The sequence below is a fragment of the Zonotrichia leucophrys genome, chromosome 2, assembly GCF_028769735.1.
Source record: "Zonotrichia leucophrys gambelii isolate GWCS_2022_RI chromosome 2, RI_Zleu_2.0, whole genome shotgun sequence".
NCBI classification, from domain to species: Eukaryota; Metazoa; Chordata; class Aves; order Passeriformes; family Passerellidae; genus Zonotrichia; species Zonotrichia leucophrys.
In genome coordinates, this window is record NC_088171.1 from 98,988,588 (window position 1) to 99,132,766 (window position 144,179).

At 36.4% G+C, this 144,179-nt stretch overlaps 1 protein-coding gene and 1 long non-coding RNA gene across 3 annotated transcripts; one reads left to right on the forward strand and one right to left on the reverse strand.

Moving 5' to 3' along the window:
* Positions 1-17,130: 17,130 nt before the first annotated feature.
* On the reverse strand, positions 17,131-102,125 carry CDH7 (cadherin 7). Of its 2 annotated transcripts, none has more exons than XM_064705776.1 (12): positions 102,031-102,125; positions 91,609-92,013; positions 61,354-61,648; positions 53,769-53,888; positions 51,329-51,496; positions 49,788-49,975; positions 38,063-38,316; positions 34,218-34,354; positions 32,211-32,332; positions 30,733-30,850; positions 28,438-28,689; positions 17,131-21,192 (listed from the first exon to the last, which is right to left on the reverse strand). In XM_064705776.1, exons 2-12 carry the CDS (start codon positions 91,816-91,818, stop codon positions 20,699-20,701), a joined length of 2,358 nt encoding a protein of 785 aa, XP_064561846.1. In that variant the 5' UTR covers positions 91,819-92,013; positions 102,031-102,125; the 3' UTR covers positions 17,131-20,698. The 2 variants fall into 2 exon arrangements, with proteins under 2 accessions (XP_064561846.1, XP_064561845.1); XM_064705775.1 differs by lacking the exon at positions 102,031-102,125 and adding an exon at positions 100,744-101,309.
* LOC135444321 (uncharacterized) lies at positions 100,647-102,214 on the forward strand. Its single transcript, XR_010439204.1, has 2 exons — positions 100,647-100,775; positions 101,897-102,214. It is a non-coding gene; the product is annotated as an uncharacterized LOC135444321 (long non-coding RNA).
* The last annotated feature ends 41,965 nt before the right edge of the window (positions 102,215-144,179 follow it).

The following is a 144,179-nucleotide window of genomic DNA, read 5'->3' on the forward strand; positions in this document are numbered from 1 at the left end:
CTTTTTTAAGAAAATAGGCATTTAATTGAGGTATTTCTTTTCACTTACTCTCACTTTGTATTCCTGGAACCAGTATGGAGTTGGTTTTGTCTACTTCCAGTGTAAGAGTGCCAGACAGCCTGGTTTTGGAGTTCATCCTTCATGACCTGATACAATTATTCTTACCATAGAATTTACATTATCTGCACATCTACATTTGGGAACAAGGTGTCCCCAAAAGCTGCTTTGAACAGTGTCCCCAAAAGCTGCCCCTTTGCATTGGCCTTCCGAGCTGGCTGGCAATGCAGATGACAACTGCATTTAAAACTGTGAAAGCCATTGTAGATGCATTTAATTCCTCATGCTTTTCTGGTTTTAAAACCAAGAAGTAAATACTACTATATGAATCTGTGCCTTTGATACAGTTTTAATTTTTTGCAAATTACATTGATAGAGAAATCATGTACCTGCCAAGTCAACCTAACCACTCCACTGGACCTTTACTGAATTCCACAGAATTTTTAGGCATTCAAGATCTGTGAAGCACAAAAAGCCAGAGCAAATTGTATACTCTTGAAAGAAGGTATTTGTTCAATTTCTGTTAAAGGAATATTTTTTGCAATTTGTTCATTGTCTGGCTGTGCTTCAGCTTCTGGCAATCTTTCTTCTAAACCTCTGTGTCTGTGAAGTATTATCTGTGAAACAAATTTTAGGGTCCGCATACTGATTAGTTATTTGGATTTCTTGGTGAGGGGTGTTTATTTTATCTTGTTTTGTTTTTAGCTCATGCAGGAAGAAAATATGTGATGAAATAGAAAATAAAAATGAAACAAAAACAGAGAAGGTAAGATGTGATGTCATAACTTAGTAGAAAAATTGTAGCAAAACTTAATGCAGGCCCTGTAGAAAAGAAAGATGATTTTATTAAAAATGAAACAAAGTGGAAATAAATAAATAAATAGACCCAACTGCATTGGCCACATTGACACCCATGCTCATATACTCACAGGCACCAAGACTTTTGTAGTTTAGCATTCTCTTCAGTGTGCAGTGACCAAGGTTCATGTACAATAGTAGTTGGCTCCAGGATGATGCGAGTTCCAAAGAACATCAGCTCATCACCTCCTCAGTTTTTCTTAGGTGAGTGACTTACTTTTCCATTTTTTATGTGTCTGTTGGACTCTTCAGAGATTAATCTCTCCATCTTGTTCAACCTCTGCAGTCCTTCAGAATTTACTCAGATTTTGTCTATTGAATCAGATGTTTTGAAAATCAATGCTACATGCTGTCAGCACATGCTATTCTTATAGTCTTAGTGTTCTGCTTTTTCTTCCATTGCTTCTATAGCAGAAAATTCCTGTTAATTCTCCATTCACACCAGTCTTAATGATTTTACTGCAGTTCCACAGAAATGAAAGTTGCAGAACCAATTTCCTCTCAACTAATAGCGTCAAATAATAGATTAAAATGATGTCTCAAAATGGAATAGCCTGTTTTTTGCACGGTTTGTAAGAAAACTGTGCCAACAAGTAAGCCATATTGCCTGGTCAGATGTGGCAGCTGAGGAATATGCATGAACTCAAAATGGTCCTTGGTTCTCTGACAAGTAAACTTCTCATTACCAAAAACTATCAAGTCTCTGAAGGGAAGTATGTTTATACAGCAATGGGTAGTTTGTTTTGAGGAAAGCAAAGTATGAGTGGGATAAAAGGCAGGAAGAACATATATGCCTGGAGATGTGAAAGCACTTTCCATCCTCGTCTTTCAGTTGGGTAGTACAGACTAGGACATATCATCTGCCTTGTGTCCTGGAAATACAATTCCCAACTCAAGCCCAGGAAACTTTTTTGAGAACCTTTCAGCATATCCTCTACTTGCTAAATTTCTTCTAAATCAATTTTTCACTTTTGATTACAGGGCCTTTAGTCTGAACTATAGCCATTCTTAACAGATTTGTGGAACATGATCTTATCTATGTCTTAACAGACCTCTCCAGATTTTCAAGGTTTCCTTGAATGACATCATCTTCTTATGTAAAATACCGATGCAGTATTAGAAAGTAATCACATAAATATATTTTTGTCATTTATCAAAATTACAGCAGAACCTGGATGTTTTGTATTTGCTGCAGTTTCATCCAAACTGCAGTTATTACCTCATATGTATAAGACTGTGTGAGGGAGAAGGAGAACATAAATGATGGATGATTGCTCTCCATTACACTGCTGAAAAGCCACCAGTTACATCTTTCTTTGCTGTGGACCTCTACTTTCAATCTTTGAATAAAAAATCTAAGGATGAATGAGAAACACACAGTTTATCACATCTTATAAAACATTTTGTGGGGGATCATATGCAATAACAAGCATACAAACGCTGTTGAAATTGCAAACTTGCAGTCCTTCACCGTAAATGTTCCTTTGAGCATGTGACAAATTGAGTGCATCTTGCTGCACCCTAATCAAAGAACATAAAAGATTACCAGATCTTTTAATTAGATGTTGTATAATCATTCCTGGCATTGCTAGATATTTTAGTCCCCTAGCACTCTGAACAAAGTACTGAGAGGTATGCTAAAGCACCCCAAAATCATACAGAAAGAGTTTCGTTTTCTAAATATGTGATAGGTTTTAAGTAGGACTTCTGCAGAGATGAGCAAGTAGCATTTTATACAGGTATGCTACAAAAATGTAATTTTAAATGGATTTGAATGCATTGATAATCCATTGGAAAATTTTATGCATTTGAATATTTAAACACCTGTCTGAATTCTTAATTAAAAAATGCTTAATGCTATTGAAAACAGTTGGGGAAAAAAAGTGAGTACTCATGAAAATGCATGTGTTCCTTCTTATTCAATATTTTCTCACTTAAATATTGATCATAAGGAAAGAGTCCTCTTGCCTGCCTTTCTTGGTCTGATTCCACACTGCCTTAGGTAATCACTATCTTGTGTGCAAAGAAGTGTGGGTATAATCATAATAGTAGCATTGTACATGCAAACTGAAAAGCTATAAGAAATTACAGAGGCTTCAGGCAGTAAAAAATTTGGATTCCCTGCCTGTGTTGGATTGTGCACTGCTGGCTAGTATCCAGTTTTGCAAAGGTAAAAGATGTACAGAAGATTTATAGACAGCTGTTCTGTTAGGCAGTGAAACTTTAAAACTGTACTTCGTCTTGCTCCTCTTGGTTTCCTACCAACATATTTTGTTCTTGTTTTTGCTAACATACAGAACCACAGATCACCCTACAGAAAGCCTACACAGAGTTTGTCAGAAGACTGAACTTATTTTCCTGGCAAACTTATGCTAGCAATAATTAAAAAAGCCTATGTCAAGGAAAAGAATGACCTGAAATAGCTAACTGCTGCTGTTAGAAAAGCTATGGTTCTGAATGTCTCTTTGCTCTACTCATCCCTTGAAAGTTACACCTGCTTTGGGGAATTACTGTTCAGAAAGGCACATTGTGTTACCTCGGAAACAGCTGCGACTGCATGTGTATATTTAGATAGAAGGTATTTCACTTCCTTCACATTTCTGTCTGATATGCCATTTACTTTGTATTTAAGCTGTTAATGCAGTCAGTCCTTTGCTATCACATCTGCTTTCTTTTAGTCTTAAATCTACCCTGCTGTAAAAGATGGCCTTGTAAGTATATACCTCTGCTGACACTTCTGCATTTCTGTTATTTCCAAAATTTCTACAGAAGAAAGAGTAAAAGAATGTTATTAACATATTTAGGACCAGAAAGATAAATTCTATGCACCATCTTTAGAGGATTCAATATTTCATTAAGACAGGTCATCTAATAAAATCACACAAGGTGACTTCATTTCCTTTCATTTCACTTCACAATTGAGAACAAGGGTACTTGTCTGTAAGACAGATGCTTGGCAGGAATGAAGTATAGCTAGGTACAGAGGAGACTGGAATTATGGAATCTTATTTTTGTTACTGGAATTGAATTGTTGCGTGGCCTTGGGTAAGTCATTTAAATTGTCTGTGCCCTGATTCTTAGCTTCCCGTGTCAACAGGGTTTTAATAGCCGGCTAAATGCTACTGAGCTTCAAAAATACTTTGAATTCTTCACACACAGCACATAATATATATCTGAAATATTTTCACTTTAATTATTATTTTTATTCTACAATGACCTTTCCCTAATTAGGGGAAACAGATGCATTACTGATTTAAATGCAGCATGATTCAGCTATGAGTGAATCTAATATTTTAAGTCATTCTGCTTTCTGTATATGAATTATATTTACTTCAAAAATATGTATTTCATAAAGCTGATTTGTAAAAATAATGCTTTAAAACAGATAAAAAAAGAACTGAGAAAATAGATCCAGCAATTTCCTGCTACTGTCTTGTCATGATAGAGAAGAAAAAGTAGTGGAGAATAAAAATATTAATAAAAATTAATATTATAATCTGTTTCCAGACTAGTCTGTATTTATTTTGCATATAAATATAGTAAAACTGTTGATTGAAATTGTGTTTATTCTTTCAGTATTAAAATGTACGATTTTCTCCTTCCTTAATCTCAATTTACCTTTTTATTTTTATCTAACAAAATCTCCTTTTCTTTTTTCTTAGTTCGATTCCTGTAAAGAGAAATACTGCAGGTCTTCTGGATTTCTTGCTCTTTTCTGTTCAGTATGTATAAATAGAGCAGCATCAATCATGAAAACTTAGTGATGAATATTCCTGCGTGCAAATATCATGAGGCTATTGCTGCCAGCCTGAGCTGTTTGTTCCCAATTAACTCCTGGGAAAGCGATCTTGAGTGACATACAGCAGAGGAACGATAACAGGTAGCTTTAAATATTCAGCCAGAAATGAGAGAAACTGGAAAAGGTGAGATAAATTTCAGTCAAGAGAAAAAAAAAAAAAAAGAAAATTTAGATCAGCTTAACTAAAACTAGTAATTTTAGAGATATGTACATTTGCAGTGTTTAAGGCATTCTAACTTCTAGAATTTTGCTCCTTGCAATGTCAAAATTGTAAATTACAGAATGTTTCTTTAAGACCCCAACAAACAACAGTTACACAAAATGAGGTATTACTTCTGCAATCATATAGGCAAAAAAGTCAATAACGTAGCTTAAATGCATAAATAAATGCAAATAAGTAAGGAAAGAGATATTGAAAGGGGGAAAAAATTCTATAGCAATAGAGGTCAGTGCTCGCCAGTTGTAGATTGAATGGCATCTTCTTGGACAGGCACTGGAAGACCTAAACTTAAAAATCATAATAGTGTTTTCTTTCAACCAACTGAAGATTTCAGTATTTCAACATCAGATCAAAAGCTACAAAAATGCACAGAAATACAGCTGAGAATATCAAGGACATTGACACTGTCCTAGATTACAGGAAGAATATGAGCATTTGTCAGATGAAACTATCTAGGTAAGGAGACTGAAAACAAATTGAAACAAATTTCCAGTGTTTTCTGGCAGTCAGTCTTTGATTACTTCCTGATTATTCCTCTAATCATATAAGATGATCACTTCAGTATCTAAGTATGAAATACCACGTAGACACTTGAAAAATTATCAGTATTGCTAGAGCTACTTTTGAACCTGTACTGTAGTCAGTGATCAGTCTCCAAGTGCTTTTTGGGAAGAAGAATGAAAGATGGAACACCAAAACAAAAGCAAATTTGTTTGTCTAGGATGCAGTCATGGTGACATACAAATTGTGTGTAGTACTAAAAAGCAGGGTTGGCATTTTTGATCAATGAAGCCCTTGTGTTTATTTCAACAACTTTTGAAAATTTAAATGAGTTGAGTACATATGATCTTTCATCATGAGAATTAGGATTTTTATGTAATCCTTTTTTCTCTAATCTTTTCAATTTCAGTGTTAGAGTCAAAATCATTAGAAATACTATCCCAAGACCCTACTTAGAAATGCTTTTCTGATTGTGATGACATTATTCATGACCACCTCATATCCCTCTGGTCATGGACAGGCATTGTCTTCTAAGGCAGATCATTTTTGTCTTCTTACATCTTCACACTTATAAAGAAGGTAATTTTTACTCCACATGTGGTTTGCTATCTCTTCTAACATGAATTTGTAGATATATTTCTATTTTCACAGTCATCATTACCATCTTTTTCTGTATCAAATTCAGGTAAATTTTATGCTTATCAGCTGAGTCATATTGTTTACAATATTTTGAGTAAGATCATGACAATATGTTCCAAAATGGGAGTACTATTTTCCTGTCTGTAATGAGAATTCCTTGTTTGATGCACTCTGGGATATTATTATTATTTTCTCAACCATGTCACAGCCATCCTATTACTCACCAGTGTATTCAAGTTTTCCTTTCCTTTCTTGCATACAATTACATTTATAGGCTCAAATTCTTATTAATCTTAAAGCATTTATCTTTAGAATTTGTACTCTTTAATTTAATATAATTTCAATTGTTCTAGCTCCCAAGTTTATCCAATTCTTCCACTTACTGATTAGGTCTGGATAACACTTTCTGCTTTCTAACACTTCCACATTTCAGGGTGTCCACTTAGTTCCTGCATGAAAGTCTCCAATGAAAATATTAAACATATCTACCACAGGAAGAATGACTGAGGGAAATCATTGTTTAATTTCTTCCCAGTCTGATCTGTTCAACGCAACTTTTGGCTCATTCCTGTTGCCTGGCTATTCATAATTTCTAATGAATATAAGTCCACTCGTCTATAGGGAACTGCATGAAGTGCTTTGTAGCTCTAGACAGATTGGGATGACTTGACTGTGATGATCTAATAGATCAGCTGACAGAAAATATACATATACGTGTATTTCCAAAGAATATATATGGAGTGTATCTACTGCACTAGGTAATTTTATAATTTACTCAAGGGTACACAGAGTTACATGGATTTGGCAATTTTTTTTCTCAAAAATAAGTTCTAGGCCATTATGCAGCACCGAGGCCTGCTATGTGCATATTTCTGATGTGTTTACAGTGCTGTGTTTCCTTCTCATCATTCAGAAAACATTTTCATCATTCATTTACAGTACTGGACTGTCAATTTCAAATGATGATTCTTTAAAGGACTGTAATCTTCAAGACAGAAACTATGGGACTATTCTAATTTTTTTGTAATTTGAAATCTAAGTTTTTATTTCCTTTCAGATATTTTTACTTTTGCCACAAAATTCTTTTCTGTTGTCATTTCTTTGGCGTGGTTACTATTTTTTTCCTGTATAGAAGTTACATTGAAAAAAAGAAAGTCTGACGCAAAATTATTCCTTTGGCAATTGGAATAGATGAACATTGATCTTTTCTCCTTTCTGAGTGTGCATTAGTATCACTTTGCTTTCGTTTCCTTTTCCTGCTGACCCTTTTCTATTTTTATCTTTGTCACTGACAGATGTAATTTTCTTTAAAAGACTCAGCTTAACTGTATTTTGGCTATTTTCTTTTTTTTTTTTTTTTCTCTGTACTTCCTTACAATTTTGTCATGGACAATCTATTGGAGAGTCTTTTTCCATAGTTTGTCATTGTTTTCCTAAAAGTTGTTCGGACATATGCTATGTTGTTTTGAGTGGGTTTTCTTTTTATTCAGTAAGGCTTGTACGTCTTCCATATCAGTGCCCTCCTGCTTTGAATGAAAGATCATACTCAAATTTGCCCTTTTTACAGAAAATAAATCTTTGCTCATTCCATTCCAATGCTTGTGTTCATCGTTCAAGCCAATCAACATCGTCAATTAGAAATAAAAAAGTCAGAGGCTAATTTTTTCTTACATTTCAATATATCAGATTACTTTCTGTGGTTAACTCTGTTATAAATATGCTTTATGATCTAAAAGAATTTATTCCTCTACTTCATTTCAGCATTTGGTAGCGATATCTGCCCTCTCCATGTGGAAGAATATTTTGTCCCTAAAGTTATTATGACATCTATTTTTAAATATGTGCCTAGAAAATAAAAATGTTTCAGACATGTTTTACTTGTTACTTCCAGAATTTTACTAAGCTTATTGCATAGTGAGCGTGTGCAATTTCTTATAGATGAAAGGGAAAAAAAAGAAAGCGAGGAAAAAGGGAGACTCTGGAACTTTATCAAAACCGGGATTTAAAGTCTATCTAAACACATATCTCATTTAATAATTACTTTTGACATGATTTGAACATAATTGATAGATGTTTTGAAAGTTGAGCATGATAGCATACTAAATATCAGAAAGGTTTTATGACTGACCTTAACTTGAATTTTCTTTGCTTAGTCAACAATCTTCTTTTGCTTCCAATGCTATAAGAAAAATGCTGAATTAACAGTTCATTAACATCTGAAGCTTTCTTATTCTTGCTTTTTGATGGCCAATACAGCTGGTGTGACTTTAAAAAATGGCCTGAAGGAAACTTTTGGTAATCAGATAACCAGAGAGAGGGGATTTTACTCGGTGTGTTGTTGTAGTTCTTTTTGTCTTGATTGAGATTGCTGAAAAAGTTGTTAGTTGTCAGCAGTTATGTGAGGACTTAGACTCTATGACCTAGTTTCAAATAACAAAAGTTATTTAATATAGGCTCCCTGATCGTCACCTGAGTGTAATGTAATGTCTTTCAAATATTGTTGACTAGCAACTCCTTCCTACTCAGCACAGGTAGTTGAGTTCCTACAGGTATGAGATTCTCCTTCCCAACTCACTATTAACTTCCTGTGGCACAGAGTCCACTGTCTCACTCTATCCTTCTGCTATATGGTGTCACAGCTTCTAGAAAAGCTTTTCTTTTAGAGTTCATAGAATATGAAAATGTTATATTCCTAGAATGCACATGCAGAGGAAGAAAACATAGGGCAGTGTATTGGTTTTATGTCTTTTGCCTGCCTGTTATAAAAGGAGGAAAATTCTGACCACACGTAAATAGTGGTAGAGAAATTTGTTGAAGGTGGATCTAGAAGGCAGCACTACCAGAAGTACTATTTACAAAACCCGTCCCTGAAATCTAATTTTGCAACTCAAATAGAGAGAATGCTGCATAAATCTTATCCTTTTAGAGACTGAGAAGTTGTACAACAAAAAAGATTTATTAAAGGAGAAAAGACGTGAAGGGGAATTGGGAGATGAGAAATAACAGAAAAAAAATGAAGGCGTATGGTTTTAACAGAGGTCTGCAAAATCGTGTGAAAAGTCATTTATTTTCAAGTTTCCAACATGGTTAACCTCTATAAAACTAGTGTACTATCACTGCTAATTAACCTTTAAATTGTATGCTAATACTGTATTTTATGTATATTTTAGAAATAGGAGAAGGTTAAATTTATTTTCTTGGAGACTATAATTTATATATTTATTCTTCCATGTTCAATTACTTTTTCTGAAGTGCTCTAAGTTTAATAATTCATACTTAACAGCTCTCTGTTGAATACAGTCAGTTGTAAACAAGATGTGCTGTTTCTAAGCTGGTTAAAGTTGCATCCTCTTAACCTAACATCATGTCATCTTGTACACACTCAGTCTTCTGCCTGTTAGCTGTAAACAACACTTCTCTATGTCCTTGGACAATATGTATAAAACCTGTAACATTTGCTGTTTGTCTTGTAAAGCAAAAGTCAGTAGGATCTCACTTAGAGAAAAAGCATTTTAAAATAAAAATAACAAGGTGTTTCAGGAGCTTTTACAGTTTTATCCTAAGCGTAGGTAGTTTGCTCATCTTCTAAACACAAGATACTATGATTCTTGCTTCTTTTCATGTTGTCAAAAAATTAGATTTTATAGAAGACTAAATATTAAAAAAAGGAGGCCTTATTGATGTATGATTCTTCATCTAGCACATGGAGTGGATTGGTTTAATGCTGTCTGGATGCTGAGTGCCCACCAAAGCTGCTCTACCACTCACCTCCAAAACTGGACAGAGGAAATACAGGAAAACGTTCATGAGTTATGGACTGGGATTCACTCACTGGTTACAGTCATGGGCAAAGAATCAGCTTGGGGATATTAATGGAATTTATTGCCTACAAAATCAGAGCAGGATAATGACAAGTAAAACAAATCCTAAAAACACCTTTGCCCTCCTGTCCCTCCTTCATAGCTCTACTTCCTCTGACCCAGTGGTGCAAGGAAACAGGTAATGGAGGTTATGGTCAGTTCATGCCACATTGGTTCTGCCACTGCTTGGGGAGAGGAATCTTTCTCCAAAAGCTTCTTCAATGTAAATCCTTCTCACAGGCTACAGACAGCTCATCATGAACTGATCAAGAGTGGGTCCTTTCCACAGGGTGCAGTCCTTCAGGCACACCCTGCTCCAGCATGTATTCCTCACAGGTCACAAGTCCTTCCAGTAAATCTCCTTTCCATGGACTGCAGGGAGGCACCTGCTTCAACATGGTCTTCACCACAGGCTGCAGGGGAATCTCAGCTTCAGCCCCTGGAACAGCTCCTTTTCTCCAACGATCATAGGTGTCCACACCGTTGTTCCTCTCACATTTCTTCACCCCAGTCCTCTCTGGCCACAACTCAACTCTATCTGCACAAAAACTTTTTTTTTTTCCTCTCTGTACGTTATTGCAGAGGAGACATCACCATTTCTGATTGGCTTGACCTTAGCCAATGGCACATCCATCTTGGAGCCAACTGGCTTTGCCTTTGATGGACTTAGAGGAAGATTCTGTCAAATTTCTGATTTCCAAAGAGAAGACTGATTTTCAAATTTACAAAGCCATTAGGTTTCCTTATGATTAAATGGCAAGCAAGATTAATTAATCATTCCTCCTCAGATGGAGCTTCTATTTCAATGAAGTTTTTATTTTTTCGTCTCATAGTAGCTAAACCATAAGGTTTTAAATATAGATGTTTTACTTTAGGATTGGGTATTAACAAGCTTCAGCTGTTGAAATAAGTTAGCTGAGGAGAAAATACAGAGGAAAAAACCCTTTCTGGTTACTTGTAAATCTGGCTTCTTTCATATTAAAACATCAATCAAGTATTTGCCTTTACTTCCTTGGATACTCAACAGAAGGCTATGTAGCTTCCTTTTACTTCACCACAAAGTATACTACCCCTCCAAAATATTTGTATTTGTTTCATTGTGGATTTGAGAGAATGCTTTCTTCAATGACAGAATGACTAAGCATATTAATTAAATGTTTCTTTATTTTAAACTCTATGAATCTTAAAATGTATGAAATTTAAGTATTGGAAGACATTTTGTTTGGAGATTTTTTGCTTCTCTCTCTCTTTTTTATTTTTTTTCTACAGCATTCCATTCCATTGGTATGACTATCACATTGCATTTGTATGGCATCTTAATGCCAAATAACTTTCAGGACCTCTTGTTTGTTTTTTTTCTCAAGCTTCCTTGCCATCCTATATACAGCATTGAAATTACATTGCTGCCGACATTGGCTAGGGAATAGTTTACTCCAGACTTATGCCATGAATGAAATAAACTAACCAAAAACAAACAAACAGTTACATGAATGTTGCCATATTATATTCATTCTGCAAAATATTGCAAGTGCTTTGTTCCTCTTCAGGTCCTTTTGTCAACAGGTGACAAAGATGGAGCAACCAGTGACACAGATCACTGACAAAGTTGGGCAGATAATTAATATCTGATAGTAATGTGATATTCCAATTCCAAGACTAACAGTGTCTCTTTTTGACAGTATCACTGTTATTGGTAGTAAGAGTAACATCAGTATTGTTCTGTTTTTATGGCTTAACCAACATCTGGGATCAGTGGTATGAACCACCAGGGAATTCACAAAGTTACAACTCTCCTCTAGGAAATATCAGCTAGAGAAAGAGATGAGCTGTGGAGGGATCAAGAGTGAGGCAGCATTGTCATTCACTGTAGGGAGAAAGACTGAGGCAAAAATTAAAGAAAACTGGGAAGTTTTAAGAGTACGGAAAGAATGGGGGGGGGGGGGAATGCAGTTGTTCCTTGGATGGAATGTGGTTGACATGCCTGACTTCCCACACACAATATATGAGAAGGGAGGGATGAAGCTGACAGTGGAGCAGAGTGGAGAAATGGTGACCAAGCTCAGCTGAAATCCTTGCTGAAGAGGGAACTCAGTGATATTTTTTTAGATGATAAGCCACATATTAGCTGCTTACCAAGGGAGATAAAAAGAGATGTACTGTTGAACCAGAAACCAGGATGAAATCACTCTTTTAATATACAATACTGACACCTATCTCCATCCCAAGGTTACCTCAGATGTAATACTGATCCTCACCTCCATCCCAAAGCTACCTGTCTTTGGGATATGAGCACCTCTCTCTGAGCATGACACATGCCTAGTCACTAAAGCTTCACTTAGACACCAAGAAATATTGTAAAAGTAAGTTAATAACTGGGAAAAGTTAAGGCAGACTCCATAACTGCCAGGATCAACTGATAAGCTGAGCATGTCTCCTCCCCCATGAGGATGTCTATTGGGTAAGAATCATACTCCATACAGACTGAATAATTATCTCTAGCTAACATTTTTAGGGATTAGAGCTTATCCATATGTTGCTTTGAATAAGTTTTTGCAGTCAAATACTATCACCAGCAACCATTGGACCTTAACCTGCCAGAATTTTCTATTATACTAATCATATTGTACTGTGAATTGTCCATGTGAGTCCTTCAAGGGTGCTCACAGTCACTGGCTGTGGGTAACACTGTGGACTGCAGGGACCTGGGAGGGGGTCTCTCTTATGCTCTTGGTGTGTGTCCTTGAACAAGTTAGTTGAACTGCTGGCCATTCCAGTGAGCTGCCCAGTGGAGACCCCATAATGGGATCCTGACAAACTGTTGGGCACAAGGATCTTGGCTCTCCTGAGGTCTGGTCCTGACACATAAATCAAGCACAAGGAATTTGAGGAAATCTTCCCTATCGTTCAGAATGGCCTCCCCATACCATCAGTCTTATCTGTCTTGTAGGTGAAGCTGAACTTGCAGACTGCCAGTCAGCCACATCTTTGTTCTGTATTTGCTTTGCCTCTTCATGAATGCAAAAAAGACCAGAAGACAACATAAATCTTTTCAGTTTCTGATGTTTTTTGTAGTACACAAAACTACAACTACAACTAAAGTAAGACAACTCTTAATACAGATGACCTTAACTGGCTAAATTAGACTGATTAGAATGATTGTCATTGACAGACATCTCCTGGGTTTCTACCTTGCTTTTAATTGTAGTCAATTGGATTTTCATCCATATTCACTACAGTTGTTAAATTTGAAGAGTTTGCCCTTTTTGACTTCTCTGTATATATCTACCTGTTCCCAGAAAGACAAGGAGTATGGATTGTTGGTTACCTCTGTTTATTTCCAAGGAACACTGGCTTCTGAATATTTAAATAACTCCACATTTTGTAGTAGCTATTTGAATTAAAATTCCTTTGTGGGGCTGCTTTGCACGTGAGGCAAGTTGGTCGACATTAATCTCTGAGTCCCAATAAAGTATATTGGGACTGTGCTAAGCTACAGAAAAAAAAAGTCATACATAATATATTAACCTATTTTTCATTATCAGCTGCTACTAAATATCATTTTTTCATGTTGTTTTATTTTGTTATCACATACTAACTTCCACTGAAAGATAAATCAAATCATTAACTACTAGAAATGGAATGGGAAGAAACATGAACAAATATCCAGACAGAATCAATAGCTGCATCAACAGGTTGTATGTCCTGTGAGAGCCTTATTCATATGTTCCTCACACCTAGAACAGGAAAACTTAATGTCTCGACCAGTTGAAAAATTTTTATTAAGCTTGTCACTTATGTATTTAATTTCTCCCCTTAATAACTCTTTTTTAAAAAATATTTGAATAGGAAGATGAGGCCAGGCCAAGCACAGCAGACTGTTGGAAAACAGTGTTCCACAGGATGAAAATATTATTACCCAACAGAAAATTGTATTCCAGTAGGAAATGGTAAAACATTATTTTTTACATCATTAGATTATCTATGAAACATTGCAAACACCAAAAAAAGTATGATACTTTTAACCTCTCTGTCACCTTTTTTTTTTTTTTTTTGCTACAGCCCTTTTCTTTGATTCAACAAAATCTGAAGTATCAGCAAAACAAAATATGTCCAAACAAGATTATGGTTAATTTGGATTGTACCTGCAGTCACTGAAGTCAGTAAGGCTACATATGGTCCCACAGTCTGAGAAAAATATGATAACTTAATTTAGATAGCCTGAAAATTCTGTGTGTTATTTACTTTAATGAAAAACTGTTGTTTGTGTTTGCTTTGGTTTGGTTTTGTTCTCCAGGCAATATTTTACTATTGGTACCTCATCAAATGTAAACCTTTCCTAACACTGTCTGCATGTAGCATGTGCACAGAAATTCTCTTTATGAACAAGGGTACTATTCAGTACAGCAAAGTTATGTGTACCATGCTGACAGTAAGTAAGTAGCTTATGCCATTAAAAACATTCTATTTAGCTACTTGCATTACCATTCTGAGATTGTGCCTTCCAAAATGGGAAGGTTAGTAAAAGAGTTTGTGTAAAAAAAAAAAGTATCCAACTCAAAGCAAAAATCTTTTATCCTGATGATCTAAGTGATCATTTATCTGCCTCCCCTAACAATGGACAAATCTTGACACGACTTAAAAGCCATAGGGAGATCTGCCAAGTACTTCAACATGATCCAGATTTTGCCTAGCATTTCGTAGGTGAATCAGTAAACACTTCTTTCTCCATAAAATTTCAACAGCCCGATGACAATAATAAAGGATGTTCTGATCATTAAGGAAATAGAAGAACATTAAAATTCAGACTGAATATTCTTGTCAAACTCAAATGGTCTAATGTGGCTTGAATATCTGGCTCGATATCACACTATCTTAATTCATTAGTAGTTAGTCTCAAAGAGAGGAAAAGCTGTCAGTGTATGAGGAATACTAAGGCACAGCAGTAATTAAAACACTGCATTGAATGTCAGTGCACATAGGGGTATTTAGTACTTGGGCTGTTTTACTTTGCAATTTTTCCTTCTTTTTCTGCGCTTCAAGATCGTGATATAAATAACTATGATGAAACTGATTTACAGGTAACAAACCTTGACAATTCTAAAATATGATTTTATTCAATATGTAAAAATTGCTGATAGTAATGCCAGAATATTTTAAGGTTTTAAGATTAGATCCATGTCATTATTTGAATGGTGTTAATGGCAGCTTAACTAGGGAATTTGTGAGTTTGTGTTTCAAGAAAATGACAGATTAGTTTCACTGCAGTCTGTTGATCCTCTGTTTATCTTTTTCTTCATAGCTTCTTCACATCAAAGAGAGGGAACACCTCAGGACTTTTCTTTTGCTATTAACAGTACAAAAGAAGGTGAGTTTGGAGACAAAATAGACGAAAAGTCAGGATACACATGGCCAGTATGGTTTTGACTAAAGAAAAACAAACCCAAAAAACTTGATGAAAAAGCTCAGCTCATTAAAACATAAACATTTCAGCAAGAATACAAATTTTAACATTAACAAAACATAAGCAAACAAACATCACCCCCCAGAACCCTCCAACCACAACAACTTCACAGGTCTCAGGTAGAATGACCTAGGCAGTCAAGACATAATCAGAAAAGAATATGTGAATAGAATAAGGTAAATGTCTTTTAGCCTTTGTGAGGAAGAGACAACATGTAACTGCCTGCTGTGTTCAACTTAGATTTGACATGATTTTGCTTTGGTGAAAACTGAAATTCTGACTTTGACGGAGATCCTGGTGAAGAGAAGAAGAAAGTAAAATCCTTGATTTTTCCCCTAGTAATGGTTCAGCATCCATCACAACAGGTTTATGACCTTAGTTAATCATCCAAATATTAAACTCCAGTTAAACCTCACATTATTTCTAGGAATAGGAATTTCAATCTGATACAATCTTTTTGAAAAATTCACAGAAATCACAGTCCTTGCAACACTTCTAGCATCATTTAAACTATTTTGGGTCAAAACATGACACCAATTTGCTTTCATTGTGGGGGCAATATTAAAAATTTTGTCTGAATCTAAATTATATTTTTCTTTCTCAGGCATTGATGGGGACAAACAAAGTTTTTGAGAATAGGATTACTTTTTTCCAGATACTCTCTGATAAAAAAAAGTATTTTAAAATAAATGTTTTGGGAGTGGAATGTTTAAACATACACATAATTTTAGAAAATATGTGTTCACATATGAGGAGTGTTTGCAACGCACCACTGTGGCTTCAAATGAGATCTTCTCCTGATTTCTAGAAAATTCTTATGCTTATTTCTTCTTTCATTGTGTTTGATCAGATATATAAGGCTTCACAAAAAGATTCCATTACAATCTCATGTCATATAATGATGAGAAAAATCAAGTTTTTTCAATTGTTACATTTTTGTAGGCAATTGTATGGTCTAAGGTTTCATGGATTTTATGTACCATTGGAAAATATTATTTCTTTCTTTTCTGAGAAAAGGTAAATTATAGTAACAAAGTAGAGCCTATGTTATGTAGATTTTTTTTCACTCCCTTCATGTAGAAAATAGATTATATTGTGTACTGAGATTCCCCTAGTTCAAAGAACAAAAATTAAGGAAGAAATCTATTTTCAAAAATCAGTGACCAATAAAATGCATTTTTAGCTGCATTAAAAATGAACTGAAGAATAATTTTTGGTGTGGAAGGAATCATTCCTGGGTGAAAACAGATCTTAGGATTCATCTGAAAAATTTAGATGTAGATCTGTCAGACTTAAGGATGGCATAGTTAAAAAAGCAATTTTTAGAGGTCTTGTAGACTTTCCTGTTTCTGTCAAATAAAGTGACATTTCTATCTTTAGCAATTCCATCTTAGAGTCACAGACCAGTAAAAATATACTTGACCTCTTCTACCACTAATGAAGTGAAGACAACGATGCCCCAAAGCAGTATTACTCTATATAGATTCTAAAGTAGACAAAAAAAATCTGTATTAAAAAAACTAAAATCAGTCACATGATGGACTGCAACCAAGAATTTAATACTAGATTTGATATAGGTAATTGTGTTCACTTTTAAACTCTTTAAGGATCTTAAAAGCCAATAAAATTTTATGCTTTATTTATATTTATTTCCTTTTCAGAATGACAAACTATGAATTTTCTTTATATCATACAAGAGTATTTGTCCATAAAAATAAGATGCTGCAATTTTATATTTCATAACATGCTTTCATCCAAAACTTCTAAAATAAAAAAGACAGGATTTTTTTATTAATTATTGCTAACACCTGAAGTGTAAAGAGGAAAAAAAATTTAGAAAAGACTTTAACTGAAAAAGGACATTTTGATGAATCCTCCTTGTCCCTTTCAAAACAACAAATAAAAGAGTAAAAAGGAACTAGTTTATTTTTTTGAGGGTTTTTTTCTCCCTTAATTCTTTGAGAGTAGGAGAAATTTCAGTTTGTAACATCAAAGTTCATGAGTCCTGCAGTGATTATATTAAGCAGCCATCAGAACTAGGAAGCTTAGGAAGGCCCGTGCTATGTCTTAGTGGGAATATAACCTAAAGTATGCTAAATTTATTCTTTTGAATAGGGAATATTAGTCAAAATGTCCATTGTTTGAATCTGTTGAATTCAGTAGATTTCATACTGGTCAAAACAGAGTAAGAAGTCTTCCCCTTAAGTCTTCTTCAAACAGCTTAATTTTATGCAGGAGTATTTTAGTAGCACTCTTAAAACTCTGCACTTTTCAAGATTCTTGGAAATCTCAATCTAAAATAAGCTTATTCCATTGGCATATGGCAGAAGGAAAGACATGTTATTCCGCTGAAAGTTCGGAGAGACTGCAATGTTTGACCTATTTTTTATCCATGATTTGTGGCTTCTAGTTAGATACTGAAGCTCTTCAGAAAGTTAAATAAATAAATATGATTGGAAGTATTTTTAAAGGCCTGGTCTAATTAATTTGCCAAATAATTTCATCACCTTTCCAGGACAGAAAAAATATTTTTTACATTTTATAGTATTTAGTCAGTAGAATATACTTTATGCCATCCAGCTATGCACCATAAGTAAGACTCAACAAAATTGGAATCAGATTACAAACTGTAAAAACCTGTAGTCGTGGTAAGTTTTGGTGAGCATTATATAGCATTCATATTACACACACCCTTGTGTGTATGCTATAGTAATATCTGTCACCAAATATAGGGGATTTTGCACCTTCCCTTCTAACTGCAACAATGCAATCAGCAGGGAAGCATGTAGAATGCAACAGCAAACTTAAATTAGAACTGTGCAACAGAAAACATGCACAACTTTCATGGTATCAGAATAAAGCATATTTTTTTCTGCAGAAAGCACATCAAAGAAACTCCACCCTAACATAGTTTCCTAATAATGGAGGTTTTGGGGTTTTTTACAGATACAGAAGGTAGAAAATCAAGGAAATTGGGCTTTACTCTAAACCACATTTAAATCTCCTGTGAATGTTATGTGGTAAAATCAACATTTTTGACATCTTAATTCAGATGCATGAATTATCTTCCCGCAAAGAACAAGGAGATTAATGAAAACTGTTCTTTCAGAACCTCTCTGATTTAATACCTGCTTATATTCTGCAGCATATCTTGCTCTCATTAAACTGTATACACATGGTTATTTTTTTCCTATTTTTTAATACTTTTATTGAAAATCTTACATGTATGACTAAAAGTCATGGACGATATCTTTCAGTTCCATTACAAAATCTGTCATATATATATATATATGCCTATATATATATATTTCATACAACTAGAAGCAAATCTACTGAATTATGAAACAATGATTGTCTATTAACATGTAACTCAAATTAAGAATGTTGTAGATGATTAAAATTATTTTTCTTTTCTGTTGGAGCTGAAGGCCACTTTCACATAATTAATTGATAATGCTGGGCTGCAAAAATTAAAGAGCCTTAATGATAATTTCCCATCCCCCAGCCTCACATCACTCATACATTAAGATTTCAGTACAAGGATCCTCTCTCAGAAAGAAGTACTTTTAGAGTGAGCATCATTCTCTGTGGAGCACCTTCTGTTCACAAACACAGTTCTGTAAACAATGCAGTGTACCTCAGTAATTGCAGGCAGGTAAGTCATTTCCAGTTAGGTACAAGCAAAAAATTTGCAGGAACAGATTCTAATTTAGGAACTCATCTACATTATATCTAAAACAAAAAAAAATCTGAAATAATACCTAAACCCACTATTTTACTTGAATATATGTCTTATTATCTAGTAATAAATCATGAAAGATGAAGTATAAATATTGTCGGAATCATAAAAAAGTTGTCTTATTCTAAGAAATCCTACTTCAAAATCATACAGTATATTAACCAATAATAGTTGTCCTTCTGTTTTGGCACTCCTGAACCAGCATAGAAATTATGTGTAGTGAGTTAACACCTTGGGGAAATAATACTTATGTGCAGAAGGATCTAAAGATGACCTCTGAAGTTAATAGTTTTACATTGTTTAACATAAGAAAGAAATAGAAAAATCTTTTACTGTGATTCATCAGCAGCAAAAGAGAAGGGAAGAAGAAGAGTGAGGTGTTTACAGTCTTTGAAGCATATAGCATGTTTAACCTTGAAAATTAAATCTTGCATTAAGACACTCCCAGCTACCTCTGCAGTCTTCTTTCAAAAAAATTCAATGTACAAATATCTTCTTTAAATGTCTCAGACTTTGTAATGGCTCAGAAGAACAACTGCACATCCTTGGAGCTGCTCTCCTTTCTGTCGCATGAATGGTGGGTGGCCTTGTTTACTGTAATTTTTCCACTTCCATGCTTCATTTCCTACATTTATCTTAGACTGGAGAAAAATCAGCATGTTCTGACAAGTCTAAAACCATGAGGCAGTAAAATGGACCTGAATTTAGTGGAGATTGGAGTTCCAAAATAAATATAACACTTTATGTCAAACAATAATAAAAAAGGATAAATTCTCCTGTACAAATCAGAAGAGAGAATAAAAAATAGCAAATAGATAGCAACACCTTTTCTATACCTATATGGGCATCACAAAACTTCCCATCCATAGGACTACACCTCCATATTTATAGTTTTATGTGAATTTTAAACTACTTTGTACGTTGACAATACATTGTGGAATTTCTTAGTACAAACAATAATTTCTTGAAAACAACACAGAAAATTACAGAAATTTCTGCTTAAATAGCTCAGAAGAAACACAAAAAATATTTCCTGGGCTTTTGTTTGTTTTCATCAGTCCTTCTGCTTTTGTTCTAGTAAGCTGTATGCACAGAGTAAAGAAAATTTGTTAAAAAAAAACTTGCCTGTGTAAATACAATGTACTGTAATATTGTATTGAGTTATATATTTGAAAATTTGTTTCTTCTTTAAACAAGGACTCTGTATTCTCAATATAGCAATACTGTGAAGGCATCTACAGATGCCAGCTCACTGAGGTGACTGTGTAACATACTCTTGAAAGCGAGTTGCCTCTGCAGGTATTTCAGGGTTGCTATCTATTTGAACGTGGCTGAGCATTTCATTTTATCAAAAATGCCACCAAATGCTCATATTCTGTGTGGTCAGTGCAGTCCCTAGGACAAGTCTAATGAAGATATGTTCCACCAATGCAAAAACAAAAAAAAAACCAAAACCAACCTAAAATTTAAAAAATGGGAAAATATTTACAACTTTCCTCAGTCTTTTAGTTTGAGTTTTCTGTTTTAAGATTCTTCAGTGCATTTTCAGAGAAAGGTTCCAAGGCTAGGAGTATAAGCATTCTGGTCCGGTCCCATACATATCTGCAAGCCTTTTAAAACGAGGGCCCCAGTCACTGAGGTAATCGTAGTTCTGGTCAGAGTTTGAGCTGATGGAATCTAAAGAACTGAGCGACTCCGCCACCGAGCCATTCCCCTCAAAGGCGTACGTCTGCAGGGAGTCATAGGGCGGTGCGCAGGGGTCCACGTCAGCTTCTTTTAGTCTTTCCCAGATAAATTCCCTAAAAATGACATTATCTGGGATACTTTTAAAAGTCGGTCTGCTCAAGAACTGAATCTCAGGTGTCACGTCCCTTCTGGTCTTGGTGTCTCGCATGATGTTGAGGTTCCTCAAGGCAGCCATGTCAAAAGCCTCTGTGTCTTCTTCTCCACCACCCTCATCATCGTACCGGACAATGTTTTCTCTGATATCTCTCTCTTCATCAAAAATGAGGGGCTCTTTTTTCCGTCGCCTCATGGTGACAATCAGCAAGACAAGAACTGGAACAAAGAAAAGCTAGAGTTTTAGCAGTGCCAAAGTTTTCTCCTATTTTTTCTAACGTAGGAAGTAGCCATTAATTTATATGACAAAGACCCAAGGAATTTATACAGTTAGATGTAAGAAATTTGTGCAGTTAGATGTGAAACCTAGCAGATTATGAAACAGCTTTTAAACTATAAGCTTTTTAGACCCTAAGAATCTATTTTCCAAATCATTCAGGATTAGCGTCTTCATTTCTAATTCTAATATCCTATACTGTCTGCTAAGCATAAATTTTACTTCAGTCTGACTATGAAAATCTCACAGCCAAGAAATTATAATAATTTAAAAAAAAAACAAAACGCTTTTCCTGAACTCTTAAATGCCCAGGTGATAAAAGCACATTCATAAATTGACAGAATAATATTTAAAAAATATAGTTTGGAAAGTGATGGCATTAAAGTGTATGATCAATATGTGCTAAATAAAAATAAAGTTTAAAAATTTTATGTTGGAGAACATCGAATTTTTAAGCAATGTATAAAATAGGACTGTCTTAGTTCATGGAATAAAACCACTTCTATGTAAGACCTCACTTTCCTGAAAAGTGCAAAGTGCTGCACTTGAGATTTATGCCTTACATCTAATGACAACTGCTATGGCTACAGTTTACTGGATGAACCAGTGAATTGGTTCAGTAAATTGGTTATTCAATTTTAACCCTTAAATTTTCTTTAAGCTTGAAAGCTAATACTAAACTGCAGTGGCAGCCAAAAGCACTGAAAGAAACTAGCTCAAGTCTCCTCTTGTTCTAATGCAGTTTTGGTAGAGAAACATCACTGGTGACACACAAAATATGGAACAAATATTGTGAATATTGCATCCATCTGTGGGACATGATGGAGTGTGAATCATCCTCCTAGAAAATAATTAATACTATACTGTAGCATCTGGATAACATTTGCTGAGTTAATGACACTCCTAGGAAATCACAGGCATCACTATGACTGAAAAAATAACATTACATTGAAAAGTGTCATTCCACATTTAATTAATCTCTTCTGATTTTATGATTATTTTTAATGTTAAGATTATGTGGTTATATGCATCCATAACATTTTCAATCTTTACTTACAATGCCAATTAAATGCTGCAGAAACATAAGGAAAATCAAAAGCTAAAAGGTGATAGAGATAAAATTAAGCTTGAGGTTCCCTAGGCAGTCTCAAAAGTGGCTTCCACAAATTGCATGATGTGAGACTACCATTCTTGAAAGCCTTTTCATGGAGTGATCTTAAAATGAGTATCAATTAAGTCATTGTGAGAAATTACTTAATATTAGGACCACTTGGCTAGAATAAACCAGTAAATTGTACATGCAAGAAAGCTGTGTATGTCTACAGATGTTATGGTACTAATTGGAATTGGATAAAGCCAGAGATCCCTTTCTGCACTATTTTTATTTCCCTTTGGAGCCACACGTCTAAAAATAAAGCTGCAACTATATATTTTTTCCCCTAAAATTTTTGACAAATATATTAGGCAACAATTCTTTCCTCTTTTCTCAGCAGCTACCAAATGCATATCCAATAATCCATCTACTAATAGCTATCTCATGACTATATGACTACATAATCAACATCACCCTTTCACATATTTTGCCCCTGGCATCTACCTGATTCATCCTCTGTGTATTGAATTCAGAAGCCATCAGTTTGGGGATTTTCCTTTGAACAATATTTACATAAGCAGTTTAATAATATGAAATGTTGACCTTTAAAGTGACATTTGTGAAATTTCAAAACATTCTGATATTTGTATAATAAGCTGTAAATTATACGGCAGAGAACATAAAATTGTCATTAGATACAATTGCACTCCACTTTTAATGTTTTCCCTTATTGTAAAAGATATTTTAAAGTGAAATTACCTTGCTGACAGTACAAATAGATATTTCAAAGAAGATTTCTACTGACATAACTCCTTAATTACTATTTTTAACATTTATTGCCACATTTTTATTGTCATATAAGTAAGCAGCTAATGATTTACTTTACTCAATGAATGTATTTTTACTCTACTGTCCCTCTTAACATACTTCATGCTGAAAGTTAAAGACATGCTAATAAGTGTAAAAGAGGAAACTTAGTAGGAAGGTCTGCCTAAAGGTACAATAAAAATCCAGATACAGTGAATGTTTTATATAGTGTTCCTTCTATCTCTCACACTTGCTTGAAGCCAAGAAAAATATGGAGTCTTTCTAAAGGTTAAATATTTTAGCATTTAGATAACTTTATAAGATTATTAATTTCTAACCTTTCCAGCAGCCATGAACAATAAAGTTTAACCTCTAAATGAACAAAGCTTTAGCTGCATTGCAGGAGCTGCAGAAATTAATACAAGCCCTAAACAATTTTCACTGCTATTTAAATCAAATGCAAATTGTTTCGAAGTTTTTTTCATTTCTCATTAAGTAATGGTGGGCTTTTATTTCCTACATTTATGACAAAAGCAGACATTAAGTCAGTAATTAGGGACCGTCTGAACTTCTAAAAACCTAATTTCATGATTGTTAGAAAAGAAATAATACAGTGAAAAACCTTCAGGCACAAATGAGGGCACTAGATTGGCTCCATACAGATACATCCAACTCATACTAAGGAGATGAAATGACAATACAGATTTTGTATGTGATGTAACAAATAAAAAAGTCAATTGATATTTTAATCTGCTAATTATAAAGTCTTAATAACCAGAATTAACAAAGACTGATTTAAACTAACCTTTTAATTCTTCTGATTTACCTAAATTTTTAGAAATATTGATTTCCTTTAATAGGTACAGTAGCCAAGCAAAAAAGAAAAAATTGTTTGTCTTTATAATAGCTGTGGTAATGCACAGTTTTATCTTTGTATCTAGTATACATTAAATGTTTGTAGTTTCAGTACACCCAAATCAGTCGTTAAAAAAAACACCTTCGAATGCAAGAGTGGATTTTTGCTTTGCCACTTTTCAGTGTGCTTTCTGGAATTACCATGAAATTTCCATTTCGGTATGACCTGGTAATAAGTCAGGTTTAGTTCACCCGAACATATTTCTCTGGTTTAGTATTAATTTTTTCTTTTGTACTCAAGGCAACTGCAGCATAATTGTAAGGAAGCCATAAAAGTCGTGAGAGGCCCTGAGGGGGAAGACTGCATGCAGAGCTACACAGAAAGGCACAGAGCTAAATCACAAGCATTACCATGATTTGTATACACTACACCCCTAAGCCAGGAATTTACTATAGCAATAAGCCACATCAGCTGCGAGCAGATCTGCACACTGGTTTATGCCTTAGGTGTGTCATGATTCATAAAGCTGATGATTGGAGATCCCCAGCCCTCTAAGCAGAACACTAATAACCTATTTAGTTATACCTTGCAGTTGCCAGTACAGTCAGATACAGTTTGGGGATTACAGAGGCCAAGACTCCGGGAACTTGAATTTAATTCCCACTTAACAAACTTCACCTATACCTGTTGTTTAATCAGTTTGGACTGATATTTGCAAAGTGACTGTGACCTTTAAATGCCCATACTGAGTGACCCTAATCAACTCCCTAACTTTCAGAAAACAGCTGCTGCATTTCATATTCAACCATTTTCTGGAAGTGTTGCTTTGGGTACCCCTAGTTAAATGTTTTCCCCCAGTTACACATTTATCACTTTTAAAAACTGCAAGGCCAAACCCTACACATATCACATAGTCACATTCTGTACATGTTGTAATTATTAAGAGAATAGGATTCTTATCACTAGAACTGCTTCTTCTTGTTTACAAATCACAGTTTTGTGTTCTGATTTAATTTGGGTATTTTGATAATGATAACAAATTTGATGTCTTTCAACTGTAAAAAAATGATTCAAAGCTGTATTTTCAAATTTTTTTAATGTATTACCCTTGTAAACTTTAGTGGCACACCAATAGGAAACTTTCTTCAGTCTTCCCAAGAAAATAGGTGACACTAATAGATTACATTCAGAAGTATAAAAGACAATAATTATGAAAAAGTATTGTGATAATATAGCTTTCCAAACAAAAACACTTAACTTCTCAAATGTGATTAGGTTATCTACAGGTGAATATTCTGTTTGTGTGATTTTATGTAAACATTTTATGCTAAACAGTTGTTACAAAAGCAGTTATTGTTTCTAGAAGATGCTAACTGAAAAACAAATTGTCTTGATTTAAATTACTGTATAATTTTCAGAAAAAGTTAAAAAAAATTCTACTTGCTTGCCTCAAAATTATGTGTAGTCCAAAATGAATCAAAACTACCTTTTTTGTATGCTTTTTATGTTTTTTTTTTTCTTTCTGCAAAACTTAGCCTTACTGCATAATTGGAAAACTGTTTTGAGTAATTAAAAAATGCTGGAATTTTCTTGTGAAATAAAATTTAACATTTGAACTCCATCAGTCAGTATGAAGATAGAGTTTTTGGTTTTAAATGTTTTTAGCTTTTAAAAAATATTTTAGTTTGAAAAATTAGCCTATATCGTGTTATATGCAATTATTGTAAAAAGAGTGGAATTTAATAATGTTCTTTCTTCCTTCTTAGAGTCAGTGAAAACATTGGGCTTATCTAAAATTGATTACTTGCTTAAGTAAAAATAGTAACACTAAGAAATCCCACTGAGACATTCCAGGTCTTGGTAAAGACAAATGGTTATGTATGAGCCATAGGGAGATATGGTGCAAGATCAAAAAGTTTATCATACTATAAGAAAGTAAGACCTGGATGAGAATTTAGGACCCTGGTGCCAGAAAGCATGTATTCATTCCATCTATGCAAATTTCATGCTTTCTCTGCTTTACTGGCACCCACATTAGGATAACATTGATTAATGTGACTGGATTTGTACTGCGTGTTAATCTTGGGTTACGAAAAGATATTGATCGAGTAGACTGTATTCTCTTTTCACTGATAAAGTCTTACACAAAATGTGCATCCCTTGTTCCAGTCCTGGAACCATTTGCCAGCAGCTGAAGCCTGTTTTTATGCTATTCTAGTAGATCTTCAGTATTTTTCTCAGGGAATTCAAAGAGCAAAAGTAAATTCCTAGCAATACCACCATGCAGCTGGTCCCAGAAAAAGTATTCTAGGAGCAAATGAGAGAAGCAGAAAATCTCTGGGACCAGACAAGCTGCTGGGTTTCATTGGGCATCAGGGATGCTTAGGTACCTCTTCTTTATGGACACTGGCATGCTGCTAAAATGGGATACAGTACCCAAATGCAGTACTCAAAGCCAGGGTTATCATACAAACACAGCCTAACCTGTTCCTGCAGCTTTGAACTGTACTCAAAAGGAACAGTTTAGACTGGAAGGGATGGTGGCACATACAAACGTCTTTTTAGATAAACAATGTTGATGCCTTCAGACAGATGACTTTGGAAAACGAAAGTCTTTGACAAATAAAATCAGTGATGTGGTGGTAATATGTAAACTTTTTTTACCAAACTCTTGTTCAGAATAACTGGAAAAAAAGCTCATTTGTTGGTTTATTTGTTGTATTTGACCCCTGGTGTACTGAGTAGAATAAGCAAGTTATTTGGTGCCAACATGCTTTGTCTCCACTCAATGGTCTTCATGAAATCCTACTGCTTCTATTTAAGAAAAGTGTATGACCAGACCAAGCTGCATGGTATCTAAAGCAGTTTCCTATGTAATCTTCAGAAACCAGCTTTTCATGTATAACACAAATGGTGAGATTTACTTTTTGGATCAAATGAATTACTATGGTTACAGGTCTTTTATTGCTAAGTATATTGGACTTGAAGTTTAAAGCGGGTGTTTTTCACTGATAGTAATGCCAATTGATATAAGAGAATATTTTTATATCTTTCTGAACTCTAACATTTAGCTTCATGTCCAAATAAAGTTCATTTGTGTACATAAATTGGCTAGAAATGCTACTAGAAAAATGGTATTTAAAAATGTTCATTAAAACTTCTGGCATTCTGGCAATAATTCCCTTCCATTTCTTAAACTTAGGTCTAACCATGTGTTGAGTGAGAATAAAGTCTTATGGTGTTAGATTTTTTTATGTCACGTAGATGGAAAACTTTAGAAATGCCACCTCCTATATATATATATATATAGCTACTGAGTAAGTTGGTTGCAGAGGTAGTGATTTTTATTACTCTGTAAAAAAAGTATGCAACAGGTTTTTCATTTTGGACTGCTTTAGAAACATTTTAGCAGAAGGAACTTTTCCTTCTAATAGTTTCCAGTGACATGAATCAGAGTGTGAAAGGAGACATATCTGTACATGGTAGAAATACTGCCATGGACAGAAGTTTGGACACAAGTCTCTTGTTTTGACCTATGCAAATTACTTTGATAACAATGGCAGATAAAACAGCACTGCGATTATACCAACATAAGAAGATTGTGGTCTTCTCCCTTTCCTTAGACTGGTATGTACAGACAGGGAATAGAAAAATCTCTTAATTGATAGGAAAACGGATGAAAATTCTTTTGTGCTGAACCGGGTACCCTGTTAACATAGGTATTTTCAGACAGAACCCAAAACTTCACTTTTTCTCAACTTATTCTTCATCTTTATTTCTTGATTTGACCCTTTATTCTCCCATGTACTGCTTAATGACTAGGTATTACACGAGAAATGCTAGGCAAACTAGGATGTTAACACTCTTCCCCGCTTTTCTACTGCCTTTTATCTAGTTGCAGTTTCCCTTCTCAACATAAAATCCAGCTGTGCTACCATTTGCAGAAGTGACAAAAGATCACTCTGCAAATGATGCCAATAAATTATGATTCTCATGAGTAAATTGCATCTGTTTTATTTTCTGAATATCTTTTGTTCTCTGCAAATCAGTAAATGTTTAAAAACAGTTATACCTGTAGAAAAGGGACACACTGATACTGGTTAATGGTGAGTATGCCAAACCAGATGCTTCCATAAACTGTACTGTCTATTTCTTAAATATTGCATTTGATGCATGTCAAACTTTTTTTTCTTTTACTGTAATTTCTTATATCTGACTGGAGGCAATTCGATATAGAAACAAATGAACTAAATGGATAATCCCAATCTAAAGGGTTTTTTGTGCTAATGATACAAAATGCTGTTCTTTCTTGAATACTATCTGTGCCTGTCCACAGAAATCAGGGTGGAGAGGAATGTTGAAGTTTATATGCACATATCTTTTGCCATGATGCATTGAAGGGAAAAGAAGGGTAAGAGAAAGAAGACATACCTAGCAGTGTCAAGACACAAGCCAATATTGCTATCAGGGCTCCGGTGCTAAGTCCTGCAGGCAAGATGTATGCTTCTGCATTGCATGTCTGAGCAATACCATCTGCATCACAATCACAGACCCTGATGGTGAGAGTATTAGTGCTACTAAGTGAAGGTGATCCACTGTCCACTATGAATATTGGCAAGTAGAAAACAGACTGTTCCTGTCTTCGAAACCCATTCCTTTTGGTTAATACTGTCGCAGTATTATCTAGATAAAGGAATAAAAAGACAAATTATAAAATATGTGACTTTTCTGAAATACAAGCTTATAAATACTATAGCCTTCTACTTAAAGACTTTATAGAAACATTAAAATTATTTCAACAAGTTTACCTTTCCCAGCCATATACTTTTGAAGCTGCAGAGGTAAGATCAACTGAGAAATCACACACAACTAAACAAGAAGATTTTTAATTTCAATAAAAGAATATTTCAAAAATGCAGAGGTCCATTTGTTTTTAGGTAAGCTCACATTTTCACAACCTGGACAGATAGGTGAAGATGAGATAAATGTAAAAAGAAAAAAATTACCCTTCAGTGATCAGATTAGGTATCTAAATACATGTTTCCAGTTAATTTACAAGCATCAATTTCAACTATTTACAGCTATAGATATCATAATTATGGAAGCAATGACCATATTAATAGGAGAATAGGTTCTGAAGATCAATGAAATATTTTTCAAATGCAAAAAAATTCCCATCCATGCACAAACAAGGTAATTGTGCATGCAACAAAGAAATGCTGTTGTTCTCAGACTCTTCTGAGATTCAAGACGGCTATTATAATCAGACTAAAATGTATAGATTGACAGTGGTCTGAGTTGTGTGATTAAAAAGCCCATGTGTTCAAGAAGATATGTGCAAAACTCACTGTGTACTCACTGAGTTACATCTCCCAGCATGTATAGAAATGTTAATTCAGTCTATCTATCTATCTATCTATCTATCTATCTATCTATCTATCTATCTATCTATCTATCTATCCATAGACAGACATGTTGGTAGTCAGCAAAGTTATCTTATTGTGTCATCTATTATGATCTATCTGGCAAAGTATGCAAACACCTCTTGATATAACATCACACCAGAGATGCATAAAATTAACCAATGTTGAATGAGGCAGCTGCTGCTGGGTCTTGTACCTCCACTGATTTTACAGGCATTACAAAAGTCTAGTATTACTTTTATTAAGTTATAAGTTCTTAGGAAAGAGGGTCTCTTCATTAACTACATTACAGTTTTCATTATGTCAGATTTCTGAACAGTCCTATTCTAATGCACTTTTATTATTTTGACTGTGTTACTGTTAGAAAATTCAGTTTTAAACTGCAAGCTGTTCATATGAAGAAAATTAAGCATTTCATTAACTACATGTAAGGTAAGGCAAGGAAGATCTGCATGAAAGAATTTTATTAGGTCACACATTACACTTACTGAATATTATTCAAAGTCTGCCTGTACAAACAGTGTCCTTCAGTGTCCATATGTTTGTTTTTCTTGTTTTACTAATAGGATGGCTTTGTAGCTCTGGCTAAGTACTGATCCATAAAAGAGCAGTGCAAGAGCAATACCCTGTCTATTTAGTTCTGTTTGCTACAGCTAATAGCTAAACAGCCTGACACGTGCCCAGCTGCTGTACTGTGCAGTACAACTAATGAGGGCAGTAATTAGAGTGTGTTCTCAGATATTTTAAATAACAGAAATGGGATGTCAGTGTGAGTCTTTGAGGAAACAGTCATAAGAAGTCTGTCTAAGTATTATAGGCACCTTTCTTTATCAAAAGCATTCTTCAAAAGGGGACATAGTTACTGAAAAGATGTGTTTTTTCTAAACCAAATAAAACCCCCACAAATCCCAAAAGATCTCCATCTATTGTGCACTCATTTTTTATGCCCTGAGTTATATTAATAAGACATGAATTCCTGGACATTTCTCAGTCACTGCCCCAAGGTAAAATATAATTTAGATAAAAACCCATAAATACATGCAAAAAATGTGAAGAGTGACTGATAAAAAAAAAAAAAAGTAAAGATTTAGATTTGATGCTGCTCTGCTTGGCTCAAGGCTTTAAATGATTCAAGCAACAGCTTAATTCCTTTGACAAATAGTCTACAGATAAAATTATTTGGCAGGCTGATTGTAGTTTATTTCTTTACCACAACAGAAGTTTATGTAGGTCATAGAAAGCATGCTGCATTGAAAATGAAAGGTGCTATTGATGAATATTTACCAAATCAAAGTTTTCTTACCTTTGTTGTCCTGCAATGTAAAATTGTGGTTATTTGCTGCCTCTGCTGTTAAACTGAAGTAGAACTGATGGCCATTTGGTGGGTCATCCTTATCAATTGCACTAATTTTTTGGATCACCTGTTTTGAGATACATCAGGGTTTCATTGAAGCATATGTACATGTACATTACATAACCCCTCTGTTACCTACCAAAATATCAACCCTCCCTCAAGTTCTAATCATCTTGAATTTTGGTTTTCTAATCTCCCAAGCATGTAGAGACTGTTAATGTGTGACTCAACTCTTTACCTGTACCAAATTTATTGGCCAAAGCAATGATCTGCAGGCTCTGGGAGAAAGTTAGGTCCTGTCATTTGCCAGAGCTTGGAGTAATAAACTACATAGCAGTGGAAGAAGTGTGTCTTCTGGATGGCTCTTAGTGTAGTTCTGAGTGGCTGTAATCAATGTTGTAAACCTTCATAAGGGAACCGTGATGTTTCTGAGCATTCGAATTCATGTATTTTTTTAAATATAATGGAAAATAGAAAGGTACATTATATTAATATTGTTTTCTCAAATTTCATTACTAATAGTTTTTAATTAATTTTCTAAAATTCTGTCAAAATCTACCTCTAAAGAAATTGTCACCACTATTTAAAATCCACAAAAATTGGAAACTCCAGCTTTCCGGTCTAGTTCTGATCAGAGCACAGGGAAAACAGAAAGGTACAACAATAAGAGCATGCATAGTCTGTGTTTCTCATGAACACAATCATAGTGGGTTTTTGTCAGAATTTAAATTATGAGGTGATTTTGAAATGTGCAATAAACATCTACCACAGGAAGGACAATACACTGGGAGAGGAACAAAAGCACAAAGTCTTCCTGGAAATGTGCAGGATCTTTGCAGGTGCAACATTTACAAGTTTTCTGGAAGTGGGGGGAGAGACTGAGAAAGTACAGGTATTTTGTGAGGTCTTCCAAAGTAGAGGGGAAAAGGCCAAATATGAGGGACACAAAGGACAAACAACAAGCAATAGATTTAGTTAAGTCTAGGACTACTTGGAAGTCATTTGTGTAGTTGAAAATATAGGAATAAAAAATAGGAATATATTCCCATTGTGAAACTGTGTCCATACTTCCTAGGGGGATTAAAATGTCCACCATTTTCAGAATGGTGAACATTAAGTCTCAGAATGACCTTTGTGTTACTGCTTCCCACTTCTCACAAAAATTAGGAGAAAGTATGTGTTCTCAGTATTATTCAAAATTAGGTGAATTAAGTAAAATTTATCAGTTATACAAAAGAAAGCCAGAGATCTTAACACAACTTTCAACCAATATTTTTTATACCTGGATCTTTCCTACTGTTTGCTTGTACTGTTCATCAGAGGCTCATTCTTACTGTCATAAGAGGATTTTTCTTAAATCTGAAAGGCTTTCATAAGGAATGGCTGATTATCTGGTAAAAATAAACATAAAACCTATCAAGACATACCTGACCCGGCTGAGCATTTTCACAGACAGTTGTCTCATACTCCATGGCAAACTCAGGGGCATTGTCATTGATGTCAAGGATTGTGATGGCTACATAGCCTCTCCCAATCTGCGCTGGATTCTCTACAGGAAAAGTCCAATAAAACAATTAAGAGGAGATCCTTGCAAGTTATTCTGAAGGTCATTATCTTTTTTATTTGCATTCTTCTTTTGGATATGCATGTCAAATCAATTATAATCCCTCTCTCAAATACAAAGGAAGCTCTTGTCTTGGTCTTCTGGACCAACATTTATGTACTCCAGCTGCTTCAATTAATCAAAGATTTTACTCTCAGGATAAACTGGAAATCTTACTCACTAATCACAGCAATGAATCAAATCACATGGAAGGATAAAAGCAAGATGATGTAAAATCATCACCAAGCTAGCCAGAATATCACTATTCATATGGAGAATAGCACGATTATTAGAGGTTAAACTTTTTTTTTTCCTGAACTTTAGATGGATCCATCTATTGAGAAGTCAAAACCAGAATTTTATCAGTTATGTATAAGAGAAAAGAAGAGAAAACTGCATTCTGAAGCAAATATCAAAGTATTTAAAGCATACACACACTAAGTATTTCAATACTGTCATTAACATGTTGAACACCTTAAATATGAATCACATCCTAAACTGGTACACATCTCTAGCTAAACTATGAGTATGTTCATTGCCCAATGTCATACTTTAACCTTAAACAATAATTATATTTTGGACTAAGCATAGAGACATCAGTGAGTGCAATACTTATTTTGCTTCTCTTTCAGAGGAGGGAAAAGAGTTGTTATAATCCTTTTTCACCAAAAATTATTATATTAATGTTACAGCAGGACAAAATAAAAATCTACACAAAATTTCAAACATGTATTTTTTTTTATAATGTATTGCAGCCTCCTTTTAATAAATATTTTAAGCATCCAAATGTCAATCACAAGGTGGGAGTTTTTTGGCTGTTTTTTATATCACATGTGAAATGCCAGAGAAGCAAGCCTTTTTGACACCAAATTTCTCCTCTGCAGGCATAAATATGAATTAAAGCAGTACAAGTTTTTACTTCTGCTCCTAGACCTTCATTCATTTCAGGTATGCCCCTTGTCTACCTCATCAGTTTTGCTACCACCCAGGAAAAATTTTGTTTTCTGTTTTGTGTTTTTAGACCAAAATACTACTTGTGATAAGAGAAGATAGATTCATAGAGACACTAAACGATAAATCTTAACTTTCAGGTTGAATGCTAAATTGAGCACAGGAAATCAAGAAGTGATGATTTTTAGAATAGCAAGCCAGAGAACTGATAACTTTTTATTATCACAGCCCAACAGAGTAGTAATAAAGATAAAATTTGAAGATTTAAATTCTTCAAATATAAAAGTACTTTACAAAATGTATTCAAAGGAGAACAAGTTTATGTTCTAACCTGCATTAGAGGAATTCTTGTATTGATTTGAAATACTACATTTTTTAACACTTTTCATTTTACACCAGAAAAAGATACCAAATACAAAATAACTTCTACAGTGGTATCTTAGAGTCAGGAAAATGAAACCACATTGGCATTCACATCCCCTTTTTTTTACAGCTTTTAAGAATGCTGTGGCTGACCAACAGCAATCAACTGTGAGCACCCTCACTGAGATGGGGTAACCACTCTCCCCTATCTTCCATATCACCTTTCCTGTAATGACACTTACTGTGAGACTGCTGACTGAACATATTTCATCTTCCTTTGTATTTGTCTTTCAGAAGACAAAAGAATACACAAGGTGTGAAGCAAAGGAAAAAGGAAACACCTAAACTGTTGTATTTTTATAATTTGATCATATAGATTTCTTTTGCATTAAGCAATATGTTATTTTTATCTGCCATAGTTTGCAGCTGCCAGAATTTCTCTTAGTGAAGCTCATCAAAACCAAGCCTGAAGCTTTACACACAAACTGTCGATAAAAATCTTCCTATGGATACTTACGACTTTCCATGGCCAAAACTGTGATATTATGAACAGCATTAGTTTCCCTGTCCAAAGATTTGGCAGTTGTAATGACTCCACTGTTGGCATCAATATTGAAATACCTCTCCAGATCCGTGTTTCGATCTATCGAATACCTAGGTAAATGATGAAAGAAACTTTTCATTTATGCTCATTTACTGCTTGTAAAAACATTTCACTGATTTCTTATTAGGAGGAAAGCACTTCCACTGTTTCCTTAGTTTGAGCATTGCTCAGTCCAATTTCCCTGGGGCATTGAGAGAAGCGAATTCACTTGCAAAGGTGAAAGAATTACACAGTGACTTGTGCTGAAAGTGGCAGGCTACACTCCCAGAGTGTCATCTCAAGTGAGGTTACAAGTATTCCTCTGTCTTTTCTTTCTTCCTCTATGCTGTAAAACAAACTCAGGAATTAATCAAATAGCATCCTCCTGAGAACCAGCTAAGGAGAAGATGAGATGGAATTTGCTACAGGGTTCTACCAGCCGGGCACCGATCCCATGGGGCTGGCAGTCTGAGCACAGAGCTTTCTATCACCAGCGCAAGAACCCCTGAGTCACCCAGAGCAGCAGGGGAAGAGTGAAAAAGGGAAGATGATGCAGCCTTAGGTCAAGGGATTGCATGTCATCACTGTCAGCTTACAGTGCTTTACTGCCATTAAACAAACACAGGCTCATGCCCTGAACTCTTTGGTTTAACACATCTTTACCTCCCAATTTGTTTTAGGAAGGGGAGCTCCTTAGGAGCTCCTTAGCAAACTGAAAATTGCATAAGAAAAAAGGTCAAAACAGCTGTGGGTGATATTCTTATATCCCTTTTGAGAGTAAGGGACAGCTCATTAGGCAGATTTAGATTTACAACTGGAGTATTTTTGACATTAGATTTATAAATGGGTCAGATTCTTGTACTCTCATTTAGGTCGAGTATGTACTCCAGAGCACTTCCCTACACTCACGATGGATTAAAATGTCTGAACCAGATCAAGTGTGATCATTGCAATTACTGACACACTGATGATATATTAGATTATTGATATAATATAAAACAAATTCTTTGAACAACATGGAAAGAAAGAATTATGCAAGACAATTAAAAAATGTGACTTCCTAGACATAATGATCTTATGAAACTATTTTTTTTTGTTCTATGTTCTAATATACATCTTCTTTACTGCTTTACTGTGTTTTTATCTTTGCCTCCTAACTGTATAATCTAAGTGAAGAACCTTGTTACATAATTAGAATTGTTTACCTGTATTATGTCACAGTGAGAGAGAGAATAATGAGTTGTAGCAACAAAAGTAATAGCAGTTTTTGTGGATTACTGCTTTCCCTCTTTCACTTTCTCTTTTCTTTTTTCATTTTGTCTTAACTGTAGGCCATTTTTCACTTTATTTCTTGCCAGCACTGTTGTTTATTTGGTCAGCAGTGTTCTACAGCTGCTTTGAGGCTGGCAAGTTTCCCCATGAGACCATACCTGTCACCTCTGCTATGTAGTCAATCTAGGCAGGCCTCACAGCTGAGATTCAATCTCCTGCCAGATTTCCCTTAGAAATCCTTAGATTTCCCAGTTATTAAGGCTGTCATTATGCAACTTGAACAGTCAAAGGAGAAGGAGAAGAAAGAGAAGGAAAAGGAGGAGATGGAGAGGTGAGAAATACAAAAAGGAAGAAAGCAGTAAACGAGGGAGACAAGGAGGGAGACAGGGAAGGAGGGCAGAAAAGCAAACAAGTTATATAAATTGGATGATCTCCTTATGAAACAAGGAGAAAAATAATTCTATGCATAGGAAGCAGTTTCCCTTATTTATAAGCTTTGTATCCATACTAAAATTCTAAAAAAAATATTTTAAATATATTTAATCCTTTAATTCCTCACAGCCATAGTACTTGAAAATCTTTGAGCTGCAGGGGTTTTAAATCCTTTATTTAAGATAGTTCAAACATCAATAGTTCTCTGGTTCTTATGAGATAGCCTCTTATTTTCAAAACATTTATTATTTTCCCTAGTCTTTGGTATTGTCAAGGTTCTGTGTCTGATCTTGTAATTTCAACATTTTCTGAGTTGTAACAAATCTAGATTTTAATCAGTATAAATATAATCCAATGTTTGGAAGTTGGAATACTTATTTATAGATTAATAGTTTAAACTCCTTAAACAGATCACGAAAAGTTTTATACATTAATCCTCCTTAGCACATTCCAATTTTAGGTGAATCTGTCTCTGATGTATCAGAGCATATGTAGAACAGCTTTAAATTATATTATCTTTCAGTACCTTTGACCATATACATAGCAGGTTCACAAGCACACAGATAAATCCTCACTACTTTTCTTTTTTCCTCTTCCTCAAATTCCAAGAAACTTTGAAGCAGAAAGAATCTTCAAGGTATTAGAGGGTGATATTATTATTTTTTATGCTGGAATTGTAAAAATTAACCAGATCAAGGCCAATAAAGTCATCTTTATGTTTACAATGGAGTCTAAGCATTCTGAGCATGGCCTACATTAATGGAACTGTGTTTAAGCCTATTCTAAATGTTTCTGGTAACCAGATATTATACACCAGATGCTAACATTAGTGCCAGAAAATACTGACACAGCAAAGATAAATTTCACAAGTAAATCCATGCCAAACATTCATCTAGGACTTGTTTATACATGATAGGAATCATCTACTTTGAATAAGTTGCAAATATATAACGAAAGAGATAGAACACTTGCATCACCTGTAGGAGTGACACATATGCTTTACTTTTGCAAAAGATCTCTGCTTTAGAAATTTCACTTGATTCCCAAGTTCATTTTCAATGCATGAAAGGAAAGACTTAACATTACGAAAACAAATACCCACAATGATCTTTCCTATGTATGCCCTAAGTGAGCAATAAAAACAAATGAAACAGTACTAACTTTTAATTGTGTCGGAGTTCCTCCCCCTGCAGGTGTTTAAATTCACAGAGTTTCTAAGTTATAACCATTACTCTCTAGATCCTTTGCATGCTCCTTTGAGAATGAATATTACTATTCTGCGTAAGAAAAATAACAAGTAGCTCATTACTGGTGTAGCTAAGGTGGTGAGTCTTTGCCCTTGAGCTCTGACCTTAGATACAGGCAACCATAAGATTGAGTATTTGTGTTCTCCTATGGTTTCTCAATGATGTTGGACATTATATTGTGGAAGACTTGCAGGTTTGTCAGACACTGATGACAAAGGAAGAGGGCCTTGACAGTATATGAATTTCTACTGATCATACCTCTTCCCATTCAAATGGAAGATATTTGGCTGCAGCAAAATTTACAAAACCAAAAGCCTCTAACCACCCTGAGTAGAACAGGATGCATCTCATCCTGTCCACTTTTCTCATGCAAAAAGTTTTTATTAATGTTTCCAATTTATGTCCTATTACATTCTCATTCCTAGTGCACACAGACTATGAATCATTATTCAAGCATACGTGTATAATATAGATATGATTTTTTATCCTGGTCGATTTAAGAGAACATAACTTGCTATAGATAATAATAGACTCTTCCTAAGCTTAGAGAGTAATAAATATGAGCGATTTTTCAGGTGATTTCTTCCCTTTGGGATTCTGAAGTGATATCTTCTCTTTGTTTCACAGAGATTTCAACTTTTTTTTTTTTTTCAGAGATTCTGTAGTTCAGGTTATAAAAGTTATGCAAACTCATAGAACATCTGAATCTCCCTCTGCAAAGGAATAAAGCTTATTAATGATTTGCAGTGTAACCAAATCCCCTCCCACCACAAGATGAACAATTTCGATGCAAAGGTTGCATAAATAATTAGGAACTCTTGCAATTACCTGACAGGACTGTTTGAGGCATCGGGATCATGGGCTGCTACAGTTCCAATGATTGTGCCAACCTTTGCTGCTTCGGACACCACCATGGAGTACAGACGGGAGGTAAACACAGGTGGCTCATCAACGTCCTCTACAATTATCTTCACTGTTGTCATATCACTGAAGGGCCCCAGACTCAGGAAACGAGGGTCAACATGCATATTGGCTGCTTCTATCCTCAAGGTATAGCTTGTCTTAGCTTCAAAATCCAGCTCCTACACAGGAAAAAAAATTATTTGGAAAATTTATTATTCAGTGATGTTGACGCAAAACTATTTTGCTTAAAAATTTCAGTAAGTATAAAATGAAAATATCTTTGCCATTTGTATGCAACCATCACTTTTGATGACAGACCATAGTTCATGGATAATTTTTCAGCTTTCTCAAAAAACTATTTGCAGTGTCTCACTAATGAATATTCCGCAATGATTTAAGTGATAAAGATAGTTCTACCTTGTAAGTGAAACAAATTTTTAAGATAATTGCAAAAATTTCTGTAACTTCTGTGAGGACCAGATTCTCACTGATTATTTCACTATTGTGAATTAATTCTTATTTTTGTCCTATTAATATTTTATCTAAGCTTATGGTAAATAACATGTGACATACTACCCAGATATAAGAAGTCAATATAATCTTTACAGGTTACTTACAGGTAACCTCATTCATATAATTGTAAGTGAGATTCTTTTCTGTCTTGAATTTCTTTTGAATTTATTGGGTTTTGTATAGTATTTGGATTGAATAAACAATATTTTCTCCAATATGTTATAAATTTGAGTAGAAAATGTGGCAATGACCTAAATTACACTGCTTATATCACAATATTTTGTACTGAGATGAAGTGTGGAGATTGCTTTTGTTTGTTTTGCTTATTAAGCAAAATACATGCAATTTTTTATACCTTCCTTCTGTTTTAATTTTCTTCAAAGGAAGTTTCTTTTCAAATAAATACTGCATTAGAATCAAAAACTACCCCCCATAAAAATGAGACATCTGTGATCTGAGGATATTCAGATTTTTCAGAAAGAAAATTTTATTTGAGAAAAGTAAAATTTTAGCACAGAGGTCATTACTGAAAGAAAACATCAAGTTAATAGTAGAACCTTTTACCCTCTATCTATAGTCTTAGTTTGACAGCTTGCACCAAGCAACCAACTAAATATTCCTTTGTAATTCCAAATTTAATCATTGTAAACCAGCAGCAAAATACTGAAGCACTTTTAAAGCTGCAATCTGGTTACTCAACTATGTCTTCAAACTATAATTCCAAGTGTATAAAACAGATTAAAAATGTTTTTCTGCAGTTCTGCTACTGAATACATCACAGGGATCTGAGACGTGCTTGCAAATTAATTCTCCAGCATCTGCAAAACATTCCAGTATTCACTCAGAGGAGCAGCAGAGGTGAAACACACATCTGTTGACCTACAAGGGCCTAAGTTCTCCATCTAGTTACAGTCGGATAAATCCCAAATGAGCATCTTAAAGTCGGTGATTATGTTGATGCGATAATGCAGCTGCAAACCGTCTAGAGTCAAACATGAAAAATGAATTGCAGCACAACACACTCAGAAAGGCACTGAACTTTTACAAACTCTGTGTGGCAGCAAAAGGCTTCTCCAAATAGGAATACTTGTGATCCTCATATTATGCAAGCACTTCTTGCACTGAATCAAAGCTGCAGTATCCACAGCTCTTGGAAAACAGATATAGAAATAGAAAGTTTGTCTGGATACTGCTCCCTGTACTGGATACAACTGGTCAGCATTCATTAATAAAGCATGTATAATATTTTTTTTTATTTTCACTTTGGTTTTATATTTAAAGGACAATACATGTGTTTTGTAAAACAACCTCATAGCCATAATGCAAATGCAACGTGATGTTGGAATGATGAAAATGCCTCAGAAACTTCATTCTGTGGTGATAACAACTAGGCAAGTGATATGATCAGATGAGGAGCAAGGTTAAAGAGTGGACAAACTCTTAAGACATCTTAAGGCATTACATTATCTAATAAAAGCAAACTAATTAAAAAATTATGACCTGAAAAACAGCATAATAAATAAAGAAATGATAACCCAAAAAATGTGAAAGGCAAAAGGCTAACATTTGTTGAATTATAAAAACCCAAAAAAAACCCAAAAAACCCCACTAAAACCAAAACTTCCCCTCAAAAAACAAAAGCACTGACCCTTTCATAAACAGTATATTTTAAATCAGAACATACAAAAGTATGTAGTGGAGAAAAGAAAGCTAATTTATCCTCATGGTATCTGCTGAAATTGGGTGATTGTGATTACAGTGATACCTAATCAAACACATGAAAATTTGTCATGAGGCTGCAGAAAATATAGCTTCTTCTGACAAACTAATGTCAACAGCACAGTCCTTCAAAGTAAAAAGAATTATGAAATTTCTGATTTAATAGACAAAATTTGTACCATATATGTAATTGGAAAAAATATACAAATTTTAGTTTTGTTTTAATACACTAGTACAATAAAAAATAAATACTCTTCAAATTAATTTTAAGACACTCACATATCTCTATATTGATTAAAGAAAACTACTTTAGATCTTTATTAACTGAAATCATAAAGAAGCGTATTTTGATATGAATTTTTATTATGAAGGAGTATTTGACTAGTAGGGAATTCACCAAAAATACACACTCATGAGTAAAGTATTTCCTCATAGAAAAGGATGAAAAACTAACAGTGGTGTAAATATGTATTCTAAACAGTCTTACTAAGTGTATGTTCAACCTTCTCTAACATAGCTATGTACATCTGAGAAAACCACCATATGGTCCTCAGTGTGATTGCAGTGAAATTCTTCCAGGAAAGCTATCAGCTGGTGATGCCTGCTTTACACCAGTCACTCACTAGTAAGGGAATCTCAGTAACTGAAAGAAGTAAACATCTGCTCTTAGCAACATGAATCCTTCTGTAGGATTCCCTCAGATATATTCTGGTACCCAATGCTGCTGGCAGCATTCAAGATAGATAAAGATCCTTGGTAATGAAAAATAAGAAATTTTTTTTTTTAATTGAATCTATATACATACACAGTGGAGATGGTGTTTAGAAGAGGGTGATTATGGAGGGACAAATGCATTTTACAGTAATCTGTGATTTTATTGCAGTGGCAATAATGTTATTTCCAGTTCTTTCTAGCAGAGCCTGTCTTCTGTGGGGTGTGACAAGGTCTACAAAAGCTACAGTCAACATCTTCAATCTGTTTCTCTGAGATATACAACCTCAGGTCCTGTGGGGAATACAGAGGTATCAATCAGAGTTTGAGGCAGAATATAATCTTGGAAAAGCAAACAAAATATCTAAGATATAATTAACGTGCAAGAGCTCTTAACCTGGCATAAATATTTTAACATTTTTTAGATAATATAATGAAGAAATTGCATGCCACACACACCCATGAGAGACAGAGAAAGTGACCTGAAAAGATTTTTTTTTTTGTTATTTCTTCTTATCTAATTATCATTGGTGTCTATTATACAGACATTATTTAAATGGCTTTTGGATCATGCCTTCATTATTTTCTGCTATAACAAAAGCACAAGATTCCAGTGATGGAACACCAACTTAAGAGACTGCAAATTACTGCAGCAATGGTGAAGGTTAAATGGACAACATATACTTCAGTCCTTCAGTACAGTGAATAGAACTTAACAACTTCATTAATATCTGTGCATTAGTCTTATCTGATTAGATCCCATGCAGGATCCATATCTTTCCTTTTGTGAGGTCTGTATCTTTTTTTCTTCTTTTCCTTTTAAAGGGTAAGAATTTTATCCTCTCTGAAGGAAAACAAGTCTTCTATTTTAGAGAGGCTGAATATCAAGTTATAACTCACAGAAAGCCCATTTTTATAATGCTCACTTTTATTGCATGGTAACTTTGTAATAATGTACTTTTCAGAGGTGAAAATCCCATTTTTAAGCCCAGTTGAGGTTTTATATTGAAAACTGCAGTACATCAAACAAATGCACACAATCTCTCAAAGGAACCAAGGAAGCTTCAAGCTCTTACATTGTAAACTCTGATATAGAATTGAAAGAAAAATTTCTAGCTAAAAAAAAAAAAAAAGAAATGTTAACAGTAATGGAAAGATAGCTTTTCACTCAAAAGCTTATGTATAAACCCTCTCCTTTCCCCTCCCCCATTTTGTAATTGCCAATATTGCTTTTAGAATGAACTCAGGTTTTAAAATAATCTCTTAGCAGTCAATTTCTATGAGAAAGTATGCTACAACAATATTTTTGCCTTTAACATGCATACCAGTTAGTGATATTGTGTTGGGGCTGTGTACTGAGGGTAGAAATGAAGGCAAAGTTAGCAAGAACTCTGCCATGGGAAATCTTAATGCTTGTCACTTTCTGCAATAAGACACTGCAACCCTCACTCTGCAGAATATTTAGGGGTCTTCAGTCTTTTTCCCCCCTCCCTTTAATCCACTAAAATCTCTCCATAGAGTTCCAAATGGCTTGAATCACATCTCATAACATTTCAAAAAGTCACATATGGTACATAAATATACCTTGCAGCCTTTTTTAATATTAAATTATCGTAACTACTTTACCAAATATTTGATAAAAGTGTAGGTGGATACAGAGCATCATGTTTTTATCTTTAGATATTTTGCTACTAAACTATTAATATTACTGAAGTGTAATTTGAGCCTGCTACTTGGTGGATAAAGTGAGATCTGTACTTAAATGATGCTTTTTTTAGTACACTATTTCTAGGAATAGTGCTTTGGAAACCACAAGAAATAAGGGTTTGTGTATGTACTTTGCTTAGAAAGCAAAGGCAAGACTCCATTCATGTGTATTGCAATTTGATTCTGTCAAAAATCAACATGAATTCACTTCAAAATTGTACATAGCTTAGCATGGACACTTCAGAATCTGTTGTATGAATTGACTGAATCATCATTTGCTTCCATAAATGTTTCTTCAATTCTAAGATTTCTACTGCAGAGGAAAATCTGACACATTTTTTCAAACTCCAATATATGCAGAAAAATTATGCTTTTTCTCCAAACACCCTCACTACTGTGAAATTGAGTTATGCAAATGATCAGAGTCCTTACTAACGGAGCATTGATAGCAGTATGCAAATTACAAATGAAACCACAGGAAGGAATTGATCCTACTCTACAGATGGAGAACTGAGTCACAGTGTGAACGAAGAAAAAAATTTGAGATACTTCTAAGAAATATAAATGCCTGATTCCTTTTCATAAACTCTACAACTCTTATTTTTCTGAAAAGATCACATAAGATGGATGTTTTCCTAAACCCAGCTTAAAGGCAATTTACACATCTAGTTTAGTTTTACTTTGAAATTGGCAGCCCATGGCTTTGACCTGTGCACTCCTCACTGAGTTAAAAACTGGCCAGGCTCAGAGAGTTGGTAGTGACTGGAGTTACCTTCAGTTGCCATCCAATCACTGGTGTTCCCCAGGGCTCAGCGTTCAGTCCAGTCCTGTTTAATATCTATAAATAATTTGGATAGGGAGATTGAGTGCACCTCAGTAAGTTACAGACAACACCTAGCTGGGTGGGAGCCTTGATCTGCTGGAGGGCAGGAAGGCTCTGCAGAGGCATCTGGACCCGCTGGATCGATGGGCTGAGGTCAGTTGTGTGAGGTTCAACAATGAAAGTGCAGGGTTCTGCACCTGAGTGACAACAACCTCAACAGTGCTACAGGCTGGGGACAGAGTGGCTGGAAAACTGCCCGTCAGAAAAGAACCTGGGAATGCTGACCATGAGCCAGCATGTGCCCACATGCCTCAGAGGCCAATGGCTGATATCAAAACCAGAGTGTCTGGGGGGAAAAGGGCAGTGCCCTCCTGTACTTCGCAGAGGTGAGACTACACCTTGAGTCCTGCGTCCAGTTTTTGGCCCCCATTCAGGACGTGTTGGAGTGCAGGGAGAAGGGCAATGGATATTGCAAAATACTCTGCAGAGTGAGGGTTGCATTGTCTTGATGAATGGTCTAGACAATAAGTCGGGTAAGGAGTGGCTGAAGGAACTGGGGTTGTTTAGCCTGGACAAAAGGAAGCTCAGAGGGGACATTATTTTCTACAACTGCCTAAAAAGGGATTGCATTGAGGTGGGGACCAACCTCTTCTCCCAGGTAACTAGGGATAGTACAAGACAACACAGATACAAGATGTGACAGGTAAAGGTTCAGGCTGGACATTACAAAGATTGTTTTTCACTGGAAGAGGACTTAAGCCTAGAAACAGATTGCCCAGGGAATCATCATCCCTGGAAGTGTTCAAGAAATGACTGGATGTGCCACTATAGTTTAACTGACATGGTGGTATTTGATCCAAGGCTGGATTTGATGAATTTGGAGGTCTCTTCCAACCTTAATTATGCTATCTTATGATTCTATTCTCTTCTATTCTGCTCCATTCTATGAATTACCAAAAGACTGCGCTACAGTGCAGAGATTAGACAAACTCATATTATTTGCAACATCAGAATTGTAGCATGAACTGCTCCAAAAAGGATAAAAATAAGAAAAATTTCTTCTGTTTCATTTGACAAGTAAGAACTTTTCATTTATTTGTTAGTATTATTTAACAAAAGAGAAAGTGAGTAAATAAAGAAGTAGGAAGATTTCCACAGGGACTTGAAACTGCTAGGCAACAAATTGTATGAATATACTAGGTTACAGGAAAAGACCCTTATTAGCTTTCCTACCAATTTCCCACCCTTTGTTTAAGCAGAGAATTTTACTTACAGGTCTCATTTAAATGTTATTTACAACTTCTGAAGAAAGAGGAAAGACAAAGAAAAAGAAAGTCAAAGTTTGTCTTCTAGAATTTTTCATATCCTATTTCAGGTAATGAAATAGCTGGAAATAGCCTAAAAATGATTCACACACTTTTATACACCATTGTAGACACATGCTGGATAGATGTTTTGCGTATGAATTGGTTAATGTATTGCAGAAGAGAGTAGATTTTTTTTTTAGTGCCAATAACCAAGTAAATGCTTCAATACTGTTTTACTAGCTTTTGGCATTAGATGAAATTTGAGCTTCTCTAATCTTACAGAAACCAATTCTACCCAAACACAATCTGCTGTCACTACGTAAGCCATAAATAATGAACAAAATTAGTCCTTGTCCCACATATTTTCAAAATGCTGTGTGTGAGGTTTTTCGTTTATTCATTTTTGTTTGATTGTTTTATTTGGGTTTGGGTTTTTTGTTGGGGGGTAGTGTTTTTTTGTTTCGAAGGAAATTAAGCAACTTCCTGCAATACGTGAACTACTCATCTCATTCATTCAATTTTGATTCAAGTATCCTAACTGGGATAAAATAAAATAAGGTGTGATGAGTATGTGAAAGCCCATAGGGCTGCAAAAACTCTACAGGGATAGAAGCACACATGCTTCTTAGTTGTGCTGCATAAGGTGTAGTACAATCCTGCTCTTTACTCTTGGAAAGGACAAAGACCACGTGGATAATGACACAGAGAAAGCATTCTTCCCTTGTCTCTTTCCATATGGTCAAGGGAGTAATTACAGGAGTGCCAGACTATTGCCAAAATGTGATTTTGAGCTGAGGTTTAGTCTAATAGTCAATCCACACTGACATAAGGCACCAGGTAGCAACAGTACTAGCATGTTCAGGAACATGCAATCCCTAGTCCTGCCGTGGGTGCAAGAACTATGAGCAGAACTACCACTATTAATCAGAAAATAGCACTGTTCTCAAAGTGTTAGGAGAAAAATCCTGAATAAACTGTGCAAGCCAGAGAGATATCTGGGTGTATAACAAGGCAGAAGAGTTATAAAGGAAGGAATACACTGCATAAATTTCAAAGAAAATCACTATTAATAGTAAAAACACTTTTTTTTTTTTTCCCCACTGGCTCGTGATGTTATGAAATCTCTTTGTTGCAGGGTACAGAGAAAAAAATGTGTTCAAACAGGAATGGAAAACAATCCAAAACAAAAAATTAAACACACTCAAATTTGTTCACCAGTAATCTTGAGATACACCTAACCATGTAACACTTTTCTCATTCTAATATCATGGTACTTGGTGTCTCTCTGCTTCAAACAAGATAATTTTCCTGCAATTTTTGCTCATTCACTGGGCATTTTTCTTTAATATTCCATAAAAGGAATGCTGCGAAATAAAAATAAAAAGGAACATAAAAATCCATCTTTACATGGTGAGTTCTTAAATCTCAGTACTCTTCCTGCAGTTTTCTTTTCTTTCTTACAAAAACTCTTTTTTTAAATTTAATGCTACTTATGTGTTAAAAGAAGTGTTAGTGTTCAGTGAGGAAGTCAACTTTCAAAGTTGTCTTGAAGTGGTTATCCTTCTAAAAACAGAATGCAAAATCCTCAGCTTGTGTGTGGAACTCGGATAACCAGGTGCCAAACTTTCTCCAACAACACCCAGCACAAAAATGAATGGAGAAGTGCCTTCAGCTGCTCAGTTACTGCCGGTGATTTTCATGCCCAGCCTGCTGAGCTTTATGTACAATTGCGGCAGAAGTGCACAAAACTAAAGCACCCATTTGCATTCAGAACCCAAGCGTGCCTTTTCATAAGTCTTTGCCTTGGCATTCTACTGCCTAATGTGTACGCAAATGTGATATCTGAGCATATCAATAATCAGAAGTTGAAAAGGATAGGCATGCATTTTGAGGCTGAGCTGTTTCTCAATACCTCAGCTGATTTTAGGGCATGAAAAAGAGAATGTTAATTGCACTCAGAGGAGTACAGAACATCATGTGCTGGACAGTAAAATTTTTAGGCAGATTTCAGGCTACAAACTTAATTTCTTCCCTCACTTTTTAGGCAGATTTCAGGCTACAAACTTAATTTCTTCCCTGACTTGCTACTAACAAGCACGCATTTTCATGCAGGGATAACCTGACCCCATAGTGATCTGGCAGATAAGGCTCAGTGATTGAAACCTACTTAACCTGCATACACAGTTATTAATAATGGTCTTAATTCAATTTATTGTCCAGAAGACAGTGCAGTTGCCTGATAGGCACTGTGCTTCAGTGCCTCATTTCTAGACACTGCTCTCTACAAGGCTGGCAGGGAGGGTCTTTCAGCAAAGCACAAGGTTCCCTGGAGTCAAAATGAAAAGCTAAGGACATCCTGAGGTTTGGGAGGTGGCCCTCAGTGTGGGAAATCACTTTTGGGTATGTGAGGGTTTGGGTGAAGGCAGTCAATTTTCCCCACAGCACAACAGCATTGTGCTTTGCTTTGGTAGCTGGAAAGGTATTGACAACACGCCAGCTTTTGGCTACTGCCAAGCAGTTCTGGCACAGCATCAGTGCTGTCTCTCCAACATTTCCCACACAGATGGGCAAGATCTTGGGAGGGAGCACAGCCAGAACAGTGGACCCAAAAGGACCAAAGAGATATTCCATGCCGTAGGGCATCTGATATAAAACCTAAGAGAAGGTGGAGGTTGGAGTGGGGGAGTGGGCATTTCTTATTTACAACCTTTGCCTTCTGAAGCAATTGCTATTTGAATTGAAGCCCTGCTTCCCAGGAAGCAGCCAGACATTTCCATAAGGAATAAGATCTTTCGCTTTGCTTGGCATGCATGTGACCCTTAGTTTTGCTTTCATAAACTGCTTGAACCACAAGGTCTTCTCCATCTTATTTTCACACACTGTCCTGCTGAAGAGAGGGTAATAGACTGGCTTGGTGGGCACCTTGCACTAGCCAAGGACTACCTACCACACAGAGGAAAAGAAGTCAAAAATAGTAGGAAAATTAGAGAAAAGGTCAAACGCTGCAGAGAAAGTAGTCTTAATTCTTGTGTCAAAATATAGCAGAATGTAGGTATAAAAATTATTAGCAGATTAGATCATTTGATCAGGTCAAAAATTTGTACCCTTTTGATGTATTCTAACAGCTGTTTCATAGAGCTCTTCTCTGGACAAACACTCAGTAGTGAAAAGTCCAGTTCAGCTCCCTAGTTAAAATGATTATAGAAATAACAAATGGCAATTATTTGGTCCACTATATAGCACTGAAATCACAATACTCCAGGAACAAATACCTACAAATGACTACAAAACCATACAAAAAAAAAAAAAAAAAAAAGGAAATTAACTCACCAGTTCTCATATTAGATCACTGAAGACCCTGACTGATTCAGTGCTGCTCATTGTGGCACTGGTAAATGTTCTCCCTCTAGGATAAGCACATTTCTCCCAAATCCTTGCCCAAAAACTTTAAATGAGCAAGCTGAAGGAGCCACACTGAATTTGGCTGTTGAACAAAAAGACTACTAACTTTTCATCATTTGTATTTCAAATGTGCTAAGCAGAAGTGCATTTTGTAAGAAGCCTAAGATGGATGTTTTTTCCTTGAAAAAAGATTCACATTACACATATTATGATCTTTCAAGGGTGAACATACTTCATTTGTTGTGACATCTGTGGATGATTACCAGCTCTCAATAGGTCTTAAGGGCATCAGAGAGTTAGCCCATCGCTTTGCAGCATCTTACACTCTTAAAATTCTTTCAAAGAGAAATATAACTGAAGATTTATATTGCTAGAAGAAATTGATACACCAGAGAAGGGAAAAAAACCCCAACACAATGAGACAAAAAAGCACCCCAGCTGATAGGTTAAGTTTACAAAGATTAAAAGCTATTTAAGGAGAAAAAATCTGTTATGAAATAATACTAAGTACAAACATAGGTCCTTGTTTGGAAACACAGGTACATGTATTCCAAAATGCCAAGTTATTCCTACACTTTAGGGTTATGAAATTGTTGAGGAAATCCATTCAGTGTAGGTAGCTGGGTACGCAGCTGCAGTAGGAGCTGCAGGCTGAGCTCTGGGTGGGAAGCCCAGGCCATGAAATACCACCCTTTGCATGACAAAGGGACTTGCCAAGCATTCACATATTAAGAGTAGGAAATTATATGAGAGATTCTTCTAAGGTGTTGTATTTCTTTTACTGTTAAAAGAAAAAAATTCTTGAAAAATATTTGAGGGCATTTTTTTCTTCTTAAAAAGGTAGTCTAAAATGTGTTGCAGCAATATGAGAAAGCTTAGTTTTAATAATTTTTTATCTACATGATCCTTCAGTTCCATAATGCTTTCTAACTGCACATGTAGAAAGATTGAAGAAAAAAAAACTTATTTAAAATTTTCAGGGTTTTTTAAAACAATATTTTAAATAATACATGATCTTGTAAACCTACTACTTTTACTGTTTATAACTTTAAATTAATAATGTGTGCTTTCTGAATAGTACAACCTCAAATAAAGACATCCAGATAATTATTTTAAAAGTTAATTTCAGAATCCATTTTTTATTTGGAGCTTTCATTTTTGCTGCAAGATACATTTTCACACTTTCTACTATTTAATACAAAGAAAAATGAGACTAAAATTTATATTCTCATTCAAATGCGGTTCTTTAAAATGCACACCTCAAAAAATACAGGTGTTGTCAAAGAAAATGCAGAATATTTTTCAGCGTAAGTCATTAAAAACCTCAAAATCACACAAGTCAAGATGAAATATACCAATGGAAACATTTACAGCAGACAAAGCTCTAAAAAACAAAAGCTCATACTCTCATTACCTGCCCCCATCTTGAAGAGTTCCAAACAGAACCAGAGGGTAAAATCAGACTCACCTTCTGAATAGTTATGATTCCCTCCTGGGTGTCTTTGTCAACAGAAACTTTGAATACTCCCAAGCCATCACCATCCACAATCTTATACTCCATTTCAGCATTAGGTCCAACATCTGCATCTGCAGCTTTTATTCTGGCCACCACAGAAGCCACTGGCAAAGACTCTGGGACATTATACTGATAAGATCCTGTAAAATTAAAAAAATTAATGAATTCAGAGTCTTCTAGGACTGAAAGCTAAAAAAAAAAAAAAATCTAGCTTTCTTAAATCTACATTCCTTTAAATCATGTGCCTGGACATTTACTCAGGATACAAGAAAATCTTCTTCAGTTTTGTAACAGAATTGCACTTTTTGCTAGGCTTTCTTTGTGACAGACTCCAAGTACAACAGGCACAACTTCTTCATATGACAAGAGAAGTATAAGGCAAAGAGGCAAAAATAAAATTCAAAACTTAAATGCAAATCATAATGTGAGTCCCTGATAATCCAGTTTTACTTTGTTTACCAGAAAAGAGGAAAGAAAAGCAAATAAGTAAAATAATATCAATATAAAAATATATTATTCTATAGTTTATATCTTGATTAGGCAGTTCACAATCTGAATATCACTAGAAACTAATATACATTAATTTCTTTATCAGTAAATACACCATCTTGACAATTCTAGCTCTTTTTATTCAAGCAGAAAATGATATATATGTTGTCAAAAGGGTATCAGAGTGCATTCTGTAGCCAATAACACCCTCACCTTCAAAAGAAACTTCAGTTATTCTATTATTATTTCAAGCAGTTGGTGGCTTGAAATAACAGGAAATCTATTATGTACAGATCTATTTTTTCCATCGTTGGAGGTGAAGCTGGAGCTGACATGAATATATCCTTCACATTACTTTCTATGTTACCACGTTTTGTTGGTTTTTTTTTTTATTAATAAAAAAGCACCCCAAACAGAACACTTTGAATAAACTGAGCTCTTCTGGTTTGAGCATACAGTTGTGTGCTCCTTTCTTTAGGTCAGGATGAGAGCCACCTTGGTCAAAGAAATCAAATGGAGGGAAGGTGACTTCCCAGCTCTTTGGTATTTAACTCTTAAGGAAACACTGTAAGCATGTGTCAATGCCAAAGGAATACAAAGGATTAAGGGTCAAATTAAAGAATCCTGAAGCCTAACTGGAAAGACCTAAATACCTATTAGGATATTTATTTTTTTGTCTATTTATTCACAGAGAGGAAGTAAAATAAATTAATAAATGTCCCTGCTGCTGTAAGCCATTTCAAATGATCTGGTATGCATGAGGCAAAGAAAAACAATGCTTACATAATAATAATAATAATAATAATAATAACAACAACAACAATAATAATAATAATAACAACAATAATAATAATGATGATGATGATGTAGTTTTTCAGTCAGTGTTTAACAAAGAACTTAACATGGAAAATAAGCACTTTTTGTTTAGAAATAGCACAGTGTGTAAGGAAAATAGCAGTGTTTAGGAATAATATTACAAGTCACATATTGACAAAGGAACTTACTGCGTGGGAAGCGGGGCGGGTTGTCATTTACATCTGTCAGGGTGACAGTCACAGATGTAGTCCCTGACAATCCCCCATTCTGCCCAACCATGTCCTTTGCTTGGATAACTAACAGGTACTGGTCCTTGGCTTCTCTGTCCATATTCGGAAGGGCAGTCTTGATAACACCTGCACAAAGACAAGGTGTCAAGGATCACACAAGCAAAAATATGCTGTTGTAAAAGCTGAGTTTGCCTTTAAAAGGTAACAGCAGATCAGTGATTGCAGCAAGAGTGGAATGAATTAATTCCAACACTAATATAACAGGGTTTGACTAGGAGTTGCACTGACATACCATAAGCTTATTTTAAATAGTCACCAAACCCATCAATTTTTCTTTACTTGGTAACACAGTGCATGATTGTGTTTTTCAAGTATCTTCTCCCTGACCTGGTCTTCAAAATGTCTTGGGTAACACTTCCTTCCATGCAAGATGTAATTTTCTGTATTTGATTTCTCACTCTTTTAGAGCTAGGAAATCAGAATATTCAGCATTCATTATTTAAAATTCTAAGGTCAAGATTCATTTCACTATCTTTTGGATACCCATTCAAGACATTAACTCTTACCAATACTGATCCACACTTTGCAGATACATGAAATGATCTTATTTTGCCATATATCGGGTTTACCAATGTCCACTTCTAAAACACTGGCACAATAAAGAAATTTTTTTATTTAGTAATAAAATACTTAAATACCTGAAGTATTTTTTATGTCCATTTGATGATCTGAATAATTAACAATTTGTAATTAATTGACATGAAATGAAAACTAGAAGAAAATTCCATGTTTTATTCTTTCAGCTCTGCTGATATGCATCAAAAAATAAATATGCCTTCTCAAAATATGATGATTTTATGAATATTTCATGCCCAGTACATAATACAGCTGCTAACCCTGATTTCCAGAGAGGCAGCCGTTTGCTACTCCAGTACTTAGTGTCAGCAGTAAAAGAAACATAAACAAACTAAATAAAGAAGAGGCACATGGGGACACATATCTCTTCATCTGCTATTTGTTGAATGTAGCTTAGAGTTTTATTTCTTTTTTCCCTTATGAATTTTGGACTTGCCATTAATCACCTTTGGATTGAAACATTTATTTCACCAACAGACTGCCTGGCACTATTTCATCCATTTTTCAACATGTGTGAAAATGCAATTAATATACAATTTAATAGTGTTATTGTTTCTACTTTGCTTTTCCTGGCATGCTTGTTTTTCTGTCATAGTTAAATTACCAGGTAAAGTTACCCAGTCATTTGGAAGCAAACTGTCATGCACACAGGAAATTTGAGTATCACATCAAAGTGATGAAAATGTATGCAAACATTTCAGTCTGAATTCTTCAATATTTTTATTTAACAGAAACCACCATATTATTTTTCACTGGTTGCCTGTAGCCATCATCATAACATACATGGTATATAAGCACACATGGAGAGGGAGAAAAAGAGAGAAAACCTATGAATAATACTCACTGGAGGGAAAAGGACAGTGCTATATATCCCTGCTGAGCATGGATCTGCTGCAATATGGGGATAATTATAATAGTTATTTCTGCAAATTTAGATGCTGCTAAATAGAGTGCGACTTTTTGGTCACAATATTGGGACTCAGGTCTGATTCATATCATGGATCGTTTATAATTAAAAGGGTGATATTTTTTCTCTTTTGTCTCAGCTTGGTTATATCCAAAATGAAGATTATAACTCTTCTCTTTGTAGGTGTAAGTGAAGGCTCAAGCACTAAATTGAAATGAGCAAAAACCTACTTTCCTGCATTATGAAAAGTCCAGCAGAATTGGTAATATTTATAAAAAAAACAGAAGATTAAAGGTTGCATTTGGTTGTGGCTTAAAAATATTCACATTTCAAGAAAGTTATAAAAACAAAGCTTCACTAGCAATATGCTTTGAAAGTGGGCGCAAAATATTATATCTGACAAGCATAAGAAGCACAGTGTGTCCTTCTTCAAATTAATAAAAAGGGATTCATTTTCCACAACTAAACTTCACTTTGAAAAGTAGAATGGAGAGTAATTGAGCCTTAAATATATTCTTATGGAACCTGACTATGTGACATTTAGATATTTCTGAAATCTGAAAAAATGTTCAATGAATTTTGAAATTTTCATTGATAAGAGAGATGACAATGGGCAGCAGACCAATTAGCTGATAGATTGAAAAAATAATAAGTTCCATTCCAGCAAAGTCTCTTTATTACATAGCTCAGACATGTGGCTTTCATAATGCATTCTAAACAATAAGAGATTAAATATCAACAAAACACGAATGCATTCAATTAACAATGTGGTCATATTAATAAGTTCCTAGCAAGTTATAATGAACACTTTCCTCTTTTTCTCAACATTACTGCAAAGGGTTTATGTAAATTTACCTGTTTTGGGCTCCACAGAGAAGTAAGGCTGTCCTTGCAATATGCTGTAAACCACTCGAGCACTGTTGCCGTAAGTAGGATCATCTGCATCAGTGGCTGTCACTTGAACCACAGAGGTACCTGTAAAATGTTTGAGGGACTGTTGCACATGAAAGAGAGAAAAATCTGAACTCCACTTACTCTATATGCTGTGCCAGTACATATCTGGAACAGTGTGAGGTGGCTTTTCACAACTGCTCATCACTTCCATGCTGACTCTGTTTACTGAATCAGTTTTTATTTGTAAACTGGTAGTATCAGTTACTACAGAATTCCATCTTCCCAAATAGTCACAAGCATTGATTCACAGCTCAGTGAATCAGCTGAGTAAAGTCATCTCACTCATTAGCTCCTCCTCTCTATCTCTGCCTTTGTCTGGTGGAGGATATGTCAGCAAAATTTCAGTAATGATGGTGAAGCCTGAAGTTTTTTTGAGTATGAAATACAGTAGTAGTAGTTTTCCTTTTAAGAGAAGTCTGCTTGCTGAAATTGTAATAACTCATAAGAAATTCAAACATACATACATATATATGTTTTACAAATTTTGATAAATGTACACAGAATTATTGTTAGTCTATAGAATTGTTTACTGCTTCATAAAAAGATGGCTGAAGAGTGTCAGCTCAGAGAAAATCTGGTGAAAGTGATCTCTAAATTCCTTTAAAAAGCAATAATTTCACTCAATAATTTGCAATACTGATTTCCTTCAATATATCTGGAATATCAATTGTGGTGGTTATCCATTGTGTAAAGATTCCTCAAGCAAAAAATGTCTCTATTTTAACAGAAATAAAAAAGAAAAATTTCTAACTAGCTAACAAGAAGGTTATGTTTTGTGAGGATCTCATTCTGCATCCATCTCCTATTCATTATGTTCTCCATGTCAGTTCCCATTTGTTTTGTTCTAGACAACAGCTTTCATGGTGTATGCTGAGAGCAGAATAAAATAACACTTGGAGCCAGGGCCTTGGCCATGGTCACCATCCTTTGATAGACAGAAAAGATTATTTTTTCTCACTGGCAGATTGTCTGTAACATTCAGACCTTCCATTGAACAGCACAGGGACCCATTTGGAGGTGAGACTGCAAATTAATATTGTATCAATTTGGCAGATGCTCAGTAAAAATCTTCAAGAGAGGATCAGATTGCTTCATAGACTTTATTTATTCACACAATTAGAGAGAAGCATTTTTTAAACACAACGTTCATTTTCAGAAAGGACAAGCTTTTGACATCTGAAAATAAGACCAGCAAGCCTTGAAATGACTTTTTAAGAATCAACTGCAATAGCAAGTGTCCACGTTGAACTTAACATAAATAGTATTCTGGTAAGTTTTACTTGGAATGTTCAGGAAATGGGAGAAAGCTCTGAAATTTTTTTTATCTTTTATACTATATCACTCATCCATTTTCCTCCTCTTTTCCATTCTGAGTTAAGTAGGACATCATAAATGGAGCACAGGACTCAAACTTTGGAGCAAGGATTAAGTGCAGCCCTCCATAAAATGGAACAGACTGCAAAGGATGGGTCCTGCTTGAAAGAATTCTGACCAGAAATGATCATTCGTAAAATAAATTACTGGGGTTATGGCCTAATTAGCCAACATTCCTGATCTCTATTCCCGAAGTATCCATGACAAAGTAGTAGGGTTGCAATTCCATTTAAATGCAATTTTTCTGTCTTGTGACCAGTCTAATATTTTTGGACAGGGAAAAGGTTCTTCCCAACCTGAAATTTCACATGCAACTATTAAGTAGATAGAAATTTTAAAAAGAAGATTGCTAGTTAATTCATCAAGTTTTTTATCAGTTTTGGGACCTAAAAATACATCCATTTTCTGTTCACCAGTAACTAAGAGCTTTGATTCACTATGTCAAAGTGATTTTACAGATTACTCTATGATGTAATTTCATACAGGGACCTATTTTAAACTTGCCAAAGTCTATCCAGCTTTTGAGAACAAGGGTATAGTAATGACTGTTTGACATCCTGTGTTCTTTGTGAAAGCCAGGCTTACCACATTTACAAAGTCACTAAGCCCTGCCAATGAAGCTTACAATGTCTGCAAATATTGGCAAAAGTGCTTATAAACCTCTCACACAGTTATGTCTTTCCCCCTGCTCTTGCTGCTTTCAAGGGCCCCAGACCAATACAAGATCAAAGAAATTACAAGCTCTGCAATCTCAGCACAGACATTTTCAAAATACTGCCAGTTTAGAAGTGCTTGTTTGCTGTAAAAATCTATTGAAGTAGCAAACAAATCCTCTACATTTCAGGAAATGAATAAAGTCATTATCTGAATTTGATTGTGTCTCTCCTAAAACACATGAATCCTTCAGAAAAGGGTGGGTTTTAAGTAGAAATTCTAACATCAAATCTTTCTGTGATAATTCCATTTAAATGTAATCAGTAACTAAAAAGCAATGGTATTTTTCCAGTCCCTCTGTGCTAATCAACTTCTTCTAAACATCAGTGGGGGAAAGATCTAAAACTAAAACCCATTATATTGTCATTATTTCTTTGTTAATTGCACACACACAAAAAAAAAAAAAAAAAAAAAAAAAAGAGCTTTTGAAGCCCTATGCTGAGAGGGAGATTTCTGCACACCATTTTTTTCAAGAATATGCAAGATAACAGAAGGTATTCTAATTATGTGAAAAGTCCTATGTGTAGGAAATCTGTTCCAAGGAAACAAATGCACAGAAAGATCTGTATTTGTGGATTTCCAGAGATCGTTTCCAGAAGAAGCAGATTGCTCTTGAAGAACAGGAATTCCTTCAGAGTAGGATAACTGCCATGTACTGCTGTTCTAATCTTTCTGCAATGGATAGATGTCAAACTAAAATACTTCCCTTTTAAAAAAGACCCAAATCATAAAGTTTTGGGGATACTTATGGATAGTAAATAAATTTAGAAGTGAGGGAAAATGGGAAGTTGCATTGTAGTTCTAAGTACATCATCTTAGAAGAGTTTGTGTTCCTGCACTGAAATTGTCTTCCTTGTGTCTGTGGATGCTTTGCCTCACCCTCCAGCAGAGACAATCAGCTGCCATACCTGCATCCAAGGGTAGGACTGACAGGTAACAGGGACAGTCAACAAATGGTACCACACCTTTACTCTACCCCACAAAATGAGTGTTCCAGTAAATCTAATTTAGTCAATTTGTTCAGAGCCCTGGAGTGCAAAGTGTAGACAGGACACTGACCCTACCCCCAACTTTCATTAGTGTCTTAATATCAACTGTGCTTTGCAACTATAACTTAAAATATTAGTTAGAGATATTACTTACAAAATATTTGTGTATTTTGTATGAGTTAAAAAAATAAGCATGCGTTATTTATTTTAAAAATAGCTTTCTTTTGTAAGTATGGATTCCTCAAAAAAAACTTTCTCTACAGTTATGTCTTTTTAACAAAACTTGGATATCAGTTCATTAAAAGGAATTCTACATGTAGCAACATCATAAACCTTTTCAACAATTGTAGCAAATAATGAGAAAAAAATCTGTGCTGCTTATTAAAATGCTCCACACAATTCTTTTCTTGATAGTAGTTACAGACTTAATTCTGTGTGACTGGTACAGATCCCTGGTTTTATTTTCAATATTTTTTAAGATAATTTGCAACATAATGTTTACTAGATATTGATAGAGATTACTAAATTTCAGTAATCTCAGAACTTGACCTATTAACTCTGATATTAAGGTAAAAGGATGGGAGGATATTTGCAGAGAGGATCTTATATTTAGAATGCTATTTGTACTTAAATTTAGCCAAGTCAAGGCTCAACAATGTTCCTGACACTGCAGAGATTAACCTTTTCTGTGATAGGAAGAGAAAAAGCTAAACTGGTTGCTGAAAATTGAGTTGGAGATCCTTCAACTCAATTTCCATTGGGAAATCCAATGGATCCATTTTGAATCTCTAAGTGCATTATTTTAAAAACCTCTACAGAGCTTTTTAGAAAGCTTGCAAGTAACTTGCAGGATATTTTATGCAAATTTTGAAATAATGTTTTATGAGAAATTATTCTCTGACTTCTGTTTTAATATTGGTGAGATCATTCAAAATAAAACTGGTTTCTAAAACTAGAATAATTTACCAAATGCATAATTTTTAAACTGCACAAACTCTTATCAATTGAATTGTAGCCACATAAACAAATTGAAAATAGACCTTTAAGGCAGTCAGTTATTAAAAGTATTAATTTATATCAATTAATGATGTTCACTATGTCTAACATACAAAACCATTCCATGATGGCATCACATCTCTACATGGTATCAGCTGCCACTAAAAACATTAAACACCTTTACTATCAAGTTATCCAGAATTTCTGCATGATCCGTATGTACAACAATCCAGACTGGTTCTGCTTGGTTCCTTCTGGTATTTCTATGATTCCACCACCAGGTCTCACCCACAGCTGATGCAGCAATGCTTCCACAGCCTTTCCCCTCCAGGAGTGTGAAAGGGGAAAGTCAGAACCCTCTTCACCTCCTCCCTCCCCTCCCACAGCCTCGTTATATTGCCTTCACTCGGAGAAAAATCTCAAGAAAGGTCTCAGATAATCAGCAAGGTCAGACAAAGGGAAGGAGAGGTGGCTTGTGCCTGGAGAGACACTTCATGCAGGTTCTCAAAGCCCACTACACACTGTATCAAGGATATAAGCCTGATACAGTGCTTTTGCGTGCTTTACGTTGTTATATAAATCAGATATTTCTATCCATCACAGTCAGGGGTAATAAATGGCAAGAGAGATATTTGTTGTGCTGGGTAACAAGCAAAGCTGTTGATATGGCTGGAGAGCAAAGAAGATTAAACAAAACAAAACTATGTTGGGCATTGGAATTCTCATCCCTACTTCCCTTGGTTATAACTCAAACAGATCAGTATCCTTTTGTTTGAAATATAATGCTACTCAGTTTTTTAAGTATCAGACACACTTCAAAAAAACATGACAAAAACAAATCCTTATGATTTTCAGATAAGTCATATCTTTGGGGGTTTTGCCATGAATAGATTTATAAGCCATCAAGATATTTACTTTGTTCAGGATAATCAATATAATTGGGCCTGACCCAAATATAATTTAAACCTGACCTGAAGTCATTTCAAATAAAAGAAGAGATTGACTTCAATTAGCCTTAGATAATGTCCAAAAATATTTGTCAAATAAAATACAGAACAATTATACTTGCATAACCAGTCTGTAGGTTAAAGGTTATAGTTTTCCTAGCTTTATAGTTAATTTGGGTTTATAATCCTGTGATCTCTTTCATCTCCTTTAATACTCAATTAAAAATCCTTGTCATGGATACAATTTTAAACAAAATAGGAGAGAGATACTTTGTATCTCCTTAATATTTCATGGATGCTCTAGGTGATTAATTAAAAATTATGTTTTATGAATAAAGTATGAATTGCTGTAACTATGTAAGGCAAAATGCGACAAAGTGTGACAAAGGAATTTCATGTTAATCCTTAACTCTGTAACAATGCAGTATTTGCTAGGTGTGTGATACTAATCATGAAGATGTTTAAAATGTGCAGTTTCAGGGAGTTCATGAATCTGAAACCACCCTTAGCTGACACAAACTTCAGAGAGTGCACTAGTCTCAGTTAATAATTTGGCATAATACTTACCCGAATCGAAAATACATTTGGTGTTGCACAGTCCATGTGGGAGAAAATATCTTTTACTCCTTTATGATTTAAAGATTCAACAAAATATGCAAAGCACCTCATTTTGTAAAATTGTCCTTATGTTCTCCACTGCACACTGTGCACTCCCCACAGATTGATTTCCAATATATTTTTGAAACAAATGGAGCATAGGTAGGAGTAGAGGCATGGATTTGTATGTGTAAGTAAACCTCATATATCTGTAGAAGTTGTCTGTACATCAATATGCCAGTGCAAGAAAAGACAGGGGTGAGAAATGCAAAAGTGAATTATGGAGATAATTTCTTTTCAGGTCATAAGACAAAAGTGAAAAAAATTCTAATAGTTGCTGCATGCTACACCTTTCTTAAATAATCTTATTCTAAAGTAAAAGAGCATCTTAATTGAGAAAAAACAAATTTATTTTAATGCAACATATTTTTCAGGTTTATTATTTAGGCTTTACACTCTTAGATTATCTCTTGTCTAGATTTTTTCAAAGTTCAGAAGTAAAAAGTTCCTAGCATCATATCACAACTTCATCTCCTCCCTGTTACTCTGCAAAAGCTGTGGTGTCTTTCTTCCAAGGCTAGTACTGCCTCTTCAGCCATCCACATAGTGCTGAAGTGACAATGAGCAAATGCCAAGTATCAATGAGAAATAGTGTCTATGCTCATTACTTAGGAAAATAAATTTATAGAAAACTCATTAGCAATGTTTTACTTATCTTCTATTGACTAAGCTGAGTTTCAAATATATAAGCAATGTTTGCAACTGATTGCTGCAGGGCAATTAGGTAGGCAAGATTTTTTCTCTCTAGCTCCAATTTAGATGCATTGTTTAACATTCAAAAACACAGGAGATCATACTGAGGAAACTATAGCAAATTTTATGTCCTGCCATACTGTAAGAGTACAACATTTTAATGTGGTTTAAAATCAGTTAAACAAAGAAAATCTTTATTTCAATCAGCACAGAACTCTCTCAGGTGGAAGTGGGCCTTCCCATACACATACTTGTAGTAAACCAGAGTTGGTTTGTTTTATTTGTTTTCTTTTTTCTTCTTGTTTTTGTTTGTTTGATTGGTCAGGTTTTTTTGTGCTTGCATTTATGATTTCATCTTAAAGTGACATTTACTGAAACATCTCTAGGCCAAGCCTTAATCTGGTCTGAAAGAGTCAGCTTTCAAAGGAACAGCGGCACCTGACAACGGATGAGCATTTGGTCACTTTATAAGGAAGAGACAGTGGATTTGATTTTGAATTTCTTCCCTAATTCAAATTCAGGAAAAATGAGCAGTTCTTAGTTTCCAGCAAAGGGTCTGAAGCATCTAAGTCTTCTCTGATTTCAGTAGAACTTTGAACTATCTCAAGTTGTACCCCAGTTCCTGCTGCTTGCCTACATTCCCCAGAAAATGGAATTTCAGTGTAAGAAAGAAATATCCAACAAACTATTACTAAAATGTGCAAAACTTTAAAAAAAATGATGCTATTCACTATCAGGAACTTGAGGAGCTGGTTATGAAAAGACCTTATCTGAATGAAATTATAAATTACAACCTCTGAGTACCGTAACATAGGTGTGAAACCTATTACTGTTAATGGGAATGATAAAACAAAGCCTCTGGGCCCTGGAATGAGAAATGCACCATAAAATGGTTATCTGAATCCTTGCATAGCTATTTGAGTTTCACAACATTTTTGAAAGGGTAAATACTTAATCTAGCATGTTATTTCCAGTTTAGTCTTGAAATATCTAACTGTTGCAGGTGCCTCATAGATAATTAAGTAGCTTAGTGTGAAACAGTAAAAAATAATGAAACTTTTAAAAAGGCAATAGGAACAAATTTCCCACAACACCAACAGTGTACTTTGCACTTACCCACAGGAGACATCTCAGGAACTCCAGCAGTGTAGGGACCATCCAGAAATTTTGGCTCATTGTCATTGATGTCCTGAATCTTAATGACGAACTCAGACTCTGGCTCCACGGGTTTATTAGTCAGCCTATCTAGAGCTTGTGCTCGGAGCGTGTAGTAGGCCTGCTCCTCTCGGTCCAGCCTCTTTGTAGCATGAATATCCCCCGTGTTCTCATCAATAATGAAAATGGAACTTGCCCCTTCGCCTGACAAGATGTATTTGATGGAACCATCTCCTTTATCAACATCAGAGTGAAGCTGGTGAAAAATTGATGAGAGATGAGATTAACTTACAAGAGAGTCAGTGGCATGGAGATATGTAAAAAAAATAATTCCTGTGTTGAGCAGTAGTACATGAAATTTTATTGTTCCTGGAAATATAAGCTGAATGTTTATCAGACACAGCATGTGTGTGACCATTATAATCTGTAAATTTGCTCCTTTAAGCACAAAAACTTCATTCTTTCCTGCAAAAAAACTCACTCTTCTTATGCCAGATTTTTACACAGGCAAACACATGCACACATATGATCATAACCATGACTTCACTCCTATCTGAATTTAACCACATTGTTCACTTCAGTTTATAATTCTTCTAAAGGGTGAGACTTCAAATAAATGGCAGTAAAAACTTCATGTCAGTGTGTGTTTGTTCTTGTGTGTATTTATGTATTTTCTCTGTGTTTACTGCAGAGAGCAGTAAAATATGTCAATATTGCTCATGAGGGAAAGCAGCAGGTACTGATCTTTCACTCTCATGACCAGTGACAGCATTCGAGAGAATGGCATGAAGCAAAGTTAGGGGAGGTTTAGGTTGGATAGGAGGAAAGTTTTTCAATAAGAGGGTGGTTGGGCACTGGAGCAGGCTCTCCAGGGAAGTGGTCCAGCACCAAGCCTGACAGAGTTCAAGAAGAGTTTGGACAATGCTCCCAGGCATGTGGTGGGACTCTGGTGGTTTCCTGTGCAAGACCATGGGCTGGACTTGATTATCTTGAAAAGTCCCTTCCAGTTCAGCATATTCTACGATTCTATAAAATGAAGTAAAATGTACTGGTTGATAAATTGCTCACTACTATCTGATGGGCCTGTAACTTCAATTCCTCACTTCCATATCTTCCTTTTCATTATCTAATTACAGAAAAATGCAGACTCTCAGAAACACCAAGGTGTCCTGGCACTTTTTGGAAGAACACAGCATGGAAAGCCAGGTGCAGTTTCCCTGGAACTGCTTGTAGTAGGCACACAAGAAACACACTTCAGAAGGTCAAAATGTATCTCCCATTAGAAAGGCAAGATAGGCTTACAGAAAAAAATTTTTTTTTCCTCATCACTCAAGGTATTTTAACTTACAGAGCAGGTTTATGCAGGTTTTCTAGCTTTTTTTCATCATCCTGTTACAGAACACAGACTCAAACATCTATTACATACTTCTCAAACTTGCATCAAGACTGTAATTGATCTGGATATCATGTTATAGTAACATGCACATATGATATATTTAATACTGTACAAGTGAAAAGAATTCCAGTAAAATTTAAAGTACTTTCTTGCTTGTTAAAAGTGGATTAATTTGTAGCTGAAGACAGTGTTAAATATGCTTGGATTTTTCTATCTCATATCTTCTGTGTACCTGCCCTAATTCCATGTTATCTTGAGTTTGGAGGTCCATCCACTGTCATCACCATCATCATCACAATTTTCATTGTTATTTTTTTTTTCTTTCTGTTACGAGTATCACTGTGACAGTATTCACTTCCCAAATACATGCAGAAAATTGTTATCTTGGGCATGACTTAACACAGCTGCAAAATATTTTCCTATTTCAGCAGGGAAGTATTCATGCTCAGTTTTGAATTTTTCAGCTGGAAAAAAAGCTGCCTATTTTTTTACACATTATTTCACTTACAATGTTTGGACATCTCATACTTATGCAATTACAGTGCACTCCTCTCTTTTAAGACAGAAATGGAATTCGGAGCTTTTGACTGGATCAGAAAAACAGAACTAGGGTATCTAAATCAGATTAGCTACATTATTTTGAAATATGATTTACCCTTATTCTCCTGCTACCTAAATCCAGAGACACCTAAACAAGCCTAAGATTTCTTTGGTGGAGTTCCCCGAACATTTAAAGCCCAACTTCTCTGCACACACAGGAATAAACCATGCTGACACCGTGAGCAGGCCACGGTAAAATGTATCTCACATTCAGGCTCTTTTGAGATCCACAGCAGAGTATTCCTCAGTCCCAGTGGCTGGGGCTTATTGAACAAACCATACCTCTGTTCAACTCACACATCTGACAGCTGGGGCTTTCAATGCTTTTTCAAACTTGACTGGAAGAAGTATCCATCTTCCCTACAGAGGAGCAGTGGCCTGTGCAAGTAAGAATCTGTCTAACTTGTCTTTGATTTTGTTTGACCTTTTTTTCCTTCCTCTTTCTTTCTCTAATACCTGCTTCAGGGTGCATATGTCTCCTGTGCGCTACAGAGGAACTGTCTGTGTTTCCCTACATCGCCAGAATCCTACAGTCCAGACTGACATGCTGAATATCGCATTTCACAAGAACTGAGGTTATGGGATACAAGAATTCCATGCCTTTGTCTTTCTTAAGTGATTCTGTTTTCTTCATACCCCATATTCTTGCTGGTCTTTCTGGGGTGGCTGAGACTCTCACATTATCCCTGTAAAGGCTGTTCCACCTTTTCTGGCATACTTTAGGATGGATGCTGGATGAGAGAAAAGCAGAGGACACCTGCATACCCAGCATTTCATCAGGTAGAGCAGTTTTCTGAACGTCAGAGATGTACAAGTAAATCTCTTCAGGCAGACAAAGGAAAGTTTCCACATCTCAGTTGCTGAGAGCAGCACAGTGCTGTCCTATGGGGCTGGAGCTGAGCCCATCAGCACACCACAGTGCTTTTAAACTGCAGGGCTGCACAGCCTACCTTTTACCTTGTATCTACATCCAGCCCTATTCCAAATAACTAACCAGCACTGCTTTGAAAAAAAATTAAAAAGAGACCTTTGGGGGAGAGGCCAGTAAATCCTTGAAGATGCATGGAGCAAGACTTTCACATCCCAGGGAAAGGAGAAATACTGTAGCTTCAGCATTTCCCATTTGCTCACTCAGTGGGTTACTGATTAACAACACATTGTTCTTTAAGGAGTTCCTCTTTGAGGTCCATAAATCTCCTCATGGATTGCACTAGAGTGGCTGGTGACCTGGAGTGAAATGCTGAGCAGAAGGCACTTTTTGGAACGATGCCTTGGTAAGAAAACTGCTACCACATGGATTAGTAAAGTAATTAGTGAGGACCTTTGTTATTCCAAGGTTAAGGCTCTGGAACAGCAAACTTCTTTGCACCTTTTATTAAAACTTTGTTCTACTAAGCATTTAAAAACTGTGCTGGCCCATGCTCAAATTAGTAATGTACCATTCTCTACCTACTTAACCCCAGGAAGGTGACATAGCTCAAGATTTAGTTTATCTTTGGCACTATGCAACAATCAATTCAGTGCAAAGCACTCTAAAGAGATTTTTTTCAACACTTTTATATGCTTTTTAGAGGAGATCTGAGAAAACTTAAAAGTACAGTACAAGAGAACAACGCAAAAAAGAAACAAAGTACTTCACTGAAAATATTGAGAATTTTGATTCAGTTTTCATATAGAGAAACTATATTCCAGTTTCACACAACATAATTCTTCCATACGGTGATCTTCAGAGTCATTAATGCAGAGGCATCAATGATCTGCAAGTATGAACAAAATCTTTGAATTCTGATGCCCTGTATCATATTCACAGGTCTGCTACTACCAAACATGACTGCAAACTACCTGTGATTCAAGATACTTAATTTAACATCGTAGGAAGTGAGAAGTACAATTTTCCATATAACATTGGCTTTAGAAAACATTTTGTACATTTTTAATTGTTGTCAGGTTTTTTTGTTATTTTGTTGTTGTGTTCAGGTATTCTTTGCCCCTTTTTTATAGAAGAAATACATTAAATAATAAGACCTAGGATTTTTATTTATTCTTGTTATTAATTTGGCAACAAGAAATCCTCAGGACAGTAGTACTTTGCAGGAAGATTCCACAAAGCATCTCTGGCTGTGCCATCTGCCAGCTTGTCTTTCACTCCTCACACTTTCTACAGGGCCATTCTGGTAGGAGCCAGAACTATGTTCAATCTGTATATGCACATGGGGACTATGACTTTAGAAGTAAAGAGGCTCAAGACAAAGTCACTTCCAAATTGTTGCTTCAAGAGACATGGAGGATTCAGGGATTCACTCAGTAAACCTCATCTGGTTCCGTTCTGGATCATTCCAGACAATTCCTCTTTCAGAATCAGTTTGCCATGGGTATTGTAAATAAAACACCCTGTTTTCAGAAAGAGGGATGATAGAGACAGAGCAGGTGTATGCTTCCAATCCATTTCATCCATTGCCACCTCTACACAATATCCATGATTGTGGCTCTCCAGTTTGCCTTTTCATTCCACTTGGCTTATTTTTAGTACAAGATTCATGATCCAATTCTTGTATGCTGATCCTACAGCTTTTTTGTTACATACTGCATATATTTAACGTGAAGATTCTAAGAGTTCTGGATTTGGGTGATCCCTGCATATACAAGAGTACATGAGAACAGGAAAGGGAAGCAACAGTCCTCTAGAGAGAGATGATGTACTTTTTACCAGAAGGATAACTTTTGATGTGCTAGGAAGGTTAGCAGAGAGCAAACAGATCTAATAGTAAAAGCCACATAAGCCTTGTTGAGGCAGAGGGACAATGTACATAAAAAGTGAACTTTTTTTTGTTCTTTAGAAGATAATTTATTGTTGACTCTGAACTCAAGCTAAAAAAAGCACTTAATCTCTTTAGGCTCTCAGTTTTAGAAAATACTTGCTGGATATGTGTGAGAGCTGGAAGCAGTCAGCTTCACTAAAGAGCAAAGGTGTTATTACCGTAACTCTTTTAATAAACCAAATTTTTTCTCAGGTTTTTTTGACCCTACAGCAATATAGCTTACTCTAGTGTCCCCCCTAATGCATTTATGTCTATGTGGACTTTTAGGCTGGTAATTATTCTGGGGAAATCTAAATAAAAGGTTTTTTCAAAATTGCCAATACTCAACAGTTTCTAGATATTGCCTATTTTAAAATCTGTACAACTAAAAATTATATCCTTTAGTATCACTTGCCATTAAAGTAATAAAGCAGTATTTCCAATAGAGAAGGAGAATAATTTTTCTGAGTAAGCAGAGATATTGCACTGAAGTATTAAAAGCATTTAAAGTACTAAAAGCAGCTCATCTGGCCACTATGTCTGAATGGGAGGTTTGCTCTTTTTCTGATTTTCAGTTCAGGCTCCTTTAAAGCAGGTGCAATGTTCATATGCCTCTCTTTTCTGATTTATCTTCCTTAAAGATCTATCTTTGCTTTTGCTTCTCTCTGTGCCAGCATGGTTAATGATTCATTACAGAGGTTATAGATTATTGGTGAAGAAGAAAATCGAAGGGAGAACATGAGGAGCTGATGGTTTTTTGACACTAGCAGAATGACAGAAGCAGTGGAGATAAAGAGATGGACAGGAGAAACATCAGATGCTTCAATACAATCTAGCTTCATTGCTCTCTAAGACCAAAGGAAATGTGCTCTCCTTTGCAGAACTGAAATGTTTTCTCAAGGAGGATTTGCCTTGTCTGCACCCCTTCCTTTCTCTCTATGAAAGTAACTAGAAAGAGAGGAGAGGAATGAAAACTGCCTCCTCCTCATCAGCATCCATCATTATTTGTGATATGGAACTGTCAGGACTTTATTCCTGCCTCCTCACAAAATGCAAGGAGGCACTAAGAATCAAAAACAACGATGAAAAAGGAAAAAACCTCCAAACTAGAAGCAATCTTCTTGTCCATTTTATAACCACAATTTACTATCACAAAACAACTGAGACCAGATTGTAGGAAGAATAAACTTTTCTTCATGCCACCTTCTCCCCTTCATCCTTCTGGGAAGACTTAAAAAGAGTATATAAAGATTAAGTATGTAATTTCTAAAAGGCTAAAGAAAGCTGGTGATTTGAAACAAAACCACCATTTTTCCACTTCTATTAATTCTGGTCATCACAACAGCCAGGTTCTTAAAACTGCCGTTCTCAGATTTTCTTGAAGTCAATATTTATTATGGTTACACATACAAAGTTTTCAAATCAGTTTTTCCCTCAGATTAGTATGTGTTTTGTGATGACTCATAAAGTACTAGATATTTATAGGGGTTTTACCTCCTTTTCTTTTTCTTTTCTTTTAATGTAACAATATATTTATGAACTATCAGGATAACTAAGGGTTCAGTGCTGGTGCTTTGGAACAATTGCAATGCAAATAATAGCTAATACTTAAAATTTAACCTAGATGATGTAGTTAACATTTCATTAAAATCTAATGTGCACACATACCACGTTTCTGCAATGTCTAAGGGCTTCACAAACCCATTAGCTACTAATAGGATCATTGTTTTCAGAGGGAGCCATGAAACTATCATTCTTGTAAACTGAAACCATATTTCAGTAACAACAGTCTAAGACATCTTTTTAAATTTATCTTTCAGTCTGATTACGGAAGTCATGAGGGAAAGAAAAAGATTCCTCAACATTTTATTGATGTCAGCAAAGGCCTGTGATTCATATAATTGACTTTATACCCAGGCACCAGTGAAAGTATTATTCAGTAGGTAATGATTTTCTTATAAAAGTCTATTCTCCAAGAAACGTTGAGAAAGTGATAAAGGAGCTCCTGCAGGGCTTTTGTTTGCTTTTGGTTTTATTAATTTATGTAAAACTATAGTATAAGCCTAGGCTCAGAAAGAAATACACTGGTCTCCATTCTGTGCTTTCAGCACAACAGATAATACTGAGGACAAGAGATCAAGTCAATATAATCGGCTATACCCAAAACTCCAACACGTTTAATTAGAGTTTGAACAGAAGGAATCTGCTTGTAATGCTGCCAGAGTTTCCTTGTCTCAGCAATGTTGTCAGCATAGTGGGGAACCAGCACAGACAACGGCGTCACTGTGGCACAATTTGCCATGTTGACATACTGGCAATTTCATGCACTGTTTTGTTGCCTTCAGACTTGCTCTTTGTCAGGCAAGTGCAGAGACAGTCACAAGGGAATGCAACAAGGTCTCATGCTGCAGACCACAGTATAACCACGTTATATTTATCTAACACAAGGAGTTGGTGACAGGGTTGCTAAAAATCTGGCCAGCCCAGACAAGACCTCTCTTCTGACTTGATTTAAAATATCCAAAACAACGTCTGGAGTGCTCAGAGCTGACCAAAGACCTAAGAACTTCTGAGATAACTGAGGTCCAGGACATTTCAGAGATCTCTTCACATTCAGCACTGACCTTACAGACTGCCTGAACTCAGACTGCCTCTGAATCACATTTTGTTTTGACACAGGTAATTCTAGAGTCCTATGAATGACCACAAGGCATACATATATCTGCCCAGGATCACCACAAATACAATGAGGTCATCAAAAACTACCTATCAAATGAACACATTTCAAATTCAAGGTAAAACCAAGGCACATCCCTTTGGGAGTATCAGTTTTCATCCCACAGATTGTCCTCAATAGTCCTCCTGCAGGCAAAATGTATGACATTTGGTGTAATTTGAACCTTCAAGACCTTCATAATTCAACAGTATATAAAACCAGTGAGAATAAAGCTTTGTCTACAATCAAGATATTCAGTCATTTTTAAGAAAGCAGAGGATGAGGCAAAATAAATACAAATGTTTAACAAGAAAGAGGGGGGGGGGAAATAAATAAACAAAAGGTAAAAATATTCACAAACCAAAAGCCAAAGTGAACATGGATATATCTGATGTGCAAGAATAGTACTTCAGAGTAATGTTGTATAACTTTACCAGCATCTTCTTTTCACACACTGCTTAATGCAACAGCAATTAAAAAAATTTATTACCTGAAAGTGGTCAAGTGTAATTTTACTGAGGATGTGCAATACCACTACTCCAAGTGTACAGGAAAAAACAAAAACAAAAAAAAAAGGAGGTAAAAAAAATGGAAGAAGTTGAAAATTAAATTGCCATTGGTTTCAAAGTCCTGAGATCAGAGGAGAAAACAAAATAAACATGATTAATGGGCTGGGAGAGTATTATAACTGTCAGCTAACTTTGAGTGAACTAGGTATTTTTCTTTAGAGAAACAATCCTCAAACAATCCTTAATTCCGCTGTTAATACAGTTTTTGAACTCCTTTTCTGTTACAGAATCAATGTTTCTTGCCTAAGAAACTAAAATAGTAAGAATTTGTATTAATTTACTTATGCTCTTCCATCATCACACTTGGAATAAGCAGTTAGGTTTTACTATTCCCTCCGTCCTCTGTATTGTTTCCAAATAAAATTTCAGAGTTTAGTTAAAGTCTTTATACAGCCCTTATTCTTTTAAGCGGTAGATGAGTGCTTCAGGAGGATAATAATCTTATCACCTCAGCCACATGAAGTGAAGTGAATATTTAATTTTGCCAACCTTTCAAAAATGGGGGTTAAAGAGGAAAAGGAACAGTGAAACTTCATTTCCTTGATGGCTACTGTTCAAACAAAATTCAAATTAGAAGTACTAAAATTCTAAATCTTTCACTTCATAATATTCCAGTTAGCATCTAAGTAAGCCCTCAAGGCTTCTAGGTTGAAGACAAAGTTCAGAAGAATAGTCCCCCTTGGAATAACTGATACTGTCATCTAAAGGCTATTGAATTGAATAATTAATAGGAAATACTGAAAACTTGATGTGATAAGAGCATCCATGTCACATTTCTATGATATTTTTTCTCTTAATAATACTCAACTGTTTCTGTAGCGTTCTCTCTCCTCGTGTATACTCACATAATGTAGGTCTTTATACAGACAGAGATTGTATATCTATACATACCTTTAAGTGTGTGTATGTACATGTACACATGTGTATACACACACATGTACCCTTTCCTTTTCTGTCCTTTTCCAGTCTCTGCAGCTGCTGTAGTCACAAATCTGTGCCTTTTCCGCTCCCCAGTTTTAATAAGAGCACAAAATGCCCTGTGGCGACAGGGAATTGTGCAGCCAGCCCATTAAGTTTACTGCAGCTACAGGAGGAACTCAGAAGCAGCTGCTGCTGTGGAGGGAGCTGAGTGGGCATATGTAGCTGGCTGAGTATTCTTGAGGAGTTTTAATGGGCCATCATCATGACATGTCACTCCCCAAAATGACTGTTTGTCATTCACTCTCTTAAAAAGACAGTTTGGCAGCTTTGGGAGGTAAAAACCATCTGCATACTGTGCATCATCATGTGCTAATTGCATAATATTTATTGGGGGTGGGGGGACAGCAATACTGTATTGTAGCACCACCAAGAGCCTATAGATAACATAACATGTTCATAACAAGAAGTGCAAAAAAGGAGACCTGCTTTCGCCTCATGCACAGGCTTCAAACTTTTCAGAAATTGGCTTCCTAGAATGGAAACAAACCACACTGTTTGCAGACAACATGCACATTGGAATCCTTACAGAGCTTTTTCAATATTCAGCATTGCGTGGGGTTTTTGGTTCAGTTGTTTTCTCTTTTTTTTTTTTTTGGTGGTGGTGGTGGTGGTGACGTTTGTTTTCTTCCCCACACTACTCTCAGTCTATCAGTATTTATTCCTAGGAGTACTCATTCTAAACATATCAGTAAAAAAATCAGCATCATTGACAAACCAACATAGAATGGATTTACCATCTGACTTACTTTTTTATATAAAACCAGCTGGTTTTAGGCAAATAGATTTAATTTTTGCTTAAAGAAACTAATGACTCAAACCTCATTTATACAACTGCCTAATACAATTAAATCATGTGAAAAAAACCACTGCAGTGAAACTCTGAATCTTTGCTCTTACTAGCTCTATTTTGGATCTTGCTTCTTCTCCAGGGAAGGGCCTAAGTTCACTTCCATACATGCCAACAGCATTTCCACATGATCCATATCTATTCATAGTGCACCAAACAACTTGCTGTTATATACTAAAGCGACGGATTTGCTGGTCCAGTGGTTTGATTTATTTTGTTGCCAAGAATCACTGAAGCTGTAAGACAAAATTCCCTTAAAGTCACTACACTCTATTTCAGCAGTATAATAAACTTGTTTCAAGGATGCTTCCTTCCTGCCTTCTCCACATATGGCTTCTACAAATGTGTTCAGGCTTTAAAAATGTAGCATGGCAAACAAATACCAAAGTTCTCAGCATACTTCATAGAAGATTCTCTCTGGGCTAGCAAATGTTCATGGGCTTGAAAAGTTTATGAATGTGTAGCAGCTTGCAGAAACAGAACCTTCAAGAAACTTCTCTCATTCTTCTTCTCAAATTACTTCCTCACTATACATGCAATAATTTCTGTTTGCACAGTATTAACACACATATAGTGAAGTACAGTTTCTTAAGCATGTATTTTTCAGAACGAAACACATACATAGGTGCACAAATATATAAATTTATAGGAATATGTAAATTTTCCCTTCTTATACCACTGCACATACTTCTATTAGTTATTTCAGTACAGTTTATTTTTTTAGTAAGTTAGTTATTATGACCAGACAATGCATGCATGCACTGTCCCTTATATCACAGAAAGGGAAAGAGAGTAAATGAAACAAGAAAAGCAGTAACAGAATTTATGTACCTTCAATAATGAAAAATTAATGCTTTTACTTTTTTATCTCTCCTTGAAAACAGAAATAAGACATCAGAATACAAATATGGCAATTGGAAATTTGTTTCTCCCATAATGCTTTTTCTACTCAGCCATAATATTTTGGGACTAGGATTTCAACCATGGAAAATGAGAGCACATTAGAGGATCTATTTTTTCATCTCTAACTCAGTAATCTATAAAATCATCTGTAACAGCACTGCACAGGAAAAATAATCATACACACTTCTTGTTTCACTATCATATCAATAATACCAAATTTACAAACAAAAATTCATTTGCTATTACAGTATTTTCTGAGATATGTACTTATACTGAATGTATTTATTTTAGCTTGGAAATTATACCTCCCATACTGTCTCTTCTTTGTCAAACTACTGATCTATAGTTTAGAGTGATTATCCTCTTTCTGCTTCAACTATCCAAAATAGCTTGCAGCATTGCTTCGTTGATAATGATTTTTCTCATAGGAACCTGCTTCCAAAGAACATTAGTACCAAGGAATAGACACCCAGAGGGTGCAGAGCTTTCTTCATTTGCTTTTGTTTTGGTTTTATGTTGTATCAATTCCTCACATTTAATTTGCTTTTGAAAGTTTAATGCTACTAAAGATCGACTCATAATCTTACCTTGTGTGTTAGTTGGAAGTGCTGACACACTGAGAGACTGGAAGACAAGGGTAAAATACCTAACTGTAAAGCAGTGTCAGTAACTAGGGTTAAGTGTCTGGAGAAGTTTATAACGTACTGGACTACATAAGAGAGTATGATCTGATCATTTTAATGATTAAAGACTTGCAATACAGAAAAATTGTAGTTAACTCGGTCCACATACTCACTAATCTTTAATTTCCTGAAAACAACTATGGACTTGTTAACCAATATTTAAAGAACCTATCGGAACAAAACAGAATTTACATGTTGGTCTAAATACAAATTTTAATTTTTAACAAAAATGAGAGTACAAATGTCAGAGTAACAGTGCTTGTTATTGAGTTTTCTTCTTAAAAAACTAAATTCCTATTGTCTTTCTTTATAAAATTCTGTATGTTTGAATGCAATACTTGATGCTGACTTTCAGGAAGATATAGAGTCCAATTTAAATTGACAATTCTCCATATGAACAAATTGGTTATATGTTATAAAATATTTCACACCATCCAGGTATTTCCCAAAGCATTTTCACAAACTAATCCATAGATCTTCTCACTAAAATCAATGGGACTACTCCTAGACCCAAAGAGCAAAATTAGAATTTTGACACAATGCCCACATTGGATATAATTAGTACCTTGGAAGGCATGTTGTGGAGAAAGTCACAAGTGCCCAGAACTGACAGTGGGTCAAGGAGAAAAGTCAGTAACAGAGAATTTAAACACAAAATTTTACTATAGCATTTTAAAATGAGTGAATTGTTGCATATGAAAAGAGCAGGAATGAATATCTATAGTAAAGCATTATCGTTTCCCTGCTAGTATGACAATGTAAGATGAAAAACCAGTACATAGCCAAATAAAGTGGAGAGTATTAGATACCTTCATGTAGACACTTGTGTTGTAAAATGAGTTCAGGTAAAAAAGAGCAAAATAATCTCTTGGTTAATTTTTAATCATAAACCACAGGTTACTGTTGCTAGTGTGTTTACATTTCATTTACAATCTCTTTTAGAGTCTGGCTTGATAAACACCCTAATATTTCTGTTAATGCTTTCCATTAACTGCTGTGACCCATGTCTAACTCTGCAGTAAATATAAAAGTAAAGGTAAAACACTGAATGACAAATAAAGCACTCTCTTTTTCAGCAGACTAGAGGAAAATTTTATTTTCTTTCCCCTACTATCATGTATTTCACTGAAGGTAGCTTATCATATTGAATTTTACCCAAAAATATTTCTCAAGTCCATCCATCCACCCATATATATATTGGCTTGTAATTCACAGCTCATTGTTTAAAATTGGCTTCAAAATCTGGAGAAATTTAACCTGGCGCTAACACCACATTAAACCTGGTTTAGAATTTTCTAAGTTAGGAAATCATCCTTATCCATGTGGATCATGTCAGGACTTGCTTAACAGTCATGAGAGCTGGTACTAAGCATATGTTTAAGTATCTTTCTGAAACAGCCCCTTAACCCCTGCTCTAAGAGGAAGGTTGCTTTAATGAACATGTGTGTCACATATGCCTAATTATAAGAAGCAGCACTGAAAGCTTAAGAGATTTCCTTACATAAATTCACACAGTAGCTGCTCAGTATTCAGAACAAGCTGAAGCAGAGTATGCACAGTAAATATGGACACTTGCTTGAAACTAATCAGATCATTTAAAGTGATCTTTTGTGGATAGATACTTTAAGAACTTTGATTTCTCCCTAGCTTTTTTTTTTTTTTTTTTTTAACCATTCAAACTTGCAGGCCCGCAAGGATTTTCAGCTGATCTCAAGATAGTAATTCATATCTTGACAGGCGTTTAAACTTCACAGGATTAAGTGCTGGGAAATAAATGCTTTTAATGCCCAGGTTTTCCACTTGTTTTTCAGAAAATATTTGAGGGGGAGGATAATGCCTTATTCAAACCTATAAAAACTGCCTTAACATGAACAATACTAGGTTAATTGTAAATCCTCCCAGCTTAGAAGGATTTTAACAGTTCTATGTAAAAGGCAGTGCTCTCCTAGTGCCTTTTTCTATGCTGGTGTTTACAACAAGCTTTTAACAAAGAAAATCTCATCAAATTTCTCTGCAGTCATTATACCTTGTTTCCTTAAATCATATGTTGCCATTTCAGATGATGAGAAGATATTTATGAGGTAAGACTGAACTTCACTTGTATTTTAAAAAACCAAACAAACAAGGATATGAGATTTGCCATATACAATGATGATGCTGAGATTTTTTTCATCTGTTTTCACCATTACATATTCTTACTGTATATCTGATTGCCATTAAATGCTGGTGATACAGGCAATGTATGTGCCACTAATAAACAAATTCTGAGAAAATAGTGAAATGGAAGGTGTTATTTTACACTGTTCATATACACTTGCTGAATCTACCTTAAAATTCAAATTATGCACACCTGTTTCTAATTCTGTAAGCTATTTGGATTCTAGTGAAAATTTTAGTGTCTTCTTTCAAAATTGATTTCTGAGGCTTTTAGTATTTCACATATATTGAGAATTTTCAATTTCCATAGAGACCCCTCTGATTATCTAAAACAACATGTCCTTTGAACACTGTAAAGGACATTGAAACAGGTGCATAATTCAAATTCTTACATGGTCTCTGAAGAAATTACAGCACTCTTACCTAATGATCATTTTCTTCTTGACCCCTTTGGAGAGGGCTTTTGTTCAACGAAAATAGGGCACACAGTGAGCCACTTATGAGAATACTCCCTGCTTCTGAAACATTGTGGTGAACACGAAGGTACAGGAGTTACTAGAATTGTGCATTCTGTTTTCTGCAAACAAGATCAGTCATCTGAATTTACTCACCTCTACCTCAAATGTTGCAACTCAAATGACTGCTACTATTTTCTCTGTCATACTTCTGGTGTACCACCAAGCATCTCCATAAGGGATCTCTTATTACAGTATCTGATTGTTTCATTATAGTATCTGATCCATTTTATAACTAAATCTGAAAACAATGTATTACTCTTAAAGATTAGAGTTTAAATCACTATAATACTTGCCCCCAGCATCCAGGACTGATCTTTGCTAAGTTTCACTTGACACAGCATGTAAACTTCTCTACCAGATTGTCTGAGCGCTCTCAAAGCTTAATTGATCCAATTTGCATGTCTCATCCTGGCAAAATTGTGCATCATTTCTATCCTCTTGGACTAAGTGATCACAATCTAATCACTTTGTATACAAAACAGATGCAAAGTTTCCAGCTCCCTTGCATGCATCCATATTAAAGCAAGTCTAATTCGACAAACAATCTGATCTTTTTGTATTTTTATAGGATTACTGTCTCATTGATAGGCCTTCTGTCACCAATTGTAATGTTCAGAACTTTATACTCAAGGCATTTCCACTCTTGTCTCATACCTTCTGTGTGGTCCATTAAAATGAGCATTTCATTTAAGGAAGTCCCCTTAGGGAAGCTCTATAAAGCTTGGTGTAAATCAGCACAGCTCCGTGCACTGAAAGAAAGGTACAATTTCTATTAATTGAGGATCCTGTAGCTTTAAGGGGAAAAATAATTAATTATATCCCTATTAATTGGCCTCTGAGCCTTCTACACTAATAGATGGTGCCAAACTTTTATACTTTAGCGCCAAACTTTTATACTTGTTAAAAGAAAAATGGTATTTTCAGTAAATATTAATTAATATTAATTGCTTCTGCACATGAAAATATCTTATTTATGCTATTTTGCTGTAAATTGTCCCTTCAAAACTACACAAGTTGTCATATAAACACAACAGCATTTTAGTAAATAGTTATGTTGTTCACAAATAGCTGAAAGTCTCCTTGTGAAAATAACACAAATAAGAGCTTCTGCAAAGAAAAGTCACAAGCAGATTAGTCAAATTAATGAAATATCTACACACTTCAAATCACTAAAATCAAACTTTCTGAAGTGGACAGAAAGTTCTATTTCCTAATCTTACTAGTGATTCACTAATAGAATTTATATTCTCTGCCTGTCTCTAGTTTATATACAAGTTCAAAGGTCGCTGTGTTTCTTCAGCCACACTTTTACCACATATTCCAATCTGTTGAATTCATTGTCCAATAGTACCCCCTGCTCTTCTGGGAGTTTGTAGCAGGCAAATTTTTTTCTTACATACATCCTTTTCATCACTTCTTCCACTTTTCTGCTCTCCATTAATCTCTATTCATATTTGCCCAATAAAATTCATGAGAAGGCAACGAAATTGTTCAGAGATTTTTGAAAATTTGTTTTCAGTGAAGAATACATGAGAAACTCTAAAGCTTGCTGTTCACAGAAGTCATCAATCACTGGTGGTCAGTGTTCACTGACAGCTCATGATAAGGAATACCCTTCAGTTTGCTCTGCAGCTACTTTTAAAACTTGTAGAAGACTAGAAGGTAAAACCGTTGCCTATATAAAAGACTAAAGAAATTAGAATACATTATTAAATTCTGTAATAAATTTTGGCAAAGGTAAAGCATGCCAGTTCACTTATAAAACCATGCTTTTGTGTCCATATATACACAAAAATAGTGGTACAAGTGGAAGGATGGTAGCGCACCAGCAAATCTAGTGAATTCAATATTAACTGGTAAAAAACAAAACTAATTAATCAACCAAGCCAATTTAATAATTTAAAAAATGCATTGGGACAGTAAAAGACCTTCTATTAGTATGCATCATGATAAAAAGTAATAGCATTAAACCAGCAATTCCTTTCCTTGTCTTGCATTTCAGACCCAGTGGACAGGTCATATGCAGGCTGTTCATACTGCACTCTTGGTAGAGTCTTTGCCCTGGTTAAAAAAGCAAGCTATCTTCAGATTCTGTTCTAATTTCAAAAATGTAGGGCCCCATAGCTTACAATAGGATTTTGCAGGTGCAAGTCAGTGAAACATAACAAACAAGTCTGAGGATGACACTCAGTTTGGAGTCTCTCAGCTGTGTTAGCTCAGCAGGACTAATGGCAATAATAAGTGAGAAAAAAATTGTCACTGGAACAGGCGGGTGTGACTCACACATAGAATTCATCTACTGGGTAACACAGTATAATTTTATGCAGTCTCTTTTAAGAGCAAATTTTCTGCTAGTCTGTAAACCATCAGACACATATTAAACCATCATATTGTTTGTATGAGTTTCCAGGCCTACGTGAAGACTCAGGGCCCTGAGCAGCCTTTGCCATGTGACAATCTACTGCTTTTTCTGACACTCCACCCTGAAGGTATTTAGATACTGAGATAAAAGATTTAGCAATGCTTTTGTTGAGCCCAAACTTACAGGAAAATATCAGGGAGGGCCTATTGATTACTGAGACATACAACTTCAGGAATACATAAAGAAAAATTCTTACCTTGCCTTACAAGACATCATTTATAAAGTGATGTTGTCTTCTACCAAACATTATTAAATAGTACCTTTAATGTTTAAGAAAATCTACCTTATTTTATTGCACTAGTTCTATTGTAAACCAAAGATGCATTTTGATTTTGAGCATACACTGAACATAGTGCTCATCCTCAGTTGTATCCATATTTTCACCAGATTCAAGTTACTATGGAAGAAAAAGCATCTGGTTTCACTCCATGACTCTCTACAATGTCACACATACGATTTCTGCTGAAGTTCTCTTATCAGTAAAAGTCATTTACACGTACAGGAATGTTTGATTCCAGCAAAATTTGTGATACCGCAGATCATTTTGGTCACTAATAAATTTAACTCTTCTAACCTTGAAGGTTAAAGTCTCCCCTTTATCCTGCTAATTATTTTACAAAGTAATTTTCCAAAAAATATAATCTGAGACAATAATTGTTAGCACATCCTGCTAAAGCCTCAAACTGTGTTACGAAATGGTATTTGCATTTTAAGTATAATACAAAGCATGCATCAAAGAATCAGAACTGGAAGACTGGCCACTGTCTAAAACACATATGACAACATAATTTCAGAAGGAAAAGTAAATATCTTCCCTTTTTAATACCGTATATAGATACAGACCCTTATATCCTTAAAACAGAAGGATCTGTCATCAGGGTGGACGTCTTAATCTTTCCATCTTCCTCACAGTCTAATTTTCTGCTTGGCAGGTATTTTGGAAGCCTGACAAAGCACCTGGGCCTTCAGTCTGTATCATCCCACACATAAGGCAATCATTGACTTCACTTTGTGCTACTAGAAGTAAAATTGCCAAAAAACCCAAAAATCCAGAAAGATGACTTTGTCAATAGACTAGCAGAATGGACCATCATTGTCTACCCATCTCTGCTTAGTAAAATAAGAGATGAATGGAAATTGTTGAATGTGATACTGTGACTTAGATAGTGTGGAACAGCGTCTAATTTTGACAGGACACTGAAATTAGTCTGCATGAAAAAAATCTCATGCAGCCTGAAAACAGATGGGAGGAAATATAGTTACATGAAATGATCAATGTCAAAATACCAGTCTAGAAGGAAAGGTGTCTACTAAAGTTCTGAAAACCATGGATGACATTATTTCATCCCTTTAGCACCCAAGAAAAAATTGCTTTGTAAGGTGTGAGCTGCCTTCTTAAATGGTAGACCAGAGAACTCATCATTTTGATTTTTGGCTCTTGATTTGGAAACAGTCTGGACATGGTCCAGTTACTTCCCTGACAGCTGCACATATTTGCATCCTTCCATCCGTCTGCTGAGAGCTCATACTTGCTTGGACTCCTCCAGATCTTCATGTTGTTTTTTACTTACCCATGCTTTATCTTGCCCCAGTAATTCTTGGAACCTCTATGTATAGAATGCTATTCTGTCTTGTCCTGGGCTGTTCGGCACTCTGCTGTTCATGTTTTAGGCTTTTTTTTTTTTTTTAACAAATTCCAAATTCTCCAGCCCTTTCCGTAATGTTTTATAAGAAATATTTGCATCTTTCATTTTCTATTCATTGCTTCCTTAGTCTCATTAAAGAAGCATAAAAACTTGTTCTACTAGGTTTTTGTCTTGATGATATTTGCTTTTGATGTCTTGCATCACAGATTACCTTGCTGCACACAGCATTTTCCTCTTTTGATTAAAAATGAACTTTACTTACTTTTTTTATCTCTTTCAAATACATCTACTAGTTAACAGACCTACTCCCCTGTATATTTCTAAAACCTGGCCACCTGCCCTCCTTCTCCATCTGTGCTAACATAACCATGTCAGGTCTGCTTTCTAGAACCCATGGGGTGGATTGAGGTGACCTAAACCGATGTGTGATTCATACAGATGCATGTAGCTTCTTTAGCAAAGAGCGTAGGGAATCAAGACCTACACTTAAGGTGATCCTCACCTCAATCCCTGTCCTCATTCAAAAGACCATCTCTATCCATGTGGATGATAACAAGGGGATCAGGAGTAGTCAGCATGGATTCATTAATGCTAATTCACACTGGACCAACCTGATTGCCTTTCGTAATGAAACTGCTTGGAGGGATGGGGGCAGTAGATATTTTCTACTTTGACTTCAGCAAGGTTTTCAGCACGGTATCTCTCAACATCTTCACAGGCAAATTCAGGAGGTGTGGGTTGAATGAGTGCACAGTGAGGATGACTGAGAACTGGCTGAACCAGAGAGCTGCAGTCAGTGGCACAGGGTGTACCTGGAGGCCTGTCATTAGTGGTGTCTCCCAAGGTTCAAAACTATGCCCAGTATTTAACTTGTTGATCAATGGCTTGGATGGAAGGGCAGTTGTCTCCTCAGTAAGTTCAGTGATGACACAAAGCCGGGAGGACTGGCTAATATCCTAGAAGGCTGGACAGCCCTTCTGAGGGATCTCGACAGGTGGGAGAGATTAACAGAGAGGAACTGTCTCTAATTCAAAAAAGGCAAGTGCAGGGTCCTGCCCCTGGAGAAGAATAACCCCATGCACCAGGACAGACAGGGGGTGACCTGCTGGAAGGCAGCTCTTTGGAGAAGGACCCAGGGGTCCTGGTAGACAGCAAAATGTCCAAGGGCCAGTGTGTTCTTGTGGCCAAGAAAGCCAGTGGGATCCCAGGGTGCATTAGGAACAGCATTGCCAGCTGGTCAAGAAAGGTGATCCTGCCCCTTTACTTAGCCCAGGTGAGGCACATCTGGAGTGCTGGGTCCAGTTCTGGACTCCTCTGTACAAGAGAGAGCTCCATGGAGCTCCTGGAACAGGTCGAAGAGAAGGCAACAAAGATGCCTAGGGTACTGGAGCTTCTTTCTTCAAGGACAGGCTGAGGGAACTGGGCCTGTTCAGCCTCAAGCAGAGATGACTGAAAGGGGTGCTCACCAATGTCTAGAAGATTTTGAAGAGAGATGCCAAGAAGATGGAGCCAGACTCTTCACCAAGCAATAGAACAAGACAGAACAAGCAGAGACGGAATCACAGAAAGGTCCATCTGAACACAAGGAAGAATGTTTTTATTGTGCAGGTGACCACACACTGGAATGGGCTACCCAAGGAGTTGTGGAATCTCCCTCACTGAAAATATTCAAGAGCTGTCTGGATACAATCCTTTGACATGTGCTCTGAGATGATCCTGCTTGACCAGGGAGGTTGGACCAGACAACCCACTGTGTTCTCTTCTAACCTGAGCCATTCTGTGATTAGACTGTTATACCTTAATCTAAATTTATTTTCTCATTGATTTCAGTTTTACATCAGGCTCTAGAGTGATAAAAACCAAGTAAAATGCTTCATCATGTCCCTTCCCATCTCACACTTAATCTTTGGCCTACTTTTTCTTCTCTTTAACTTTTTCAATCTCTATTTTCCCAAACTAAAACCAATATAAGCTAGAATTTTTATATTTTCCTTGAATTTTAAGATAAATCTAAATTAAATAAATGTGTCAGCACAAGCAGGAACTATTCCTCAATGTGAGGTCCCTCCATTGCTTCCTAGACATAGATACCCACTTGTGTATATGCTTCATCAGTGCTATCATTCTAATTCCTGCATGTTTGCTCCATAAAACCTTGTTTAACATGGTTCATGTTTCAAACAACTATTATTTCCATTGCTTTGGGACTGATACTTGCTCAGAAGTATGCTTGATTCAGCATAAAGATAAAAAAACCCAGAAAAGCAATAAGGCTTTAAGATTCTCAGCATGGTAGTGGGCATGAATTTGTAAAGAAAGAAACAAACATGAATAGTGCAATTTGAATCTTACAATGAGAAAGGAAGTAACAGTCTCACTTGGCTTATTTCCTGTTTAGATGAAGCAACAATAGAGTGCTTTTGTTCACAGCTTTTCACTGTCAAAAAGATATTCAAAAAAGGAGGGGATGAATGAAAGAGCAGTATGGATGAACACAAGACTACAGTATAGACTCAAAAGGAAAACCTTTTAAAAGTATTGCTTGGTTAAGCAACAGCTAAGTGCTAAAGGGTGAAAGATGGTGGGAAGGATAACACTCTGCATATACAATAAGAATATGAACATCCAGGAGCAAGTGGAATTATTTAAGCAGATTTAATATGTAGACTATTTAGAATTACAGCCCTGCCAGTTTAAAAAGAAACGTAAAAACATGCCAAGCACTTTTCCAAATGCCTGCTCTGCCCATATAATGTGTATAGATTGTGTAAGAAAGACAAGTTAAGTATTTTGCTAATTTATGGCATTACGTTTATACCATGATTATGGAAACTTAAGAAATGACCATCTGCTTTTCCCAGCTGTGTCTAGAAACTTTTCATTGTTACAGAATAACAAGGTAAAATTCACGTAATACAGCACCTGCCTACCTTGTAAGGAAAATGAATTGCCTGATTGCCTAGTCAGCAGGGTAACAATTTGGTACCTCAGTATGAAGTGCTTAAGCAGCTTATCATCCTTACACATGAACAATCCAACTACCAGATTTTCCATATTTTGGAAGCATTTCAAATGAAAAACAACTTTCTGGGTTCAATTCTTCTCACACATACTCCACAGCAACAGAATTGCATGTCTTGTTAAACCCTAAGGTAATTTCTCATGATTTACAGAAACAGAAAAACTAAATGAAACAGTATGACTCTGGCAATGTTTTGTGGAAATCATGCAGAAAAATCTTACATCACCTAGAAAATTACATTAAATTTCTTTCTTTCTACTCAGAGAGGGCCTAAGAATTTTCTGTGTTGTAGGTAAAACATTTACTATGTAATAGTGTCCTTTGTTATTCTTAGCATATACCTTTTGACCCGCACACAATGTCACAATAAACCCCTTTGCTGCTATAGGAACATTAGAGTACTGTATGAATGGAAGCCACTATTTCTTCACTCACAAAATGTGGAATATGTTCATATATGTTGCAAACCAATCTTCAGTATTCCTCTTTCACTAACTTACAGAATAAAATATCAGTTAAATATTCAATTTTGAAATGACCAGATATTTGTATTGCAACATTAATACTCTCAAATGGTCTCCAAGTGTGAATAAAACTGATTTGAAGATTTTGGACTAAATCTTCAGTTACTCTATGAACAGTATAATTTAATAATCAAAACATATTAAAAAAATTTTAGCCTTCTTCTTGAATGTTTAGAATTAGCTTCTTCTCCCAGGGGAGGACTCTGAAAAAGACAGCTTGAGACCAAGTCAGCAAGGCATATTTTGTGTTTCCTGGTACATGAGTAATGGCACATGAACTTCTGTATGCAAAAGAGCTATATCTCTCTTGGCATTCCTATTTATCTGGAAGAAAAAATAAGGTTTATTCTTAGCTATGTTTATGAATTGTAGTGTGCTACTCCCATACTATGTGCCTTACACCTACATAAATAACAATATTACTTTTGCAACAGCACAGGGCTGTAACATCACCAAATATTTTTACACTGACAGAACTGTTAATGGTAGTATTTTTTTTTTCAAGAACATCTGGAAGAAATAATATTAAATATATTCTTCAACTTTATGAACCTATTTACTGATTTTGGTGATAGGCATCTGTTGCCAATGAGCTTCTTCATTGGCTAAGTTTACACTTGCCTGGAAAGGTTAAAAGGGTTCCCATTTATGCATTGAGCTCAAATGAATTATAGTTAGGTGTTCATAACATTTATTTATATATCAAGTAAACAACCCCCATGCCTATTTTTAACTGGCTAATTCTCCTTCCTATAACCTCTTCCAGTGCAAAAGTGACAGAGAAGATGCTGATAGCATAAGGTAACTAATAGTTATTCTAAAAGAACTGAGCAACTTAGTGTATTAACATCTTTCTTCTCTCAGCAGTTCCACCATTAGCACTTTGCTCAGTTATCTCTTCCAAGGAAATGCACAGTTTCGAGATAATAAGATAACACTGAAAAGATTTCCAGTACTTATCATCAGTGCATTTATGTAAAAGCCAGTTTATTGCATGCAAAGGAACCATTCCCTGATTTTTTTTTCAGAATCCTTTAATATATTGTCCCAGGTTCTCCCTTTAAGTGGTTGAAGTTAGCACTGAAACACTGACATATGTGCACAGGTGCTGTTTTATTATGTGATTATTGGAGGGAAAAAAAAGAGGAGCCAGGAAATTAAGAAATGCAGTATAATATTTAAAAACAAATGTGAAGCAAAGAAGAAATTCAGCAGTAGAGTTATGGCAAGGCAGCAACAGTCCTGGCAGCACTTTAAGATGGTGACACATGGAAAATACTTAATACATGAAATGAATGCCCAATGAGTCTGCAGACAGACACTTATGGCTAACAGAAGATGTATAAGTGAAAAAGGCAACATGAAAAAGGTAGCGTGACAGCAGGCTACAAGATGTAAAACTATAAAGCATATGCAGTCTGATATTTTGAAAGCAATTGGAAAACATCCTTTATCTTTACACGTCTGAAAGAAGACGTAGCCTTGTACTAACATAGATATTAAACAGATCTGCACTTAAAAGTTTCAAAAAAATTGTCATCTATAAATACTAGGAAGTAAAGGCAGGAAAGGGCTCTCAATTATATGTTCATAATGTTTTAAAAGGTTGCATGAGTCTCATTTTCAGAAAAGAAATATTCTATCTTCATCGAAAAGAACACTAGTGACCCACTGTTCTCAAACTATTTTCAAACTGTAGTTCTCTGAATTCTGTCACTGCTTCTTAATCTGCTATTACTTCTCACCTAACAAGACCACTGCCTCAGAGCAGGGGTTGTGTTTACTTGCATTTTAGATAGGAAAATAATTCATGAATGGACTTCCTTCGTCTTAGAACAATACAAATACTCACAGTCCCAGATAGCCACGGTTTTACAGTGCTGTATTTCTAATGCCATTAGCACAGAACTGTGAGACACGAGGATGGACATAAAACTGGATGCTGGATGACAGCCAATAACAAGAACTAAGGGACCAAGTACATTCTCTGAAGACAAAAAGGAGAAGGAATGTCAGCTGAAGCAGCATCAGCTTGACTGACATCAGAGCTTCAAATCTCATTCTTTCCTGAAGATAAGGCATTTTCTGATAACCAGCCAAGCATACAGGAGCCTCTCATCTACATATAAGTGCAAAATTAGCTTTTACCATTGCTTTTCTGTTTTGTCAGAGACTCATAAAATTTAGTTTTAAATAATGCCCAAAAGACATCCAGAGCAGTGCACTGCAGGTAGAGCCTCTCACTCTGCTGAAATACAGGAATGGTATTACAGGATTACATAAATAGCATGGCTGTGCCATTGAACGAAAAATTGCCATGAGGGCTACCTAATTTACTGATGTTGTCATCACCTTCACTAACCTTCCTCTTCTGTAATGGTACATGTTAAGGATCAATGTTCTATATTATAGAAAGAGATCAAAAAGCTACATGTTCTGGTTCAGTATCCAACCATAAGTCTCTCAACTCTATTATCACTTTTAATAATGAAATTACTTATAAATTGTCTTTTAGTGCTTGGGCTTGTGAAATTGTCATCACTTTAAATCCCTGGCATAAAAACTTCTCTAGTATCCATTCAGCTATGAGAGAAGAGGACTTCCAGTAAAAAGGGAGAGAAGAAATTACAGTGTAGCTGTTCAGGCTGATAAAATCAACCAGGAAAAGGCAGCAGATTTTAGGTTATTCTTTTGGATAATTCTTCCTGTGTGCCTTAATCTCACCATTGTCCCCAGAGACACTTTAGCCCTGCATGCTAAGGAGGGAACATTTGGATTGTCAGTCATCTCTCAGTTATTCAGGGTAATCCACATAAATTATAGCACGGAAATAGCACACAAAGCCCACACTGACTACCCAGTGAAGAAAAGTGCATGATACTGGGACTGGGCAGAACAAGTTGAAATAGTAAAGTCATACATGAGCAGTACAACTGAAGCATCACTTCCCCAAGACCTATTCAATGCATAGAGCCAGTAAGCAGGACTTAATTATTTTGTCTGTTCATTCATTCCACTTGCAGCACTTGTGGTAGGAAAATACTTGACAAGAATGGTTTGTCCCATTTTACTTAAAAGGTCAACTGTTATCAATTTTCATAACACAGAAAAGCAAAGAGTTCCTGAGATGGATAAATATCAGAAATACAGCAGATTTTCTTTTTCCCTTCCATAAATGGTCTTCTGGGAGTTTATAAAACAACAGTGCTTCAAAGATTATGATAAAAGTAAAGACAACACAAATAGAAAGTGAGAAAAAAATATTACAAAGTGGAATTTTCTTTCTGAGTTATTATGCTGTCTGTTTTCCACACAGAGGCCACAAAGACAGATGAAAAATAGCTGCTCTGAATTTGGTGTGTATGAATAGGGTTTTTTTTCCAAAACTTCTTGGGGTGGAAAATGAACAAAAATCTGCAGAGCTATGGGTACTCTCAACCAGGAGCTTACTTGCAGAACAGGCATGAGCATTTACATTGCACAGGATGCTTAGAGAAAAAAATCAAACCAGACTGAAGCTGAGCAGAGAGCCTTAGTCCCTCTGGATGCCTCTAGAAGCAGCAGGAGGGTCAGATCCCTCCAGGGAATTGCACCTGACTAATCTCCTTCTTCACTATGTGCAAGTGAGTCAGCCCAGTCCTTTTTACCTATATTTAGCCTTTGTAACATCACCCCATGTCCTCTCCATTTCCCTAAATGCCAGTAATATTCCCACAGTTCAGTCTAGTTTGACTGAGGGGGCAGCACCTGCCTTAAAATATTTTAGCAAAGACACTTATTATCCAACTCAGTCAAAATTCGTCAGCCACATCTGAAACTGTCAGGCTGTGATTCTATGAAAAGAGCCCTACTGCTGACTGCATCTGTATGGCCTGAGACAAGGTCACATCACAGATAAATATAGTATGTGAGTAATTCTATCACCTTATTGAAATATTCACCAGCACCTTTGAAAAACAAAGCACTAATCTAAAACCCCAGTATCCTCTCCTATCCAGCATCCTTTCCTCCAAAATGAAGAGACTGGGAAAAAAACTACCCACTCTCTATTCTAATAATAACATAAACTTGTTATATGGGTGCTTTAAAAACCCATCCTTCCTGTAAGTTCTCTTAAAACTTGTAGAACTTGAAAATTCTCTTATATGACATAATTTTTTAGGAAAAGTTCAACTTCATTTCTTATTTTACATGCATCTCATTCTGTACTACTCTAGGAAATAATAACGCAAATATTAGTTTTTATGCGCTTTTGTCCAAATAGAATCCAACAGGTTTATTTACCTTAAAACAGTCAGAAGAGGCAGGTAAAATTGTGTTCAAAGGCAATGACTCTGAGATCTAGGAAACCATGGGCTCTTAGTTCACTCATTTAACCTTTTCTTGCTTTTACAATATAGAAAATGCAGATTAGGACTTACGCTTTACTTTCTCTTACATTATAAATAAAAAACAACACTCAGGGCATTTTATGAGTTCAAAGCATTATTTTTGAGAATTGCCAATGAGCCTCTCAAAGTTACATACTAATTTATTGGGTTTGTGCTTGGTCAAAAGTCTCCAGGTTTTATTTTCCATCCTTCATATGTTAGTGAGATCTCAAGGGAAGAGTTCAATTCCGCAAAAAGCTTGAAATGGCCCTTTACCTATACCTAAATTTAGAGCCATTGGAAAAGGAGAGTTGGTTTGGATCCTAAAGAAAACAGTGAAGCCAGCTATCAATCAGCATCTCACACGGAATTCAAAGACCTTTTTCGCTTCTTCAGGTTTATTTGTGGCTTCTTTTGTTTGTTTGGGATTTTCTAAATTTTCTAATAAGAAAAATGAAATTATTACTGGCAGAGATTTTGTGTCATTATAATGGCTTTGATGAGACTGATACTCTTGCAGCAGAAAACAGATTAAAACAAATAATAATAAAAAAATCCCAACCCATCAGACCAAAAAACCTCCAAAACCTGGATGTCTGATAGTTATGTAACAAAACCAAAAAAGGACCAACAAAACGTTCAAGTTCTACTTTTACTATAACCCTTTTTGCCAATGTATACCCATGGAAACTTCAATTACAAGACTGTATGCAACTTTTCAAATATTCAACATAACAGAATATTCAACAAATTTTTTCCTAATTTTAGGTGTTTATGTTTCACTTAAAACTGCTCTATACTATTTTTTTTTCCAAACAGATTCCATTACCATAATTTACAAGGAAAATATAGAGTAAGGTATTTTACAAAAACATATTACCAAGCAGTAGTAAACATTTTCCAGAAAACAGAAGCCAGCTATGCTTCTAGCTCAATAAGCATCACAGTTAACTGCCTCACCTCCTACGTGGCATGTCTGGAGGAGAACAGTGCCTATCCAAACAGTTTAATGTGTTAAACAGTTAAATGCTTCACTCCTTCAAGTGAACATAACATGTGCTGTGCTGACCCACAGAAAAGAACTGTATATGGTTCAGTCTGATTATGTGCTAAGCACCTCCCAAGAAGTGCTCGAAATTACATCCAAGATGATTAAATTTATATCATAGAGAGGAAGGAGCTAAATTTTAAAAGAAGAGAATAAAAAAAGGCACCAAACTTCTGTCACCTCTGACTCCTATTAGAGTGAAATTAATGGAACTCCTCCAGAGGTTTCTCCAGAGTCACATGAGAAACAGGCCCTGCTGCCTTAATAAAAAAAATACATATGCATTTAGGAAAACGAAGAAAGGATATCAGGAAGGAAGGCTGCAGTAGAGATGCTCAGGTATAGATGAAGCCTTGTTAAACAAACATGAAAACACTGAAAAATTAGGAGAAGGACTTGTTTTACTGAGATGAATAGGAATCCTACTACATTATTTACAAGGAATAGGATTTTACCCAGCATGATCATGTAATTAAAGTGTCAGCAGGCAGACACCCAGGAGGACAGAGCTAGTGCTGAACATGGAATTAACATTGGTATTTCACAACTCTTGAATGATTTGCCATGTAACCCTAACATCCCCCAAATGCTGCCGTCCAACCAGAATTGCCTAGGGCTTTGTAAAATTGAATAGTGGCAAGGAGACAGCATTCCCCATTACAGCTCCATTTGCTTGAGTGTTTCTGAAGCCTTTTTATCTCACAGCCCTTAAAAGCTGGAGGAAGGTCCCTCCTTCCTGGATGTGCACGAAGATTGGCACCCTGCAAAGCATCCTGAACGTAAGGCAGGGCAGGGCTGGCCTCCCCAGAAGCAGAGCACTCTGCAGAGTCTGGTTCCTGCTTCCACTGCATTTGATGAGAAAAGTGAGAGCTTTTTGCTTGCTGCAGCTTCCTTACCAAGGGAAAAAAAAAAAAGAGAGGAAAAAAAAATCCATCCTTCCTATCCAAATCTCGGTTTCCTCTGTCCCTACCTGCCTGCAAAGGATTTGAATCAAGAGCAACAATGTTTTTAATAGAAGAGGGGGAGGAAGGTGACTGCTGCTCACTTCAGCCACACTTGTAGTGGTGCTACACATAATACATTAAGACACAGAAAGAAATTCACTTATTCACCTTTTTACTCCCCTGTGTGGGAATGTGGCTTCGGTCATGACTGCACCTCAGGAGCCACACAGTGAGAAGCCTCTACAGTGAAAAGGTTAGGAACTGGGCACATCTTATCTTACAAGATGCTCAGCAAGGACTGTGTTTCCAGGAAGACGGGCTTCTTTTTGTAAGTGAAAATTTTTATCTGCTTTTCCTACAAAGTGGATTGCTGGTACAAATTCCTGAGCCAACAATTCATACTGCTGATACAAAAGCAGACTGGGCACAGAATGTTTCAGGGGAAAAAAAAAAAAAAGGTTGTGTTTTGGAAGATATCTGCTTGTGAATGCTAGGACTCTTGCAAAGGACGGGAAAGAGCAGACTGTGAAGCTAAAAATAACCACATGCATGCAAATATCATGTACTACAGCACTACCACAGCATTTTTGGCCATAATATAGCAATCGACTGAATATGAAAATTACTACAGATCAAAACTAGTCTTCACTCAAGTATTTCAAGACGCTTCCTTTCCAGGAGAGAAATTCAAATTTGCAAGCCACACTTCTTTTTTTATCTATAGGAAAGGATGCCAAATAGGCCATTTCCAGAGCCACAAGAGAAACTCCAACCTGAGGACAAATTTGCCTAAAAGACAAATCCACACAGGCAACCAGCAGCTGTGTGGCATCAGAATGGATACTGCTACTTAATGTAAAACTTTACCAAAACTTTCAAGACCACTGTAACGTCACCACAAGATGACATTTATGATTCTAGTTCACCTCTCTTAAGGGTTCAATAATGCAAAGTACCAGTCCCAATTCAGAAAAGCACCTAAATACAAAGATAGCTGCAATCATGAAAGCAGTTCCCTATTTAACTTGATTATTCCGTTGGCATGATTAAATTCTAAGTGCTTAACTGCATTAACACAAACATCAAGGTTTTGTCTCAGTAGGATGAATTAAGTAAGCTGAAATTCATTGCACTGGTATATTTGAAGCAGTGGATTTCAGATTACTTCATCTCTTTTTCTGTAAGTGTGCTGTTGTGCCAAAAGCTGTCACTCCCTTGTTTTCTATGCATTTGCTGTATTTTAATGAGAAAGTCTATTTATTGATTCTGATATTACCGAGAAAATGGGTTTTCCTTTCAATAAGATGATTACACATAAATGTTACAGAGAAACACAAGAGGGGGTTTTGTTTTGTGGGCTTTTTTTTTCCCCTGCATAATTGCTGAAGGCAGCGCATTACCCACTAGCACAAGGCAGTAAATGAGCTAAGTCCCGGATTCACAGCTGTGCTCAGCGTGCTCCATGTGCAGCGACGGGCGCTCAGAAAGAACCATTTGGGATGCCTTGATGTAAAAGGGCTGGCTCTCTCCTGGACCCGTGCCCACCACAGGCGAGGTGAAGCCACAAGGCTGTGCTGTGCACAGAGGACAGCGAGGCCCCCAAGGTGACAACCTGCCAGCCAGGCAATGTCAAAGAAAAGCAGTAATGCAGACATGCCCTCCTTTTCACTCATCACACCCACAGACGCCTGATTCTTTCTCTCTTGCTTTCAGTAGTGCTGAGTTTTAGGGACCAAACAACATAACATACAGAACTTCCTTTCTGGAACTACCTGTTAACTCTTAAAAAAGAATACTCATTGTTATGTTCCTCTGTTTTAAAACCCAGTATAAGGAATAAATATTTTCTTCCTATCAGTGGTGGTGAGACAGTTTCATTACTGTACTCTGTTAAACAAGCAGTGCTAATATACAGAGGTCTTAAAGAAAATTGCAACAGGAACCTTGAATTCTTACGAGAATGCAATGCGTTGCTGTTCTGAGCTAACAGAATTACAATTTTTAGTTTGCATCATATAAACACATCAACAAGCAAGCATCTGCACCCTCCAAAGTTTATTTAAATCCCCTACCTTTCCTACATAGAGTGGGTCTGTACCCATGTATTCTTCCAGCACAAAGAACTGATTCCACACCCAGCTGCGTTTGGTTCTCGTCCTCCCTGATTGAAAATAGGGCTTTGACCTGGACCTTGTGATCTCTGCTTGATTCATCCCAGAAAGACACAGGAAAAGAGAGAGTATCTGAAGAAAATGGCAAAACTCCACTTTTCCCAACTTCATCTTTTTTTTTTTTTTTTTCTCCTCGGTGAAAGAAAAAGCCTTGACCAAAGCAGGCACAATTCCAGTTGTCTCAGTAGCTCTAGCCTCCGGCAGGGTGTCAGCTGGGAGTCCAGAGATAATAATCTGCAGAGTGGCCGATTGGAAGATGTCACCACTGCTGAACAGCCTTCACCAAAGAAATGGTGTAATGGGTACCTATGCAGGAAAAAGACAAGAACTGTAGTCAGAATTTTAATTTTTTTTTTTAGAGAATGCAAATTCTTTTCAGTTTTCACATCATGCACGGAAACTGTTTATTCATTACTTTTCTCCTCATCAACACCAATGAGTTTACATAAATCTCTCCAAGTTTATAGCAAACTTCTTGGATGACATTACTACTGCTGATACAACTGTATTTATAGCCATAAAGTTTTCTCCTAAATGTCCTCATAATACACCAGGGTTTTTTTTTTTTTTTCCAGTATAAATGCTAAAATTGTTCCTCTTTAAAACAATCAAAGTAAGTGTAGTTATTATTTAGAATCATTTGGTTTGATATTTTCTGTTCTGTCTGTTATGGTCTCATTTACTTAACATTACTATGATATAATTACAAACCAACTAGAGGCACCTAGTTCTAATAATGGCAGGGATATATCATAGATTAACTCTCTCCCATATAACTCAAAAGTAAAATGAAGGTGCATAAGATGAATCGGAACAATTTGATTGATTCTTAGTCACAGTAGACCAGATGCTATGATTTGTTCTGATCTGAATCTGACCTGGTAAAAAGCCCTGAGTCTCCCCACTCAATTTCACTACATTCCTAAAGCAAATGTCAGGCACTGTAAGAAACATGTTAGACTACTTTATATATTTATACAGAAATATGCCCAGAAAGATCAGATGATAATGTCATTTTGTATTTTCTCTGAAACCTTGATTTAATTATAAATGATTTTCCAGAATTAACAAATTTAAATCTGTTTTTATTTTAAAATTTAATCATTTCATAACTAATAGGACTTACTAATAAAAAAAAACATGTATTTTTTTAGAAAGAGAAACTTCAATACTTAAACAAGATTGTTTTCTGCTTTTTATGACTGTGAGCCTCCTCTGCCCATGTAAAAATATATACTTAGCATAATGTTTTTAAAAGTATAAATTCTGTCAGTCAGAACCAAACATAGCTTTGCCTTTTAGAAGAATCACCAGATAAGCAAAGCTGTCTTCTAAACAGACATCCTCCTTGTCCAAGTGAGCAATAAGGGAGACAAGAAGCATTTATGAAGTGCCAAACATGAAGTGGAAATAAGGATGAAATTAAAATAGATAACGGCATTAATTTGGAGTGAACTGCTGCTACTTAGGAAGCCACGGAAGAAAGAAGATTTCATCCTTTATACTTTTAATTAATCTAAAAAGGCTAGACATTAAATCACATACACATTAAACACTCTGGACTGATTATCATAGTCCTACCCATTACTACTAAAACTGAGTGAAATGCGATATCCACTATCTGTTTTCAGTATGTCAGGCCCTTTCAGCTGCAGAACGCCTGTGCATTGTGCTGCCAAAGGTACCTAGAGGGCAGAAACATGAAACAAATAAAAAGCTCTTCTGATTACAGGCTGTATTTAAAGCCTTTTTATTGTAATCCCTTCTGTGGTACTGCCCTGCACCAGAAAGGCTTTGCTTAGAGGCTGGTGGGATAAACCACAAACCCACTGAGCGTGTTTGCTAAGCAGAAGCAATTTGAAAGCTTCCAAATAGGAAAATCCAGTGTCTCCCTACAGGCAAAATGAAAAGAATAAGCAAGCCTTACCTAAAGACCCTAATTTTGAAAACATGATTCTACAGTTATAAGATGTCACTTCAACATGGACCAAAATTCTTGTCACAGCAGGATTAACAAGCAGGTGTCATCCTCGTTAGAAGAGCCTAGTTTGAAATGATTAATCCCAACTAGTCATAACTCAGTTTTGATCTGGCCCTTTGGGTAAATCATGACCATATGACAGTAATTACTGAGAGGGCTGCCAATGAGTGTAAGGAAGTAGCTGTGCTTTCCCTGTGATATGTTCACTTCCTACTGCTCTGCTCAGCTACGTTAAGTGTTGTTTGTAGTAGAGGCTGTTTATGCATCCTTGATTTACCCTCTCTGTGTCTAAGTTACATCATGTTAAAGACATCTGATATTGATAAACTGTCAGTTTATTTCAAAGAGGCAGCAGATTGTTATTTAACAGAGATAAAAATACAAAATGGATTTTCTTAAGAAATGTCAGTAAAACATTTACAATATGTTAGAGTCTTTTCACTAAGCAGTTTGAAATGTCTTGTTCTTGCTCAGAACAGACATTTCAAACCTAGAATTGCTCTAACCTTTATCTCGAACAGTGTTCTCTTATATCCTTTCTTTTACACCTGCAGGAAAGTATGAAAGCCACCATATGGAGTGCCATGGTCCCCAGCCACACACCACAGCACAGAACTGAAAAATGCACCCAAAATACCAACTGAAAAACAGTCCATATGCTAGACAGCACAATCTGATGAAAAGCAGAATACTCACACCTCCTGGAAAAAAAACGTTGTTGTGGTTTACTCATTCTCAAATACTTTCACCACACAGACTCCAAAATTCCAATTATTTTTATTCAGCTGTGTGGCAGCACTTTCTGCTCTGAAACACTCTTCCCTCCCTTTTTTCTCTTCCTCAGGATAAGTCTTCCTATTCCTCTTAAAGCCCTTTTTTTAAAGGTTTTGATTTATAGTTCTTCCAGCACATTGCCTTTTATATGTGATACCTCCAAGAGCATAAGCCTCTTTATATTCAAAAATAATTTCTGTTTTGGGAAGAATTATTTATTAAATTGCATTTCATTACCCTTCTTACTGAGATGCACGGATGGATGGACAGATAGAGACATAGACAGATAGATAATTTTATATAGATTTTTTTGTCCAAGCATAACTAACACTTCAACATCACCTGTTCTATGATGTCTATAAGTATCAAGTCCACAAGACCACGTAAGCAACGTCACAGCATTCATAAAATTGAAAAGTAAGAGGTACTGTTGGTCTTTTTTTCTTCATTAAGTCACAGCTTGAGATTTCAGGGTTGCACTTGCAGCAGTGGATAAAACTAACACTGACAGTGACAGAGCGTATTCAGTGCTCTAATTCCAGTGTCTTCACTGTCATCTGTATTTACTGACTTGACTGTGATGGCAAAACTGACCTGCAACCTCTCAGTACTTTTTGTTTAAAGATGCTCTTTTAGGAAACGCTATCTCTTTCTGCACAAACAAGATTCAGAATATAAAAAAAAACCTGAGAAATATTTACACTTTTGATATAATAACTACCCTAGAATAAAAGTGTACCTTTACATCTTGTTTCTGATCTCCCAAATGCTACTGCCCTCCCCAAATAGGGGTAAACCAAATCATATCTCCTCATTCACACTTGCCAACCTAAAAAGTAACTTAGGCCTTTAAAAATAAAATTGTCTTCTAATGTATTTAAAGCATTAAGCTCTAGCTTTCATATCTAAGCTTGTTTTCCCTATTTGCTTTATATGTAGTCCTGGAAATAACAAATATGAAAAATACAAAGTAATAGAGCTGGTGTGTAATTTGGAGAGTATGTTATGTGATCTGGACAGTGCAGGTAGCATCTCTCAACTAAGCAGTAACGTGCTGTCCAAGTGAACAGCTGTAATAATCAAAAAAACCCACAAAACCCAAAAAACTAAACAAAAAAATTGTTTATGTTCTTAAATAGCTGGCTGATATATAAAATCTCAGACTGAAGAATACACATTTGAAAAACATAATAACCTTTCATTCAATATACATCATAAACCTTACATTTTCTCCCATCTGCTGTAAAAAAAATAAACTATATTTAAGCCACAGTGTACTGGTATACACTGCTAAACTGAAAAATGTTACTACTCTACTTTCCCAAAACAATCTGCGAATGTCAAAAAGACACTATTATGCACTGTCTCCAAGGGGCAATCTTGATTTGTTGAAAACAATCAGATCATGAATAAGATCCTCAACTTAAAGGAATAGTCCCCCTCACTGCAAGCAATTAAGGGTAATTTACACCCACTGAAAATCTCTCTGAATATTTTGCTTCACTCCATAATTTCTAAAACAGCTCATCAAGTCTAGTGTTCGTTGTTTGCGTGTCACAATGAGCACCAGCAGATAAGGACAAGTTTTCAGTCTCAGAGATATCATGGAAGCCCTCCTTCCCCACATCTGAGATTTCCCCAGCCCTGTAGGGCAATTTGCTGAATGCTCTTGAGATCATCTTTGCACCACCTAACCTTTGCAGCCAAAATGCAAATTCCTGCAGACTTCTGCTCACACATTGCTACCAGTGTCACAGTGCCAGCTTAATCTATGAACCATATCATTTTCCTGTCAACCTCTTCAACCTAACTAAGGATTTTGTCCTTCAGCATATTTTGTCCTCAAGTGTTTCTAATGTGTAAAATGCTTCAGGAAGAAGTGGAAATCCAAACCCTTCTCCATTACTAAACTCCACCAGTCTGGATTGCATTACTCTAGTTTGAAATCTCACTGTCAGCCACGCATTGGAGTTGTAACTGAAGAATTTACCACTCCTATTTTATTGTCTTCTCTTCCCTTGTCCTCCCCCCTGCCCCATTATTTTCCTTTCATCAATTTCTTAAATTTTTGATACCATTGCAAAATTTACTGAGGTCCAAAATATGGACCTCACTGACTGAGCAGCCACCACCTGCAAGTAAATCTTGCATTAGCTTGGTCAACAATGCATAGTTATTCCATGGGGCTTCTTGTTTTTTCTCTACTTTAGTCATTCAGTAAAATCAGAGCCAGGGTGTTGAAATAATTCCAAGGGTGACTGTTGCCACTGGATCTTGAACCATGATCCCTTAAACAAAGTAGAACCAGCAGGTGAGCCCCCTGACAGCTGGACTGCCCTCACTGAAATATTTATGCTTTGACATTCAATTTTACAATGCCCATTGGACAGGGTGTTACGTTTAGTGGCAGAGAAAATTCCCCTTTGTTACAAGTCTGCAGCTCCTCCATGTCACACATCTTAAATATTACAGGGGACTCCTCCACAGGCACATGAACAGGAATGTGATCCTTGAGACAAAAAGGTTTTGAGAAGATAACACGTCTAATTACGGTGTAAATTGCAGTGTCTGGTTATCAGTTATTTCAGAGAAAGTAAAAAAGGAAAGGAGGGTGCCTTGGAGCAAGAGAGGTGGGGACCCTGTGATGAAATGAAGCTCTGCAAGTCAAGGCAGTACGATGAAACCTATTAACTCCCTGTGCCAGATGACATTACAACTACAGACCACAACCTCCTGCCGCTAACTGGCCTAAATATTCACATGGGAGATCTGTAAATGTAGTGCACATCCTGCAGTCTGCATCTGGTTATCTAGCAAAAAACTATCACTGCTCCAAACATATGGCACTGTTACACTAAACTGGCTCCAATACCCTCTGACTCAGGTGAAAGGACCTGATGAGATGATAGAAAAACACGAGGTATACTGCAATAAATTATATGGCTTTTAAAATTTTCATAAAGAAAACCAAGCAACAGCTTTTGGTCTTTTACACTGCTCTGCAGTTGATCATAAGATTGCACGTGTCTAGAGTGCTAAATTGTTTGGGTTCTTGGTAAGTTTGTTTTCTTCCCCATGCAAAATTAGCAGAAGAAAGATCTTTTTTTCTAATATCATTTTCTCCATATGAAAGGGTTTTATTGGTTTTTCACCTTGCCATGGTGCATTTGAAAGATCTAAGATGCTGGGAAGGATTATGCTAATTTGATCAGTTATTGAAAAGAAACACCAGCAGTATTTTTGGATCTGGGACCAATCAAGGCAAATATTTAAATTTCCACAAGCTCAATTTTTGCAGCCTCATTTCAGCTGAAGAACGTCACATAATGCCTAGGGATGACTTTCTTGCAGAACTGCTGAATTCCCAGAGGAGGCACTCCTGCATTACTGCTTAGAGTTAAGCCTGGTTTGACAGGAAGAACTGAAGCAACCATCTATTTTATGCACCCTGTCTCAGATAGAATTTAATGATTTTTATAGCCACGAGAAAACAATACCCAGTAGCAGCATGAAAGCGTACATGAAAAAAAATGTGTGTGATAAACTAAAGGAAAAGGAATGGCTCAAGAAAGGCCTTCATTGAAGAACCGCTGAACACATCAGATACCGAAGTCAATAGACTGAAAACACTCACAAAAACTTACTAGACATCACTAGGACTGACTCCCAAGCACTATCTTCATCTGTAAACCAGCTGAAGTTTAAAATATTTTCTATTTTCATCACACATGGGAGTCAATTTGTGAGTTGAATCCCTTTGAGAAAAGGCTTAGTCAGGTTTATAGCAAAGTAGGAATTTAAGTTGGAGTAGAACAATATAGGGTCTTGCATTAGTAATGATTTTCTTCAGTCAAATCTCTCACTGCTGAAGAAACACAGAAAAATGTGGGAATGTGTACGTACACACAGTCATATGTGAAAAGGATAGGCGAAAATCTATGTGGATATTATATCCATTCTTCTCATCAGAAAATTCTGCTGCTGTACAAATAATTTACAATTACACTTTTACATGAAAACTTAAAAATATTTTCCTACTAAATCAGTAGTAAATTATCAATAGTGCCTTGCTATTAAATCAATGAAAGTAGACTAAGGAGAGTTGTGAGGCTGTCATCTGACTTTTAACACTATTCTAATGACCCACATCAGCCTTTAATTACAGTAAAGTCTCCCATTATAAGGGTGAAATGTTCCTTGATTAAAATTGTAATCTTTAATGGCTTTTTGCAAGAAAATAGGCTATATTACTGATGTTTGTATTTTCACTCACATTAACTGACACACATTTCTAACATGCAGTGGTAGCTCAGAATATTACCTTAGATATATTCCTAATATTCCTGGTAGTTTTAAACCTTTATTGAGTACTCAAACCCTAGATATTGCACATACTTAATATTAAAAGCTGTCAGAGCTAGGCCCTCCCTTATTGTGGATTTTACTGCAATTGTTTTTTGAATTTTACTTAGCCTTTCTTCATGACCCTAAAATAAATGTGTGTCTAGATGTCTAGATTAGATCCCCTGGTAGTTGCAGACTGAAAAGCTATAAAATTGTGTAAAAGGACTTGAAAATAACAGCACATTTAGTCCCTGGATAGTTGTTCTGGGTTTGTTAAGTGGTCTTTGTGTTCTTTTTTTCCTCCAAAGGTGGTAACACACCCGTTGCACTGAACTAGCTCTAATGAGGCACAATCATACCATTTCCAAATATCCTCACTTCACTTTTGCATTGTTAAAACTGATACAATATTACTGAGAAAAAAAATCAGCATCACTTTATAGCTGATCTTTATCTGTTGACCTGTTGTACCTTCCGAAGCTACAGGGTAAGCAAACTTAATTTAGTTATGCAACTTTCATGCTGGTGCCCATCTGAACAGCTCTGCACCTGGGGTTCTGTAGACCCACCTTTCTCAGAAACAAAGTACATAGCTTTCACCGGTAACAATTCCCAGCAAACTCAAATAATGCAACACAGAAACAATTAGCAGATATAATAAACATAGAGAAGTAAAGTCACGCATCAACGCCAAGGAGAGACTGCTTCAGAAACAGGCATGCTCAAGAGTTTGGCTCTTTTATGTATTCATTTATTTGTCCTGGAAAAGCAATTTATTTTCTGCAAAGCTGCACAAACACCTATGTTTTAGCTGAAAAATTGCAAGTCAGTATGTCTTGTTAGAGAGACTATGAAGTATACTCTGCCCTTTCAAGTCTCTGGTTTGGCTTGAGCAAGTTATCTATCAGAACGTAAGATTTTATCCTTGCAAGGGGGGAAGATTAAAGTATCAGCATTTCAGTTCCCAGATTCAGAGCACATCACAATTATCCATCTCCTATCCTTTCCCACATCCCGGGTAAGGCATCGTTTGTAGAATCTTGGCACACCTGAACTACTTCACCTTTTGAAAGCAGTATAAAAGCTAAACCATATCTCAAAAAGGGATATTTTTTGCCTCCATTAGCAACTAGAAGTCTGAGGATCCAGATGACAAACCTCTCGCTACTGGTGTACACAGCCTATTGTAGGAAAGGAAAGCAGGACATGCCCGTGTGTGGATGGATTGGGGGACAGGGCGGAGGGGGAAGGGTCAGCATCAGCCAAGCACTGCAGAGCTAGCCTTACCAGCTGAATACTAATCAAAGAAACAGCTCCCATAATTTCAACATTTGCAAACTCTAGAACATCTCTGACATAGAAGGACAAAAGCTCTGGGAAACAACTCAGGAAATTTCATTGTCTCTATAATATTTTGCACTGTAGCATCACCGCCAGACTTCGAGCCCAAGCAAGACAGCCGCTTTGGCTTGGCAGAAAGGACTGAGACAGTCAGGACTTTGGGCTGCCTATATTTTGCAGAAGTCTGTGGTACTCCCTTCCCCCACCCCTCGTCCCCGCTTGTCTGTGAGACTTCTCCAAAGAGTCAAGAGTGATGCTATTGTTCTCTTATTTCTCAGAAGGTGCACACGCGCCTATAGTCCCAGTGCTCTCACTTTCCACGGTTTCCCCGCCACACCTGGCGCTGGGCGCTCCCGCGGCCGGTCCCGGCCGCCCCCAGCCCGGGGAACGCCAAACTTGCGGCCGCGGCCGCGCCGCCCCCGCCGGCTCCGCAGAGCGGCGGCTCCGCTCCGGGCACAGCCGCTCCGGGCGAGCGGGTGCGGAGGAGCAGCGCGCAGCCCTTTCCTGCCACTGCTCCCACCGCCCTCTGCCTACACGGGAGGGGAACGGGAAGGGGAAGGAAGGCAAGGATAGGCACAGGTGCAGCCGGCACTTACCTGCTCCCCCTCTCCCTCGGCTGCCCAGCGTGGTGAGTGTTTTAATTCCAAGGGCCGGCGGTGCCTCCGCGGCGAAGTGCAGGCGGGATGCTCCCAAGCAGGGGGGGCCGGCTGCGGGCGGCGGGGCGCCCACCGGGCATGGGGGCTGCGCGCCCGCCCGCGCACTCGCCCGCGGAGACGGGGATGGGAGCGCGGCCGCTGCTCCGCTCCTCCTCCTCCACGGCACGGCGCGGCACTGCACAGGCAGCCGCCGGGCACACGATGGGAGAAGTGGGTGCCGGTGCCAAGCCCAGCTCCGACTGGGTGCGGATCGTGGCTGCGGGAGGAGGAGGAAGAGGAGGGAGGGAAGGAGCGGGGAGGGAGGGAGAAAGCAGAGGAGGTGGGGATGCTGCTCTGGGCAGGGGATATCACGGCTCGGTGGCTGGAGCCGGCTGCCAGCTCCGTCCGAGGGCGCGCGGAGGCGGCACAGGGACTCTTTGTAGCTCCCGAAGACCCAGCGGTGGCTATTGAAGCGGGATCCAGGGAGCAAGCAGCCTGCCCGGCCCCACTACCCCCCCACCCCCCGCCTCTTCTCCTCCTCCTCCTTGACAGGATATACAGATGGAGTCCTTTGGATAAAAATCAGGAGCCGGGCTAGGGGGTGGGGCGGGAACCAATCTCTCTCCCTATTTGCATTTGAAACAGAGAGTTGAAGGAGAGACTTCAAGATTTTTTTTTTTTTTTTTTTTTACTTCTCCCCCCACCTCACAACCCACCACGCAATTTGTCCTACAAGCTTCGACTGAGCTTTCGAGGCGTGAAGACAAAGTCGCAAAACTAAATCGAACTTGCGGAGTCCCTGCCTCAAAGCTTTGCCCTTTCAGCCTGCAGCTTGTGAAGCCCACGCTCCCTGCCCGTTCCTGCCCGGCGTGGAGCAGCCGCGGGGCCGGGCAGGGGTCCCCGTCCCTCTCCTGCTCCCCGGGCAGGGCACAGAGCCACCTCCGATCTGCTCGGGGCACTCAAAACCTCGCAGCCCTGCTGCCCTGTGTCTCCCTAGAGCTGCTGTCACGCCTCCCTGCCCGCCCTTTATACCGCGGGGTGGTGGTGAGCAGGGAGAGGAGGATTTTAAAAAAGTAAAAAATACGATGAATAACTGAACCGAGTGTTTTCCCAGAATAAAGGGTGGAGAGAGCGGAGTGTGCGCGCCGGCAGCAGGAGAAGGCTCGGTGTCACGCTGGGGCTGGAGCCCGGCAGCAGAGCCCCGCAACCCCGGAGCTGCTCGGGGCAGCCGCTCTGGGAGATGAGTACCTGCTTTGTTCGGACGTGGTCCGGCTGGGAAAGCGGCAGCACGAACTTTGTGCCTCCCTCCAGCACTGCTGAAGCCGTTTGGGTCTGCAGCACGAAACAGATCCACAACTGAAACGTGATCAGCCCGGAGTCAGCACGCCTCCTGAAGAAAAAAAAAAAAAAAAAAAAAAAAAAAAAAAAAGAAGCAGAGGTTCCAAATGTTGGCAGAGCTGCTGAACTGACATTTTTCACGGACAAAAATATTTTTAACACCTACTGTTTTTAGAACAATGGACTGTACCAAGGGCAACTGTAAGAGATGCACCTTGGCCAATGACTTTTGGGTTATATTTACCAGAAAAGCATTTTCAACATGATATAAACAAACCAATCATGTGAATATATAATTACTTTCCATTCCTACTATACATTATACTATGAAGTGTGCTGTCAACACTAATAAAGTAATGTGCAGATAAAGTCACTTCAATGAGAAAAAAACAGCAACAAAACAATTGGTTTGGATCACAAAGGTTTTTTAAAAATTATTTTAATTTCTGAATTAGTTCATAGTCTTTGAATACACAATTTCAGCATGCATAACTCTTTTAATAAATGTAATATGTAACTGCTATTTCTTGTCTTTAAGCTTCACTTTCAGACGTGATTTCCAATGTCACACTTCTAATCAGAGGGAGGCAATTCAACATGGCATTTGTGAACTGAAGTAGTGGTTTAAAGAGAGCAACTAGAAGCAATCTACATTCTCCAAGTTGTGGAGTGTCTGAGTGCATGGTTCCAACTTAATAAGATGTATTCAGGCAAGAAAATCCTGAACCATGATTGCACACAGTTGCTTAAGATTGTAATTAAGGATTCGCCTTTCCTTTGTTCTCCTTCCCCCAATCCCTAATTCATCTTTTACAAGTTAATCAAAATAAGACTCTCTGCACTGATCCTTAGAGGACAAGGTTCAAGGACAGATTATCTTTTTTCTATCATGAAATATCATAAATACCTCTGCTTTATCTTCTTTCAAATTAATTCAGAGATGTAACCATGAAAATTTATCTTTTTACCACTTAATTCAGTAGCCACGACTTCAAAGATGAAAACAGAACAGTTACAAACAGAGAAAAAAAAAATCTTTGTTGACAAACAGGATGGCATAAAAAAAGAATCTACAAGAGGTTCTGAGTTTCATAAACTTCAGCAAATATCCTCAAACTTTATTTGCTCTTCAGGTTCAAAATAGGGACGAAATAGTTTTACAGTCACTTAAAATCATTATAAAGGAAGGACTCTTTCTTATTAATTTTGATTCTGATCCAGATATTACTAATGGAAAAATAGAATAGTCAATTATCACCCAATTAAAAAGCTTTCATGTGTAGCTTCATGGAGTATTTCATGACTTTCTTCCTAACAGACCTCTCTCAAGGATGTGCTTTATGTTCCAAAATCTAGTCCCTCAAGCAAAACCTTTCATTAAACTGTGTGTCAGTGAAAACGTCTGAACTTATTTTTACACTGTTGAAAATAGGATAGATATTTTTGTCTTATTATTTTTCTAAATGCTTATGTTGTCATATCAAAATAAAATGTATGAAACCCTTTGACTTTCATGGGAGTAAAACAGTGACTCCAAGCAAAATATGTGACTAAGCAGGCCAATTTAATTTCATTGCACAGGCAGAATGAAATATAAAGAAGCAATTATTCTTAGTCACTTTTGGCAATCTACCATTTTTAGTAACATAAGCAAATGTATATTTTTTAATACATTTTGTTCTTGACTGTCTTGATTGTGGGTTTTTGCCAATGACTCAGTCCATTCCAAAGCACTGAATGGATCATTTTGGCAGGAATCCACACCTACAGCACTGTTGCATTTCTTTCTAATAGGTTGTATGGTGTGTTAGCACTTCCAGAGGAAAGTCTACAGAACAAACCTTGGACCACGCTAGACTGTGTCTTAGGTAGGTGCTGTAAAGAGTAACTGCAGGCATCAAAACACATTGGTACTGGCACCCTTCCCATCTGTTCACTTCTGGAACTATCAAGGATGCCTCTTCCATTACTAGTCACGTTGCTGTTCTGTAGAGTGGATCCATAGGCAGATTTAGGACCACAAAACCTGAAACTGCATGTCCTGAAGCATGCTCTTAAATACTTCTTAGACAGTGAGAGCTTCGGTGGCCTCTGCTTATGGAGGATTTTGACTAGAAACGCAAAACAAATTTGTTTAGTGGTTGTATTCAGTCCCCTGAGCCTCTGACTGTCTCTCTATATTAACATTTCTATCTGTACACTCATTATGCACCTTCTGAAAAAGAGCAGTGTCAGGTAACTGCTACCTGCATCCTGGTAATTCACTGTGTGGGAAGAAGCAAGTTCCATTATGCACTTAGCAATAGCTTGTAGAGTTCCTTCACTGAAAATGTAGTACGCTAAGATGCAAAATGATAACTTTTCTTTTTCTTAAAAATTTATGTGGATATTGGTCTTTCATAAAACAAGCAGGAGAGCTTGCAGTTTAGTATCTTTTTCTATAAATTGCAGAAGGCAAAAAAATAAAGCCTATTGAAATTGAAGACACAGCCTTTGAAAAGTCATTTAACAGAGGGATGTCTCTGTCTTTCTGTGTCCTCACAGGTTTATTTTCCTATTTAAAGTTTGACATTTTTGAGACAATTACAATGTTGTCTATATTCTGAGTGTTTTCAACCCAATGTAGAACCACAGGGGACATGCCTAACAATAGCAAGTTCTTCAACCTGTTCTTTAGAATATGTTTTGCAGAATATCCTCCAAAAATGTGTCAGTCAAAATGACATCATAATATGAACTAAATTATAGTAATTAGTAGTGGTGATTCAAATGGGAATTTATGAGGTCACTTTGGGTATCCACAACCACCCATTCTGCTTAGGAAGTGTTACCTTATCAATTAAACATTACCGTCATGGCTCCATCTGTCCCTCTTTGGCTCCTCTCTCTCCTCCCTTGAGTTTCCACAGTCTTTTGATGACGTTTTTGGTCCACATATACTGGCAAATCTGAGTAGCTGATATATTTGCAAGAGTGGTATTCTTCAAAAGTAAATCTAGTTAATCTGCAATGTAACTGTACAAGTAATAAGAAGTCAAAGTTGCCTGAGGTGATAAAAGTGAATGCAATTAAAAATGGAGTTGATGTTGTCAGGAATAACAGAGAACAGCAACAAAGGGAGTTGTAGGAAGGGAACTTGTAAAGTTAAAAAACTCTAAGTTTGTTTAATCATAAGGAAGCTGCAAAATTAAAAGATTCTACTATTGAGGGTAATTTATTAGTCACACACCAGTAAGAACAGCACAAGAATAAACCAATTAAAAAACAAAACCATAGAAAAAAATTTGCAAATGTCACAGGACGATGGCAAATGGCAGGTAGGCTGTCAGAAGACTGAAAAGAAAAATGGAGAATTTCATTATAGCCACACAGGAATGGGCTATTTGTACAAGTAAGGATAGATGGCTTAAAAAAGCACTAGGACCAGAATGGAGGCTGTGTGGCCAGGCTCCAGATGCTATTCATCATATTATAAGTGGATGTACCAAGCTGGCCAGCACTGAGATACAATACAGAGTGACAAAGCTGGCAGTGTGGTGCAGTGAGTGCTCTGCAAGTATGGATTACCAATAGAGGAATAAAAGAGAAATCAGCAGCAGACAAAGAAAGGTGCTAGTAATAAAAGGATGAATATTATTTTAAAATATTAGAATTAAAACAAAAAACGGGGGGGGGGGGGGCTAAGAATAAGAGATAGGAAAGGAGATGAGAGGATTCTGGGAGGCAGAATCATAAAAAAACTATTTTATTCTGATTCATTCAAGAATGTTGTCCAAACAAAAAATGATCAAAAATGCAGTCAGGGCAGGAGCAGAAGATAATCCAGTTTCTGGATTATCTGAATGGAGAAGAGCATGCAAAATGCCAATTACTTTTGTGTCCTTGGACCTGCACTAACATTGAAATGGTGCTAAGTTAAACAGTAACTCTCTATCAGATGTCATGTAGCTGCTTTTACGAGCTCCTCTTGATGACAAAAATCATTCAAATTGTGTTCAAAAAAATCACATGAGTGTCAGATTGATGTGTCATGACGGAAAGATCCTGCTGGTGGAGAAGAAGCATCACTGCTTAGAATCAGCATTCCTCTCTTTTTGATGTATGCTGAAAAAAATAGGTTAGATGCATTTCTACTGTATATTAAGGTAAATTCTGCCAGGCATTCATACTGTGGTACAACTGATGTAATTTTTTCAGAGGAATTGTGATAGAGAATCACAATTTGTCTGATTCTATGAAAAGCTATACATAGGGAGTCCAATTGACTTCAGGGAGTTTTGCATGCTTCAGGGAGATTGCTACTGTGTAGCATCCATCAGAAAATCTACAGCTAAATTACTTGTGAAAAATGCCAATATATACACAATTAAACCAGTAACTTCCCATACATAGAAGGATGTCTGTCTTCAGATCAGACCCTATACTCTACATCAACTGTACAAAATTAATATGAATAATTCCTCCACCGACTTCTAAACCCAAACCAGGTTTCAGTATTCCATTGTGATTTGTCAAGACAAGCTTGAACACTTGCACAAACAAAATCATCCATTACAGCTACAATTTTGAAGTCTTTTCTGAATAAATGGCCTGAATTATGTATACTTCTGCATCATAACTGGTATTCAAGATGCTCATAACCTTCCCTGTGTGAAAACTTCAGCTTAGTAAGCAACTTTTTTTATTATTATTTGTAGGTTTTTCCCCTGACCACAGCAAAAATTGGACAAGCAGTCTCTCTTTCAGAAAAACCCTCCCAAAACTGGAGACAAAAAAAAAGGCTAAAAGTCCCTAACAACCACAAAACACATTTTCAAAATGTAGAGTATTATAAGCACAAGAAGCACAAAAAGTGAGGAGCATGATGATGACCCTCCCTTTTCCCCTTCAAGCAATCCAACTTTTCAAGTCTGGATGTTAAACAAAATGCTAATCTGCTATACCTGAATATTTATGTAGAAAGAATTCTACACCAGTATGTAAGCAGTTGTATAGGAAGCAGATGGAAATGTCTTCTAAGAGAGTTAAAGAAAAAAATGTCACTATCTTCATCATCCTGAACTGCCCACTCTCAAAATTACTTGGTGTGAGTGCTGAAGGAGACATAATTTCATATGTCAATTTTCCACCCAGCTAATGTATCCATCAAATTTTTTATTCCTTAGAAATGACAACTTAGACATTACTTTTATACTTAAAATGTTAAAAGCTTATACATCCCTTAATCCTATCCAACTTCTACCTTTCCTTGGGATAGATTCTGCATTCATTAAAATCAGTGGGAAAACATTGTTTAGTCAATGAGACAAAAATAAGTTTTATGAAAAACCTATGTTATTGTTGGTTTGAAAACTAGCTCAGAATATGAAGCACAACATTTTGTACCACTCCTGCAGAAAGTGGTGGAAATCTTTACAAGTCCCAAATGGTGGAGATGAAGATGCAAGTCCCAAAGCATTACAGCAATGGTTGTGCTGCAAGAACAGAACCAGGGCCTAAACAATCCTTATTTCCTTCTACTTCTTCCCACGGCTATATGTGTAAGGGAAAAAAACTGCCAAGGGCAGATGAAAGAAAATAGCAGTTCTCTGGAACTTGCTTCCTCCCACACTTAGCAGGTTAGTAATGTCCTAGCACCACAAGCAATTCATTCAATCCCCTTCACTCTTTTATCATATTTCCTCCAATCTGCCCTTTGGAGACATCAGTGCTGGTCACTGGGATGCTGTGCCTAGTCATTCAGCAACACTGACCTTGGTGTTCCCAGCCCTGCAAGCCTTGCTATTTCAAAAGTACTGCTTTTGTTTTCCTCTGAGTCACTGAAGTTTGTCATATATATTTCTGTTGGAAACTTTCTGGGACAAGGGGTTTTTTAGGTCAGTCAAGGGACACCGAGCACAAGCACCTGTATCTCAGTGTGAAGTACTACTGTACAGATAGATACTAATAATTTACTACACACATGAGTATAATACACGTGAGTCAGCTACTCTAAGACATCCCATGTCATGAAGCTTGTGCTCATCCACAGATATTCATCTTGCTTTGAATTTAATGAGCATGGCCTGATCAAAACAAAAAATTCAGTAAAACTGGAAGCTCCACAGCATTTCTCCTTGAGGATTCTAGCAATATCTTCTGTGTCTACAGACATGTACTTACATCAAGCTTCATTGCAAATATTTGTAATTGAATAACTCTACTAGACTTCCTCTGAGTAGCTTTTATTTAATTTACTGTGATTATCCTCAAAATAGGGGAAGGCTGATAAGAATGACTTCATATATGGGATGCAATATACATCCTCTGTCTCAAGGCAAACAAAAGAATAGGTGCCTTTTGAGCAGCAGATGCCTGCAGGAGGATAATATACCCACCAGTTACTCAGCTGCTTCATCTGTCATTTTTATGAAGGCATGTCATGGATGGACAGAGCAAAATTGCCTGTGAAAAGCTATGTGAGGAAAAAAGGGAGAGAGAAACAGGTAACTGCCTCTTCCTAAGTGCTGGATGAAATTAATGTTTATGAGGGGGGGTGGGGGGAGAGCACACAGGAAAACAAACATAAGAAATAACTTTGTAAAATATCTCTTCATACAATATCAGTCATCTTAATAGAGCTAAAATGCTGCAGTTGCTCCACTGCTATTACTAGTTACTTTAAAAGATAAATTGATGTGGAAATTAGAAAGTAACAGATGTGAAGCAATCTTAAGCATAAATTCCTTCACACTTCTATTAACTGTGGTTAAGATTTTGGTCATCAAACACCCTTTATTTCAGACAATAAAAGCAAAGAAAGGAAAATTTAACTGTTCTTCAGTGTTGTAGGCCCACTGAGCTCTGTAATTTGCTGAAGATTTGTTTTCTGACATTTTCACCCGAAAAGAGGGGAGTGGGGGAGGGAGTGGAGAAGTATTTCTCCAAAAGCATTCTGACCCACAAAAAGATCCAACTGTATGTGTTGGGAAACATGTCCAAACACTTCTCCATTTAAGCCTTTCTTCTCTTTCAGTAAAGTGTCAGTAGCTCTTTGAATAGCTATTGGCCTTGGCCAAGACCCTAGTGAAAGGCAACAGATGTTGCTAAGATTGTACCCAGGCTATCCTCTATCCTGTCTCATTTCTGAAAGGGAAAAAGAGAGAAAGGGAGAAGAAAACTTGCATTAAATCACTGGACCATTTTGTACTTCAGCAAATCTGTTTGCACATGCTCGACTGGCCTCGCCAAAAAGGCTGAGCCTTTTGCATTCAGCCTGAGGTCAGCCCTAATGCTCTGTTCAGTGGTCCACGCTCCTTTCACTGAGAGCAGCTGCCTCTGATTGCTAGAACAAATTGAGGTGATTCAGGCCACCAGCAGGGCCACGGTACAAGTGCTTTTCACCAGAAAGGGAGGGAAAGCCTTAGAACAGGACCAACTGGGGCTGCCCACAATAAACCGTAGGATTAATTTGATACAGTCAATATTAAGACATGCTCTTGCTGAAAAGTGGGCCATAGTGACAGAAACTACAAGACAGTTGGACTGAAAGAAGAGGGAACAAAGTGGTGTTCAAACATTTATTAAGTTACACCTAATTATTTAATTGGGGAACATTTAAAATGGTAATACTGGCAGTTCAGGCTTGGGAATGACTTGCTGTTTAACCCCTGGCAGAATATTCTTGACGTAAGTTGGATTCAAGATCAGTTGCACCATCATCCCCCTCACAATAGTGTTTGAAACATTAAATGCAAGTTCTCAAGTTCTCTAAACTGTTTCTGTGATCAGTTTAAGGAGAAGAATAATCAACAGCGCTATTTAATACCATAATTATAAACCTGTTTCAGTAACTGGAAGTGGCTACATAGCTGCTACCAAAAGGGGGAAAAAAGAAAAAAATAAAACAGAGCAAAAAAAAAAAGGCTTTGGTATTTACCTCTTTTAAAATTCTTTCCCATCTATGAAAGGAGATAATAGCACAAAACAGGCACTAGCAGGGAAAGGTGAAGGCAAAACCCTCTCCCTTGTGCAGGCAAGCTCCTGCATTACTTGCTTCAGTCTCAGCTATCAGATCACAATATTTTCTACCATGTGAAGGATCAGGCCAGCAGCTTTTCGAGTCTCAGGCCAAGCAAAACAATTCAGTCCTGCATTAAGGCACAACATCAAGCACTTATCACTTCAAAAGAAAGCATGCTTTGATGCCTCTGAAATGAAAGCAAAATCTCTACAGATAGGTAATTTTACCAGACTGGTCAAAAAAAAATGACTGCTAATGTTAATTCATAAAACTGTGGATTTAAGATCAGGGGAAATTAGGAATTACAGCATTTAGTCTGGCTCTGCATTTAGATGGAATGGCTGGGTATAGCACACGGCCTTTGAAGTAGAGTTATCCAAGAGGTAGCTTAGTAAGCTGAAGAAGAAAGATCTTACTATTTACTTAATTAGCAGATATAGAAACAGAATATAAGGGAAAATATATGCAAAACCCCTGCCTTCTAACTCAAAAAAATTGAGATGTAGAAAAGTGTCCAAATAGTATACTAGAATATGTGGTAGAGGACTGCACAAAAACAAAAATGAAATTTAAAATATCTTTTAATTTCTTGACTTATGGACCAAAAACTGAGATACATTTCAATCTTCCTTTATTAGAATTTCATCCTATTACTTGCCACTGTTATCACATAGAAAAATAGAAAAAAAAAAGAGCTGCATGTTCAAAGAAAAGTTTTGAAAGAAGATCAGGAGGAGTTGTATCTTCAACAGAAAATTCACTTATTTTATTCTCCTTAAAAACATTAAGTACATTAATATATATATATATATATATATATATAAAATGAAATCTTCATACCACTTCTTAAAATTTTCTTTTCTTTGAGGCATTTCATATAATGAGTGTATGAGCTTTAAATAGCTGCATCTGAAAACTCATTCCGAACTGTAATATGTGGTTTTCAGCTAGGCAAGGGGTGGAATTGTGTGTTTCAGTGCCATTGACAACAAAGCCAGCTGAGACATTCCTCTTCTCATTCCTTCCTACCACTGGCACTGGCATCCACACATGTAATGTCACCCCAGCTGAACAGAAAGTAAGCCGACAAAATAGATCAGCTCAGTTATTCAAGTTAAATCAAGCTATGAAAAAAGAGAATTTTTCAATTAATTTTGTTTAACATGTATTGCTTCCCTGATCAGCTTCTCAGCTTAAATCCATATGTAACTGCGCAGAACAAAGAGTAGGGACAAGAGGGCAGGAACAAGCAAATTAAACTTATACTTCCAGTTTCCTTCAGAAACTTTTCAACGGTTCCTTCTTTGGGAAGCATAATGTAAAAGGTATTTGGGCATATCTGCTGTTTTATTGTCTGGATTTGATCTCATTCTTCTGGTTGATTATATTCTCTTCTGGTCTTCTCTTCTGGTCTCTTTCCAAGCCACTGCCAAGTCAGAGTTTCCTGACATACAGATATCAAATGAGAATGGAGAAGGAATTGAACCTTACCAAGGTCTTCAGTGCCAAGTTCTGGAGATGGAAGTGGAGCCTTCTGGGATTAATCTGACAAGAAAGATCAGAGTCACTTCAGCATGCTTCTGCCTACACTTGCCAGATTTATACAGCATGTGAGCAGGAATGTATGACTGACAGTGTCAAGCACTGCTGAGGAGAGCAGTAGAAAGGGTATGGGCATTTGCCAGTTGTCAGTCTGATGTGATACTGGCTTTTATAAGAGAGGCACCAGGGTATAGAAATGGACTAGATTCGTGTTTGATAGAAGCAAATTCTCATTTGGGCTTCTACACAGTTTCTTCTTGTGCATAAAAGAAAATAAAATAATAGTGAGTGTGCAAGTGCTTGTGCCTGCCCTTTCTGGACAACACACCCTATTTTAAAAAATAATATCAGTTCATTAATTTTGAGGGTACAGGTGTCAGTATTCAGGTGTGCACATTGTTTTGGTAACATACAAAAGAGTTATACACACACATGTGTGTGTATGTATGTATGCTTCAGCAGAATGTAACCTAAACCTAAAATATTCAAGCCCTCGGAATTTAAACAGATAAGCTACTAGAGAAAAGATATTTTAAAGACCTCCTCATTAGAGAGAAATCATGAATGGTTATTGCTATGCCAAGTTTTAATAAAGTTACCATCCTTATCATATTAGTTGTTCTCCAGGCATTTTCAATACTGAAAGGAACTGGCAAGAACCATACAGATCTGAGTTCCTGTATGTGTATCCCTCCTCTGATGAGTAAAACATGAAAAGGAAAAAACCTACAAGCTTATTGTTACAGAGGTTTTTACATTCGTAAAGGGTTAGTACTACTTGGGATAGTTAACAAAATACATAATGGAAGCAGGCAATATAACTGATTTAGAATTTCAAGAGCCTTTTGAAAGATTTCTTCGTTTAAGGATATTAAGCAATGAGAGGGAATGATGCACAGTCATGTCATGGATTAAAAAACTAATTAGAAGACAGAACACAGAGTAGGAATATATTCCAGCTCACAACCCAGAAGTGAGTGATTGTTTTTACACAGCAGTGCCAGAGCAAACCTTATTTGCACAAAACTGCACTCATTGTTCTCCAGTATCCTTATAATTTAAAGAAAAAATAAATCAAAACACTATTTCAAAACTTCCTTTCCTTTTTCACTGCAACTGACATAGAGTTCAGCTTCCAAAGAATATAAAGAATTTTAGTTTTGTTTTTAAATAGTTTACTGGAAGAAAGAAGTAAAAAGGAAATCTCAAGACTGGCATAGTGTTTCTTTTTCTACCTGAAGAAAACTGGTGAAAACTGAAGGGAAGTATTCAGCTCTGGAGTGGCTTCTTTCTCTGAAGAGACCTACATTGGTGGTAGTTGGCATGCAAGATGATGACCTGACTAATTTCTTGTTTACATGCCGTACCAACATTTGTCATGTTGGCAATTCCAGGGCTGTCAGGAAGACTAGACAGCAGTTAAGAGATTTCATCCACTATGGATCCACAGGAACACTTCAGGGCAAATTGTGCCCATTTTGTCCCTTTCTAGTCCTTCATGGAGCTCCCTTCAGTAGTGATTATTTGCTAACCAGGACCCCTGGCACCCATTAGCATATGGCCATGCTGAAGGGAAGGGTGATCCTCCTAATGCCACACTAGCTGCAGAGGATGCCCTAGCAAGAACTCATTACTTCAGTTTAGTTCACAAGCCTCACTCTGCTTGGTCCTTGAGGCCACAAACTGCAGGTAGGTGCCTAATGAAGTGAGGAGCCTAAGGTAAGGAACTTCTCTAAAGAGTAAGAAGCTTTTTACTGGACAGGAATCTGATATCCTCTTTCTTTTAAAAACTGAACAGAACCTGATAAGAGATACAGTGAATACAGACTGAAACATTAACAAATAAGGAGCATAATCAAGGATTTTGCAATCACTTCAGCCATGTTTTCATTCATTCTGGTTTGTGCAGTATCATTTTAGTCTCTTGCCAGTATCTTTAGGGTCTATCAAAAAATATCCAAATGAAAGACAAAACAAAATATTATGAAGAGTTTTTATCTTGATTTAGTTTTAAACCCAGAATAAAGAAATGATTTATGAGTGAGAGGATTAGCATAAACACAAAGTTACACTGCACACTAATCCCCTGATATAGAAATAAAACATCAGAGAAATAGAGTCAGAACATGGATGAAAAAGAGTTGACTGAAAATAAGATCATGAATAACAGAGATAATGAAGGTTTTAGGAGATGAAAAGGAGCTAAGGGTTGGAGTTTGTTTGCACACAGCATTTTTATTTGAGAAACCCTTGCACAATTGTAAGAGTTAGGGCAGCCCACTGGTTCACTCAATTCCTTCCTTGTTCAACTGCCAAAAACCTTTCTTCACCCACATCTACTTGGAGAACTTAGCTTTTTTTGCACACAATACATAAAGTAAAATATTTTTGTACATAGAGACATACTGAAGTGCTTCATGATTCAGGGTTGAATCTCTGGTTGCAACCAAAAAATATCAAAAGTGGAGGCAGAGTATGTGATATGAAGTGCCTGTGGAGAGGGCTCCAGAACTTCAAAGCACCTGGCCACTTTCTCAGATAGTTATTCTGCTCAAGACAGGCTTTGGATCTGAATCAATATCACAATTCCCATGTAATAATAATGTAAGATGGTCACAGAACTAGTCACAATTTTGCAGGAACACTTATAAGTGTATATAGTGTGAACATAGAGTTCCTGTCTTTACCTTTCTAGAACAATTCAATGATGCACCTTTCACACAAGTGTTACCCAGGATGGAAGTCTGCATCTATTACCGAACAGTTTTAAGTGATGTATTTTGAAAGTGGGAAGCAGCTAAAGGAGTTGCTTGATATTATGGTAAAAATAAGTCTGGTATTATGTAATGCCGTGCATTCTCAAAGCACTTTGTAAGCATGAACTAACTAATACTTAATAGAATATACATTAATATAATTTTCTATTTGTAAATTACTCTTAAGTATTTTACTTGAACAGACAAGAAAAGAACAATGCTTATAATTTCCTATAAAACTCTTTTAAAGTCTTCACCTTCCTTTTTGATGGGATCACACCACCAACATCTTAAAATAAAAGCATTTCACTGTTGTTGAATTTAAATGTAGTTCTTGGCAGCCAAAATGGTACCCTCATAAGTTCTAAAATCTGACAGTCATGTTATTTATTTTTTTTTCATTATCCTTCTTCCCTTTTATTTATCATATTTTGAGATTCGCCTAATCTATATTTATGATTCCATATGTATGGTTTTGTATCTATGTGTGTATGTGCATGTGTGTATATATATATATATAAATATGTATAGTTCCTTTGCTATTTAATCAAAGCTCTCACTATAGAGTCAAAAAGAATTTTATTAGCCATAGACTGAGGATTAGTATGCAGATTTCTCCCCAAGATGAATTGTTTCATAAAGTAATATTCCTCAACTTCCCTAGGCTGCATAGCTTGAAAATGTCACTGAGTTGAATATCACAAAATAACCATATTACAAAAAACCAAGAACAAGCTCACTTCCGTTCCAGAAATTTTCATTATTATACTAATTTACATTCAGTGTAATTTGACTTTACTCCATACCTTATGAAATATTGGTGTTGTTCAAGTAAAAAAAACAAAAAAAAAAAAAAGAAAAAAGACAAAAGAGGTGTAAGTAACAAAACCCCCACAACAACCTGTAGAATAATGTAAGACTAAGTCACCCTGAGATAACACACTTCTTAAAATGCTTGAACTGTGGTTTTGGACCCCTCTTTGCTATTTTCAGTTCAGAGTAAAACACTGTTCTGAGTTTGATTAGACTGATTTGGATACTTTTATATTAGGAGGCAATTACAAAAGCTTAGAAATCTCCAAACTATTTTGTGCTCTTACCTAGAGTATACAAAAGTGTTTGAATATTATTTCAAATGACAAATTTTTAGAGAAATTCCACTTTAAAAGGCAATTCCCAAAAAAACACCCTACAGTACAAGGTATATGAAGTGTTAGATAATACATATATCAGTACTCTGATGTAACAAAATAAATCTGATAAAATTTGTCACTTTATAATTTTGCCACTGTAGAATAGCTGAGGATTACACAGGTTGGCTGACCTTCTCATCAGACACAATTCACTCACAGAATAACTGTAGAAGAAATTTTCTATAGATTCCCATCCAAATATATTTGGCCCTTAGCAGTTCAATTATTTGATCCAACAGCAGTCCTTATACTTTGGAAAAAAAAAAAAAAGTAGAAAATTAAGTGAAAAGAGTGCTATAACTTAACAGAATGAATCTGTAATAGAAGAACAGGAGTAAGTCATAGTTCAATTATGCTGCAGTCTGTTAAAAGTCTTAACATATAAAGTATAAGCCCTGAAAACTTGCATATCCAATTAAATGCATTTAGAGTGAGTTTTGAGTTTCTTTTCTTGAAACTAAATTCTGAATTTAGCTTTGGTCACCCAAATAATATTTATGACATCCTGAAATCTTTATATAGAGAGAGATTAAGAAAACTTATTTGTATGAAGTGGAGGAAGAGAAAATATTTTCAGAGTTTTTTAACTTCAATTGGTATTTTCAATTGAAAAAACATGAACAGTATTTTTCTAGTTGTTTTATGTCCAGTAAATGCAGCAGTAAATAAAGAAAAGGATCCAAAGAGCACACAAACTAAATTTATTCTTAAGAAATATCATGGCTACACAGAGCCACTTTGTCCCAGGCATGATTTGTAATTAAAGAGATTATGGCAAAGGGCATACCACTACTGCTTGTTACAATGCTTTAAAAAAAATGTTTCAAAACAGCATTTATTCTCAAATGAAAAGAAGAATGATGCAAAGAAACTGATTTCTGGGGAGATTACTACTTTCTTAGAAGCATGAAGGAATTGAACTGGATATCCAATGTCCTCTATATTTTCAAAAAATACAGTTATCCATCAGACAATGAAATGTATAAAAACAATTAAATCACTCATCTATATTCCTGTAATGTGGAATGAAGAAACCTTGAGTAAAAATACATAGTGCTATCTTGAAGAAATAAAAGAATATCTTAATACAGTATACAAACAGCCAAAAGAAATCTGTGTGGAAGGAAGGAAGGAAGGAAGGAAGGAAGGAAGGAAGGAAGGAAGGAAGGAAGGAAGGAAGGAAGGAAGGAAGGAAGGATTCTCTTTTCTCTATCTTCTCTCTCTTCTATTATGTAGCAATAAAGTAATTTAATATCTACAGTGAATTTTTAATTCCCTGGGTATAAAATGATAATCATTGTAAACTATGAATACAAAGACCTCAGCATTGGGGCTGGATGGAATGAGCATTACAGTATTACAGCTGCAAATGTGTGCTACAATCCTGATTTCTAAAACTAATTTTGACTATGTGAAACACTGAACTGATTTTTTAAACCTGAACCTAACTCTGTCCCTGGCAAAGCTGTTCATACGTAGCTGAGCTTGTTGACAGTAAGAATGTCAATACTTTAAGATTTACAGACTCATGAAGATGTAGATGATACTTCATTTCTTAAAATAAAAATACGTCATTCATTCTACCATTAGTTCTTACGGTGGATTCTATACATCTGGGGAATACATTGCACACTTTGCTATCAAATTTTGGAATGCAAATACACATTGAAAATTAGGAGAGTAAGAAAATGAAAAATTCAGTTAGTTGCTTGGTTCATCACCAGTAGTTCTGAGATGTAATCAGAAACCAACATGCAGAGTCACTTTTCAAGTCAGTTTACTTAGTTTAGAAGAAGAAAAGCATCAAACTGATCTGCTTGGATGTTACAAGTTAATCAATAACTCTACACTTCAGAATTAATGTAGATGCGGAATCAACACACGGCTTTGTAAAATGAGTGTAAAAGGGTTAAATTGCAATACATTATAGATATCTAAATGCATTAACTAGTCTGCACATATAGCTTCTCAAATGAATGAGTAGTATGCAGTTTGTATGTTGAAATAATTCTGAAAACAATGCAAGTCCTCTGAAATCATGCTATTTTTAATTGTAGAGCATCTAAATTTAGACATTTAATGTTTCAAATTTTTTTTTATATTTTTTAATATTAGCCTCTTTTTCTTATCTAGAGAGATCCTCTACTTCACTCCGGGTAGTTGTTATACGAACAGTCTTTTAAAAGATGAACAGTCTTTTAAAACATAAAATGTTCTGGGCAGAGATCCCAGGTAAGGAATCACAGGAACTGAAGGATCCACTGACTGATAGAACTGTGTTTCAAGTCATCCATGGGGTCAGTTGTCTGTGGCACAGCACTGAAGATTGATACCAATAAAATGTATTCTCCACTCAGCTCTCATTTGCTTGAGCCTGAGAATCAGGATTTCAGCTCCATAAACTTATTGAATCTCCTCTTTTTACATAAGCTGCATTTACCTGGCCTTGGTTTTCTTTAGAGGTTGCTCAATAACTGATTTGCCCTTCACTTTTGTTTTGACCTCTATTTCATGTTGATTTGGGGGCATTCTGCTGACAAATTCGCAGCAACACTTTCTTTGCAGCAGCTTGCCCTGTATCTGAACTCAGTGAAGAGAAAGCACAAGGTACGGGGTGGATATTCTTGCCCTTTTAAAGTGCATCTAAACAACTTTGAAATAGATTTAAAGTCCATGCTACAATTTCTTGGGCACATTAACCAGGACCACCCTTGCTTATGTGATAAATGGCAACAAAAAGAAGTGTCAAAAAAGAGGAACACAAGCCCCCCCAGAAAAAGTGTCACTAAAATCTCCCCAAGAAATACTAGCTTGTGTAGAATATTACTCATCTTAGTTTTCACTGTACCATCAAAAGAGATTTGCAACACAGGGCACAAGGCAGGTGTAGTGAATTTGCATGGCCAGGTTTTCATAAGGGGGGCGGGAATACAGGGCAGCATCTGTGAGAAGCTGCCAGAAGCTTCCTCCACGTCCAGCAGGGACAACGCCAGCTGGCTGCAAGATGGACGTGCCACTGGCCAAGACAGGGACAATTAGAAATGGTGGTAATGCCTCCATGATAACATATTTAAGAAAAAAAAAAAAGTTATTGCACAGATATAGCTGTGGCCAGAGAAGAGGGGAGTAAGAATATGTGAAAGGAACAACTCTGTAGACACCAAGGTCAGCGGAAAAGGAAGGGCAGGAGCTGAGATTCCTCTGCAGCCTGTGGGAGAGACCATGGTATAGCAGCTGAGCCCCTGCAGGTCATGGAGGACCATGAGGATGCAGAGATTTGCCTGCAGCCCCTGAAGGACAGCCACACTGGAGCACTGGAAGCCTGAGGAGAGGCTTTGAACCCATGTTGGAGCAAGCTTCTGGCAGAGACCCACAGACCTGTGGAAAGAAGAGCCCACACTGGATCAGGTTTCCTGGTAGTAATTGTGACGCTGTGAGGGACCCAGGGCAGAGCAGCCCATGCCTGAGGGACTGCACCCCATGGACTTACATTGCATCAGTTCATGGAGAATGGTTGCCCAAAGGATATATTCATGTTGGAATTCATGAAGAACTATACCTCACGGGAGGGACCGCACGCTGGAGCAGCAGAAAGATTCCTCTCCCTGAGCTGAGGCAGAAACAATGTGTCATGAAGTGACTGTGACTCCCATTCCCTGTCTCCATGCACTTCTTGGGGGTGGAGGGAAAGATGGGAAGAAAGGTGGGATGCGAGAATGTCACATTCACATTTTCTGAAAAATCCCTTCGCCCAGGATTTTTCTCCTGGGAAGCTGAGAAGCCTCAGAGAAAATGAAAACAATAATTGTCTGATTTGCTTCTCCTGTATTTTGCTCCTTTGGAATGTGTTTGGAGATTGTTTACCAAAAGGTGGTGCTTTCATTGGTTTCATGTGAATTGTTCTGACTCAATGGCCAATCAGGGTCAAGCTGTGTCGAGGCTTTGGAAAGAGTCACAAGTTCTCATTATTATCTTTTTAGCCTTCTGTGAGTATCCTTTCTGTATTTATTAGCATAGTTTAGTTTAGTGTACTTTAATATAATATAGTATCATAAAATAATAAATTAGCCTTCTGAGAACATTGAATCAGACTCATCATTCCTTCCTTCCTCCATCTAGGGGCAATCCAAATACAATAGGAGAAGGGTGATTTTTAGGTCTTATTTTACTTCTCATTCTCCTGTTCTGATTTTGTTAGTAATAAATTCAATTAACATCTCTAATGAGGTCTGTTTTGCCCATGATGGTGTTTGGTGAGTGATTTTTCCTAGTTCTTATCTCAATCTATAAACCCTCAGTTACATTTCTTTCCCCAGCTCCACTTAGAAGGGGGAATGATAGAGAAGCTTTGCTGGGTTTCCAGCATTCAGGCAGGGTGAACCCTCTGCAGCAGGGAAACCCCAGTTCTGTTTCAATAGTTACTTTAGAAGTTCATGATCTTCCTCTGGTTTGTGATGCCTTTAGACCCATTTGGCAACCATTTAGGTCTCATTTTTAAAACTTTTTTTAAAAAGTTCTAAAAGTTTTACCAAAGAAATGTTTTAGGAAGTAATATCTGAAGAAGACTGAGCAATTTTCTTCACATCATCAAAATCAAATCAGTTTAATTTTGTGGGTCTAAGAGTGAGATATGGATGCAGTCCTTTATTTCAGAGAAAGAATTTCAACATAGAAACATCAAAACTTTGCATTTTAACAAGTTTGTTTTAAATCAAGAGTGTACCTGAGGGCTTGTCCTTTCTGGGCTGTCCAACGCGTTGCAATATTTCACGCTTAAAAACATTTTCTATTGAATTTGTGATTAACCCTAGAACTTTCATGCAGTGACTCTCTAAGTCATCTAAATAGTGAAAGGATGAGTATCCTTTTTTTCCACAAGTGTTCTTTTTGAGATAGAGTGGCCATGGGCCTGTCAGAGGGGACTCTCTTTAACAGTGATCTTTAGTCATTTATCAAGACACTTGAAAATCAGTACTGCTTTAAAAACCCCAACAAGCTGTGTTTAATGTTAATGATGAATATTAACAGGATTTCTTTCAGTAATTCCTCCCACATAAAAATTTCTAGAATTCAATTAGCTGTACTTGAAGAACACAACTTTCTCAAAAGAACTTGCTTGTCTTATGTAGGACCATGTGAACTATTTTGCCACAAAGAATTGCTTTTCACAAGTCTGCTCTGAGCTGCAGATTCATTTATAGACTTCAGCAAATAAAAAAGATGCTTTCCACTTGTGTGAAACTTTCTACCTGAGGCTCAGAAAGTACTTCCTGATACTTTTATTTCACAATCTTTGCAATACAGAATAACATTGTTATGATTTACAGATGGAGAAATTTAGGGGAAAAAATCTTTGATAATTTATAAGCTAGAAGTCCTTAGCAGAAATACACACCGGACAATGGAGTAGATTATTAACAAACATATAAGCTAGGACCATGCAAGTTAATTTCCATGTAGTTATTAACAAAACTTACAGGTTTTTTATGTTTGTCAGGAAAATTTAGACATGTCCTTGAACATACAAAAAAAATACTTGTCTGATACATCCTGGACCCAGTGTCGCAGCTAATAGTACGCAACATTTCTCTCTTCATCTTCCCAGAAGTGAGAGCAGGGTCCCAGGAGGGCCAGTGGGCATCTGCTGGGAGTTCTCACTCATTTAGATCCAAGAAACCTCTGGCTAGTGTGTTGGTTGCTTTGTTGCTCAATGTTGTCAAGCAACAGTAGCCTTATTGTTTAGAGTGTGATGTGGTCAAGTTTTGCTGAACCTTAATAAATAAGCAGAGGAGGAAAAGATATCTCAGGCTGCATTTTCACTCATATTCAGAGGATTGCATGATGAGCCAGAGTGGATCAGAGCAGGCTAACACATGTGACATAATCCAGACAACTTATCTAGTTGCATGGCTTTAAGTGTAAGTTTGGACATTATTTTGAAACACATGTGTCCTAGATCTATGGATTAACAGATTGTGAAATGTTTTTTGGTTTTTTTTTTATTTTGCCTCAAGAAAGAGAAATACTGCTGTGAAGGTATGCCAAGGGAGGGAACTTTGTGCTAATGTAAGATTTCAAACATGTTGGTGTCATTCTGGAAAATTCCAATGAAGTCAATAATATTATTCTGCTTTCATACAATCTAATTGGGTGCAATGTTATTCTTGAATTTATCTGGTATCTCCCGAAACAAAAGAAAGCTTAAAATATTTGGCAGTGTTCTTTAAGAGTAGTACTGCAATGTATTTTCTCTAATACAGAAAGGACTAATTCACATGCAATGCACCAGCACACAATATTTCACATTCCCACTCAGAAATATACACATGTACTCACTCTCACAAGAGTATACAGTAGCTGTAGTCAGATTTATGTCTCTGTGGAGCAATTTAAAAGAGTGTGATCCAGAAACTAAGCTGAACATTAAGCCTGGAGGAGCTGTTAAGCAACAAGGCTTTGCTGATTAAAACATGAACTTTATTTTAGTTTATTTAATCCATTTTGCATTCGGGTGTTTTATGTTAATTAATTCTTATGCAGTTTTTATTAAATTTACTTTAGGCCCTAAATGAATATTTCAAGTTTCTATTGATAATTGTTTATTGACTATGGAACCCACATTGAATGTATTGCCACGTTTATTTCTCGACACAATAATGAAAAAGAGGAGTTTCTCTATGGTCAAAGACAAGGATAGAAATTCAGGAGGTATAAATATAAATAGAAATCTGCAGTGTACTCTCTGCATAGGCTGGAAAGCTATAACTTCTTTAGACTGGGATGATGGCTGATTTTTGAAAGAGTAGTAAGCCATAACCTTTCAATGCTTTGAAGGAGATACCTTAGAAGACCTTGTTAGAGGGTGCTCAAGCCAATAGTAGGCCCTCAAAATGAAATAATTTGAAAGACTGCTTTGTACTATAGGGGAGCATAGGGAGAGTTACCTGGAGAAAAACCCAAAACTTGTATTTCAGTCTCCTAATTTGTATTTGGTCAGGGCTGCCTGCATGTTTGAAGTGCTTCAGATTCACTAATGCCATACGAAACAGATTCAGTTCTTGTATAAGCAGATACAGTTTGACTGGCAGTTGTACTACAACACTGGGTAATCTTTTGAGTAATAAGTACTATCAGTAATGACATTATTAAAAAGCGCTACTATCTAAGCTTTGCTGTGCAAAGCAGAGTGGAGAGATGATCTTGTTGTTACAAGACAGAAGTTATGAGTTCGATATCCAATATCCAGGTTTATTTATTTATACACTTACTTAGCAAGCCAGACATAGTGTCTTCACATTTCAGTAAATGCCCTTTCTGCAAAACTACATAACTTGTTGAGATTAATTTTTCTCTTTCTATGTTTAGCACAACCATAACAGGACAATTAAACGGTATTTTGAGACATTAGCGGAGGTTTTTTTCGTTTGCCCTGTTGATATCCCCTGAAACAGTCTAAAGAGTGTGAGTACTGTTATCTGTTACTATGCTTGCTTTCCCTCAAGTTATTTTTTAATTTTTTTAAAAATGCAAAGCTGGCAAGAGCAGACAATAGCATTCATTTATACACAGGCTAGGAACCTCAGGAAAGTGATGTGCATTAGACCCTTTCACATCTGGAAATTTCTGCAAGGTAGTTCAGCTCTTCAGTGTCTTCTCTCTTAAAGCCACTTAAAGATAGTAACATCTGTTCTAATGGTTTTTGCTGATTGGTATGCCTGATGAACAGGGAATGGGCTGAAATCAGCAGTTTGTTTGTAGGCCAAGCACTGCAAGTAGAAATAAGTCCAGGCAGTCAGCTAGTCTAACAAGAAGCAGGTGAAACAGTCCTCTCTAGGGGCAGAAGGACTTGCAGCCCCAGCAGATGGCTGCTTTACTCACAGGAAGTAGCTCTAATCGGGATGTTTGCAGAAAGATGTGAGGTCAACAAAAAATCGTGCCAGCCACTATGTTAAATGACTGAGGAAATATAATGGCTTTTATCACCTTGCTTCAGTCTTTTTGCCAAAAAAAGAGATGGTGTTCTTTTCTCCCTGCAGAAATTGGTACTGTCCTGTCCACTGACCCTATGACACAAGTGATAACAGTTACCGAGTTCATAAATGTGAGAGATCTTCTGGAGTTATAGATGGATACAACCATGAAAATGCAGGAAGATGAACAGGATTAAAAACTTTTATGGTCTTCTCGAAACAGAAAGGGCAGTATTCTATCTTGGAGATGCTTCATCAACATCTACATGCAGAACAGTTCTTTTGGCTAATTTAGAAAATTATGGTAGCGTTACAAAGGCAAGGGGGATTATTTTGTTATTCATTTTCTGATCACTTTTCAGGAACACATCTGGGAAAAAAATTCTTAGAAAAGCCTGTAATACTTGCTCCATTCTTCCTTATGTCCTTCATTTTAGGGGCTTGCTGAAGTCAAGCCAACAGTTTTCCTTCCCACAGAAAAATATGAAAAGGATAGCAGTGCTATGGGAAGAAACCTCTTCAAGGACCTTCAGCAGAGCAATTACTTTATAGCAGAAAACAGATGACAGATCTGAGTACTGGTAAAAGGATGTGCAAGAAGTTAATTTCATACACACTGATTTTTTTTCTTTTTTTTTTTTTTTAGTCAGCTACTGGCTTCTCTCCTGTGTTTCTGGTACACTGGCTGAACATGGATGACTGATGAGATGGATAACCTGAGTCCTATTCCCTCATTAGTGTTACTAACTGCAAGAGGCAAAAATGCTGGTTTGTGCTAAAATCATGTTAATCATTAAAAATTTGTAATTTTCTAAAATTATCTCAAGCTACTAAACTGAGAAATAGGAAAAATGCAATTTGTTTAAATACTACACTCAGTGAAAAATAGTGCTAAAATCCTACTTAACATTATTATATGATAAGGCTGTATTCATCTGACTATGCTGCACAAAGGCAAAAAATAAACAGCATGTACTTTAGATGCTTCTAGTCTCCTGAAGAAAAGGCCTTTGCCATTCTACAGTAGGGGTTTAAATGTTTATTTTATGTGTAAGTGTAAATCCTCCCTGGAAAAAGCACTGGGGATGATGGAAGATTATAGGGTGTGATTTACTCACATCCATATCCTGAGAGACAAAATGCCTTGAAATGGTCCTCTGCGTAATCTGATGTAAATTATCATGGAAGTAATAAAAGTAATGAAGAATGTGTACTGTTTCATAAGTAGAAACTGATATTTTGCATATCTGAGAATCTACTTGCAAAAAAAAATCATGTTTTGATTTCACTGCCGTTTCCAACAAATCATCCAAGGGTGTTTTGTTGGGTTTTTTTGTTCTGTTTTTAATGATGTGCACTTTTGCCCCACCCAGTGGCCTTTACCTAAATTGCCATCTCTGCTTGTTTTTGGGAGGCGTTTTCTCCCCTCTGCCACAGTCTACAGGGTGGATCTGCCACTGAAGCCTGAACAAAAGCAGCATCTGTCCCCTGTTGCTACCCTGAGTATATTAGGCTATCATTATCTGCAATGACACTACCATCTGTAATGTGCTCTGGGGCAAACACAGGCACTGCCAGTAGCTTCAGCACCACAGGCAGATGCTTCATCATGCAAGAAGATACATGAAGCCAAAATATGCTGTACATGAATTCAAGTAGTTGAGAAGAGAGAGAGAAGGAGAGGGAAACAAGGAAATAAATGTTGTTCATCTGTCTCATCAACAAAGACAGAAACAAGGAAGCATAGGCTAGGTCAGGTACATTACTCAGTCTAAATAAATAACAGGTATAAAAAAAGAGACTCATTTTATTGCACTAGGAAAGAGTCTATAACTTTTTATGGACTTTTATGTCCTCCCTCTTTTCACAAAGAACTTACAAAAAAATTGGTTTCAAATTTAAGTAATAAATCGAAATGATAATGGAGATTTTTCTTCAAAATTCCTGCACTCATCTGTAACAAAAAACAAAACACACAAACATTGGGACAGAAAAGAAAGACACAGAAAATAGTATGCTTTTTCTTTTCTTATATATTTGTGATTTTCTTCTTTGTAAATCTCAGAACTTTTATGTATATCTCCGTCGTCTTCTCTCTGAAACAATGTCTCTGTCATCAAGTTCTCAAGGAAACTACTCTCTCCCTGGACCTCATTGCCACATGAAAAGGCACAAGTGCAAGACAGAAAAATAAATCTTTTCAAAAGCCAAAAGCATTCTGGCCAATCCTCTTTTGTACTTTCTTTAAAGTTTGGAAAGCAAAATCCTGTATTGGAACCAATCTTTTGATTTGTCTGCCTGCAAGACATACATTCAAGGAACACAGTTCTCTTTTTATTATAAACAAGATGATTACTGAATATGTGCATTGTATGTCTATTACAACACTTGCTGGATCTCTTTGCCAAGACTTGACTTTCAGCATCATCTGTCTTGTATTCACACAGCAAAAGAGGCCCACTATCAATAAAAAATGCACTTTCCTTCCAGAATGAAATGCCTCTACAACAGCTACTTCAGTACTCTGCCAAGATGTTAACAACATCGATTTCCAGAAATCCCCTAATACATGGGGAGCATCAGATCTGCATTTTGGTATCACTTTGTTCCTGCCTCTCTGTCTTCCTTCCCCCATGTGTGGTCTCGGGAATTTACTCTGGACATTCCAGAAATGGACTACATTGCTGCAGGCAAAAATCCATCTCCTGAAATATGCAAAATGCACACGCTCTTACATGACCATACACAGCTCATATATAAATCAGCAATGTTTTCCCCACTATCTCATCTGCCCTATTAAAAAAAAAAAATTAAAAAAAAATTTAGTCATTAAGGCCTGTTTTATTTTCACAGAAGTAGAGAAAAATATTTTCTATTTACATGTTGAATTAACGAGCTTTAAGGACAGTTAGGTACAGAAGAGAGAACTGTAACAATTCAGTGTTAAGCAGAAAAAACCCTTGAAGGATTCTGGCTTCCTAATGCACAAATTGTTGTATGTCACCCTCCAGTCACTCCTTTATTGAACCACAAGGACACCGTCTCGTTGCAGGAGGGAAGGCATGAAATGTTACCTTTGTATGAGGTGGTCCAGTGCTGCCTCTATCAAGATTAAGTAGGTCATTTATAAGAGCCCAAGCACACACACCATATTTTGCGGTAGGAGTTTGGAGTTTAACAGACAAGCGGCCATGCAGGCAGCAGCAGTGATCACATTGTGTATGACACAATATTTTTCTCAGAGACTCTGCTTCCAAATAAGAACAAAGTATCTTTAACATGTCTAGAGGGAAAATGGTGCTTTCACTATGTTTTTTTCATATGGTAAAGGTTCTGCAGGTACTCTACACATCATCACAAGAAATCTATTTTCTGGGCATTTTTACAGGCTTGCTAGAGCATTCCATATATTGTTGCTTCTCTTCTAAAAGGACCCTAAGTAAGTAAAAATACTGTCCCAAAGAGTTAAACCAATTGAAGCTATTCTAAACTTGCCACATTTGTCTAGGGGAAGTTTCAGGGGGGTTGTCAATTTTAATTAGAAATGGTAAATGATTGTGCACAATGCAGCAGATTATCAGGGCTACTTGTTAAATTATAAAAGGCTGGCTAAGCTTCAGAGTGAAGCTAGTGTCCAAATTAGCAAATCTGATAGTTTATGCTCACAAAAATAATTGCTTTTTCCTCCTATCTTTTGCAGATTGTGTTCTTTGAGGAAAAAAAAAAAAAGCTTATCGATCTCTAGCTAATTTCTGTGAATTAAACCTTGTTCAAAATAATAAAACCAAGTAAAATGCCATGCCCTTTCATAAGCCTTATCTGTTTTTAACATTTCTAATTTTTTTTTATTTTAAATCCATAATACACCTTTTGCTGGAGTATATAGCATTTTTTCACCTCAGAAGGTCATTATTTGTGAATTCTGGAAACATGTTGAACTGAAAAGTAAAAATAAAAATAATCTATGCCTAAGAGATGCCATGCATGGATGGAAAGAGAGGGAGGATACCTTTTCTATCAGGACTGTCTATCATGAAAGACAGATATTTCAGCACTTCAGCAGTGAGGCAAAAGGCATGTCTTCCTCTACCAGTGTGGCCTGAAGAAAACTAACCTGGCACTGGACATACACAAAATTGAAACTTGTGCTTCTGCATCCTCCCCCATCATCCTTGGATGATTTTCAGTGTTGTTTAGACTTAAGAGACTTGTGAGACAGTTCTGATTTCATGCTAAAGTGTTGATTTTCTTTCCTGTAGAGCTAACGCTTGAGACAATACAAAGTCTTGATGAATGTTAATCCAAACAAAGATAGGGATGAAATTCTCAAATTATAGAAGTCTCAAATGCTAATCCATGACACACTAGTGATTTGATACTACAGGTGGTCATGGAAGATAGTCCTTCTTTTAATCTTCAAACATTATCTTATGGTCAACACAGTTAGATAAACACTGTGTAAGAAGCAAACTATATTTTCAAGTAAAACAAAATAGATTTCAGGAAAATCTATCAGAAATGTGTGATCTGAAGCTTGACTAGAAGTAGTTCTTAAGATGCTGTAAGCTGTTATAACTATCCAAACTCTTGGATTCATTTTTGTTGTTTATGAAACAAAGGTTTTCCAAGCTGCACAATTGCAAGTAGCCTCAAGCTTTATAGATAGTGCACTATTAAAAAAAAAAAATTAAAGAATTTAACATGTTAGCGTCCTGAAAAGACAAGTGAATCAATGATGCTCTGATTCTGAGAAAAAAAATTCTCAAGGATAAAATGTGAACGGAAGATAAAATCCAATTTCTGTGTATCAAGTCCAGTCTCTCTACTGATTATCTGGGTTGTATTGGCACCTGAAGGGCACAATAAGCTCAAAAATGTACCAAGCATACATCTTCCCTCTTTGCAGTCATGTACTCATCTTCTATCTAGGACATGATCAACAAGCATGTGGTCTACTGAGGTGAAATGATTCCCAGTACATCTCAAGGAGGGCAGAGAAAGGTATGGTGAAGAGATATTTTTAATTTTCTCCCTGTTTTCCACCTTCCCTCCCTCCCTCCTTCCCACCTTCTCCTACTCTCTCTCTCATATAGTGTGTTGACTGTCAAAACAGCATATCTGCACTAATATATTCCATCAAGAAATAATCTCTTGCAAAGTACCTTATTAAACAGTAAACCCGTATAATGATTAATTTCATTAAGCAACATTCTTCCCTGAAGGCTCCTGTTTGTAATGAAATCTTCAGACAATCACTACCTAGGGAAGCAATATATCTGCTAAGAGCATTGCAAAATAATTATCAAATGACAAAATATGACATACAAACCTTTTTAGATGATTGAGTAATAATACTCTAAAGAACACCACCCCACTTCCTCACCCTCCTTTTTTTTGAATCTACATTCAAGCCTTGCCTACATGCAAGTTTACACTGCATACTGCAAAATGACCACTAACTTAACTAAAACCTCACAATACCAAAACTCTCTCACTAGATCACACTGACAACATGCAGAACAAACACAGTGAATATTAGAGAATCCTTAATTTTAAAATACTGCCACACATTGCATATTACAGAACTGAGTATATTCAGTAGGGATACTTACTTACTGTATCTCTATATATCACAGTGATTTAATGAAATCCTGAATTTTTTGTTTACAGATTTTACCAAATGTAGGAAATAAGAAAACTGCCCAACACATACAAGAAATAGGGTTCTCTTAAAATCATAATTTAGAGACCTGATCAAAGCTCTTTGTGGAATCTCTAACAAGGAGCTTGTTTATACATATTTATTGAATAAAAACATTTAGATGCCAAGACTCAAGAAAAACTTATTTCAAATTAGAATAAGCTTCATTTAGGAGCAAGAGATTAAGTTTACAGTGGACAAAGTGTTTTTTTCTTTTCTCTACACAGACAGCTATTTTGTATTGACAGTAAGCTATACTGAAGAAGCCTTGCTCTGAAGGAATAAAGAATATCGGCATTGTGCAGACATTCTTGTGCAGAATATTTACATTTGCCTACAAGAGTTTAGACTCCAGTAAATAAGGATTATGCGGTGGATCTGCCCTTACAAAGGTTTGCTTACTGTGTGAAAAAGCTAGCTTCTTCTATTGCTCCCTTTATTGCTGATTTTCTTTTCATTTCTCAAGAACTTGGAGATAAAATGTGTTTTGAGCCCTTTTTCGATAAAGTTGCCTCATGTGCACAATTCACCGTGTATCTCAACCTCTGCATTTTGCTAGTTTGTTCTAATTTATTTAAATGTAAGCATCTTTCAGCACAGCTTTGTTCTGTTCTATATTAAAATGATTGCAAAGATATTAAATTTTCAGGATAGTGTATTAGCTCAAACTACAGAATGGGCATTCTAGTAGAAAAAAATCTGACTATTCAGCAATGCAACTCATACTTCTAGTATTCTGCACAGAACAGATGATGTAATCCTAATTTCCCTACTGTTGCAACTATCTGAGCTAGGAGTTGAAGAAAAGGAAGATAAGCAGGAGGGAAGTGTGTCTATCGTGATTTTTTTTCCAATTATCTTGTTTCATGTTTCAAATAAAATTATCAGCTTCAGGAAAGTAATGGTTTTCATTATTTTTTTCATGGTTTTGAGAAAACAGGATTCTTTTTCTCTTAGTAGATAGCAGATTTTTAGCATTTAAAAAGTTGCAAAATGTTTGCAATTTACTGTCTATTATATGCAACATAATTTATTCAGTAATTAAAATGCAGTAATTGCCATTATGAGTTCAATATTTGCTCACAATTGTTGCATGTTGGTATCAGAGGCAATTTGAAATTACACTTTCCCTACCATGGGAAGGTATGGCCTCATTCATATCCCATGCAGAGCACTGCATTAACAACCAGTGACACTCTCATTAACTCCTGGATCTTTAGAGCTATATTTGGTATGCTGTGGAGGATCATCTTTCATGCGTACTCTCACCGTTCTGTGTAGATACATTCATCTTTTACCTTTCATTTCCCCTTTTTCATCATTTCCAAATGATGGGGCTAAATAGAAGCCATTTCAATGAAGGATGCAGTTATCACTCCTTAGCACTGCCTCAAGTACCTGAGATTTTCATGATTTCTGTAATCCTTGGATGGATTCAGAACAGATTTGTTTCCAGGTTCACACTCCTGCCATTACAGCAGAAAGAGTACTTAATTGCTGTAGCAATTTACTTCCTTACTTATAATATATAGCCGAGTATTCCCAGAAAATGGTTAGTATCAAAACTAAAAGACTTCCCTATTCTGTTTCAGGCACTAGTTTCTGCTTTGAAATCTATCTTGCATATGTCCTGCCCAGGGACTCAGATGTCTGTCAGCTGCTGGTGATGACCACACTCCAGCCCAGGCCAGACCCCTGGGGTGGGAAGACCCCGGAATAGGCTGGACTTGCAGAACCCACAGCAGCCCCAGGTTCTCTAGCACAGTGGGGCTCTGGGGTGCTTGGGCAGATCAAAACTGCAGCACAGCAGCATGGGGAAAGAGAAAATGTGGCCTTACAAGCAGGTCTTTTTCCTAGCTTTTGAAGGAAACAGGTAGTTAAAATGACTTTTGTTAAAAGTGTCTGTACTGAGTTTGCATGGCAAGGTTTTGTTAATGGCAGTGGGGTGCTACTACAGTGGTGTCTTCCATGGGAGTTCTGCTAGAAGCTTCCCAAAAGACAGACAGAGCCAATGCCAGCTGGATCCACCACTGGACAAGGCCAAGCCCATCAGCAATGATGGCAGTAACACCTGTGGGGTAACACAGTTAAGGGCAGAGAAAAAAAAAACCACTTCAAGAGTTCCATTCAGATGGAGGAGTGAGACTATGGGAGAGAAAGAATGAAGGCCACTGAAGAAGGAGGAGGAGGAGGTGCTCTACCTTGGAAATAAAGTATCTTGCAGTTGTCTGCACTGAGCATGGAAGGAGAAATCCAGGTCCCAGAATGAGAGTCCTGCTGCAATCTGCAGCACTCCACACCCCAAACCCACTGTGATTGTGCTCTCCCTGCCCACTCACTCTCCTCTCTGCTCCATTAATTCAATTTCAGCCTATTAAGCTCAAGAGTCAAGAAAAAGAACTTTAAAGAAAGTTACTTAATATTAATTTGAACTCCAAAGTATTCCAGTAAAGGGGGAAAAAAAATCAATGCTGTTAAGATGTGCAATATTTTACATAATAAGGATGGAGGAATATTGAAAAAAAAGTTCAATATCTTATTCTGAAAACCTGTAAAATCTGTTAAATGAACTCTTTGGTAAATATATTCAAAGCTCTTCCAAACAAGCCCACAAAATAATGTATTACAGATCTTTTAAAATACTATATACAAAATATGAGAAAATATATTACATTTATAATTTGATGAACAGTACAATGAGACATCAACAGATGTATTGTTCTTCTTGTACATTGAGAGTTATGGTGTATGAATATGGTGTATGAAATCTTATTAGTAATTAGTTATTACTAATAAGATTTCCATGATTGAAGTTTATCTCCTTTGCATACTACTAAGTGCAATTTCACAACTGCTTGTTCCATTTAGGTTGGAAAAGACCTCTTAGATCAAGCTCAGTTGTGATGAATTTAATCCAGTGGACTAGGGCCTTTTTCTGTGTTACAAATCAATGGAAAAACAATCCTCTTTATTATTCTTGAAAGGGAAAGAAAAATGTTTTCCAAAATCATAGTTTTTCCACACTACCTACTCATATCATGGATTAGTTGAGACAGGAACCCCAGCCTACTGGTTCATTATTTGATTGGTATTGTACTCTGTAGCACTGGATGTTTGCCAATGTTACCAATAAAGTTGCCTGAGAAGTAGGTTGTTTCCTATGTAAAATATCTGAGTTACAAAATCACTGCACTTTTTTTTCAATAATAGTTTCAACTTTTAGCAAACAGATACATTTTCCCCCTGGGAGATGAAAACTCAGTACATTAAAAAAATAGTCATGTTACATGTTGGCCAAAAGTGCATCGGGGGAAAAATCTTTGCTAATGAACCAAACCTACTGAGAGTAGTGGCATGAGGCTTTTGAATGCCCATGGGGCATTATTATCAGCAGATGTGAATAAAATGTCTCAGCTGAGTATTTCTGACATTCAGGTGGTTTTGGGTTTGTTGAACAGATGCAATTTTCTGCAGAGGGCAGACACATCTTTCTAATTTTTATTTTAGACAAAATCTATTAAATGTGCCTTGAGAAAGTATTTTCATGAGATATTTGTGCATATGCATGTCTTTCTTATACCCCATACCCTACCACAAAACCAAGAATTATTTCATTACTGTTGGATTTGTTTTGCTTCCTTGCTCTCAGGGAGACAGCATGTTGGAGAGAGAGCATCTTTTCAAACACAGTATGCACCTTGATATTAACAAAAATAGTAAGAAAATAGAATAAAAACAAAAATGTAATTGCTTTTGCTGCATGACTGATTGTTTCCACAATACAATTAAGCAGAAGGGAAAAATTACTGCATTTTGTCAGTTAATTCAGAGTGTAGCACACCACCAGTCCTCAGAGAGCTTAATTTTCTGCCAAAACGAAAGAAAGTATATTAAAAAGATATCTAATCACCAGTAAAGGTCATTCAAACAATTGTTTCTAAGTATTGGGACCAGCACTGTTTAACATGTTTGTCAGTGACATGAACAGTGCCATAGAGTGCGCCCTCAGCAAGTTTGTCAATGACACCAAACTGTGCTTGACATGCTGGAGTAAGGGATGTCATCCAAAGGGACTTTGGCAGACTTGAAGAGGTATATGAGAAATTCATGAGGTTCAACGAGGTTGAGTGCAAGGTCCTACACATGGATTAGGGTAATCTCAAACCCAGATAGAGACTGGGAGGAGAATGACTTGATGGCAGCCCTGAGGAGAAGGACTTGAGGGTGTTGGCTGATGAGGAGCTCAGCATGACCCAGCAATGTGCACTTGCAGCCCAGAATGCCAGTCATGTTCTGGGCCGCATCCAAGGCAGTGGGGACAGCAGGGGAAGGGAGGGGATTCTGCCCCCCTGCTCTGGCCTCATGAGACTGCACCTGGAATGCTGCATCCAGCTCTGGGGTCCCCAGCGCAGGAAGGACATGGACCTGTTGGAACAAGTCCAGATAAGGACCATGAAGCTGATCAGAGGGCTGGAGCACACCTTCCATGAAGACAGGCTGAGATAGTTTGGCTTACTGACTGAGAAGAGACTGCTACACAGCCTTCTTTTTACCCTTTATCCTTCCAGTTCCTAGAAGGACTCTGCAAGGAAGCTGAGGGGAATTTTATAAAAGCATGTAGTGTTAGGACATGGGGGTATGGCTTTAAACTGAAAGATGGCAGATTTAGCCTAGATATTAGGAAGAAATTCAGTACTGTGTGTGTAGTGTGGCACTGGAACAGGTTGCCCAGAGAAGTTATGGAGGCCCCATCCTTGGAAGTGTTCAAGGTCTGGCTGGGTGGGATTTTGAGCAAGCTGGTGTAGTGGAAGGTTTCCCTATGCATGGTGGGGATTGGAATTCCAACTAGATGATTTTTAAGTTCCCTTCCCACCCAAACCATTGTAAGATTCTATGATTCTGTGAAAAGGATTAAGCTACATCTTCTAAATCAGTGTAAGACCACAAACAGATTGTTTTAACTAAAGACATCCCTGCTTTGAATTGAAGGGTTTTACTTACAGAAAACAGTTTTTCCTTCAACAGAATTTTTTCCTGCTAACTGAACCATCATTATATCATGCAGCAAAACATTATTTCTTTAATGTTATGGAAGAACAGCTTTGACAGATCTAAATATATAAGAGAAAAAAAATGGTATTGGGTTTATAAAATAGGGAAACTCATCTGTATGAGTAAAAGCATATCTCTTAAAAAGCATGAGGAAAACCATGCACTTCTGCAGGTAAAGTTCCAGCTCTGCAAGGATGAGTGCAGTGGAAAAAGTCTGAGACACTGAGTAGAGCAAATATATAATTACTGCTCAGTTGAAAAAATGTATTTATTTACAATTAATGCAGGCTTTTAAAAGCAACTCCTTTGTGTGTTCATTTATTTATCCAATTTACAGTTACTTATAGCAGTCTGGCAGGAGATACTTGAGCAATTGATACTGGCTCACTTCTTCTGTCCTGTATTTCTTTTGATAAAGATAAAACACTAATTCAGCCTCAAAAATGGGCCTGTCTTCTATGTTTCCTGACAATGCAAACATCCCTCCAGTAACTATGTCAGGCTCCAAGACTCTTCTTAATAAGAAAATTACTCATAGCACACTTTATTCTTCAACTATAAAAATAACTAGTAATGTCAATTTTTTTTTTCACCTCTTTCCACTGATTCATTTAGAGACAAATTTTGAAAGTATATCTGCAGTCTGCTGTCTGAGGATCCTCTTTACCACAGCAAGAGAAGAAAGAATGCTGCAGGATCCTAATAATTTCTCCTAAATACATTGTGAGAAAAATAGAAGAAGAACAGAAAATGTGTCCAGCTGTCTTCTCTCTGTTCTTTTTTTCCTAATTTGTGCTTGTTATCCAAAGTAAAAAATGTCTAAGCTTTGAGTGTACCCAAAAAATCACCAAACAAGTAGTTCTGTATAAAATATTGTCTCAGTGACAAAGAATTCCAATGCAGTTGGCAGATAAAATAACTCCATTATTAAAATTGTGGGCCTTTTTAAAACCAATGATATAGATAAAAGATTTAGCTGATATTCCATACATTTCATTTTGAGAATTTATACAAAGACATCAGTGATCTCTCTCAAAATTTCCAATAAAAAAATTAAGGCAATAATTTCACTATGGTCCAATACCCTGATGAATCAGACAAGAGAAAAAAGTGACTGGATATAAAAAATTATGGAGTGTGATAGCAGCAGACAAGTTGGGTTAGAAACTGACCAAATAAGATGAAGACATGTTAATTCATAATTATATGTGGATGTATGAATGTAGGAATGAACATCTACACACATATGCACCTGGGGTCAAACTGAGAAAAGCAAATCTATGTAACTGAGCAAGTACAGATAGGTATAGATAAGCCATAGATAGGATAGAAATAGATAGGATGAATAAAGAATGCAGCTTCTTGCAATAAATAACACTGAAAGGTTACCATGAAATAGTATATTTATCCTTGCATGGTTTCTTTCCCTCCTTGTCAAATAAAATATATATGGAAATATGATATCTACTTAAAATAATAGCTAATAAAAAAAACAATGCTTTTAAATATACTGTTGGGAGGTGACTTGATGAATGTATGTTTTCCATGTAAAAAGGATAAATTAATGCCACAGAACCAGCTTAAAAAATATATGTTTTTAACATCAAACTGACTAGCTTCTTAAAACAGAAAAAAACAACAAACAAGCAAAAAGAAAAAACCCAAAGGAAAACTAGAAAACTAAATAAAATATAAAAGAAAAAATCTTTCTTAAATCTTTCTTTTAATTTGGTTATGGTTTTGTTTTATTTTAAATTATTTAAGTCTATTAGTGTCTGCATTGTAACCCTTAATAACAGAAATTCCCCACTGAAGGCACATGGAAACATTAAAAATCTGAAGAAAAAAGTCTCACCATTACTGGGATGATTTTTATTATTTCAGCATCTACCTCAGGTCTCATCCCTAAGGCATTTATATTGTAAATTATCATTAGGCAGAGATGGAAATAAGCTAACGTACACCAGCAGAACATATCAGCAATTTCCACACTGAGACCATGATTTTCTGCAGGATAGAAAAGGCTTAAGAAGACATTTGTACCTACATAGCAGACTGTTACTTCAGAGCCCAAACATTCCCAATATGCACACACACAAACCCTCAGCAAAACCAGCAGCTCAGTAAGATTTAGATTTGAATTTTATCTAAGTCTACTACCTTTTGATCAAGAGTTTTGGTGTGGATCAGTCACTAAGACTGCTTAAAACAAGCCTGTGCTTTGAAAGGTTTTTCTAGTAGCCAGACATAGGGGAATTCAGTGAGTTTTTAATTTTTTTTTTTTTTTTGCAACTCTGTATGCATGCATGTCGGTATCCATTCTGATTTTGCAAAAAGGACCACATTTTACAATCTGAAAATTAACACAAAACTATTTGCATAACATCTGCACTGCTTGGAGGGTTGGAACACTATAGCAATTAGGTCTATGCTCTATTCACTTGCAATTCAGACTACTACTATAGTTGAGCTAATTTAATGTTTAGTTAAAGGAGAAGACATATTTTTATTTTCCCTTAATGATTAATGCTGTATCAGAAACCATCGCATAAAGTATTTTACTTTTAAGCAGGTAGTTATAAAAATATTTTCCACCTATATTTTTAAAGTGAAAGAAACTTTGAGGGATACTAATTTAATCTGTTTAATATGTGACTGTTTTCATCTACAGTATGTGTTTTAATTTGACTGATTTTACATAGCTGTCATTCCACAGCCTATAATCTGTATGCATATAATATAAGCATAACCTTTAATGAACAAGATTCACAGGCAAAAGTTGCTAATATAATGCTAGCATAGCAGCACCTGCCAACACCTCTACAATTAGAAGTCTGTGTCAGCATTTCAATTATAAAGCAACTTCTAATTTAGAGGATCATAACTTGACAGTAAAAATTCTTTCTGTGTTGCAAGTTGACATGCAAGGTCTCAGTTCAAAGCATTTTTATTAATACAGGTTTAAATTGGTTTAGATATTATGAAGTTATAGAAGACTACAGTGAAAAATGAAAACACACTGTGGATGTTTTTTCATCACCACTGTAGCTCAAAGGCTTTGAAAGGGAAATCCACAAACATTACAGTTGTTTATTTGTAACTAGGATCAGTGACTCACTTTATTTCTTCTATTAGTTTAGTAGTAAGATCTAAGTTTTAAAGGTCCAAAGTATAATGTTTCTTTCTGTTGTTTTGGGCATGCATTCTTATCATTAACATTAACTATAATACGTTAATTGTTTAAAATATTTATTTCTGAGTGCATCAGATCACTGCTAAAGCAGACCATGGCAGTACATGTGTCAACCTATGGAATAGCGGTCTCTCCATGATGACTTATCATTTACTAATAGCATTTCCATGAATTACAAATTTCCCAAGCATGTATTGAAACAATTGTTCCAGCTGAGAAATTACCATGTACTGTGTCAATAAGCTACTTATCATAGTTGCCTATTGCTTTGCACTGACACAGTAACTAGTAACTACTGCTCAGACATTGCACTATCTATTGTGGAAAGGAAATAATTTTCAGTTTGTGACAGGGTTAAGATCCACTGAGGGAGATAAATGACAAGGATTTCATTCTGTTCTTAGATGGGTGGCTGTAAGAGGCAAAAATGTCAATAATAACGACTTGATCATTTTTGTGACCTTGCTGAGAATATTCCCCTCCACCCTATTTCTAGCCCTTTCATACTGTTTTCAAAGCCCTAGAGGACTGAAAATCATTGTGAGGAGCTTCTAGAGTCCAACAGTTACGTGGAATAGTGTGCAAAGGTTCGCATTGCATTCTTTTGTTGCCTGATAGAAAAGAGCATCTGAGCTTGACAGGGAAAGTAAAGAGAATTACCTCTGAGAAAGGTCAGAATACTCTGGGCAACCTGAGGTGCCAGAGGAGGGGTAGCTTGCAAGCCACAGCAGCAGGGGAAGCTTCCCAGGGACAGCCAGCAGCCAGCTCATGGGGCCAGAGCTTGATACAGAGCTGCTCTGCATCTGGGGCACACTTCTACACAAACATGTCCATGCAGCAGAGAACCCACATCTCCCTGCAAACAACTGTGCAGGCAAAAACACAGTTCCTGAAAATGTTTTCCAAGCAACATGTTAAATCTGTGCATTTCACAGCCACATTAGCCCTCTTGTGGGCAGGGCAGCTCTTTCCTTGTTGAGACACAATGCTCCAGGGTTACAAGAAGAGGCAGTGGCTTGCGCTGCTGTGCCAGCAGCAAGTCCTGGGGATTTGTAGGTCTCTAAATATGTTATGGCATCTTGTACGAGTCCCTTTAAGTTCAAAGCCAGTATCTGTAAACATAGTTTTCTACTGGGCAATAATTAGTTGTTTGTAAATACACTGGAAATTAATTTTAATAAAGCTATCACAAGTAAGGGAAAGCTGGCAGAACAAAGTTATCAAACAAAAGTAAAGAGGATGTACATGAATAAGATGGGCTTCTTTTCTAAGAAGCCGTCACCTCCAAGTACTGCTATCACATCTGAATGGTATTTAGCTGAAATTATGACAACCATACAAATACATTAATCACACATATTCCTGTATCACTCTTCGATGCTCATTATCTTACAGGGGGCTTTTAACTGGCAGCTGTTTTCTCTATTATTTCTCACAGTGTCTTGAATCTGCCAGAAATCTAAATAAAGTCTAAATTGTAGGTGCTCTTCACTGTAATTTAGTGATTTGGTAAAGTAAGATGCAAAAAGTACATGATAGCTCAGAAGAGTAGGCTGTGATTTGTATTATTTATACACAATTCAGCCAAGGTAATATCACACACCTTTTCTTCTATTGGTTTGTTGTTTCCATTTAGAAGTCTTTGTAGCAACAATAAAAAACAAAAAAAGGCCTGGTCCTCATCTTATATGAAAGAACAAGATTTTACTTCAGTATTTCCAGAAGAGTACAGACCTCACCTTCTTAATTAATCATCTTGCTTCAACATAATAGAGTGCTAACAGTGAGAAGAGATGCTTGAAATAAATTTGAACTATTATAGAATTGTGCAAAGGTGTCCTAATCAAGACCCTTTCTAATGCATGTAATGGAAACTCAAAGCATACTATTATTCATTAACTTATGATTTGGGTCGCTCATTTAAACTTGAAAATTTTTCTACCTTTTTTGTAGATTATGACATTCATGCCTATCAGCCAGTGATAGTTCATCAGTACTTCATAGAGGTTTTCTGTCCAGAAAATTTGGACCTGTATTTCCTACAAACATTAAAATAAATACTAATTATATGTATACTATATTAGAAAACAACTTTGCAGCACCCTCTAGTGACACATTACCAAATCAGAATGTTCTGGAAAATGAAGTGACCAGAGAGATGGGCTTGTTCCTAAGAAAACAACTTTTGACATTACCGTGAAGGTGTTCAGTTTTACCATTCCAATCTCATAAATTACAAAGACCTTACCTCTCCAATGCCCTCAAAAATGCATTTCTTGACCTCAAATCATTCCAGTAAATGAACTGGATTTATTTTGTGTTTGAAACCCCTCTGGTAATATAAAATCAGTTGCTTTTTTATTTTTTGGGTTTTTTTTTTTTAAATATCTGTTAAGAAGTTAAATTAACACCTGCAGAATTCCAAAACCCCTTTTATTCCTTGTGACTTAGATCTGTCATTGTTCAGTGCTTCCTGTGTCAGTGTGCTCCTACAGCATGAAGATATGACAGCAGACACCTGACAGCTGAAAGATCTGCTTCATTGCGTGGAAGTATTTGTGCATGACTTCTAGAGTTTAGTAGAATTTGGCTCCCAAGCATTTAAAATCATCTAGAGATCAACTCATGTCCTAAGCTTAAAAATATTTTTTCCCCTTAAAACCACTGTAGCCCAGGTGCTAATACAAAACCATGCATGTGTATGAAAATTAGGCTTTATCACTGATTTATATCCAATATTGCAGTAATCCAGTTTAGGAAACAGTACACCTGCTAATGAAGGGAAAAGATTTGTAGCATGGTATTGGTAGGTTTTGGTGGGTTTGTTATTGCATTAATGACTGTGCTACTATAAATTGAAATAATGCATGTGACAGACGCAACCCTTTAAAAGGAAATATCTGGATACTATATTGTGAAAATCAAATTTTGGCTTATGGAGTTTTGTTTTATTTTTCTCCAAAAAAAGAGCATAGACCTCTTATAAATTAATAAAGCTCATAATTTTTGTGTGTGTGTGATTTTTTGCTTTCACAATTAAACTGCTTAGAAACATTGACATAGAAGTCATTCTGTTAAGTGGTGCTTTGCCAGTAGGGTATGACACTTCTTTCTTTCCTAAATCTGGATATATAATATCCAAAGAGGTGTTATTTACATACATGATGAAACAGAGATCTTAAGGAGTTGTGATATCTTGAGTTGTTTTGTTACATTTAGAAGTGCGTCCCTTTAGACGTAAGAGAAATTTACTAATGCAGTTTTCTCAGAAAAAGAAACATTACTGCCTTCTTTCATTTTCTTAGATCTCTCCTCTAAAATAAGGGTTGCCATACTGTTATAGAGGCATAAAAAACACAATATGGAATAAGGACAACTTGTTTGGTGTTGATACACACTGAAACCCTAAGATCCTCCTCTCTTATTTTACTTATTCATAAATACTGAATAAGTTCATCTGTCTTTTCCCTTTCCCAATCTAATGACAAAATAGTTTTAAGAAAGATTTTCTTTGTAAAGATTGCTTGAATTCAGCATTTCTTGCATGACATGTATGTTTACATACATCACATATATTATTTACATGATAAATTATCAGGTAGAACAATGAACCACAGATCTTAGAAAAAATGTTTTATTCATTTTCTCCTGCACCCTCACACATAGTTTGAAACCACCTGCAGTATTTATTGCTGGAATGTGTTTTCAAAGTATCCAGACATAAATGATATGCACAGAAAGTTATTATCCCTTCTTTAAAAATAAGCATCTATGGTTTGAAACATTTGAGCTGTACAGCCAATTTGCAGAAAAAATATAAAAATAGCATTTCATATAATAGCAAAATAGTTTATAGTACTATATAGTATTGTATATAGTATACAGTTAACTTTAGCTGTCTTGAGGAAAGATGACTAAATATAAAAAGGCATAAAAACATTATTTTTAATATATTTACCAAGAGAATAGAAAATAATAGTATGCAATATATATACATGTAGCAGCAGCAGAGATATCTCTTGAAGGAAAAGAGCTCTTATTTTTTCCAACAGATTATATTTTCCCTTTGAGGACCTAGAAATAAAGGAAGAGGCCTACTTAAATACTTTTCATTGCAGGTTTTGCTGCAAATACTAAACACTGTCCATGTTAGAGACTGGTTTCTGTACCCAAACTCAACCTTAAGGGCATTTACCATGTGAAATAAAGAGATTTCTATAAAAATTATGTTATGGAAGTAGCAGTAGAAAGTATATGCAAATTAACTGTAAGTGTCTAATACAAGGCTCTGTTTCCTTTGTGGACCAATATTTGTGGTGCCTTTCATTCCATGACCATACCAGACCATTACACATCTCTGCTTTTGTAGTTGAGTCAAACTAAAAATCCTCTTTGCTTTTCCTATTCTAGAGTTCTCTCCCAAGTAAATTTCATCTAACTCCAACAGACGTGTATTCTCAACACAGAATAAGCCACTACAGAATCAGTCACATCATATGGGTAGGAATGAAAGAGTGCATTAATCTTTAAATTGCTTTAGAATACTGACAGACATATTACCTATTCTGTAGAATCACTATTATATCACCACCTGTTTCTGTCAAAAACATTATTTCTCTCTTCTGATAATTCACCTCAAAAAGTTTCTTTGCATCCATCTGCAGCTAAAATCAGATGTAGAAAGAAAGGCATCCTATTCTATCATTTTCATTATTTTTTTCCCCATTAAAAGTAAAGTTTTTCTAGATGATTCAATAAATTTATTGAGATGGAAGATATTTTTCTTGTTTAATTTGCATAAAGAACTCTGAATAGTATTACAGGCACACATCGATTCAAATTTTGTTTTAAATGCCTCATCTGCAAAGAGTTCAGGGAATGTCAATTCATTCCATCTCAGGAATTTTGCAAAGATCAGATCTCCTTAAAGATCATGTGAAAGATCATATAAGTTCCTTTGCTCACATTTAAGAATACAAGAGAAAGTATACCATTTTGCATTAATTCAATGCTAATTCATTATCACAGATTCATTGACTCTTTCACTGCAATGCAAATGTCATGTCAAGACTGTATTTTTTCTCCTTTGAAAAGGATAAATTCAAATTTTATTTTCATGGAGGAGAATATTTAGGGAGGAAGATTTGCTCCCATTAAAACAGTATGTGAGTTTTCAGCAGCCAGAGGAAGGTTTTCATTAATTATAAAGAGGAAGAAGTATAACATATTTTATCCCATTTAACTTCATTTCCACCTTTGAAAAAAATTACAGAAGTCAATAAACAACAAAATAAAGTGATGATTTCTGACCAATTTTTTTCTTCCTAGCTAGTAATTCAGTGGGTATTTTGTTGTTAACTTAGTGTTGCATCATTCCCAAACACACAGAAAGATTTTTAATTTCTTTGGGGTTTGGTTTTCTAAAGAAAGCTTTACATTGTGGCTAATATTCTTTTTTCAGTAAAGTACTACTTTTATACACTGATCTGAAATTCCTAGTACTCACATACTGTGCCAGACTTTCAGGAAATGTAAAAATGCTGTATTTTGTGTTGTGTTGCAAGTCATACAGGTGTTATCATTTATTCAGAATGAATCTGAATTTGTTGTTTGGAACATCATCTGAGATATGAAAATGTTTTTAGTTGTCTGGAGTAGAAAGGAGTATACTGAAAAACACCAACCCATCACCTTCACCTCTGTCACTGGAAAAATCACGGAACAGAAGAAGTTGTGCTAAGGCCCATGAGGGACAGGGAGGTGACTCAAGACAGCCAGCATGGCTTCACCGTGGGTAAGTCCTGGCTGACCAACCTAGTGGCTTTCTACAACGGAATGACTACATTGGTGGACAGGGAGAGTGCTCCAGGTGTCATCTACCCAAGGTCTGTCAGGCCTTTGCCAAAGAAACAGCCTCTCCAAATTGGAGTGGAATAGATTTGATGAGTGAAGAAGAAATTGGTGGGACAGCAGCAGCCAGAAGGTAGGGGTCAATGGCTCAGTGTCCCAGGGAATATTGGTGACAATTTATGCCCCTCAGGAGTCTGGACTGGGACCAGTGCTATTCAATTAATCAATGGCATAGACAAAAGGATTGAGGACACCCCAACAACTTTGCAAACTACACCACACTGAACAGTGCAGTTGGTACACCTGAGGGTTGGAATGCTCTCCAGAGGGACAAGCTCAAGAAGGAAACCCATAGGAATCTCCTAAGCTTTAGGAATGTGCAAGGTCCTGCACAAGGTTCCGGGCAACCTCCAGTATCAAGACAGGCTGGGGGATGAACAGACCAAAAGCAGCCCTGCCAAAAAGCACTTGGGCATGCTGGTGGAGGGACTTCCCCCAGCAGGCAATGTGAGCTTGCAGACCAGAAAAGCAATTGTGTCAACAGCAGCATGGCCAGCAGGGCAAGGGAGGGATTCTCACCTGGAGTGCTGTGTCCAGCTCTGAGATCCTCAGTTAGGAAGGACACAGATCTAGTTCTGTTTCTAATTTACATTTTTTTCTCCACTTCTCATAGTGGTCAAACATTTTTTATGATCTTTGTGAGTCTGTACTTTATTTATTTCAGTGGTTAATAACTTTTTTTTTCATTTTATTTTCCCTTTTCATGAACTTAAATCTTGATATAGTGAGTTTTGTGCCAC

Excerpts from the sequence above, each read along its gene's own strand:
- CDH7 (XM_064705776.1), bottom strand. The coding sequence starts at position 91,818 with ATGAAGTTGGGAAAAGTGGAGTTTTGCCATTTTCTTCAGATACTCTCT. Across the intron at positions 53,889-61,353 it reads TCCTGAGATGTCTCCTGTGG|GTACCTCTGTGGTTCAAGTG; the intron begins GTAAGTGCAAAG and ends AACATTTTACAG. Across the intron at positions 38,317-49,787 it reads GAATCATAACTATTCAGAAG|GAGCTGGATTTTGAAGCTAA; the intron begins GTGAGTCTGATT and ends TTTCCTGTGTAG.